General features: G+C 56.7%; 6 protein-coding genes and 1 pseudogene across 9 annotated transcripts; 4 read left to right on the top strand and 3 right to left on the bottom strand.

The window, feature by feature from the left end:
* Positions 1–181: 181 nt before the first annotated feature.
* On the bottom strand, positions 182–15374 carry LOC148108998 (uncharacterized; annotated as a pseudogene).
* Positions 15375–19564: 4190 nt separating this feature from the next.
* Positions 19565–41358, bottom strand: MAP2K2 (mitogen-activated protein kinase kinase 2). Its single transcript, XM_045804366.2, has 11 exons — positions 40969–41358; positions 37269–37479; positions 32208–32354; positions 27889–27966; positions 27175–27226; positions 26965–27089; positions 26167–26380; positions 24216–24280; positions 22796–22857; positions 21607–21652; positions 19565–19952 (listed from the first exon to the last, which is right to left on the bottom strand). The coding sequence occupies exons 1-11, from the start codon at positions 41058–41060 to the stop codon at positions 19842–19844; spliced, it is 1203 nt and encodes a 400-aa protein (XP_045660322.1). The 5' UTR covers positions 41061–41358; the 3' UTR covers positions 19565–19841.
* Positions 41359–67803: 26445 nt separating this feature from the next.
* On the top strand, positions 67804–76797 carry CREB3L3 (cAMP responsive element binding protein 3 like 3). The gene is made up of 10 exons (XM_045804301.2): positions 67804–67923; positions 68419–68547; positions 68960–69257; positions 70151–70266; positions 71813–71950; positions 72731–72837; positions 74230–74298; positions 75443–75527; positions 75691–75787; positions 75989–76797. The coding sequence occupies exons 1-10, from the start codon at positions 67897–67899 to the stop codon at positions 76384–76386; spliced, it is 1464 nt and encodes a 487-aa protein (XP_045660257.2). The 5' UTR covers positions 67804–67896; the 3' UTR covers positions 76387–76797.
* Positions 76798–77474: 677 nt separating this feature from the next.
* Positions 77475–86146, bottom strand: SIRT6 (sirtuin 6). The gene is made up of 8 exons (XM_045804364.2): positions 86044–86146; positions 84144–84271; positions 82589–82771; positions 80991–81050; positions 79365–79460; positions 79205–79285; positions 78477–78600; positions 77475–78385 (listed from the first exon to the last, which is right to left on the bottom strand). Exons 1-8 carry the CDS (start codon positions 86107–86109, stop codon positions 78044–78046), a joined length of 1080 nt encoding a protein of 359 aa, XP_045660320.1. The 5' UTR covers positions 86110–86146; the 3' UTR covers positions 77475–78043.
* A 2809-nt stretch (positions 86147–88955) lies between these two features.
* ANKRD24 (ankyrin repeat domain 24) lies at positions 88956–110176 on the top strand. Of its 3 annotated transcripts, XM_087867385.1 has the most exons (21): positions 88956–89036; positions 96476–96562; positions 96667–96797; positions 96876–96964; positions 97890–97954; positions 98453–98510; positions 99883–99953; positions 100146–100252; positions 100432–100619; positions 101090–101118; positions 101744–101824; positions 101956–102063; positions 102762–102806; positions 102900–102998; positions 104010–104082; positions 104324–104442; positions 104615–106117; positions 107600–107767; positions 109373–109498; positions 109639–109704; positions 109832–110176. In XM_087867385.1, the coding sequence occupies exons 1-21, from the start codon at positions 89001–89003 to the stop codon at positions 109907–109909; spliced, it is 3327 nt and encodes a 1108-aa protein (XP_087723511.1). In that variant the 5' UTR covers positions 88956–89000; the 3' UTR covers positions 109910–110176. The 3 variants fall into 3 exon arrangements, with proteins under 3 accessions (XP_087723511.1, XP_087723508.1, XP_087723509.1); XM_087867382.1 differs by lacking the exons at positions 88956–89036; positions 96476–96562 and adding an exon at positions 95574–95668; XM_087867383.1 differs by lacking the exons at positions 88956–89036; positions 96476–96562; positions 109373–109498; positions 109639–109704; positions 109832–110176 and adding exons at positions 95574–95668; positions 108297–109366.
* Positions 110177–110304: 128 nt separating this feature from the next.
* EBI3 (Epstein-Barr virus induced 3) lies at positions 110305–118054 on the top strand. Of its 2 annotated transcripts, none has more exons than XM_087867387.1 (5): positions 110305–111342; positions 111979–112099; positions 113189–113367; positions 114874–115031; positions 117631–118054. In XM_087867387.1, the coding sequence occupies exons 1-5, from the start codon at positions 110781–110783 to the stop codon at positions 117781–117783; spliced, it is 1173 nt and encodes a 390-aa protein (XP_087723513.1). In that variant the 5' UTR covers positions 110305–110780; the 3' UTR covers positions 117784–118054. The 2 variants fall into 2 exon arrangements, with proteins under 2 accessions (XP_087723513.1, XP_087723512.1); XM_087867386.1 differs by having other exon boundaries at positions 111976–112099.
* Positions 118055–119893: 1839 nt separating this feature from the next.
* YJU2 (YJU2 splicing factor homolog) lies at positions 119894–134227 on the top strand. The gene is made up of 8 exons (XM_045804362.2): positions 119894–120004; positions 121781–121881; positions 123720–123864; positions 126083–126217; positions 128374–128555; positions 129254–129377; positions 131983–132130; positions 132311–134227. Exons 1-8 carry the CDS (start codon positions 119981–119983, stop codon positions 132421–132423), a joined length of 972 nt encoding a protein of 323 aa, XP_045660318.2. The 5' UTR covers positions 119894–119980; the 3' UTR covers positions 132424–134227.
* The last annotated feature ends 2835 nt before the right edge of the window (positions 134228–137062 follow it).

Below are 137062 nucleotides of genomic sequence, written 5' to 3'. Positions count from 1 at the left end.
GGGCCGGCCCGCGGGCCGCGCAGCCGGAAGCCGGGGACCGCCACCGGCCCCCGGCGAGGGGAGCCCGGCTTCAGGCCCCGCCCCCGGGCCGGCTCGGCCCGCCCCCGCGCCGCGCCGCGCGATCGGTCCGCGCCCATTGGTTCGCCTGCCCGCCGCTCACCGCCCCTCCTCCGCACCGCCCCTACCCGCGGAACGCGGCGGGCCGCCGGCGCGAGGCACCCTGGGACATGTAGTCCGAGCCGCCTGCCACCTGCCGGCCGCAAGCGGCGAGGGGACTACGACGTCCAGAAGCCCCCGCGGCCCCGCCCGCCCACCGGGACACTCCACCCCTTCCCCCTCCTTTGCAAAGCCCCCCTCCCTGTTTTTTCAGCCCCCTCCCCCCCCATCCCCCATGGAGCTCAATCCTGGCCAACTCCAACGTATGCACGCAGCACCTAATAGGCCCCCGGGGGGCGAGAGCACCCCCAGTACCTAGCTGCAAACTTAGCACGCGACGCGCCCCCCTATCTCCCCACGCCGGTTTCCCCCACCCTCAATGCGGCCCTGCTTCCCCTCCCCCGCTCCCCGCGCGCCTGGGATCCCCGAAAAGCCATGCACTCGGGGAGGGGGGGGCTGGGGCACAAGCCCATGCACTTCGCCCTCAATCCCCCTTCCCGGGCGGCGCCCCCTCCTCGCGCTCGGGATCCAGGGCGCTTCCAGCCTCCGGGCAGCTGCCAACCACCCCCTCCTCTGAAACTTGCGGAACGTCCGCGGCTCCCCGGATCTCTCCTTCCCGAGAGGGCAGAGGTGGGCGCAGCGCCCCCGGCCCGTCCCCGCCCTGCACCCCGTACGGGGGGCCGCGCCGGGCACTGACTTACCTCGCGCGGCCGGGCCGGGGCCGGGCCGGGCCGGGGCGCGAGGGGCCGGGGCCCGGAGTTGGGACTGGGCTCCTCGGCCGCTTGCCTCCGGGGTCCGCGTCTCTCGCTCTCCGCCTCTCGCGCTCTCCCCTCGTCGCTCCCTCGCTCCGGCGGCGGCGGCGGCGTCACTGCCCCTACAGTAACTGTACAGTACAGCCAAAGCCCCGTATGATGCTCGCGACTCCCTTCCTGGTTTCTCCGAGGGCAAGAGGGGTCCTCCCTTGTCTTAAAGGTGCCGCAGCCGCCGGCCCCCCCCCACGCCCAGCCCGCCCCCCCCCACCCCGGCCTCGGAGGCCAGAACAGGCTCGGCAGGTCCCCTCTTGCCACGTCTCTGCCCTCCCGTGGGGCTTCGCCCGCTGCGCCGGGGAGACCGGGCTGTTATTAGGTTTTGTCAAGTTGGGGGGGGGGGTCCAGCCCGCCCCCGGCGCGCCCCCCCTCCTCTGACCTCTCCGCCCCGCTGCGCGGCGCCGTGCCAGCTTGCCAGCTTATCTGGCCCCAGAGCTCCCCGGGGCGCGGGGGGAGTGGGCCCCCCGGGGTGGAGGGGGGGTGGGGGCCTCCAGATAAACAGGCCCCCAGCCTCTGCGCAGGGGCGGGCGCGGGGGGGCGCGGGCTTTGCCCCCGACGCCCGGGGCGTGGCAGGATGGCAGCGGGGGCGGGGAGGGCTGTGCGCACTGCGAGGACCGACGCGGGCGTGGGTCGCGGCGGCCGGGGCTGCTGGGGGTGGGTGGGGGGCGAGGGAGTGGGGACCCCGGGCCAGGCGCCGGCCCTCCCAGGGCCTCAGTTTGCCCAGCCGCAGAAGGGACCCGGGGGTGGGTTTTCGAATGACGGCTTGGGTCCGCTGGGCTCCTGGGTCCCTAAATGAAACAACCAACCTGCCTGCCCGCGATTATATAAAAGAGTCGCCTCCGCCCGCTGCGCCAGGGGCGTAGCGGGGGAAGGGGTTGGCGAGGGGCGGGCTGGGCGGTTGTTTTCCCGGCTTTCCGAGTTCCCCCACCCAACTGCGGGCCGCTGGGCTGGACGGGGACCGGGCCCCGGACGTCTGGGTCCTGCGGGCCGCTCGCGCCAGGGTCTGCGTGGCTCCGGAGGGGCAGCGATGGGGAGTGGGGAGGCTTTGGCTCAACCCAACTTTTTTCCCTGTCCATTTCTCCCACTTCCTCCCCGGTCGTGGGAGAGGTCCGGCGGGGGACGGGGGAGGGGGAGGAGGGGACGAGCGGTGAGAACAGCCTGACCCGGCCCGGCCGGCTGCCCAGCTGCACACAGTAGGCTCCTGGGGAGGGCTGGCTGGTGCGATCCGCCGCGTGGGGGGCTCTGGGCCTCGGTTTCCCCTTCCTCCTTCCCTTGGACGGAGAGCGCTGGCACCTGCTTAAGAGCCGCCTTTTACTGAGCGCTTCTCGTGTGGTTGGCTCTGTCCGGGGTCCTGTTTACCTCCATTCTAACATCTAATCGCATTATACTCGTTTATTGCTATTATCATTACCACCACTACCTTACAGGCAGGAAACTGGCACTGCCATGGGTGAAGTGGGCTCAGTCTGTCCTCCTCTGACTTCAAAGCTTCCCACCGCCCCTTGTACTTTATTACTTCTACGCACAACATATTAAAGGCGCCTTTCAACTCCCAAACGGGTTGAATCGGCTTTTGTAATAATAATTTGGCTTCAAGGGGAAACCCGGGAGGCCCCCAGAGGGGAAGTGACAGCCCCAGGACTTGCAGCCTGAAACCAGCCCCCAGTAGGTGGGAAGGGACTGAGGGAGGGGCCGCGTAGGTCCCCGGTGAGGGTGGAACCCAGGGACTTTGCTCTAACGACCCTGCCTAGGACATAAGCCCTTCTTCCTTCCTTAAACCACGGGGCCACCAGCCTTGGGATTAGAAGGGCCAGGCACAAAGACAATTTGCAGGTCTCAGGGTTGTGCCTGGACTCCTGCAGATAACTAGAGCTCGGTCCTTACTCCTCAATGGTCTCACCCCCCCACCCCAAGCTCCACCCACTCGGCCAGTACAGGGGTGACTTGGTTTCCCCTCCTGTGCCACCTAGCCTCGAATATCCTGCCCCGTTTCTCTACAGTTGATAACCTGATTCAGAAGGGTAAGGGAGTACACACAGAAGATTGGCATTGAGTCTAACCCTCAACACACCCTGAAAAGAAGCAGGAGTTATATAATTTCCATCTTACATATGAGCAAACTGAGGCCCAGGGAGGCACCATGAGCAAGGATGTCAAATGCAGCATTCCCCTGGCTCTGGATCCTGCCAGAAGGGCTGGGAAGGGGTCCCTCAGGATATGCCAAGATGGCAGACCCCGACCTCCCATGCTCAGTCCTGTCCCTGACGTGGAAACAGTGAGGGAGGCAGAGCTTTGTCCTGACCCCCATTCCTCAGTCCCTACTCCTTCCCCTCACCTCCCCAAAATACCCGAGTAGATACTATTTTAAAAGCTAATAGGGTTATAAAAGACTGAGTTACTGTGTGACCTTGGGCAGATTACTTAACCTCTCTGATCCTCAGAGTCCACTGCAGAGAATAATGATAGAGACTTCCTAGGGTTCTAACGAGGGAGACACATGATGGTACATATAACATTGTTTTTAAAGATTTTATTTATTTATTTGAGAGAGAGGCAGCGATAGCAAGAGAGAGCATGAGCAGGGAGGGGCGGGAGAAGCAGGCTCCCTGCTGAACAGGAAGCCCGATGGATGTGGGACTTGATCCCAGGACCCTGAGATCACGACCTGAGCAGAAGGCAGACACTTACAGGACCAAGCCACCCAGGCGCCCTACATATACCATTCTTCAACAGCACAGTAGGACAGGAGAGAAGTCCTCCATAAGCCATAGACGTTATTATATTGATGTCATTGCTACTGTTTGGGCCATACCCCCCTGTTCCTGGCCAGGGCAGCGATGAAACCCACATTTCAAAGATGAAAAGTTCACACACACACACTCAATGCATTTTTTACTTCGCCGGCAAGACCCCCATAAGGTGCTCGGTGAAAGGGTTCTCGGAGCCTCTCAAGACCAGCTCCATCTCAGCAATAAAACAACACGAAAATCAACAAATACTTGGCCCTTGCCTCAGAACAAATTTGTTCCGGGGTGGATTTCTAAAATTCCACCTTTGAATGCAACTTTAGTCCCCCTGTGTAGGAGGGATTATCCTCCCTGACCGACAGGACGATTGGCGTAGAGACCCAGAGAAGGCTCATAACTTGCCAAAGACACACAGCCAGTGAATGGATGGACTTGAATTTGAGTTACGTTGTCTAGGCTGCGAGTTTATATATTTTGAGCGGATAATTCTTGTCCCCATAAGTAGGGGTTGCTTCTGGGGTGGAGAAGCAGGAGGGGTGGGGAGCAGAGTCAGAGACCTTCTGTTCTCTGTCTTTGATCTTTTGAATTTTGCATCACAAAATTTTTTTTTTTAAGTCATCTGCACGCCCAGTGTGGGGCTTGAACTCACGACCCCAAGATCAAGAGTCACAGGCTCTCCTGACTGAGCAGGACAGGCGTCCCGATGCATATATCATTTATAATGAAATTTAAAATAAAGTCACATTTCTTAACTTGCGTGCTTCAGAGAACACCATCAAGAAAGTGAAAGAAAAACCCATGGAAGGGGAGAGAATATTTGCAAATCACAGATATGATCAAGGTCTGCTGTTCAGAATATGTAAAGAAATCTTAAACCCAACAATAAAAACAAAATAACCGATTCTTTTAAATGGGCAAAGGATTTGAATAGACACCTCTCCAAAAAAGATACACCAAAAAGAAAAAAAAAAAACCAGATACACACACACAAAAGTTGCTCACCATCAGTAGTCATTAGGGAAATGCAAATCAAAACCCCGGTGAGACACCAGCTCACCCCTGCTAGTAGGGGCTGAATCCAACAGGCAGACAGCAGCAAGTGCAGTGGGGGTGGGGAGACACCTGGGCCCTGCTGTCCCGCTGGCGGAGGGATAGGCCGGCACTTCGTCCCAGAGCGAAACACAGTGACCGTCTAACCTGGCAAGGTGTAAACCCAAGACAAATGACATCCGGTCCACACCGAAACGTGGGGTGCAAATCCACAAAACGGCATGACCCGTAACAGCCAAAAGCTAAAAACGGTTCAAATGTCCGTCAACTGATGGATGAACGCACGCAACGCGTCCACCAGGCGCAGGGAGTGTCCGCCGCCAGCAGGAGCGAGGCGCCCACCCGCGCCGCCCCGGGCAAGGACCCCGAGCCCACGACGCTCAGGGAGGGAACCAGACACAGAAGGCCCCACAGCGTGTGAGGCCACGTGTGTGACACGTCCAGACCGGGCTCGTCCACGGACGGGGAGGGGCTCGTGGAGCAGTGGGGGGGGGGGGAACTGCTGATGGGGACACGTTCCCTTGAGGGGTGATGAAAGTGTTCCAAGATCAGATCGTGGTGATGGTTGTACCACTTCTGAGCACACTGAAAACCACTGAATCATACGCTTTGAAGAGTGAATGTTTTGGTACAGGGATGACATAAATTTTTCAAAAGAAAAGCGACACCCATATTCACAGCAGCGTTTTTCACACCTAGAATGTAGACACAACCCAAATGTCCATCAACAAACGAATGGATAAACGTGGTGCGGCTCATTCACATGCTGGAATATTACTCGCCCTGAAAAAGGAAGGACATCTGACATAGGCCACGACGTGGACGGACCCCGAGGACATCGGGCTCAGCGAGAGTAGCCAGACCCAGAGGGACACATCCCACAGGACCCCACTCCCAGGAGGTCCCCAGAGGTGTCCCGTCCACACAGACAGAGAGGAGATGGTGGGAGCCAGGGCTGGGGCAGGGGCTGGGGAGTCCGTGCTTCCTGGGGACAGAGTCTCCGTGTGGGGGGGTGGAAAGTTCTGGAGACGGACGGTGGGGACGGCTGCACGACAGCCTGAGTGTGCTTCATGCCACTGACTTATACAGGCAAAAATGGTTGAAATGGTTACTTTTCTGTCATATATTTTATCACAATAAAAAAGTAAAAAGAAAAAAAAGTCTACCTGTAGGAGGGTCTGAGGGTGGCCGTGTTCTCTCTGGCTCCAAAGTCTGGGAACGTGTGTGGTGCCGAGCGGTGGCACATTCCATTACTATATAAGTGTGGTTATGCAGGAATAAAATTAAATTTTTTTCTTTCAAAAAATTAAAATTAAAAAATGGAAAGGTGCCTCAAAACGGTGTGAGGGGAAGATGTTAGCATCATTCTAAGCACATGACTGCCCGCCTTTCTGCTCCATTCGTCACACGCGTGGCCGTGCAAGAGCCCCCGGCGGGGCGCGGAGTGGCAGCTGGGGATCTGGCGTGGGCATCCGGGGAGCACGGACAGAGACAGCGGTGGCAGAATGAGGAATGGGTCTGCTCTGAAGGTCAAGTCGAGATTTGATGCTGTGTCAGATGTCAGGAGGACGGGAAGCAAGGAACCCAAAGGGCTTGCTGGGTTCCACGGGCCGTGCGGGGGCCGCGATGCATGGGCTTGGAAGACAGCGAGCGCGAGGTGTGAGCCGTAACCCCGTTTTTCCTCTTCACAATGGAGACGCGTCCCTCGGATGTCCAGAGACAGTGGACAGGTGAATCAGGAGTGTCAGGGAGAGGGCGGGCTTGGAGCTGGGCAGGGGGATGGTCTTCCCCAGCTCGAAGGCTGCGTGGCATCCCCCAAGGAGCATGGACAGAGAGGGCGGCCCGGGCTGGGGGACCCCAAAGCTGGAGTCCAGCAAGGGGGGCAGAGAAGGAGGCCAGCGGGGAACTAGAAGGTGGTCGGATCACAGCCAGCAGTTTCCAGCAAACAGGCCTGGCCGCTCACTGCCTCATCCCCGGGGCTCGGGATAAGGTCCTGCAGAGCGGCACCCACTAAACACTTGCTTGAAGAATGAACATTGGTCTTTAAACATGCGGACAAGAGAAACGATGAGCCTCAGGAACCCTCGGGCGCTCCCTAGGGACAAGTCACACCGAAGGGGATCTTCATTCCCTTGTTAGATCAAACCGTAGAAGGGGGCAGGCACAGGGGACCCCGAGTTCCAGCAAAGTCAGGAGCTGGATGGTGCCCGGGAGTGAGGAAGAGTATGGCAAGGGTACGGTGATCAGCAAACAGACGGGTAAACATGGCCCGTTCCTGGACCCGCCTCCGCGCGTGTGTGCATGTGTGTGTGTGTGTGTGTGTGTGTGTGTGTGTGTGTGTGCGCGCACACACATTTATTTTTACCCTTGATCTCAATTATATATAAATAATAGACACACTATTATTTTTTAAAAAGGCTCATGAGGGCGCCTGGGGGGCTCCGTCGGTGAAGCGTCTGCCTTCGGCTCGGGTCATGATCCTGGGGTCCTGGGCCCAAGTCCTGCAAAGGGCTCCCTGCTCAGCAGGGAGTCTGCTTCTCCCTCTGCTCCTCCCTCCCCCCACTCCTGCCCTTTCTCTCTCTCTCTACCTCTCTCTCTCAAATAAATAAATAAGATCTTAAAAAAAAAAAAGGCTCATGGTCTCTTCCCTCCATCTTCAGAACCCGCAGTATGACAAGATCTCTCTGACCCTCCTACCCTCCTCTTGTAATGACCCTATAAAATGGATCAGCTGCTTTCCTAGGGCTGCTGTCACCGGCTCCCCAGACCGGGTGGCACAGAACAGCTGAAAGATAGCCTCTCAGTTCTGGGGCCGGAAGTTCCGAGTGGAGGTGTTGGCGGGGCCCTGCTGGCTCCCAAGACTCCAGGTCCTGGCCTCTGTCCAGGCTTCGTAGACCCACGGCCCGCTCGCCGGACCGCTCCCCAGGGCCTTCCCTCTGTGCGGGTCTGTCTCTCTGGGTCCAGGTGTCCCCTTCTTACAGAGACAGCCGTCATATTGCGTGAGGGCCTGCCCTCCTCCAGCGTGACCTCGTGTTAACTGAGTCTATCGTCTGCAGTAACCGTATTTCCAAAGAAGGTCCCATCCTAAGGCTCTGGAGTTTGAACATGACGTGTGCGCGCGTGTCCACGCATAAGCACATCTTCCTCTCTACCTGCCTGTCTCCCCATCCGCTGTCGTCTTTACCAGTGACTTGAGTGAAGAAGACCAGGCACCGTTCGGAAGCCACGTCTGGAGAACAGAGCTATGTCTGGATTCGAGGCCGACCACGGAAAACTCCCCGAATGAACACCGAGTTTCCTGGGGGGGGCTGCAAAGGTCTGTGTGCGCTCTCAAAGGCCAGCTGGCTGCATGGGGACGGAGGCCCAGTCTGGGAAGACGAGAACGTTCTGGAGACGGCTGGTGAGCGCGGCCGCACCCCAGTGTGAGAGTGTTCGAAGCCACTGACCTGTGCACCTTCTAGGGTTAAAATGGTAACTGTTACACAATGTATCATTTACTACAATTATTTTTTATAAAAGGGGGGAAAAGTCAGTTGGCTAACTGCGAGGCGGGGTCCTGGCCGGGGTCAAGAAACAGAAAAAGGGCCTTAGTGGAAAAGCGGGCGTAGTCCAAATCCACGACAGACTTTTCCCGATGGGGGTTTATGGACGTTGGTCCCCAGCTATGACAAATAAAGGTGGGTGTATGATGCTGGCTTTGGGGGAAGCTGGTGAAGGGTGCCTGGGAAGTCTCTCTAGAATCTTTGCAGCTTTCCTGGAAAATTCTAAAACTTTTCTAAAATGAAACTTGACAGCCAAAGACAGCAAACGCAAGGCTACGTCGGTGTATACATTTGTCAGACCCATCAGACTATACACTTAATATCTGTGCTTTTTACTTTATGTAGCCCGTATCTTAATTTTTAAAAAAGATTTTCTTTTTTTCTTTATCTGAGAGAGAGAGAGAGGAAGAGAAAGCACAAGCAGGGAGCGGGAGGCAGAGGGAGAAACAGACTCCCCGCGGAGCAGGGCTCCAACCCAGGAGCCTGGGACCATGATCTGAGCTGAAGGCAGACGCTTCACCGACTGAGCCCCGCAGGCACCTGTAGCCTAAACCTTCATTTAAAAATACCAGGCAAATGTCACATGATGGAAAACGTGCCTCGATTGGCCCAGAGACACTGCATTTAAAAATGTATCTAAAGGAAATATTTTGGGTTGTGCATCAGGACATAGCTGCAAGGATGTTCAGCGGAGTGTCGTTTATAAACACAACATATGGGGAGATGATGCAAATGTCCCGTGGCAGGAGTTTTGGGTAATGAAATATGCAGGGGTGATATTCAGAATATTTGACCACCTCATAAAGCCTGAGCACTGAGGGGGCAAGGACCCGAGGGAGGGATGTCAGACCAGCTCTTGGTCCCATCTGAGCCTCCGCCTGTGGTCTTGGCACTCTGTATGGGGCGCTCTAGCCCCAGGCGGGGAGATGTGCAAACTCAGGAGAAATTCCTGGAAGCCTGTGGGGAGCCCTTCCACCAGACTCATCAGGTCCAGCTCCTGAGTGCCAACAGGGCGGCTGAGGTCTAAGTCTGAGAATCCAGAGTGAAGTTCAACTCCTAAAATTATGTTGGTGTTTGCACACCCATGTTCGTAGTCACCGAAAGGTGCAAGCAACCTAAAGGTGTCCGTCCGTGGATGAAGGACACACCGTGCGGTCCATCCACGCGCTGGGACACGAGCCAGTCTTAGAAGGGAAGGGACCGTGACACCTGCCACGACGTGGAGGGACCCTGAGGACACTGGGCTCAGGGAGAGCAGCCAGACCCAGAAGGACACATCCCGCAGGACCCCACTCCCAGGGGGTCCCCGGAGGAGTCCCGTCCACACAGACAGAGAGTGGATGGTGGGAGCCAGGGCTGGGGCAGGGGGTGGGGAGTCCGTGCTTCCTGGGGACAGAGTCTCCGTGTGGGGAGACGGAACGTTCTGGAGACAGAGGGTGGGGGTGGCTGCACGACGGCGTGAGTGTGCTTCGTGCCACGGAGCTGTGCGCTTAGAGATGGTTACGATGGTGACTTCTGTGTATCTTACACAATAAAAATATCAGGAGTTCTGATCTATATTTTTTTTAAGACTGAAAAGAAGGAAAGCAAAGAATATCAGGGTCCAACTCCGCAGAGGCAAGCAGGGACATTAGAAAAAAAGAAGTCTCACCCTGCTGCCCGCAAGTACAGAGACAAGCCCCCGCCCCAGACTCTGAGTCCCGCTGGGGTCACAGCGCTGATTTTGTGGGCTGGAACGTGACAGGCCACGGGCGCCCAGGAAACCCGGGACTGTGTGCGGGCACAAGGAAGGCTGGGGGCACCAGGAGCCCCTCAGCTCTCCCCCTGCAGGTGAAGCCTCCTCCCACTTGGGCTCCTCCCAGATGCCCCAGGCTCCACCCGAACGCTCCCGGGGCAAGCGAGCATTTAGCCAGCACGCCCAGGGTGGCCAAACCAGGCGTGCAGGTACAAGGCGATTCCGTACTTGTTGGCAGATCGCTGGGGCTTGGAGCGCCCGGGAGCCTCTCCTAGGACAGCCCCCGAGCATCACAGGAGTCCTGCAGCCTCTGGATTCACAGCATCTGGGGAGAAGCCGGCGGGCCGGGGGGAGGGGGCTAGTGCACCCCACCTGGGCTGTTTAGACTTGGCCCATGAGGTGGAGGAAGGGGGGATTTTCTGGCACTGCTTCGGTCCCTTACTCCACCCTGCAGCTCAATATTCCTATCTGTGCAATGGGCCTTGCAGCCCAACACTCGCGGAGGGGAGGACGCCTCCCTCTGGCCCCTCTCCCCGCCTGCGCCCTGGCCTCCTGGATGCCTCCACACTCCCAGGCTGGACGAGGACCCCAGGGCCTCTCAGCACCTGGACAGAGGGCTCCAAAGCCGGGGGTGGGGGGTGGGGGGCCGTCAGCCTGCCTGCCTTTGGGGCCTGGCTCAGGGCTCTGTCTCTGCCACTCTCTCCCTGGCCTGGCCCCACATTTTAATAATTTGCATGAGAGACACTGATTCCTCCCCCTCCTTCTGCCCCCTTCCCAGGACATGGGGTGATGTCTGGGGACATCAGTGGTTGTGACACTAGGGGGTGCTCCTGGCATCGAGGGGTTGGGGCCGGGGATGCTGCTAAACCCCCCATGTGCTAAGGATGCCACCCCCCCCCCCCCGAATGATCAGGCCCCAAATGGTCACAGTGCCGATGGGGAGAAACTCTGGCCTGGGTCTAGTTTTAATCCTGCCTGCTGCCAAGCACACCCCTTGCTTCTCCCTTTCTGTGCTCTGCAGGGAAGGAAATCCTGCCCCATGGCTCAGGACAACCCAGGACTTGAGCCATGCCGCTGCCCACTATCCCCTGCTGCCCCGGGCAGCCGGTCTCCATTCAGGGCCTCAGCTTTCTATCTGGACGATGGGCCCGAAGCTGGATAACAAGGGAAGCCTCAGAGATGGTCCCCGGGGGTCAGCTTCGCCTGCTGATCCTGGTCCTGTGTCCCCAACCCCCGCCGGAGACAGAGGAGAGCGGAGGAGACCAGGCCGTGGGGGCGGGGTGGGGGCGTTTCTGGAAGAGTTCTTTCTTTTTTTAAAATCACCGCAGTTGAAGAAGCGACTCCTCCCTCCGTCCTGCGCCTGCCACGTGGGCCGCCCGGCAGCCGCCCCTGTCCCCCGGCCCTCCCCGGGCTGGGCCAGCAGCAGGAGCTTTGGTTTCACTTTGGTGCCACCGGTTTCACTTTCGGGCAGAAGGAAAGAGGGAGGCAGAGCGAGGGCTGGAGAGAGCACAGGGGGCTCCGTGGGCCACAGGGTCAGCGCCGCCACCGCAGATCTCAGGGGGCTGCCTCCTGCAGCTCCCACTTCTGACCTTCCTCCTGGCCTGGGGATTCTCCTCTCTCCCGGAGGCAAGGTCAAGGGGTCAAGGTCAAGTTCCCTGAGTGACTGTGGGCGGGGCAAGCCTCCTCCTCCCTCTGGGCTCCTCTCCCCAAGCCCACCCCCTTGCTAGTGGGGCTGAGTCACTCCAGTCCTACCGTGTCCCCAGTGGGAGCGGGTGGGGCAAGGTGCGAGGCAGAACAGGATGTCGGGTCAGCTGACTTTCCCCGGCAAGGGACCCTTTGGCCCAGAAACCACTAGGAAGGAGGCTCCGTGAGGCCTGAGTCTAGGCCTGGATGTGTGTGCGTTGGGGGGGGAGGACAGTGTCCCCGAGGCCACCTGCCGTGGCATCTGTCTGGCAGACCCAGGCTGGAAGCCCAGCTGCTCTGCCGGCTTTCCGGCACACCTGCCCGGCTCTGGGACTCGGTGTTTTCATCTGTGAAATGGGCGTGGCCATGTGCCTTAGCCCCGCGCCCCACCCGCGGGGCCCTGCTGCCCTTCTGCAGACAGGGGTCCAGAGCCTTGTAAGCCTGGCTGAGAACCACGCCAGGGCAGGAACTGGGCCATTCCCCTCTCTCCCCAGCACAGGCTCAGGGCTCGGACAGGACTCGCCAGACAGGACTGGGGAGTCACCCAAGGCATATGTCAATAACATGGCGCGGGCGAGACAGACACTGTGTGTGCCAATGGGACAGGGTGGCTCGTTTTTTTAATAACAGCTTTATTGAGATATAATTCACTTACGATACAGTTCACCCACTTCAAGTGTATAATTCAGTAGTTGTTAGTACACTCACAGAGCTGTGCAACCACTACCACTAATTCTGGAACATTCCATCACTCCAGAAGGAAGCCCCAGGTCTTCCTCTCCTCTTCCCCTCCTCCAGTCCCCGGCCCCCACGAGCCCCCTTCCTGTCCGTGGATGAGGCTGTTCTGGACGTGTCACACACGTGGACTCACACGCGTGGGCCCTTCTGTGTCTGGTTCCCTCCCTGAGTGTTGCGGGCTCAGGGTCTGTCCCCGGGGCAGCGCGGGTGGGCGCCTCACTCCTGTCCGTGGCCGAGGGACGTGCCCGCGCGTGGGGGACCGTGTGTCCGCTCTTCAGCGGATGGACATCTGGCCTGTTTCCACTCTGGGCTCCTGGGAATCACGCTGCCGTGAGAGGGCAGGTGTGAAGGTAACCGCAACAAGTGTTGATTAGTGTGTGTCCACCCACAGTAAGTGCTGTTCGGGGACCCTGTGTTTTGTGGGGTAACAAGCACCATAAAATGCAGAGAGAGGAGGAGCACCTGCGGAGGGGCTCTGGCGCCCAGGCTCTCCAGGTCTCTGCTGGGCTCCGGGAACCCCTTCCCCACCCCCTAGGCTGGCCCAATTGTGAACCCTGAACTCCCCAGCTGAGGAACCCAGAGGCTCCCCGACTCTCAGGGGCAGCCCTCAGGTGCTGGCTGACAGAGCGCAGGGGGCCAGGCGGGCTGGGAACACGGGTCTGGAAAGGGGTCCCTTCCCTTTAAGGGGAGGACCACTGGGCTGTGGTGGGCAGGGAAGGGAAGGGAGAGGCTGGGAGGGGATGGAGGGTGGGGGAGGAGTTTCGTCCTAGGGCGAGTGAGTACTCAGGAGGCTCCCCCGCACCTGTGCCTTGTGTCCTGCCTCCGCTTGGGCAGGGAGTCCCTGGGCAGGGGAGGAGAAGGAGGAGTCACACAGGGTCTGATTCCTGTCGGGCCGGGCCGGGAGCCACTTCCTACTCTTTACTGTGGGGTGAAGACAGGAGACAGCACACCTAGGGGTTCATTCAAGCACCCTGGGCCTCGGCCTTGCCAACACCCCTCCCAGGTCCTGGTGCTGGGACCGCACCCCTCTGCGGGCCAGCCAGAAATCCAGCCCGCATCCCGCTGTCATCTGCGGGGACGAAGCCCAGTGTCTGTTCATGGGCTCGGTGGGGAGACGTCCATTCAAATCCTCTGCCTGATTCCTAATTGGGGCTATTGGCTTTCGGTTGCTGAGCTGTAAGGACACTAGCCCCATCTCCCATTCTGTGGGTTGTCTCTTGATGGCGTCCTTTCATGCACCCGGGTTTTTAACTTTGATCAGTCCACGCACACCTGTGTTTTCTTTTGCTGCTTGTTTCTGTGTCGTGAAGAGCCCACTGCCAAGTCCAAGGCCACGAAGATGGGAGGTGGGAAAATCCAACAAGCGGCCCTTGGCTGGGGGGGGTGGGGAGGAGGAGAAGGCTGCCTGGAGGAGGGATGTTTGTCTGGAGCCTGAAGTTTGGGCAGGAGTTGGGGGTGGAGAGGGGTGATGACAGAGAGAAGCTTCCAGAACAGGGGGCAGCAGGTGCACAGACAGGGAGGGAGGCAAGAGTGAGAGTGAGGGATTTGCACCTCCCCTGCCTCCTCCCCTTCCTCCCCCTCTTCCCCTTTCTTGCCCCCACCATGACCCCTGGGTAGCCCCTGCACCTGTACCCTGGGTCCCGGGGGGCCCAACAGGCATGGGGGTAGTGATGTGGCTGTGTTTAGAAACCTGGGTCCCTGTGAAAAAAATCCAAGCCTGTCACTGGAAGAAAGGAAATGGGGGTCAGAGCAGGGGGATGGCGAGTGGCCCCCGCATGAACTTGTATGTGAGTGGAGGGGGTGATTGCAGCCACACAGGAGGGTTGCAGGGGTGAGGGAAGTGAGGACAGCCTCCGAGAAGGCAAATTCTGAGCAGATGCCCACCCATCAGTGAGCAGGAGCTAGGCAGGTGCAGAGGGAACAGAGTATGAAAAGGCCCAGAGGCGAGCAGAACAGGACAGCCGAGCCAGGTAGGCTTGGTCCTTTGGGGGGAAGGGGGGACCTGGGACAGCTTCTCGGGGGGCCAGCCTTTACCTCCACGTGAGGCAGGCCACCCAGACCAGGGTCTCTGTGGAGAGACAGATCTAAGAGCTGGACCCCAGGGCAGGCCATGTGGGGGTCTCCAGGCCAAGGCCTTGCCCTGCCCTTTAGGACCCCGCTCTGTGACGTTCTTTGCAATCCGAGGTCTGCTTCCCTGCGGCCCCCCCCATTAATGCCTGGACGTGCACTCCCGCATCGCTGGTGTGGCCCCAAGAGGACAGCCACAGCTGGGGTAGACCCCGTGCGGAGCAATCTGTGTGTCCTGCTCCTTATTAGGTCAGCTTCCTAACCCTGTCTGTCTGAGGCTATGACCTGGCTCGCGGCCGGCAGCTGTCCCCAGGACAAAGTACTGGTGTCTCAGCCAGACACCCAACTGACCCGGCTCCCAGCTCGGCCACCACCCAGTCCTGTGCCCAAGGCCAGTGGGGGTTGCAGTGGTAACAGGCTTCTGTTCTACCTGGTGGGTCGCCAACGTGCTGGCCCCTTTGTGTCCCACTGCATCGCCACCAAGGGTCAACACCAGGCACAGCGGAGGGCCCCCTGACCCCCTTCTGAACCCAGGTCCTTCCCACATCCAGGGGAGTTGTCACTGCTCTGCTGGACGCTGTGACACATTTCGAGCCCCACCCCCCACCCCCAGCCAGGCAGATCTTCTCCAGGGCCCGTGTTCTAAGGCCCCACTGCCAGGCCTTGGCCTACGCAGGTTCCCCTGCTGGGGATACCCTTGGCCCTCGGGCCCTCGGTGACCCTCGTTCGCAGGTGGCTCTCGGTGAGAACACCAGTCCACGGGGTCCTGCCTCGCTTTGCCTTTAGCCTCAAGGGTGCTGTGAGTCCTGCTCAGCTCCATGGCCAGGCCGTGGAGCCCGCAGTGGGGCATCCGTGGATCGAAAAGGCAGCGACTGAGTCAGGAGGAAGCGTGGCTTTGGTGATGGCAGGATGGCCGGTGTTTGTCCCCAGGGAGGCTGGACCCTCTGGATGGGTACCGTGTCGCCTTGGGCAAGTAGCCTAGTCTCTCCGGGGGTCAGACCCGTGCTGCCCCCATTACAGGGTGTGGCCAGGGTGATGGGAGAAGGGATTCGGCTGAGAGGGTCTGCTCGTGGGGGGGAGGGGTAGCCTGGGATGACCGCTCTGCTGCTGGGGGCGGGGACGGGATGGAGGCTCCCAGGGGGCACAGCGTTCCTTGAGGCCACAGAGCCAGGGGGCCGGTGGCGCAGTGGGCCCCACATTCCAACAGGTCCTGCTGCGCAGGGGCGGGCGTCCCAGTGTAGGAGGCATGGCTGTGGGCCGCAGTCCCTCCCTCACCTGAGGCCCCTGGTTCTCCAAGGGCTGCTCTTCGGCCTCCCTCCGTCCCCGGGGAAGCCCGGGCAGAAACCCGAGACCGAGCCTGGGCCTCGGTTCAGGCTGCGGTGGGGCCCAGGCCGCTCCCTCCGGCCCTGCTTCCTCCTGCTGAGCCGGCCCGCCGTTGCCATGGGGACGGCAGACCGGGCGGGTCCCCCAGCGGGTCCCCCACCCACCTGGCCCGGGGCTGCCCCAGCCTCACACACCTGGTCAGCTGCGCGTCCCGGGAGGGGCGGGGCCTAGAGGGCCCCCGCTGCTTTCATTTTGAGGGGGCCCCTTCCCCTTCCTCACCCCCACTCGGCCTTGGACCCCGCTTTCTGGGAAACCCTGCGGCAGTTTCCTCTGACCTCCGTTAACCCGGAGTCCGCGGCCCACAGAGGGAGGCCGACTTCCGCCTCTGACCTGAGGCTTCCTGCAGGGCACGTACCTCCACCCAGACGGTTGGCTGAGCACCCTTCTCCGGACTCCCCACCTTTCAGAAGGTTCTGGGCCCCTCTGCCCACCTCCCTCTGCAGCACCGTGTCCCAGGCAATGGACACAGGAAGTCCGCCGGTTCAGTCAGGGAGGCCGGACACGGACGCCTCTGCCTCTTGGTCCATCGAAGGGGGCTGGGGTTTTGGGCTGAATCAGGCATCATCCACAGGGGTGCTGTGGGGGCGGAGCAGCACCCCGGGCCCCACCCCCTTGATGCCAGGAGCTCCCCAGTGTGACAACCAGAGGTCCCCAGACATCACCCAGTGTCCCCTGGGGGCACCGCTGGATTAGGGGGTTCCACCGACCCACCGGAGACTGCCTTCCACGGTCACCTGACTGCTGAGGTCCTGGGATGCCGCACGCATTTAAACACACAGCAAGCGGCATCCGGAGCACGAGGCTCTTGACCTCATGACTTCGGGCGCCCCGTAGAGCTTACTTAAAAATACATAGATACACACACACAGGGTGGGAGGGGGAGAGTGGGTGACTCACGGACCCTGGGGTCACCCTGGTTTGTACCCTCTGACCCCAGGGGGTTTACTCTTGTGTCTACTGTGAGCAGGAGCTGGACTCAAATTCTTTTCCAAATAATTAATGCAGGGTCTCCCCCCACCGCTCACTGTGGCCATTCGGGATTCTTCTCGGCGGGGCCGTCCAGGGTGCTGTGGGGGGCCAAGCAGCATCCCCGGCCCCCACCCGCCAGATGCCAGGAGCTCCCCAGTGTGACCACCACGGACGCCCCAGATATGGGCCTGTGTCCCCAGGTTGAGACCCAGTGGGCTGACAGCCAGAGCGGACAGAGCAGAGCAGGCTTGGGCCCATGTTGCCCAACACAGCTCCCGGCCACATGTGCGCCGGCCCCTGAGACGTGACCACGCTGGGCTGAGGTGCGCTGTGAGGGCAAAACACACGCCAGATTCCAAAGACTCCGTGGAAGAAAACCAAAAGAACGTACAAGACCACACTGCTCATTTCTCATATTGGTTACAACGTGAGAGGGTCATAGTTTGCCTCTGTTGGGGCGAATAAAACCATCAGATTACCTTCGCCTGTGTCTTTCCTCGTCCTACGCGAGGCTGCTGGGAGGTTAGACCGGCGCTGGCACGGCACGCCTGTTAGCGACCTCGGCTGGGTCTGCAGGCCTGTGCCCCGCTGTGCTTGCTGCGGGAAGGGAATGCAGGCCGCACGGAGCGCGGGTGGGCTTGCTGGAGAGGGGGGCACCACGGGGCCGTCGGGGGAGCCGCTCAGGACCCTGTGGCACAAACAGTGCGGAAGGGAACCAGGCGAGGACGGGGCCCACCCTCCGGGGACACAGGGGACAGGGTGAGAAAAGCTGGTGCAGACAAGATGCCCACGATCTTCTTCCAAACCAAGGGCAAGAACAAAAAAGCAGAGACGACACAAGACAAACGAAGGACTCAACCAACGCACAAGACCCCAGAGCTCTGGCAGCTTTCCTGACTGACGGGACAGAGAGGTCAAAAAGAGGGGGTGGCCAGGGTCACAGGTGTTGTGTCCGCAGGGGCCCCCGAACACGCAGGCGGGGTCTTCGGTCAGGCTCCTGAACTTGGCAGTGTTGGGATCTTCACGAGGACCCAAGAAACCGCAACACGGCTGCACAAAACGCTGCCTCCCCTAAAGGCCTTCTGCGCCGGCCCCCCTGTCAGGAGACCCCAAAACCAAGAGCTCCTACGTGACTCATGAGGAGCCTGCCCCCTCGCAACAGAGCCCCCGTCAGCAGGTCTGTCTGCTGGCGACCGGCGGGAGAGCCAGGTGTGTGCTGGGGACCCCAGTGGGGAGGAGACACCCGGAGGTGCTGGCCTAGGTCCCCGAGGCTCTGGCGAGCTCCTGGCTTCCCAGGAGCCTGGTCTGGAGCAGATGGGAAGAGAAAGAGTCCGCTTCTCTGTGGTCCGGCCCTGGGGCACCGCGGAGTGGAGGCCTTGCGGCGGCACCCAGACCTTTCTGGGGTCCTGAGCCCGGAGACGTCCCGCTTTGGAATCGACCTCCCCCAGCTGCTCACCGACCCTGGAGGCCTTACCCCACTGATTCCAAACCCTCCCCGAGCCCTCAGGACCCAGTCACCGTGGTCTCTTACTCCTTGAAAATGGCAGCCTGTTACCAGAGGCTCGGCAGCCGCGGGGTGTGCGGGACAGGCCCCAAGACGCGGCCCATCATGGTGGCCAGCGCTGGGCCCCGCTGCCCAGATGCTGACCCACCTTCCCAGCCCCACAGAGCGACAGCGGCGCACTTCGGGGTATCTTCTTTATTCTCTTCTCAACCAGGTGAGAGTCTGGGGACTAGGAAGTGGCAGAAACCTGGGAAGCTGGGGGAAGGACCCAGTAACTCGTCTCCTCTTTGGCGTCCACAGGAAAGAGCACAGGAGACTGGAAGGGCGGCCTCCAGACGCAGGGCTGGCTGCCGGCCCGTCCCCGCAGAGCATCCAGGCCCTGCGACCCGCCGCGGCGCCGGGGGTGGGGGCGGGCGGCTCATAGCCCCGCCATCTGCAGAGACGGGGGGGGGGCTGAGAAGCGGCCCCGCGCTGTGGCCCTGGGTCCCGGGTGCGCCCTGAGGGACACGGGCACTGGGACCACCTCACCCTCAGTGTTTCCTTTCCCAGCAGGTGCGGCTGACCTGCCGGAGGGCCTGAGGGACGTGCCCTGGGGTCACTTCTGGTTCTCTGGGCGAGCGGAGGTGACACGAAGCGCCACCTGCCCGCGTCTGCCGGCCTGCAGGCGTGGGGGCAGCGCGGGCTTGTCTGCTGGGTCTGCGGGGCTTCTTGACCATACCGACAGCTTGGAAGCCCACCACTTCCCTTCTGCCAAGTGTCAGCTCAGCAACTGCCACCAAGAGTCCGAAGCGTCTGTCCCTGCAGCACAGGAGGGCACGAGCGGGTCCCTCCTGGGGGCAGGTCAGCGGCATGACAAGAGGGGGGAAGGGAGTGGACCCCATGGCCGCCAATGGGCGCTCCACCTCCAGGGGTGGGCATCGGGCGAGGGGACGACCTAGGAGAGCAGGGTGGTGGCACCTTCCTTTCTTTTGGTGAAAGACGTCAAGGTCTAGAGGTCCCCCTGAGACTGCGTCCTTGGAAACAGCGAAGCCAGTTCCTGTGCCTCCCCCACCCCGCTGCTCTGCCCCCAGGAGGGCAGTGGGCTCACGGCTGGGGCTGCCCTCCAGGGGAGCTCTCCCGCCCTGGGGCTGAGCCAGAGCTGACCACCCCCCCACCCCCCGCCCAAGAACAAACGGAACAAGAAGTACAATGGGCACAGTTTGCTTTTTCTTTCCCTGTTTTGTGTTAAACCTAAGAAGCAGGTCTGAGAAGACCCCACGAGCAGCGTCACCCTCCCTGGGGACCGGAGGCCACACCAGCTGGGACAGGCAGTAGCGAGGCTCAGTGTCCACCGCGGGGTATGCGGGCGGCTCCGCGGAAGGCGGAGGGAGAGGCGGGCCGGGGAGAGGCGGCGCTGGCCTGTCCTGGGCGGGAGGGGCGGGGCGCGGGTGGAACGGCGGGCAGGTCACCCGCAGGACCCCATCACACGGCGGCGCGCGTGGGCGTGCTGGGCTGGTTCAGCCGCAGCGTTTTACACAACCAGCCGGCAAAATCCACTTCTTCCACCTCGGACCGCTTGATGAAGGTGTGGCTCTGCAAGGGGAGGGGAGCGGGTCAGGAAGCACAGCCGACCGGAGCCGGCCAGGGCGGTGACGCCACGCTCCTCAGGCGCAGGTCACCAGCCAGCACCACCGCCGTGGGGCCCGCCACGCTCTGGGGGGCTGAACGGTGTCCCCGGCCCCCACCCCCTCGACGCCCAGAGCACCCCTGTCGTGAAGCCCACAAAGGTTTCCAGACACCGCCCTGTGTCCCCTGGGGACAGAGCCGCCCCTGGGTAAGAACATCGGATCTGCGACGGGAGCCACTGCGACAGAAAGTTCCTGACATGTCCTGTCTGGTGCGGCGCCCCTGACGCAGGGCTCCCGGGGTGCGCTGGCTCGTGCACCCGAGAGCGCCGCATGTGGAGCGCCGCATGTGGCCCGGCGCTTCCCGCACGGATGGCTCGGCTCGGCACAACAGGTTCCTGCCTGAAGGCTGGGGGGGGGGGGGGGCGCGCGGGTGTCCCTGCAGGGTGTGCGGGGGAGGGGCGGTCCTGGGGACTCGGGGTGCGCGGGAGGAGGTCCGGTCCCCCACGAGACGCCCAGAGGGGGCGGGAGAGGCCAGCCTCGCCTTCCCAATGGTCAGCAGGAGCTTGGGGGCGACCGGGTGCAGGGCTGGACTCCCACGGTCTGGGGCAGCAGGAGGGCCGGTTTTAAGTCGGCCCCACAGAAAGCGGTGTAAGGGGGGCAGAGAGACCTGGGGGCCGCACGGGGACCTCAAGATCAAGGAGCTTGTCTAGATCACGGATTTGTACATCTTATAATCAACACGCATCGGTGACATCACATGTGCCTCTAACACGTGACTGGAACACTCTGTACGACGGACACAACAAAGACTCTGGAAGAACGAGGGCACGCAGACCCTTCCCACGTGGTGCTCTCGGTGGCGCCCGCGACCAGGAGACGCTGGCTGTCACCGAAACTAACAGAGGAGGCAGGGCTAGAGGAGGCGCCGAAGCAGAGACCCAGGATGGGGACCAGCCAGCCGAGTGGGGCACGGGACGTGCCCCTGGGGAGCAGGACTGTCCCTTGCAAAGTGCGTGAGGTGGAGGCTCTTTGGAGGAGGCAGGGAGGCCAAGGTTCCCTTACTGGAAAGGCTGCGTTCTGACACTGAACAGAGGCTTGCGTTCTGCTGCCTGCACGCGCGAGACGGAGGACCGGCACCCGTGACTGGCACGGTCTCCTGTCGTGGAGGCGAGGGAAGGGGGGGCTGCCACAGGCATGGCAGGGGTGTGGGGTACGAGAGCTGGCGGCGGAGGGGGTTGAATGGGCCAGGCTCCCAGGCCACATGTCAGTGGCCCTGCAGCCCTGTCCCCACCCTGTCAGGGGAAGGGGAGTTTTGACGCCCACCTTGGCTCTCAAGGACATCAGACAGCATGGACTTACAGGGAGGCTGGCAAGCCCAGATCTCCCCGGCCTGTGGGGCCCCACCACTCCTAGTAACCCCCCGACCACAGGCACGGCTGGGCCACTCCATGCCTCCAGGAGCCAAGGGTGCCATGGCTGCTCTAGACCCTTCCCACTAATGGAGCCAGGAGACGACAGGGGCTCTCCAGCATGACATGGGGCCCAGGACAGCAGAGCTGGCTTGAGGGCTGGGGTCTACCCTCTCCCCGAGGTGAGCCAGTGCCCCCAGGATCACTTACCATGAGCATCTTCAGATCCGCTCGCTCTGCTGGGTTCTTTATTAGGCTGGAGAGGAAGACAGAGGATGGAAGAGACAAGGCAGGGCAGTTAGCCAGTGGCCAAGGGAACTTGCATTTTGAGCCGTGATAGGTGAGCCCTGTCCCCGTGCCTGGCCTATCTGAAGCCTGAACACAGCAAGGAACAGAATCCGCTCTGCTATCCCTTGGGAGTAGGGGCAGGACCCCTGGGGAGGAAAGGGCAAGGGTCTGAAACCAGGACAAGAGAGCAGGGGAAAGGCTGTGGGGACCCCCTGGCCGCTGCTCAGTCTGAGGCCTGGCAGCAACCACAGCCACACTGCTGATCAATCCCCCTAATTTGGGAGTCTGAATGTCAAAATGGAACTTTTTCCTTCAAGAAAGCAGAACTGCCCCTAAACACAGTTGCTCAAACCAGCCTGAGGCCAAATGGTGGCTGTTCAGAACCGAAAGAAAACTCGAGGGGCAGAAAAACATTTACACAGATCCCTGGATGCGTGCGACAGCGTGCTGCCCAGTGGTCGTGCAAAGGGCCAGGGGTGCCTTCACCACCAGGAGCAGGTTTGCTGCCGTGTGCGATGCAGCCCCCAGGCAGCGGTGAGGCTGGCAGACTCCACCCGGCCTGCTGTGCAAGACTGCCCTCAAGGTGACGGGGCGGGGGGGGGGGGGCTGGGCCCCCTTCCTGCTCCAGAGCCCGCTCCCCTCAGGCCCATGCTGACGCATCGAGAACAGCTGGCCTCTTGCTAGAACCTGACTTGGAAGACTTATTTGGAAGCTGGTGGGTTACAGGGCTTGAGGGATTAGGAAACTGGGATGCCTGCTGGTGGAAGGCAAGGCGGGAATGGCGTCACTTCCAAAGAGCCTGAAATCCTGGTGTGTTCTGGGCTTTGGGGACAGGATGGGGACAGCAGCTGGACACGACTCAGCAGCTTTGGAAAGGGAACCTATCTGGGTTCTCAGGTGAGCTCCAGGTGCCCCCCAGATGCCGCCCCCACGGGTAGTCCCGCCGTTAATCCCGACAGAGGGGCCCAGCCCAGGACCAGGAAGGAAGTGTGCATCTGGGTCGGCAGCCAGGGTGTGGGCAGCTGTCCCAGGAGGCAGGCAGGGCCTCCTGACGGCCTGGCACCACGCCCCGGCCCGCCCCGAGACCATGCTGGAGGCGGTGGCACCTTACCATTTATTTACAAACTCCTGGAAGTCCTGGGTGAAGACGCCACTGGGCAGCTTGGGAGGTGGCTGTGGGAGAGAGCAGAGAGGTGGGGGTCAAATGCTCAAGGATGGTTCCGGAATCACAGGGAGAAGGTGCTTCCCGGCCCTGAACCCGTGAGGACAGCATAGAACTTTTTGGGGGCACTCAGAAGGCACCTCTCCTGACCCCAGTCCCTTCGCTTTGCCAAAGGGGGAGCGCCCCCGACCCTCACCTTCTGGCAGCTTCCCTACTGGCCCTGCCGACTGCCCTGCCAACTTGGTCAGGCTCTTCTGGGGTTCTCTTTGGAAAGCTCTGGTTTCAGGATCACAGCTGGTTCGAGGGGAAGGAGAACAGGGCCCACCCATCTCCAGCAGGGGGTCTAGACCACTGAGAGGAGGGGAGGGGTGGGGCAACAGGTTCCAGAAGCCCAAGGAGCCTGGCCCCATACATATGTGCCCGGGTGGGGACAGCTGTGTGCAGGGTCAGGCCCTGTAGGGAAGGCAGTGGGCAGACTGCCCGGTGAAACCCACGGGCCTTCCTCCACGCAGGGATGGCAGGTGCCGGCAGCTGCCTGGGAGGACCTGCTTGCTGTGTCCAGGTGTGGCTGCCAGGTGCGGGGCAAGCTGTCACCAAAGCCAGCCCGTCCTGTTCTGTCATCACTAGCCCTACTCCGAGCTGCTCACCCCAACGTTCAACCCTAAACCAAGCCAGTGCCAGAGGCCACCCGGCCGCCCCATTTCTCTGTCCTGACTCTGAAGCGCCCCGGAAAGCACACCTGGGCCCACAGAAGGCCCAGGAAGGGTGACTCAGTGGGACAGGGAGTGGGGCTTTGGGGCAGGTCCCACTCTGCCCCTTCCCAGCTGCAGACCCGAGGAGGCTGTCCCCATCCTTCCACCTTCACGACGGAACAGCCCCACTACCTGCGCTCACCGTGGTGAGGAAGGTCGGGAGGGCCGGGCCCTCTGTGCCTCCCTCCCTGAACTTGCCCTCAGGAAGCGGATCACTCACGACTGCACGCGCACGGACCCCAAGTGGCACACAGAGCTACAGGGGGGCAGCTCCGGGGAGGCAGGGGGCTGGCTCCAGGGCCTGGGCACTTGGCTACAGCCTTGGTGGGGGGGCTGCGGCAGGAATCCGGGGTTTGTCTTTACCCCCCCCCCCAACATGAACATACGGGCGCGTCAACTCCTCTTGGGAAGTGGTGGACTTGCGCGGTATGGCAGGAAGGCCACACGCTTCTACCCCTGCTCACCAACCGCAGCAGAGACGGCCTGCCCCGCCCCCCACCCCTCCCCAGCAGAATCTGGTCTACGTGTGGAATTCCCTTCATTTGGGTCACGAATTCCGAGTCCAACGGCTTAATCCGCCCACATGAAGATGGGCCAGAGGGGCCTCAGGTGCACACCTCGTTCACGATATAGTCCAGCAGCTCGAAGATGGCCATGGCCGGCCGGCTGTCCGTCCCGTGACCTGCCAGGGCAGAGACAGAAACAGGGGTGAGGCGGGCATCAGCCGAGTACCCTTCCCCTGACACTGGCCTAAACCAGGGGAGGCACCCTGGCGGGCTCCTCGCCACTGAGCTTGCTTCTTGGGAAAGCAGCTTCTCTCTGAGCCTCCGGTGAATTAACAACACAAAACAAAGCAAAAGCCAAAACGAACAGGAGCATTTTTCTGAGAAGTCACACATTTGGCCCGGTGCTGCTTCCAGGCACACAGGCAGGGCATGGGGGGTGGCGCTGACCAACGGCAAGGACGGCAGCGTGACCTTGCACGGAGCCGCGGGCGAAGGCAGCATCAGGCCCCAAATGCTGCCCAGAACGGACGAGTGGCTGGGGGTAGCTGACCCCTGTCTTCGACCCAGCTGGCTGGGGCCGGGTTTGGCAGCTGGACTTTCGCCTTCTGTCCCGTCCTGAAACGGGCACGCGGGCCGGGGCTGGGGGAGGTGCTGGCAGGCCAAGGTGGCCTGGCGTGGCCCGCCGCTCCTCCCTGCTGGGACGGGGCCGCAGCTGAACGCCCGCGATGCCACCTGGGAGCTGGTGCTGGGAGGGCCAGGGCCCGAGGACACAGATGGGGCAGGAGGTGCTCCCCTCGGAGAAGTCAAGACACCCCGCGACGTGGGTCTGGCACCAGGAAAGGAGGAGGAGCTGGGCTTGAAAATACTGTGAAAGCCGCTGTTTGACAGCCCGTGTCCACCAGCAGTGAAGACACACAACACGGTCCACCACACATGGGGATACGTGGCTGTGTAAAGGAGCGAAGCGCCGACACGCGCTGCCCCGGAACGGACCCTGAGCCCATGACGCTCAGGGAGGGAACCAGACACAGAAGGCCCCACGGCGTGGGAGTCCACGTGTGTGACACGTCCAGAGCAGGCTCCTCCATGGACGGGAAAGGGGGCTCGTGGGGGCCGGGGACAGGGGGAGGGGATGGGGCTTCTTTTTGGGGTGATAGACTGTTCTGGAACTAGACGGTGGTTATGCTGGCACAACCTTGTGAAGATACAAAATTCCACTGAATTGTACGCCTTCAACCAGTGAGTCCCGTGGAGCGTGACGTCTATCTCAGTAAAGCTGGTATCAGCCCAGCGTAGCCCAACCGCACTCCACGCAAGCTCCTTCAGACTCACTTAACTCCCTTCCTGTCACTTGACTTAAAAAATAGAAATCAGAGTCCTAAGCGCTGCTTCCTAATTACACTGCGTCCGCCGTAACCCTTCCCCCTCGCCACCTCCAGAATGGTCAAAGGGTCAGCCTGAACCCCTCTGGCACTGGGAAGCCCCCCACCTCCCAGGGGACCGCTGCCAGCCCGAGAGTGCTCCGAGAGCCCAGCTGTTCCCCAGAGCCCCCCAGCCTCTTGTCCCCTCCCACACCGTGTGTCAGGACTGAGTCTGACAGGCCACCCAAGGACGTTCTGAGTCGTTACTTTCAGTTTCTGAAAGGCCTGGCCCAAACACAGCAGAACACTCGCTGCCGAGTCTAGGCGGTGGGCATACAGGTGGCTCGCTGGGCAATCCTGGTGGGCCTTTCTCTCCATTTAAACATTTCTGTGATGAAATGCCGGAAAACCCACCCAACCAGCGGCTTGGCTGAGAAGTTCACTTCCAGAACAACCCCCGGCCCTCCCCCAGCTGGCCACAACACACGCAGCTGCCCTGGACGGCAGCGGCCTTGGGAGCTGTCCCCAGAAGCCTCAGGGCCATCTGTGGCCTGCTGAGCGCAGTTAGCATGACCCGGGGGGACAGGTGGTGCTGAGAGGGGCCAGAGGGGAGGCAGCTGCCACTCCCCCCACTGGGCACGGCACTCCCTGCGTGCAGATCGCGGCCTGTCCGAGGCCAAAGTTCCAGAGTCAGCCCGTACCGCTAATGGGGCGTCCAGGGGGTCTCGGCCGTGGTGAGATGCTGTGAGGCTCTCCTTCTACCCCGTCCACCACGGGCCGGCCAAATATGGCCTCTAGCTCCTTGGCGTCCGGCGGGGGGATGGGGTACCTTCCGATGGACAGCTCCACCAGGGACAGGCCCATGCTCCAGATGTCCGACTGCACAGAGTAGTGAGTGCCCTGCAACCGCTCTGGCTGTCGGCGAGAAAGAGCAGAGAGACGCCCAGATGGATGCTGGGGCCTAGGAGCACTCGTGGGGTTCCCCCTGCAGCCCCATCCGGGCCCGGGCCGCCCTCCAGACACCCAGCAACGGAAAGAAAGCAACTCCATCTCCACCCTGCGCCTGCCGTGGGTCTGCGAAGCTCCCAGCCAGCGCTGACAACAGCACTCAACATCCAAACCATGGGCCGTTTTGGAAAAGGATGACCGGCCCCGGGAAAGGCAGTGGGGTGCCTCCTTTTCCACGACAATCCCAAGACTAGCTTCTGAGAGTCTGCTCCTGAGATCACCCAGACGTTCCCTAAGATACGTGGGGGGTGGTTCCTTGACTGCTCTCCTGGACTAGTCTCTTCCTGCTAGCGGGAAGCCAGCAGGCACGCATTTCCAGAGAACACCCTGAGCGAGCCGACAGCTGAAGCGAGAATCTGGACGGAAAGGAACTGAGCAGAAACACAACGTGTACTCCGGAGAGCCGCAGGCTTCGGAAAAGCTTCTGGGAAACAGGGAAGAGCTGGCGGGGCAGGGGAGGGAACAGGCGCCCTCGCGCCCCGAGGACTTACAGACATGTAGGACCGGGTCCCCACGAAGGAGTTGGCCATGGAGTCAATGAGCTGTCCGCTCACCCCAAAATCGCACAGCTTAATCTCCCCTCGGGAGTTGACGAGGATGTTGGAAGGTTTCACGTCTGAGGGCAGAGCCAGCGGCAGGTGAGGGGGGCCTGGCCCTCCCGCCAGCCCCACCTGGCCCCCGGGCGCCCCCATCCGGCTCACCTCGGTGCATGATCTGGTGCTTTTCCCGGAGATACGCCAAACCCCGGAGAACCTGTGGGGAGCCCGGGGGACGGGTCAGCAGGGCAGCGCCGTGGGCAGACCCAAGGGGCCGCTAGTCTGGGACGAGTTCGGGGAGCCCACAATGAGGGGTGGGGGCAAGTGAGAAGAGCGGCAGGGACGGCCATACCGTCCCGGGCCAGCAGGCAGATGCCCGGCTCAACCACCCTCACCCACCGCCCACTGCCCACCTGCCACCAGGTGCTCAGCAGGGACTGGGCCAGGTCTGCAGCCCAGCGGTAAGGCTGGGAGTGGACAGCCCGGCTGCCCTGCCCTGAAGGTCACCCAGGCCCAATGGGCATTCTCTGGTGAGTGCTTCTGTGCTGGGTTTACACTGAGGCCCTGCTGTTTCAGCAAGGGATGACGGCACTGTGGATCCCGCGCGGCTGAGACCCAGCCACTCGGGCCCCATGCACCCCTGACATCTGTATGGGGCAGGGAAGCATCACTCCCGTTTTATGCGCCACGAGATGCCACTTGCCAGGCCCGCAGCTGGCAGAGATGGGCGTGGGCTGCACTAGCTGGCTTCCAGGGGCTGCTCCAACTCTGGCCACGTGGAAGGGGGCGGGGTAAGAATGAACCCAGGCAGAGCACAGGGCCAGAAGCGCGTGCACGCACCCCAGTGCTGCGTGGCCTAAGGGGGCCAGAGCCACTTACCGCAATGCTGACCTTCCCCAGGATCTCCTCGGGAATTCTCTTGGCTTCTTTCAACACCTGGTCCAGAGAGCCGCCGTCCTAGGGTCAGCACAGAAGAGAAAAAGCAAGCGGAGCTGAGCAGTCGGCCGGGCGGGGCTTGCAGGGCAGGGGAGGGTTCCCGAAGGGACACCGGAGCAGCAGGTATAAAAGCGAAACATTTCCTGGTTCCCGGCGAGCTGGAGCTCAATTTCCTTCCCAGGAAACAGAGGCAAGACCACAGCCAAATGCAACCCGCTGGCCCTGAGCAGGGCCTCCCTCCGGCCCTGCCACCTCTGGGGCCTCAGGAAAGCCCATCCAGTAAGGAAGCAATGAGGGTGCCAGCACGCTCCCTCAGCAGCCCGGCCCGGCCTTCCGGGAACCCAGGCCCGTGACTCAGCCGCCCCTTCCCCGGGGTTGCCACGGCAGCAGCGGGCGGAGCGGAGCCGCTGGGCTTGCAACCAGAGCAACCGCGAAGGCGTCGGAGCTCGACCGCGGGCTTCTGGGGCCTGGGTTCTATTCCTCCCGGCCTGCGGCAGCCCTGCCACACCAGGGGACGGGGAGCCCAGAGGTGAGGCGCCAGGGCAGGAGAAAGCAGGCTGAGCCGCTGCTGCCCACTGCTCCCCTGTCCCCGGCCCCTGGGTCTTGTCCTGTGCTCACTGCCATGCACAGGTATGTCCTGCACAGGATGGGACACAGGTCCTCCCAGTCAGCTCCCCACCCCAGGCCTGGCCTCAAACCCACAGGTTACCGGACAGCAAACCTGGAGACCAAACCCAGGCCGGGGTCCCCGCCGGGTCCCCCGGGACGCTAGGTGGACACACTGAACCTCGGAGCAGGCGCTTTCTTTCCCATGCTGCTCCAGGCCACCTACAGCCCCACGGTTTTGGCCACCAGAGCAGAGGGGGTGGGGGTGGGGGGTGAGCCTGCAGTCCCAGGGATGCCAGGGCCTCCTGTCTCAGCACTTCTGCCCCAGCCTTGCTCAGTTAGAAAGGCCGTGGGTGGGGAGTTCTAGAAAACCCAATGCACTGGAAGCTTGTACGACATGACTCTGGGCTAGCTCCAGACCGAGGGTGCGGGACGTGCACAGATGGTGGCTGTGCCCCAGGAGAAACCGGCGGCGGCACTGGCTGGGAGCAGCGCTTGTGGCTTAGCCCGGTCCGCCTGCAGGACCATGGGGAATGCCTTCTATTCTCGCTTCTCCCCGGTATCACCTCACCTTAAAAGAATACAAAAAATTCTTTTTAAACTATAACCCTGCTTCCCAACACAGCTCCTTTCATTCTGAACTCTTACGGAGCCATGACAGGTTCATAAATGAGGACGTCCGGGGGGAGCATCCACAGAGAGTCCGCGGCAGGCCAGGCCCTGCTCGGGGACCTCGCCAGCCAGCTCAAACGCCTCGGTGAGCACACAGCTCTGTTCTCTCTCTGGCTGGCTCTGCCCCACCCCACCGCTCGTGCCGACAACAGATGTCCCCAGACATGGCCCAGTGTCCTCTGGGGCAGGATCACCTCTTGATGAGACCCCCTGGTCCACACTAAGAAGAGCGTAAGTTGCTCAAGTCGCATTGACAGGAAGTGGTGGAGATAGCAAACTGGGTCCCTCTGACCCCAAATCTCACACCCCGTGCGGTGTCACACGCTTTCATTCTGTGTGTGCTCCAGTAGTCGGGAAATTATACTTTCCTTAAGTAAGTGGTACATAGATACCGTTTTATAAAAAGCTCAACGTAGGGGCGCCTGGGTGGCTAATCAGTGAAGTGTCTGACTTGGTTTTGGCTTGGGTCACGATCTCAGGGTCGTGAGGTCAAGCCCCCCATCAGGCTCTGCTTACAATTCCCTCTGCCCCTTCCCCTGCTCACGCGCTCTTTCAAAACAAGAAAAACTGTAGATAAGTAACACTCTTATCTCCCAAAACTTCCACTTGCCTTCCCTGAAGTGGGACTTCCAGATGCTTCTGTGTATTTCATATGCATCCAGAGGCACTGGGAAATACACGGTTTAAACACCTATCTAAGTGGGCTCACATCTTGCCTATTTTCTCCTCGGGGATCTTCTCCCTCGGCACACACACACCATCTCGTTTCTCGACCGCCAAGTGGCCCGGTATCACTCTCTACCTCTCCCTCACCAGCGGATGTGTGATTTTTCACTATTACAGAAAAAGGAAGCACGTGCTTCAGATGTGACCAGATCCCAAGAAATACCGACAGGTGCCTCTGAACAGTCCGCAAGCTGCCCCCCAAGATACCCACTGTCTGCAGGGTCCATGCCTGGAGTTGCCCCGGTGACAGCCCCAGGCCCCAGGGAAACCCCGGCCGCGTCTCTCAGCCCCGGACGCCAGCATGTGCTGGCCCGCTGAGTTCACCCTTCTGTGCTGAGTCTGGGCTGCTCGTCACCAACTTGGGGTCTTTGCTCGCAAGCCCGGGCTGGAATAGACCAGTCGGAAACAAGAGCCGAGTCATACCCAAACCTGCGTAAAGATGAAGTCTCACCCCCTGCGCCCTGCTCCAGACGCCTCTGGAAGACTGGCTCCCCCCACCGCTACCCTGGCCCCAGGAGGCAGGAACTGGCACCTCTCAGCTCTACAGGCGGACGGGGGAGAACATGGTTCCAAGTCACTCCGTTAGGAGGTGAGCGGTGGGGTGCACACCTGACTCCAGGCTGTCCCCCAATATGGCACGCGAATGGAAGTCGCAGAAATGTCCCGTATGCCCGGAAATGCCCTGGGCGTGTGGTGTGGCTCCGGAGCGGATTGTGTGACATGTAGACACCATGGAGGGCGGTGGGGCAGGGGCCACCTCCCCCCTCTAGTATTTTACATCATTTTGTTCTCCTCACCCCTTCCTTGCCCGCAGCGCCCCCTCCTGCAAGCTCAGGGCTAACTTGAGGCACCGGAGCCCGGCGCACGAGGAGCGCTTTGAGCGTGGGTCCTTCCCCAGTGCGCTATTTGCTCGCTCCGCTGCCCTCCTACACCCGGCGCAGAAGCGCACCAAAAAACCCAACTGGGAATCTGCAGAGGATGAGTACAATAAACCACTGGGATCGCCGGCACCTCCCCCTGCATCACTGTGCCTCGCTCCTCGTGCTGCTGGGAGGCAGACGCCTCACGCAGGAACCCTCTGCTTCATGGCCCCCGAGAACAGAAGCAGGAGGAGGGCCAGGCTGTGGCGCTCCCCCTCCTCTACGAGGCCAAGAGGCACCTCTGAACTCCCACTGCCTTCAGGGAGAACAGGGAAGGGAGGCGGAAGGCTCGCCTTGGATCGCAAAGTGACTCCCTGTCCTTTCTCACCCTAGGTGCTCGTCGGCAGGGACTGCCGGGCTGGTGGCGAAGCGCAGCGGGGCCGGGGTTGGGGGCCAGGGAGGGGCAGAACGGGAGGGCGGGAGCACCTTCTCTGAGCTCGGTCACCGCACGCAGCGACGATGCATTCCTCACGGGCGCTTGCTCAAACTCACTTCCTGCCTCCGTTACAAAACCGTCAGAGGGGACAGCGCCAGCCTGTGAGGCGTAACCGAAGCCGCCGGGCCTAAGGCCACCGCATCCTGGTTTTGCAAGGGCCCCAAAAGGCCTGAGCCTGGACAGCGGGGCGGCAGGCAGCCCCATACCTGACGAATCAGGCTCGGCAAGGGGTGGGCAGCATTTCCTCCCAGGGCCTCAGCTCTGACCACTTCTGCTTTCGTTACCCCCGATCCCACCCATTTCTGAGGTTCGAGACCAGAGTTTCTTAACAAGGGGGCTCATCGGAACCAACCATGGTGGTCTGAAACCAGATCGGCTCCCATATTCCATCCTGGAGCTCTCCACAGACCCGAGCTGGGCTGCCAAGCCGGGTCTCGCCTTCCACAGAGCGCCCAGATCACGGCTCTCTCCGCAGAGGGCGCTTGGAGCCAGCCAGCCAGGCTTTAACCACACGGGACCTCGGGCGCAGCAATTCCACCTTCGGGACCTTAGCCCCCCTCTCACCCGAGGACATTCCTGTGCTGTCGCTCCAGACAGGTCGGAAACAACCTGTGTCCGCCACCAAGACAGTATTTGATAAATGACCTTACAGGCACACACCGCGGCCCGAGCATGGACAGTGGGGAAAACGACGCCGGCTCCCTGCGTGCCAGCGGGGAGCGGCTTTCCCCAAGTGTGCAGGGAGAGGCCAGGCCAGAAGGGGGGGAGTCTCGTGCTTAGAGAACCAAGGGATCCATGCGCACATGCCTGCACGGCACGGAGCATCTCCAGAAGGAGCCCTTGGAAACAAGTGCGCTTTGCGTCTGAGGACGCGGCTGGGGCGGCGGGTGGCGCGCGCTCACCATGTGCTCCATGCAGATGCTGATCTCGCCGTCGCTGTAGAAGGCCCCGTAGAAGCCCACGATGTACGGCGAGTTACACTCGTGCAGCACCTGCAGCTCGCGGATGATCTGGTTCCGGATGGCCGGCTTGATTTCCAGGTGGATCAGCTGCGGGGGAAAGGGAAGGGGGCTCACAACCAGGCCTCTGAGGGGCCCAGAAGGAGGGGGCTTTGGTCCCCCGCCCTTGATATGCTCACAGCAGCACTCAAAACCGTGCAATCCACTCTGACGCATTTATCTAGAGAACAAAACAGTCTACACACAAGCTGGCACACCTGTGTTCATGCAGCAGGACTCCCAACTGCCGAAGCGTGGAAGCCACCCCAGCGTCCGCCCACAGGTGAACAGATAAGCACGCATCCACACCCACCCACACCCCCCCACAGGCACGCTACTCGGCCAGGAACAGGAGCGAGGTGCCCACACGCGCTGCCCCGGGGACAGACCCCACGACGCTCAGGGAGGGAACCAGACATAGAAGGCCCCGCGGCGTGGAAGTCCACGTGTGTGACATGTCTGGAACAGGCTCATCCATGGACAGGAAGGGAGCTCATGGGGGCCGGGGGCTGGGAGGGGGATGGGGAGTGACGGCTGATGGGGACAGGGATGCTTTCTGGGGAGATGGAAGGTTCTAAAATAGACAGTGGTGATAGCTGCAGAGCTGCGTGAGTGCACCAAACACCGAATGATGTATGTTTAAAAGGGTAAGCGGGGGCGGGAGGTGGGGCCAAAAAAAAAAAAAAATATATATATATATATATATATATATATACACATATATACACAAAGCAGTAAATGGTACAGCAAGTACCCCAAATCCCAATAACGCTGTTTTAAAACAAACCTCAATGGAGCAAACATTTTCACTTGATAACCGGGGAGCTCCATTAACAGGAATTCTCTTCCACCCAACTGTACAAAGTACCGCCTTTCCTAGGACCCAGACCTGGGACGCCACTGACCTCAGCCCCTCTCAGCCGGGAGTCTGCTTCTGGAGCCCTTCCCCCTCCAGGCTGTTGACGACACAGAGGGAGCCTCAGGCCGCCACCCAAGGTGGCTCTTAGCTCCCCTTCCACCTGAGTTCAAGTCAGCAGAGGGGTAGGGGGGGTCACAATGTACAAACAGGAAAAAACCAGAGGAGTGTCTGGAGAGATGCAGGACACAGCTGACCAAGCGCCAAGAGCAATGCCCAGCAGGAAAGAGGTGAGGCCGGGGCTCCACATCCTGGCCACTTAGAATCTCAGCTGCTCCGACCATTGCGATAGGACAAGAAAAAGGTGATTTCCACCCGCCTGTCAGATCAAGGGTGTCCGAACCAGTCGCCACAGATCCTGCATTTCATTGGAACCCTGTGATGGGGAGAGGGAGGGGCAAAGACTTGCTCAGAGGGGACACGCGCCTGGAAGGACAAGTGGGAGTTGGCCAGATGGACGTGGTGGGGCTGAGTGTTCCAGGCGGGGGCACCAAGGCACGAAGAGGCGTGCGCCAAGTTTGGGGAGGCACACAGTATGTGTGGGGAGCAACACCCGCTCCCCAAAGACCCTGGCCACCTTGAGAACTGTGGAAGGTCCTAGTGGAATGGTGCCCAGGGCTTCTCGCCACTCCCAGCAAAGCTTCACGCCTCCACCTGCAAAGGCAAGCTCCGGCCATGGGTTCCAGGCCCTGCACTCCCCCAGTCCTCCCCCCCGCCCCGCAGTAGAATCCGGGGATGCTCTATCCTCTGGTGGGACCACACCCGTGAGCTGACACTCAACAGGCACCATGTGACATGCTGGGTCTGAAAATGAAGCACTGCTGTCTGCATGGAAGGCTGCTCTCAGAAGCCCGGGAAGGACTCGTGGAGGCGCTCGGACGGGCCGTGCAGGCTGATGGAGGCCCGCACCAGCCAACAGAAATACAGTCAGGCTCGTGTTTAATTTTAAATCTTCTAGCTGCCACGTTACAAAAGTACAAAGAAACAGGTGAAGACACTTTTTTCACGTATTTTAACTCAATGCAGTATAGAAAACATTACTTTCAACACGTAATCCGTGTAAATTAATGAGATTGTCCCATACTGAATCCTTGAAATCTGGCATCGTGTTTCTTTGCACAAACGGCACACCTCAGCTGGACTGACCGCATCTCAAGGGCTCCGTGCACACGGCTGACCAGGGAGGCTGCTGTGGACGCTGCACTTTTGACCAAGAGCTTCGAAGGAGCCACAGATGAGTGACCGGGCTGGGGAGGGAGAGCTCTACAGGCTTTGTGCAAGAGGAAGGGGTAGGCAAAGGTGGGCAGCACTGAACAGAAACCCAGAGGTCACTGGAGCAGGGAGTTGGGGCCTTTCATGTGAAGTAAGGCCATAGGAAGGCAGAAGCTTTGGGGAAAAATGCAGTCGAGAGGACGCAGGGGCTCATGGGCCCCTTCTATCGGGCCTGTAGAGCGAGCCTTCCAGATCAAGTAACGCTGAGAGCACAGGAGGAAAACGCAGGCACGGGAAGCAAGGGGCGTGTTTCTGAGCAGGCGTGGTCACACATCCCCGGGGACGGCTGCAGCGGGGACAGGAGAACCCCCCCCCACCTGCAGTGAGGAGCAGTCAGGTTCTGAGAGGCTCAGTCCTGTTTCCAGGGGCACACGGCTCCCAGATCACCCAAACCCACGCTCTCTCCATGCCACCACCCTGGGGTCACCCACACTCCAGGAGCTGGTTACAGAGGGATCGCACGGTGTTCAAACCCAACACCAAGCCCGTCTAGGAGTTTAAGGCGATTTCTACTGCAGAATGGTGGGAGTGGTGGTGGGGGCTCTGGGGAGTACAACTAGGAAGAGAGGGAAATAAATTCTGGAGGTGAAACGATGACAGCTTCTATCAAGTCAGGGCCAAGTGCAAAGGGCAGACCCGAGAGGGTTTGATCCCAATTCAGTTGCCGCCCCACCTCGGCTGTTTTCTCGTGTGTCAAATGGAGCTTTTGCTCCACTGAAACCAGAACACAACACCGGCTCTGACACGGACTAGTCACATGAAGGATGGCAGCTAGGACCACGAAGTGGCAGGTCACAGGCCTCCATCAGAGGCAAGCACACACTCGGGGCCCGCACAAACGTGAGGCCCAAGCACGCTCCTCTCCCGCGAGTCCTGGGCAGTAGGGAGGCACGTGCCCAACACACACGCTGAACCCCTCGTACAGCTCCCCTGGCCCGAGCCACGCAGAGGTTTCGCTCCTCGGCTCTCAGGATGCAGAGGAGTCAGAAGGCCACGTGTGAGTCAAGAACACACTTACCATCCCATGTGACTGTAAAAATCGAGACCAGTTCACTCGGGGCTTACGTAACTGGTCTCCCTGCTCTCCCGGCAGGTCACACTGGCTAAGAAAATCCTCTGCCGATCGCAGGGGCCGCAGGGATGCTGGCAACAAAGGGTGCTGGCTCTCGGAGAAGCCCCACCCCAGCCCCCAGCTCCCAGCCCTGTGGCAGGCTGTACTTGGAGATCTGATGAGCTTACGTATTCGGAAAACACGGAATCCATACCCAGCACCTGGGAATTCAGAATCTACCGGGGCCAGGGAGGATCGAAGCTGATTTCTCCAAAACTACTTTGCCATGTCAACTTCCCATCAGTGCCCGCAACTGAACAAAGATAAACCAGCCTCGCGGGTGAACTGCCATTCCAGATGGGTTGAAAGGAGCCCTTGACTCCCGGGGACCGGTCGCAAGCTCCTGGGCCATCACGGAGTCACAGCCCGGAGCCGCACGACAGCCGGGTGGCCGGCCTTCTTGTTCAACGCGCTCACCAAGTGCTCGTGGGCACAGTTCCATTCCGGGTGCATACTGTGCCGGACGCGCAGCCGCTCAGGGCTCACACCACGGGGGAGCTTACCGTCTACGGAGAACAAAACTGGACGTCCTGCTCCCCCAAATCTCGGACCCACTTTCTTGTAGCTCTTTATTTTGAAAGACTTACGGAGGCTCGGGAAAGCTGTAACACCAGCAGCGTCCCGTGCAGCCTCCAGCCCGCTGCCCTCGGCAGTGTTTCCTCCAACCGAAGGACGGTGTCAAACCTGGAAGCCCGCATCAGGCAGAACTTATCTGGGTCCCTGGGTTGACACCCCCATATCTGGCTCCGAAGGCTTTCACAAAGCTATAGAGCAGCTCCCAGAGTCACACTTACAAGGCATGTCGGTGCCCCCTGGGCAACGGCTCAGCTGGCCTGGGGGCACTCTGAGTCCCCGATGCCGACCTGGGCCAGCACTCTGTTCATAGCTCCCCCCCCCCGCCCCACCCTCCCCAGAATCTTGCATCTGCTTTTCTATTCCCTGTTCACAGGGTGATGGCAGACCCGAGATTTCTGCGGTCTCCAGTTCAGGAGAGGCTGCCTGTGAGGGACAGAGCCAGGTCTGGGAGGGTGGGCAGTGCTCTGGGAACAGGAGAAATGGCTGCAGCGCGAGGTCCCAGGCGAGAGCCAGAGCAGCACCCCCAGGGAAGTCAGGGCAGCACACACCACCCGGGCATGGGGCGGCCGGGTTTCTGAGCACACGACGTAAGAACTACAGGGGCAGGGGCTTCCAGAAAGAGGCAGCTTTCTATGCCTGAGAGAACATGCCTGTAGGAGCTAAATAATGTGTCGCACGAAGTCCCCTGGTTCTGTGTCTGGAAGCCACTATCCCCAAAGGGTCAGATCCTCCCCTTCACCCCTCCATCTCGCAGGGAGGATTCTCGACCACTTAGCTGGGAGCCCGGGTGAGGGAGCCAGCCCGGAACAGTCCGGATGTTTCTGAGAACTGGAGTTTACGTCCTGGAGGGCAGAAGCCAGGGACGGAAGGCAAGAGTTGCTCAGGGCAGATGGGCACTGCCGTGTCCTAACCAGAGGCCAGTTCTCCCTGAGGACAGGGCGAGTGCCAAGCGCTCCAAGCCCAGGGGCCAATCAGAAAGCAGAGGCCTGCACCTTTCAAACCTATCTCCCGTTTCCAGGGGGACCTGCCCCACCGCACGCTGCAGCAGGGCACAGGGATGGAGCGCCTGCCCTCACCGACTGCCTCTCACCTTTCTCGCCATGATGAGGCCGGAAGGTCTGTGCTGGACCTTGGTGACCACCCCGCCGTTCCCGGCTCCCAGCTCCGAGATCCGTTCGAAGTCATCGTCCTTGAGCTCCCCAACCTTGGCCTTCTGGGTGAGGAAGGCTTCCAGTCGCTTCTTCTGCTGCTCGTCGAGTTCTAGCTCTGCTAGCTTCTTTTGGAGGTCCACCAAGTTTGCTCTGCAAAGACCCCAAGGGCAAGGGCTAGTGAAGAATGTGCAGGCTACGTAAAGATGATCGGGCCTGGCCAAGCTTACGGCGAGGTCGCTGTGTGGCGGGTGTGTGGCTGCAAGGACGCGGGGATGGATCAGACGCCACCCCCTCCCTCAGGACCAGCTCTGGTTCAGTGGTGCTCGTCTCAGAACACGGGGCCCCCATTCCTGACACGAGGACTCCAGACTACGTTGGAAGGAGACGCAGGAATGGGGGAGGCCGAGCCACGGATCAGGCAAGTGAAGGCTCAGGCCAGGACAGAGGAGCAAACTTGTCCTGAGTGGTCGCAGGGCCAAGAACAAGAACCAGCAGGCAGAAGACAGAAGTTGCAGGATGCGCGCCTTTAATGCATAGGAATGACCGTGGGCGCTTGAGGAGAAATGAAGAGGGGCGGAAAGCAAACAGCGCAGACATTCCCAGGCCATGCTGTTCAGCCAGCGTGCTCGTGTATAACTCGAAACGTTAAGCATTTCTATGCACAAACATCCCTGGAGCCGGTCGGTAAAAAACCAGCCCGGGTGGCGCAGTCAGTTAACTGTCTGATTCTTGATTTCGGCTCAAGTTATGACCCCGGGGTCATGAGAGTGAGCCCCGAGTCAGGCTCCATGCTCAGTGCAGTGTCTGCTTGGGGTTCTCTCCCTCCCTCTCCCTGCCTCTCATTCCTCCCTCCTCACCCCTGCTCTCTTGTGCGCTCTCTCAAATAAATAACTAAATCTAAAAACAAAAAACACCCAATCATGTACACTGCATTTTATTGAGCGATTTGAGGAAATTTCCCAAGGAATTTTGACAGTAAGCTATTTTCACTAATGCTTTGACTTTGAACCAAATCCTGGAGTCAAAAGCAGCTCCCTGGAACAGGCGGGCAGACATCAGCTCAGTGCACACAAGGACTAACCCAGTGCTGTCCAGAAGAAATAGTATAAAAGTTACATGTGCAAAAATTTTCTAGCCACGTTAAAAAACGTTATCAGGCGAAATTAATGTGTTCAACTTAACCCACCAAAGTCTAAATTTCAATATGAAATCAGAATAAACAAATTATTGAATACTTATTTTCTTTTTTCTTCACATAAAGTCTTTGGAATCTGGAATGCATATTATACTTTCAGCTCCCCTGAATTTGAACCAGCCACATTTCAAGTGCTGGCGGTGGCCAGGGGCTGACTGGACCAGACAGGGTAGGTAGCTAAGAAAAGTCTCCAAAGGACCTCGGGTGATCCCCAGCCACCAATTTCTGAAGGCGTTTAAGCCCAGGTTGACCCTAACCTGGGGGAGACCTGGTGGGGGGATTCCAACAGGGAATGAAGGGGGAGACTGGAGCTCTCTCAGGAACCTTCCAATCCTCAGATTCGAACGTAACTAGGCTAGAGCTTAGAGGCTTGAGCGAAGGGGCACTGGCTGGGAAGGAGACGAGGGAAGTCATCTGAGCTGGTAGAGCAAAGCTGCTGCTAGCAGGCAGGGGGCTAGGTGCCACTTCCTGAGCACACAGCAGGGCTTTACAAACACCACTTTTTTTCACTCTCGACATCTTCCTGGGAGGTGGGTATCTTGTAGTCCCAGCCCACGCAGGAGGGAAGAGGCTCAGAGAGGTTAAGTAACTCGTCTCTGGGTCACAATGCAAGGAAGTGGCAGTGCCTGGAATCAAACCTGAGTCCTTCCTCATTGCAAAGCCCTGTTCATCATGGCATGATGCTGAGCCAGGGCTGTGGGCCTACTAGGTGCTCCCTGATGTCTGGTTAAACAAAGACCTGATGAGGAAGGGATGGAGGACGGAGGAGGGAAGGCAAAGGAATGAATGTGTATGAAAAGCTTCCTTCCTAAAGGGCTGAAGAGGTGGCTTTTGAGGCCCGACTCTGCAAAGCTGTCTTGCATTGCCCTACGATCTCAAAGATGCATTCTGGAGTCAGCTGATTAATCCACTTTACATTTTAATAGCAACCCAGCTGTGGTTATTAAAAAAAAAAAACCCTGGAATTCCAATGGCTGGCTTTCTCTGCGGGGGGAGTTCTGGAAGGGATGGAAAGCAGAAACCACGTAAAGAGAGAGGAGAGAGAATGAAGAAGGTGCTCTCCTGTGAGAAGAATAAGCAGCAGACTTTTGAAAATAAGGAACAGGTCCCCATGCTGAGCTGCCTGCTCAGAGACAGAGAAAGATGTCAACTTGCACCACAGGCATCAGACTCTCTCGCCCAGGGCACAGGGGCCAAGTCCCCTGAGAGGTGCCACACACGCTGCTCCCCTGTCACACCTGGTTCTCAGGGGGTCACACCACAAGCACAGCAAACAGACCCCAGCCAGGGCCTCTGAAAACGTCCTGCTCCTCTTTAGCGTGGGGAACAGGAGTGGGGAGGTCACAGGGACTTCCTCCCTGGCCAAGGGGTCACCATCGCTTGATCTCGCAAATGTGTGTCCCTCCCACAATATGATTCCGCCTGTCTCGAGACCCCACTGTCCCAGATGCTCCTGTCTGTCCCTTCCCCCCAAGTCCTCCTGTCTGCTTCGGTGCCTGCAGCTCCAGCCCCTAGAGGCTCCTTCTCCTCCTCCCCACCAGGATCCTGCAGCTGACCTCACTACTCAGGGGCCTCACCTAGCCCTGTCCCCTTAGAGACCCCTCAACTAGTCTTCTCTCCTCAGGGGGTCCTCGCTCATCTTACCCTTCAGGGAGCCCTCAACCACCCTTCCTCTGGAGGGACCCTTGCCCCCATTCCTCTCCTCCCAGGAATCCCTTCACCCCATTCTTTGGTATGCAAGGACCTCCACCCTCCACCTCAAACTCAGGGACCCCCCCCCCTCCAATTTCACTACTCAGGGGTCCCATACTCCATCTTTTCCCTCGGGGACCTCCCCCTGCCTTGATTTACCACTCAGACTCCTCCCCCCATCCTCTCTGGGCAGGAACCGTCCCTCAACTCCACCTCACTCCTCCAGACCGCCCACCCCATTGTCTTCACTCAGAGACCCTCTCCCCAGACCACACTACATGCACCCCCTCTCCTGACCTCAGTCCTCAGGGTCCCACACCCCATCCTCTCCACTCAGGGCCTCCCTGCCCCAGCCTCACCACCCAGGGCCCCGCACCGCATCCACTCCACAGGGTCCCCCTCCCCTCAACCTCACTACTGAGAGCCCCACACCCCATCCTCTCCACTCAGGGACCACCAGGCCATCTTCACTCAGGGCCTTTCCGCCCCATCTTCTTCACTGAGGGACCCCCTGCCCCGACGTCGCTACTCAGGGCCCCGCACCCCATCCTCTCCATTCAGGGACCTCCCTCCCCCATCTCGTTACTCAGAGCCCCGCAACCCATCCTCTCCACTTAGGGACCGCCTCCCCCGTCCTCACCACTCAGGGAACTCCCACCCCATCTTCTCCTCTCAGATCCCCCCCTCCTACCGACCTCACTACTCAGGGACCCCCTCCCCTTCCTCACCCCGGCCAAGCCCGGCCCACTCACTCGGAGGCGCCCTCGCTGGTGGGGGACGGGCCCTCGGCGATGGCGGGGTTGATAGTGAGCGCCGGCAGCACCGGCTTCCTCCGGGCCAGCATCGGGGCTCCGCGGGCCGGCGGCGGCGGCACCTCTAACCGGGGCCCATAGGGGGCGGGCCGGGAGCGGGCGGCGCCGATGCGAGCCCGGGGCTGCGGCCGCGGCCTAGCCGGGCGCCGGGGCGACGAGTGAGGGCGTCGCTGCGGACCCGGGCCGAGGGGCGCCGAGGGGCGCCGGGGCTGAGGCCGAGGAGCCGCCGCCTCCGCAGAGGAGGCCGGTCCGAGGCTGACGCTGCAGCGGGAGCCCGGGAGGCCGAAGGCAGGGAGGGGGAGCGACGAGATTGCGGGCCGATCTCTCGCGAGAGCCTGCGCAGGGAGCCGCGAGGCGCCGCCCCTCACTGCGGCGCGTGCGCACCAGCAGGAGGCCGCCTTCCTGTGGGGAAAGGGGCGGAGACCTACCGAGGCGGTTCCCGGAGTGTGCGCACTCTCTCGCTTCCCCATTGCTCGTTTGCTCATGCGCCTGAGTCTCTGGGCGGAGGCGCAGGGGAGGTGGAGCCAGAGGGAGGCCTCTTAGGGGCTGATGGGAGTGGGCAGGTGCGCAGAGCTGAGGCCGGGCACCTGCGAGCCTTGTGGGTGCCCGACTGCGGCTACATGAGCCATTAAAATCCCCAAAAGTTGTGGGAGACTACTCAGAGTCAATTTAAGTCTTCTTGTCACTTACGGACACACAGCCCCCCGAAAGAAAGTTCATTTCAAAACATTTTTTTAAAGTCGTGGCAAATATATATAACATAAAATTTACCACTTAATATTCTAAGTGCATAGCTCAGTGGCATGACACACACTCACACTGTCGCGCAGCCACCCCCACCCTCCGTCTCTGGAAGGGTCCCCAGAAGCACGGACTCCCCACCCCCTGCCCCAGCCCTGGCTCCTACCATCTCCCCTCTGTCTCTGTGGACGGGACTCCTCTGGGGAACCTCAAATAATTGGAATCATACTGTTAAAAAAGAAACAACAGGCCGAAAATGGATTCACTCGTGTTAAGCCCCACATCAGCAAAACAAGACTTAATACTTAAACTGCAGTTTTAGCCTCTCCCAAGAATGTGACTTTAACTAGTCAATCTGGAATTACTAGTGAGGCAATCTGCCTGATAGACTCTCAGCCTTCCCCCAAAGGAAGGAGACTCTTGCCTGAAACAATCCACTCTTTGCTAGAAACTTCCTTTTTCTGCCTGCTTCTCCCTATAAAAACCTTTCCTTTTGTACAGCTTCTCAGAGTTCCTTTCTACCTGCTAAGAGGGGATGCTACTCATCTTATTAATCATTAATAAACCCAATTCGCTCTTACATTTACCCAACTGAATTTTGTTTTGTTTTAACAATAGAGTATTTGTTTTTGTTTGTGTTTTCTGTCTGCCTGATTTCACCAAGCATAGCTTCATCCACGTTTTAGCAGGTGTCAGACTTTCCTTCCTTCTTACAGCTGAATAATATTTCATTGTGTGGCTGGACCGCGTTTTGTTTAGTCGGTCATTCATTGTTGGATATTTGAGTTTTTCTACCTTCTGGTTGTTAGATATAGCTTCTATGAACTCAGTGCACACATAAATGTTCAAGTCCCGCCTTTAAATCTTTTGGGGATCTACCTAGGAGTGGAATTGCTGGGTCGTATGGTAATTCTATGTTTAATTTTTTGAGGAATCATCATACTGGTTTCCACAGCAGCTACGCCATTTTATAAGAAAGGACACTTTAACGCCAATTAAAAAAAAAAAAAAGGAGGAATTCCTAGAATAAAGAACAGTCATTATTTAAATGCGCAAAAAGTTGACTTCACAAAAATCTCACCAACCACATTGCGTTTCTTTTTGCCGCATCCCTGAGCTCCCGTGTGCATATCACGGTGGGGCGTACCTTCGGGAATCACGCTCTCTGCCAGGGGTCAGCCCCGGTCCCTTGGTTGCCCTGGGTCAGGCCTGTCGCTTTCTTGTGCAGCTGCCCGTCAGTCATTCTTTCCGCCCTTCGGGTTATAGGATAGATACTGTGCTGGGCACCAGAAATACAATGTTTAAAAAATAGATACATGATATATGTATGCATAATTACAAAATGTAACAATGATCGAAAGTGCAGTAGAACTGTGGTTCTCCCGGCCGGAACTGCTCTGCATGCTTGCTTCTCCATTTCTACAACCTGAGCTTTTCAGGCGTTCCTCTGGCTGCTCCCACCCACTCACTCAGAGTTAGGGAGAATGCTTATCTGCCTTCAAATAATGCCATGACCTTCCCCGGCTCTGGGTTTTTCTACCTTCCTTCTGTTCTGCAAAATGATCTCTCCGTCATTATGTTTTATTTTAGGCTCTGTATACAGATAGTCTTTTCATGGAGCTGTAACTCCCGTATAATAAACGCACGGTTCTTGAATGTTCCATACCTTGAGCTTTTACTATGATTGTATGTACCCGTGTATGCATACCCGTGTAGCAAACAAGACGTAGAGCTTTTCCATCACTCCAGAAAATTTCCTCCGTGCCCTCTTCAGTTAATCCCCCTGGTTCGTACCAGCAGTGGTATGCTAGTAAATGTTTAACAGTGGGTTTTGAAATGAGGAATGGACTGGCAGACAGATGAAAAAGAGAGAGGGAGGGAGGGGGAGAGAGAGAAAGAGACAGGCTGATTTGTAATGTGTAGTATTCGCCCTTCCCCGTGGTGTAAATATTTCCACCGTGGCTGATTTTCTGCTCTCATGCAGTTGGAAAGAATGGTAGCCATTGGCACTGATAAGACAGGACAGGCCACCGCAAACCGCTACCCTACAGACACCCTGGAGTCTGATTCCTATCCCCGTACACTAGTTCTCCGTGTTCCAGAGCTTTGTAGAAATGGACAGCATGTCCTCTTTCGCGTCTGATTCTTTGGTCCTGCTCGATGTTTGTGGTCACCGTGTGGCTGGTTGCGTCTAACTGCGATTGGTTCTGGTTCCGCGCTATAGGGTACTTCCCGGTGTATCCTCTGGGGATGGCCCTTCCCGCTTCTTGAGGATGAAGAGATCAAATCTTTCCTAATGCTCAGAATTGTTGGTTTCCCCTCGTTCAGGCTTGAGGGCTCAGCTCACAGGCCCCCTTCTCCATAAACGGGTTCTGCCAGTTGCTGCTAGCCCCCTACTTCCAGAATTTCTGATACACCCTGCCTCTTTCTGGCTTTTAGCTCTTGTCTTCCAACCCTCTGTACTGCTCTAACATCATGCCCTCCCCACAAGTGATGAATGTTCTGAGGGCAAGGAAGTTCTATCTGTGTCTTTCTCTCCCAGTCCAGCTCCTTGGGCACAGTTAAAGCTTCCTACATATAGGCTGCTTGAATGAACGTAATGGGTGTTTCTGTCCGGGGGGAACAAGTTTCCTGCTAGTCACGTGGCTCTCAGCGCTTGGTACAGAGCACGAGCTTTTATTGTTGAGATAACAGTATACATTCGCGCCCTCTACCCTCTTTCCTATCACTGTTGGCAGGCACATTTTGCTCTGCAACCTCTCCCTGTTACATATCTCTGTACTTATCATTGATTCTAATCACAGCTCTCTTGGTACATCTGTTCCCCGGTCCCAGAAACCTGGGTGTCGCCTAATTCTGCCCCCAGCCCAGGAAATAAATTTCTAATAGCTTTGTGGATATTTGATCCAAGGTGACATTTGTCTTGCATTTGGGCACAACCTCATATTAATATCACCTGTGTACACTCTTCCTATCTCGAAATGCACCCTGAACTTCATCTTTCTCACCTGTACAATGGATTAACAAAAACAACGGTTGACATGACCCTTTTGGAAAGCAGTTTAGTACTATCTAGAATACATACAACTCAGCAATTCTACTCTCAGGTATTCAGCCTAGGAAACTCCTGGCTTGTACAACCAGGAGACATATACACAAATGTTCTCAATGGTAGGAATCTGGCAACTACACAAATACAAATCGATGGAAAAAAACTATGTTCTAGAATAGTCTAGAATAGTCCCACTAAGAGATACTAAGCATCAGAAAACTCACAAGTGACAGCAACATAAAACAAACAAAAAAATGTCTTAGGAATATGGGGTGCCCGGCTGCCTCACTTGATACAGCAGACAACTCTTGATCTCAGGGTCATGAGTTCGAGCCTCGCATTAGGCATAGAGCTTACTTTAAAAAAATTAAAGTCTTAGGGGCGCCTGGGTGGCACAGCGGTTAAACGTCTGCCTTCGGCTCAGGGCATGATCCCTGCGTTATGGGATCGAGCCCCACATCAGGCTCCTCCGCTATGAGCCTGCTTCTTCCTCTCCCACTCCCCCTGCTTGTGTTCCCTCTCTCACTGGCTGTCTCTATCTCTGTCGAATAAATAAATAAAATCTAAAAAAAAAAATTAAAGTCTTAGAAATGTAGAATTATAGAATATGTCTTTCTGACACCATATTTATAAAATGAAATTGGCTCAGCACCGTTAGCCATTGGGGAAATGCAAGTTAAAACCCTGACGAGATCCTGCTGTTACTGCATGCCATCGGAATGGCCAAAGTAAAGAGGTTGAAATACCAAGTGCTGGCGAGAATGCAGAGCAACTGAGACTCTCACATGTTGCTGGCGGGAATGCAAAAACAGTACAGCTTCTCTGGAAAAATGGTTTAGTGGTTTCTTAGAAAGGTAAACACTTACTCTAGGACCCAGCAATCGCACTCCTGGGTTGTTTACCCAAGAGAAATGCTCTCTTAGTTTCACCCCACATCTGAACATGAATGTTCATAAAAGGTTGATTGGCAATAGACCCCAAACTGAAAACAACCCAAGTGTTCTTTGATGGGTGAACTGATAAACAAATTTTGGATTGAATGAGTAAAGAAAAAAAAAATATATATGGATTAACTCCACACAATGGAATACCACTCAGTAATAAAAAGGAACAAATTGGATACACACATGAACTTGAGGGAATCTCAAAGGCATTACGCTGACGAAAGGAAGGTAATCGCAAAAATGACGCAGGATTCCGTTTATGTGAGGTCCCTAGAGGAGTCGCATACATGGAGACGGGAAGTAAATGGTGGGAGCCCGGGGTGGGGGAGGGGCATAAAGAACCATTGCTTAGTGGATACTGGGTTTCCTTTTGGGGTGATGACAATTTTTTTTAAAGATTTTATTTTATTTATTTGACACAGAGAGAGACAGCCAGCGAGAGAGGGAACACCAGGGGTGGTGGGAGAGGAAGAAGCAGGCTCCCAGCGGAAAAGCCTGACGTGAGGCTCGATCCCAGAACTCCAGGATCACGCCCTGAGCCGAAGGCAGACGCTTAACGACTGAGCCACCCAGGTGCCCCTGATGACAATGTTTTGAAACCAGATAGAGCTGATGGTCACAAAACACTGTGACGGTATTAAATGCACCTGAATTGTTCACTTTGACAGGCTCATCTTACGTGAATCTCATCCTTTCCAAGGATGTGACATTTTGCCATTCCACATGCTTTTTATTTTATTTTCCTCTATTTTTTTTAAAGATTTTATTTATTTATTTGACAGAGATATAGACAGCCAGCGAGAGAGGGAACACAAGCAGGGAAAGTGGGAGAGGAAGAAGCAGGCTCATAGCAGAGGAGCCTGATGCGGGGCTCGATCCCAGAACGCCGGGATCACGCCCTGAGCCGAAGGCAGATGCTTAACCACTGTGCCACCCAGGCGCCCCTATTTTCCTCTATTTTTGTGACTGTACCTGGTTGGTGGAAATAGTATATGATGGTGAGCTACTTACTATGTACCTTTTCTTTTCTTTTTTAAAAGAGTTTTATTTATTTATTTATTTATTTATTTATTTATTTATTTATTTATTTGAGAGAGAGAGGCTGAGAGAGTACGAGCGGGGCGAGGGGCAGAAGCAGGCTCTCCGCTGAGCAGGGAGCCCGACGAGGGACTGGATCCTGGGACTCCAAGGTCATGACCTGAGTCGAAGGCAGATGCTTAACTGACTGAGCCACCCTGGTGCCCCTTACTGTGTACCTTTCCAAGTCCACTTCATTGACATCACATTGGCAGCCCGAAGTGGGCCATGGTGGGAGTGCTTACGTCATGGGAATCAGCAAATATTACAAATGAGGGCAGAACGTATAATGCTGTTGATTCTCTAGATCAGGGGTCATAAAACTTTTATGGTAAAGGATCAGATAGTACATATTTTCTGTTTTGTGGACCCTTCCAGTCTCTAGTGCATCTGCTCAACCCTGCAGTAGTAGTGAGAAAGCAGCCAATAATCCAATGGGCATGGGCGTGTGCCAATAAAACTTTATTTATATAAACAGGTGGAGGGCCACAGCATGCCAACCCCTGGTTTAGGCTTTAAAAAGTGATAGAGAAGGATGCCTGGGTGGCTCAGTCAGTAGAACGTATAACTCTTGATCTTGGGGTTGTAAGTTGGAGCCCCACCTTGGGTGTAAAGGTCATATAAAAATAAAATCTTTAAAAAAAACATGTCATGTCTCCAGTTGTCAGGTTGTGAATAGCGCAAAAAAAGTGGGGCAATGTGTTTTCCAGTATTTCAAAACTATTATTGGATTCATCAAAGAAGACATTCATGTTATCAATGAACAAGTGAAATTCCAACATATGTCCTCACTTTCACGTTACTTATTAACAGAGATGAAAATATTGCCAACGTTCATGTCAGAACTACACTCATTCCCTTATTTGCAACCGTAGGTTGGCTCTGGGTACCAAACTTTGGCAAGAATCAACAAAACCATATTTTGAGATTCAAGTGACTATTACAATACACTTTATAATACAGCATTGTGTATTTTATTATTATTCGTAAATGGTGCGCTGCCTATCGTTTACGTAACACTTACAATACGTACATATGTTATAGGCATGCGGTATATACGCTGCATTCCATATGTAGAGATAAATATGGTCTCCTCTCCAGAGAGCCGGTTGTTAAGCACTGACCAGCACACCATTACCTTCATACACTTGAGGGTTGAGTTATTCCTTCATCAACACCACATGCATTCATTCAACTATCATCAATTTAGTGTCTATTTCCTGCCAGGCAGAGACATATCCTAGGGGATATGGATAGCCAGCAAATATTTCATTCGATGACAATATCTTGTGACCCTTCCCTGTGCCGACATTGGTCCAAGTACTCAGCCTAGTCAGAGGGAGGGAGGGGTGGGAAGAGAATGTACCAGCTGGGGACCAGAATGTGCAGAAGCTCAGAGTTTCACTTCTGTTGGGGTGGGGTGCCATTCTTAGAGGGCTTTTTGTTTCCTCATCTGCTTTTATTTTTTTATTACTTTTTCATCGATATATGGTTGACTGGTAACATCTCGTTAATTTCAGGTGAACAGCTCGGTGATTCAATTTATGCACATATCACGCAGTGACCACAGTGTCCAGGTAACAACCATCACTCACACAGTTACAAACCTTTTTCTTGTGCGACCTTTTAAGATGTGCTCTTCCAGAGACTTTCAAATACGTAATGCAGTGTGGTTACCTACGGCCGTCAGGCTGCACACTACAGTCCCGGGACCGACTTCTTTTTTTTTTTTTTTTAAAGATTTTATTTATTTATTTGACAGAGACAGCCAGCAAGAGAGGGAACACAAGCAGGGGGAGTGAGAGAGGAAGAAGCAGGCTCCTAGCAGAAGAGCCTGATGTGGGGCTCGATCCCAGAACGCTGGGATCACTCCCTGAGCCAAAGGCAGACGCTTAACAACTGCGCCACCCAGGCGCCCCTGACTTCTTTTTTTTTTTTTAAGATTTTATTTTATTTATTTGACAGAGAGAGAGACAGCCAGCGAGAGAGGGAACACAGGCAGGGGGAGCGGGAGAGGAAGAAGCAGGCTCCCAGCAGAGGAGCCTGATGTGGGGCTTGATCCCAGAACGCCGGGATCACGCCCTGAGCCGAAGGCAGACGCTTAACGACTGCGCCACCCAGGCGCCCCGGGACTGACTTCTTTTACACCCGGAAGAAGTTTGTACCTTTGGCCCTCCTCCGCCTATCTCACCCACCCCCAACCCTCCACCGTCTTGATGAGCTCGTACCAGGTCCCGATCAGTGGGTGGCCCAGATAATACCCTTTTTACAGCCGCGCGAAAAGGATCTCTGCAGATGGACAAGAGCCAGGAGGGAATGTGGGAAAACAGAAGGAACGTGACTGTGAGATTTACGTTTTGCTTACCCTTTATTTATTTATTTATTTATTTATTTATCCAGCCCATGGCACTATTATCAGCAATAACTTACACCGATGGGTGTTGTCTCTTTTACTTTATTATTTTATCGAGACAGTGTGTATGTAATGTCAAGTGCACCCTTCCCAAGTGTACAATTCAATGGTTTTTAGCATATTCCCCCTCTCGTGCAGTCGTCACCACGCCCTATCCTGGAACATTTCCATCATTCCAGAAAGAGACTCCATCCCCATCAGTCCCCATTCCTCGACACCCCAGCCCCCCAACCACGAATCTGCTTTCTGTCCCCATGGATGAGGGTTGCCTCTTGCTACCAACTTCTGACTGTGTTCATAAAATACCTCCTGAAGGGATCAAGTCAAAATGGGGTTTTGATAGGATGTCGTAATCACTCTGATCAAAGTCCCAAACTCAAGGTTTCTAAAAAGAGCAATGACTTTTTTTTTTTTTACAGGGGCAATTAAAAAATCTTCAGGGCTTGGCAAGATCAGATGTGTGTGTTCAGATTTCTCTCTCAAGGTTGGTACCCTAGATGACCTTCAATTTATGAAGGTACTCATTCGTGGGTCCTATTTCTGTGTTTCTGGCAAAAAAACCCACAGACACACACAATATTTGAGGTATTGTTTGGGTAATTTGGGCAGTGAGGAATCCCTCAGAAATGTGGGGTCTTGAAAAACTCACTTCAACCCGCTGGGCCTCAGTTTCCCATTTGGGAACAGGATTTCCTCCTTTGACACTAAAGCAGGGCTCTGCAAACTTTTCTGGTAAGGACTGGTTAGTAAATACTTTCTGCTTCGAGGGCCAGATGGTTTCTGCCACAGCTACTCAACTCTGCGTCCGTAGTAGCTAGAAAGCCGATATATGGACAAGTGGGCGGGGCCTCGTGCCAATAAAACTGTATTTATGGACACTGAAATTTGAATTTCATATCATTTTTGGTGTCATAAAATACTCTTAAAATAAATTTTTTGTTCAGGGGCGCCTGGGTGGCTCAGTCACTAAGCATCTGCCTTCAGCTCAGGGCGTGATCCCAGCGTTCTGGGATCGAGCCCCTCATCAGGCTCCTCCGCTGGGAGCCTGCTTCTTCCTCTCCCACTCCCCCTGCTTGTGTTCCCTCTCTCGCTGGCTGTCTCTCTCTGTGTCAAATAAATAAATAAAAATCTTTTTAAAAAATGGTTTTTTTTGTTCAGCCATGAAAGAAATGTAAAAATCACTGTTCACTTGCAGGCCATGCAAAAACAGGTGACAAGCTGGGTTTGGCCCATGGAAGGGGTAGAAGGTAGGACTAGGACAAGGACGGCAGGGAAGGTCTCATTTGAGAAGGTGACATTTGGTCAAAGGCATAAAAGGTGGGAGTGTGTCCCATGGATATCTGGGGGAAGGATGTTGAGGCAGAGGAAACAACCCGTGCAAAGGCCCTGGGACAGGACAGGGCCTGGTATGTTGAAAGAGCAGGGAGGAGGCCTGCGTAGCGGGGGCAGAGAGAGGGGGAAAATGGCATGCACATTAATGTAAGGCGTACAGACAAAAAGCACGGATTCAGTTTGTAGGCATGTACTGGAAAGGGCTTCGGAAAGTCACACCGTGCAAATTTGGTGGCGTCCTTGACACTAGCTGAGTGTGATTGAATTCAAGTGTGTAAAGCATGGTAGGGTGGTGGGAGCGTGGTCCCAGGAGGGGGAGCGCTGGAGACCTTGCCAGGGGGCAGAGGGCAGAATCAGGGCAAGGAAGGGATGCAAAGATAACTTCCCCACTTTCCCTGGGTGGGGGTGCGCTAGGAAAGGAGGTTGCGAAGCAGTTGCTAATAGCGTCCACTAGAGGGCGCTAGGGACTGGGAAGAAGACCTCTGTCCCCCAGCCTCAGGCCTGCCCTGGGTGGGAGGCGGGGGGAGGGTTCACCGAGGATGCTGGGTGGCTGGAAGAGCATTAGGGGGCGGGGGGTCTATGTCTTTGAATCTGGAGGGCCTTTTCTGTGCTTCCGGAGGTGGGGGTTTGGAGGAGAGGGGTGGACAACTTAGCGCAGGAGTCTGCAAACTTTTTCTTAAAGGGCCACATAGCCAAACGTTAAAAACTCGCTGTCTCTACGCCAACTACTCAGTTGTACCCCTCCGACTCCCAAACCGCCACACAGGATACCTCGACCAACGCGTGGCTCTGTGCCAATGACATGCTGTTTTGGGAAGCTGAAATTTGAATTTCATATAACTTTCGTGTGACACGAAGTAATTTTTTCCTTATTTTTTAACCATTTAAAAATGCAAAAACTGGGGACGCCTGGCTGGCTGGGTCGGTAGAGCACACGACTCTTGATCTCCGCGTGGTGAGTTTGAGCCCCACGTGGGGCGTAGAGATGACTTAAAATAAATAAATACACAGTAAAAAAAAAAAAAAAAAAAGTCAAAACCTGTTCTGAGCTCTCGGGCTGTACAAAGGCAGCCTGGGGGGGCGGGGTGCGTAGTTTGTCAGGGGGTAACTATGATAATAAATACTTGCTTGATGCTTACTAGGTACCGGGTAGTAAGTGCTTAAAGGTGGTGACCGGTGAGTGTCACACATGGAAAGCCCGTACTGGATCTCGTGTTAACACCCCTAAATCTATATCACAAAAAGCCTCAGGGATAATTACAAAAGGCCACCAATAGTAGTAATGGCCAGAAAAGAAATCTGGAGTGAAAATTTTTCTTTTATTGAGCATTGCATGGATAATCGTGCCAGTAACGTACATAAAATAAACACCACGGTCCAATAAGGTGAAAAGAGGAATGGATGGACACTTTTTCATTCCATTAATGATTTTCTTTTAAAAAAAAAGTTATCCTTACATACTGGCCTGTCACCGTGGTAACAGCATGACCATTTGATAACTGGAAACTATCAGATGAAAATATCAATTTAAGGGGCGCCTGGGTGGCTCAGTCGTTAAGCGTCTGCCTTCGGCTCAGGGCGTGGTCCCGGAGTACTGGGATGGAGCCCCACATCAGGCTCCTCTGCTGGGAGCCTGCTTCTTCCTCTCCCACTCCCCCTGCCTGTGTTCCCTCTCTCACTGGCTGTCTCTCTCTCTCTGTCAAATAAATGAATAAAATCTTAAAAAAAAATCAATTTAAAGGAAGAAGATATTTTAGTTGTAAAGATACGGCTCAAGTTCAGTAAAGATATTCTGTGTTTGAATTAAAATCTGAGCTGAAGGAAGAAAAATAGTATAAATAGCTATTAAAAATTTTAGACACAATTAGAACCCCCAGGTGTCCAGATACACTAAAGGAAGTGAAGTGTCTCAAATCCTATTTCTTTGTATTTAAAACCACTGGGCTAGCGTTGTTTCTTTTGAATGTACTGTTTAAAGATTTTATTTATTTATTTATTGGGGGGGGGGCAAGGAGACTCTGCACTGAGCGCAGAGCTGGAGGACGCAGGGCTCGATCTCACAACCTGAGATCATGGCCTGAGCCCAAACCAAGAGTTGGAGGCTTAACCCACTGAGCCACCCAGGCGCCCCGAGTCTGCTGTTTATTTTTTTTTTTTTTATAGAGACAGCCAGCGAGAGAGGGAACACAAGCAGGGGGAGTGGGAGAGGAAGAAGCAGGCTCATAGCAGAAGAGCCTGATGTGGGGCTCGATCCCATAACGCCAGAATCATGCCCTGAGCCGAAGGCAGACGCTTAACTGCTGTGCCACCCAGGCGCCCCTTCCCGAGTCTGCTGTTTAAACAGAAGAATGTGTTAACACCACAAAGGTGCCCAGAGAGGGCTGGAGAGACTTGGAATCGTTCAGGAACTAACTCTCAGGACGGACGCGTGTAGCTGAGTCTGTGTGCTGACAAACGCACAGCACGGAGTTCTCCAAAACCTCTCCCAAATGGAATGCAGTGCTTCCCAAAGGACAAACCATAAAAACGTGCTAATTCGGAGCCTCTAACTGTTACATACTGCTAGTACCGGCAGCATTACACCAAGAGTTGACAAACCACGGCTGGCGAAATCCAGCTCAGTGTCTATTTTTGTAGGAACGCAGGATAGTTTTTCAACTGGTTGGGGAACAAAAAATCAAAAGGAAACTAGTATTTCATGACACATGCAAAGTATATAGGATTCCCATGTCGGCATCAGGCATAAATTTTGTTGGCACGCAGCCACGCCCATTCAGTGACAAACTGTCCGTGGCTGTCCCCCCCCCCCCCCCGCCCCGGAGCCTCAAGCTCACGGTGCTGAAAATATTTACTGTCTGGCCTTTGATAGGAAAAGTTTGCGGACCCCCTGTTTAGACCAATACAAGATTTCTTCGGGGGAAGATGCTTGTGTCATTGACATTGTTCAGTACTGCCTATGCACAGAAACAGTAAAAACACAGATCATAAATAGGGTTTATTATCATTTTTTGAATTGTCTTTAGCCAACATGCCCCTGTGGCTAGCGCCTGCAGCGGGCTGCTTCCCCCATCCCATCCTTGCTATGGCGCTGCTATGTGCGGGAGCTGGCTGGATCTGTACTGTTATCTTCACTTTGAAAAGGAGAATGTGGGGCATCTGGGTGGCTCAGTCGGTGAAGCGGCTGCCTTCGGCTCAGGTCATGATCCCAGGGTCCTGGGATAGAGCCCCACATTGGGCTCCCTGCTCAGTGAGGAGCCTGCTTCTCCCTCTCCCTCTGCCTGCCACTCCCCCTACGTGTGCTCGCTCTTGGTCCGGCAAATAAATAAATAAATAAAATCTTAAAAAAAAAAAAAAGGAGAATGCCGAGGCACAGAGAGGCCAAGTAACTTGTCCCAGATCACACAGCCTGCAAGAGGAGGGGCTGGAATTCTGGAATTGAATCCAGAGGGCTGTGACCGTGACGTCACCTCTGCTCAATGACATGGCATGACCACCCTGCCTGACATCGCCAGGAGCACCGCCACTCAAGAGCATCACTGCCTGGAATCTCAGCATCGCCATGTACAAACTGCCCGTGCACATTTGGACAAGAGACATCCCCTCCCCCCACCTCCCGGCACCTCCCTTTCCTCACTCATCTGTAGAATGGGTCTTACCAAATCCCCCACTCACTGAGATTTCTGGAGGATGGAGTTGATGTGTGTACTAAGCCTTGGGCCTGGCATAGTGAGTGATCAATAAGTCTGAGCTGGAGGGGCACCTGGGGGGCTCAGTTGGTTAAGCGGCTGCCTTCGGCTCAGGTCATGATCCCGGGATCCTGGGATCGAGTCCTCCATCAGGCTCCCTGCTCGGCGGGGAGCCTGCTTCTCCCTCTCCTTCTGCCATTTCCCCCTGCTTGTGCTCTCTCTCTCTCAAATAAATAAATAAATAAATCTTTAAAATAAATAGGTAGATAGATAGACAGATAGATATTGGCTGTAGTTTTGAATAGATTGCGTGCTTAGACCCAGAAGCTGGGCCTAGAGGGATGGCAGGGTTTTCCTTGGACAAAGAAGGTCCAAGAGACTGGGGTGTGGCAGGGTTTCAACGCACAAACTGAGTTTGTGCATTCTTGTGGGCACACTGCGCACACAAAATAAACCTAATGAAAGATAAGAGACTGCTACCCTTTCAATCCCCACCTTTAAGAAATTTTTTTTTGAATTTTTAAGTCATCTCTATGCCCATCGTGGGGCTGGAACTCACAACCGGGAGATCAAGAGTTGCACGCTTCACGGACTGAGTCAGCCAGGCACCCCTCAACCCTCTTTCCAATTTCGGATTATATCGGGAAGTACTCAAATTGGGTGCTTCTGTGTCTCTAATATCTGTTAATCTCTCTCTTTTTTAAGATTTTATCTATTTATTTATTTGACAGAGAGAGTGCACAAGCAGGGGGAGCCCAAGAGGGAGAAGCAGGCTCCCCGCTGAGCAGGGAGCCCAATGTAGGACTCGATCCCAGGACCCTGGGATCATGACCTGAGCTGAAGGCAGCTGCTTCACTGACTGAGCCCCCCAGGCACCCCTGTTAATCTCTTTTTAAGAGTTACCTAATCCAGAACCTTCCACAGGCAACAGTAGTTGCCTAAAATTTAATAACATTGTTTATTTTCCTTTGCATATATTTTGGGCATCAGATACTGTGGTTGTTTTTTAAATTTACTCTAGTGTCATAATGTTTCCTCTTAAGATAAATGTATCAGGGGGCGCCTGGGTGGCACAGTGGTTAAGCGTCTGCCTTCGGCTCAGGTCGTGATCCCGGCGTTATGGGATCGAGCCCCACATCAGGCTCCTCCGCTATGAGCCTGCTTCTTCCTCTCCCACTCCCCCTTGTGTTCCCTCTCTCGCTGGCTGTCTCTATCTCTGTCGAATAAATAAATAAAATCTTTAAAAAAAAAAAAGATGAATGTATCAGAGGAAAAAAGTTTAGTACAGTCTTTGACATTATTGTGAACTTTGGGTTTTTTTCTTCATTAAATTTATTTTTTAGAAAAAAAAAATAGAAAGACAGTTAGTGACCTGATGGTAAATTGAGACTGATATCAGATGCCCCAAACAGAAGGTAGCTGTAAAAGTAAATGTTATTAAATCCCGTCAATGGTGGGTATGCATAAGCTGGGCGATCTTTCCAGCATACTCCAAGCTGGAGATTCTTGGGATCTGAGATCCGAGGATCTGACGTTCTGCCTGCTGTGGGCAGGGAGTTCTGTGGGGAAATTCATAGCATGTCCCAGTGAGAAGAGCCAAGGGGCGGTATTTTCTGACCCCCTTCTCAGCACGGCCAACCTCACTCCTGTGTAGGAGGGGATTGGCCTCTAACTGGTGGGCTTCGCTGTGTGCCTGAAGTGAGCCCTTAGCGCCAATCGACTGCCACTCCTGATCTGATTTTCCCTGGGATTAAACATTAACCCCCATGTTTGGCCTTGCGGGGGCTTTATACAACCCTTCGGTCAATCGTCCCATTTTACGGAGTCTCAGAGGCGAGAAGCGATGTGGAATCACCGCCAGGTTTATTGCTGAGCTGGGGGTGGGACTGAGGTCACTCAGCACCCAGTCCAGAAAGCTGCTGTGCACAAAATGGGAGAGTAAGTTATGACCTGATGAGAGACCATGAGGCAGACATCCCAAGTTGGCCAGGAGCAGGCACATTTCTCTTGGGATCCACGGTGCGTGCTGAATTGTGGGGTTCATTCCACAAATGTGTTTGGAGGCACTTTTGTGCTCAGGGGCCATCAGTGGCCAAAACAGACAAGAGCCTGTTCCCTGGGGTGAGCAGGTAACATAGACAGATAGACAGAGCCCCTCCCCACCTCCAGGTGCTCCGCTAGAGTGACCGAGGGGGGCTGCCTCTGGCTGAGGTGCTCAGGATGGCTTCTTAGGGAGGGGACCGTTGGGCCGAGACCACCAGCCTTGAGAAGTGTGGTGGGTTGAATTATGAGTCCGCCATTTGTAAGTTGGAACCCAAGCCCCTAGGACCTCAGAGCATCACTGTATTTGGAGATAGGGTCTTTACAGAAGTGATCAAGTTAAAATGAGGTCATTGGAATGGGCCCTGATCCATATGACAGGTGTCCTTATAAAAAGGGGAAATATGGACAGGGACACAGGGAGAAGATGGGGTCTACACAGCAAGGGGAGGTCTCAGAAGGAAGCAGCCCTGCTGACACCTGGATCTTGGACTTCCAGCCTCCAGAACTGGGAGACAATAAATTCTGTTGTTTAAGTCACCCTGCCTATGGGATCCTTTTCAGCAGCCTGACTAACCAATTCAGAAGGTGAAGGATGAAGGGTCAGGACAAATTCAGGATCTGGAGACGTGGAAATGCCTCTGCACCCCTACATTGTGGGCTCCTTTCCAGAATGTTCTGGGGCGGAGCTGGAGGACACACCCCCGCAGCCCCCGCGGCCACGGGAAGGAAGCTGGGATGACCACATCCTCAGCCAATGGAGGACCTCTTCCCTGCGTCGCTGTGACCCTTGGACCAGCCAGCCATAAAGCAATCACCAAGATTTGATGGCGGCTAGACGTGGAGGGAGGGGTGGGGACGGGACAGAGGGGTGTGGGGCGGGAGAGGAGTGGGGGGCCGGCTCTACTGGCCGCCCTGAGCTCAAGGCTGTCATGGGGCATGGCCCCAGGGACTGCGGACCCAACTTAAGCTGGAGGACAACCTTCCTGTGGCCGGCTAAGAGTGAGCCCCAGACACCAGGCTTGGAGAACAGTGTCCCTGACACGCGAGGCCTCCCAGTTCCATCCATACACATGTCCCCACCCAGACCCCCACAGAAACTTCTAGAGCCATCAATGACTGACTGCCACAGGCCTGACCATCAGCCTTCTCACCTTGGAACAGACCCTCAGCATCCCTGCTCTCACCTGCCCCTTGCTCACTGCACTTCAGCCCCATGCCCTCCCTGCCGTCCCCCCTGTTTCTCTCTGCATGGTCTCTTCATCTTACTTTTTCTTGCGCTCAGGTACAAATGATTTTATTTAGCCACTGTCTCCCCCCACTGGAACATCAGCTCCACCAGGGTGCGGAGCGGGGGATGATTTGTCTGCTATGCTCCCCGCCGTGTCCCCGACACCTGGCACAGAGCAGGTGTCAGTAAACAGTGACCACGGGGATAAATGAATACATGGATGAATTCTCAGCGATAATATCCTTCATCCTTTAGGGAAGATGGAGGGAGCTCCTTCCCTGCCAAGTGCTCCTCTCTTGGAGTACTTGGAGACCCTGGTTCAAATCACCGGTCTTCACCCCCCCACCCCCCTCACCCCCGCCAGAGCCCGGAACTTCCTGGACACACCGAAGCACATGGTGTAGGAGGAGGGAGGATGGGCAGCCCCAAGGGTGAGGTGCTAATCACTGGGCATTGACCAAGGGGTGGATCAGAGTTCCCCTGCCCCCCCAGCCCCACGCCTGCCCCTGCCACACCCATATCACGCGGGTTTTACTCACTGCCCGGCCTGGCAGTACACCAAGGGAGGGTCCCGGAGGTAGAGGAGGAAGCGGGGGTGGGGGGAGGCAGGCGGGGAGTTGGCCAGCTGGGAGCTGCTGTTCCCAGACCTTCTGCTTCTTCTTCCTAAAACTGACCTTAAAGGGAAGTGTAGAGAGACCCCTCCAGTAAGAAGTCAAAGTAATGGGGAGGTGACAGGGTGGCCAGGGGTAAGCCCCCACCCGGAGCAGGGGAACCGGGCGTTGTCTCAACCGTGGCTGACTCACGGAGTGGCACGGTGAGTCATAACCCCTTATTAGCCTCTCCGTCCTCGTGTGCAAAGTAGGGACTGCTGTCAAGACCAGACCTGTGCTGAGGCCAAAGGGCTAAGGCGGCCGGAAAGCGCCAGACAGGCGTCTGCCGAGGGTCTCCGGTTTGGAGCACCAGGGATCTCTTGCAGGTGGACGTACTGGTCATGATGGAAACCAGTGCGAAGGCCGTAGATGTGGGGACCCGGGTCTGCTGAGATTCCTTCTCAGCACCTCGCGTGCTTTAATTTATCAACCCCTGCCAACAATTTGGTGAGGCAGGGCCTTTGCCCCCTTTTGCAGATAAGGAAACTGAGGCAGGGAGAGGCAGGGTCATGGGCCCGTCGTCACACGGCGGCACACGGCAGAGCAGGACGCGCCCGCAAGCTCGGCTCTAAGCCTTCGCCGTCTGACCGAAACAGCACACAGTACGGTGAAGTTTCAACTTAATAATATAGTGGGTTAATCCAAACAATTGGATTCATAAATCTGAACAGTGATCACTTCAACGCTCATCAATACCAAGACTTTTTTTTTTTTTTTAGATTTTATTTATTTAATTGTCAGAGAGAGAGAGTGAGAGCACAGCAGGGGGAGCCGCTGAGGGAGAAGCAGGCTCCCCACTGAGAGAGCCCGACGCAGGACTCGATCCCAGCACCCTGGGATCACGCCCTGAGCGAAGGCACACACTTCACCGTCGGAGCCGCCCAGGCGTCCCAATACCAAAAGGTATTAATATTTCACTTTTCAAAATACTAACTCTCACGTATCCCTAGTGTCTTTCACACTCAAAACACATCTCAATATGGACCCTAAATTCTCATCAGAAATCCTTGATCTGTATTTACAGAGTTCATAAATTTACAGTTTCAAAGGTAGATTCAGGTACCCAAGCTGTTCCGTATGTACCAAAGGTCGTCCATTAACCGAACTGAGTATTGGTCTTTAAGTGCAAATTAATGAAAACGAAGTCACATTTCAAATCCAGGTGGCCAGTCACACCATAGACCTCAAGTGCTTTGATAACCTGTGATGTGGACCCGGCCTCGGGCAGAGCACGTCTAACTCACCGAAGCCGTGAATTACGGAGCACTTCTTCCGTAAAGGGCCAGGGAGCAAATACTTTCAGCTTTGCAGGCCACGGGGTATTTCCTGCAGCTACTCACCTCCGCCAATGTCGTGGGAAAGCTGTGGTAAGCAACAAGTAAACCAAAGGGCGTGGCTATGTGCCAATAAAGCTTTATTTACAAAACAAGTGGAGGGCCAGAATTGTCCCACAGACTGTAGTTTGTCAACCGTGCACTAAACTCTGTGGTTCTCTTCGGACATCTTCGGTTGTCCCTTCCACAAGCATTCGTGGGGAAGCTCCTGTGTGCCAGGCACCGGGGATACTACGTAGGTCCTGTCATAACTTCGCAGATAATCCTAGCTGGAGACTTTCTAGCTCTCCACCCCACACCCCTTCCTCTCTCTGACTAGTTAAGCACCTGGACCAATGTTGATGCAGGGAAGGATCAAAGGCATTTTTTGCTAATGAAACAATTAACGAAGATTTGTATCCCCTAGGATTCTCTGCCCGGTGCAGACACTCAATAAATGTCTGCTGAATGAATGCGTGCCCTGATAAATAAATAAAATATATGGTGTGTCAGGTGATGCTAAGTTTCTATGAAGAAACGTAAAGCAGGATGGGGGAATGGGGACTAAGGGGGGAATTGCAATTTTCAAGGAGGTGGTCAGGGAGGGCTTCATGGAGGAAGCAGATATGAACAGAAACCTGAAGGCGAAAAGAACCAGCCACAGGGAAATCTAGGAAAGGGAATTCCGGAAGGAGAAGACAGCAAGAGGCCTTGAGGCAGGACTGTCCCTGGTGTAGGTGAGGCCAGCGTGGAGTGAGGGAGAGGGAGAGCTGTGGAAGACAATGCTAGGGTGGTGAGGGGGAGGGCACAGCTCCTGGAAGGACTTTCGTGTCATAATAAGGAAAGTAGACGGTGGTGGCGAGTGAGGGTAGGAGCCAAGCCAGGAAGAGGGCGAGTCAGAGGAGAGTGCTGAGGGGGCTGGACCAGGATGCAGGAAATGAACGTGGTTTGAAGGCAGAGCTCTCAAGACTCTAGGGTGATTGTAATAAACACGAGCAAATACCACTGAAAGATAAAAATAAGTACGAGAGAGTGGAATGTAATGAAAGGAGGTAAGTGGCAGATATTCAGGAAATAGAGCAAAAGGGCACAGAAGTCAGAACAGTGATAATGACTAGGAAGGAGCTTCTGAAGTTCGGGGACGTTCTGTGTCTTATTCTGGAAGGTGCTTATGCAGATCGGTATACACATGTAACAATTCACCGAGTCGTACAATTACTATCTGAGAGGTCTTGTATTATATATAAGCTTATATATATATATATATACACACACACACACACACACATATACACACACATTATATACATATACACATATAATATGTAACATATATTTAATATTATGTTTATATTATATTATAATTATTATTTAGATTTTATTTATTTATTTTACAGGAGGCCGAGGGAGAAGCAGGTTTCCCGCAGAGCAGGGAGCCCGATGCGGGACTTGATCCCAGGATCCTGGGATCATGACCTGAGCTAAAGGCAAACGCTTAACTGACTGAGCCACCCAGGTGTCCCTATATGATATTTTAAACAATGATATTATATTTTAAACAATTAGTCTCTGGCTGCAAACTAAGGCTAATAGTGTGCCACGAGATCAAATAATTTCAGTAATTTCACTGATTCAATAAAAGAACTTGACAGTCAAAAAAAATAGGGAGAAAGAAGCCAAAGATGTGTGGGTAGGCAAGAACCTTTTTGGCAGGTTCAGAACTGGCCATTCTTGAGTACCCTTCATGGCCTGAGTAGTGTCAGGGAAGATGAAGACCTGCCTTCAAGGGGCTCCTTCGTTGTGAAAAGGCAAGGCAGACAGATGAGACCCACCAGCAGAGACCCAAGGAGAGTCTGTTCACGCTGATCGCCATAATCCATGTTCAAGTGTGCAGTATGAGCGGGAGAGAACTCTGTGGACAGAATTAATTAGGGTAAGTGAATAGTTAGCTTCCCGCCCCTGCCCCCTGCCATGGAAAAATCAGAAAATCAACTGAAATTTTTATGCCGGAAAGGGAATCCAGTGACTCATATTGCTGCCACGCATCTGAAGCTGAGGATTGGATTTCAGGTATGGCTGGATCCAGGACATCAGACCATGTTGTCAGGGAATGATTGCACTCTGTCTGCTCTGCTGTGTTCTGGGCGGGCTTCATTCTCCTGTCGTGGGGTAATGATGGCCAGCACTCCCAAACCTACGTTCCTTGTAGCCTGGCATCCCCAGCATGCCCAGCATACCCTTTCTACAGATGCAGAAAGAGGAGGTGCACAGTGAAGTGACTTCCCCAGCATCTCATACAACACTTGTGAGGAGTGAAGGAAGAGTTTACACACTGGTCCATCTGGCTCTGAACCCTGAGCTCTCCACCACTGAATTATACTGCCTCCTGTGGACCTGTCCTCAGGCTGTAGAGGACGTGGGTAGCATTTTCTCAATTTCAAGAGTTCTCTCATCTGAGTTTTTCCCAGTCTTTTCTGACTTCTAACTGCCACGTGTGTGAGCTAGAATGTGGTACAGTATGTAATCGCCGGTCAGTAAAGATTCAGAAAGCAGTTCCTCCGTGCCCTAAATTAGATGCCGGGGTTTTCCAGACACAAAATTTGTATGTGAGATTGAATATCATAATTTCATGGTGTTTCACAAAGCAGCCAGTGGCTTTTGGACGTCTGACCACTTGAACACATCTGAAACACACACAGAGAAGGATTTGACCCAAGCAAAAAGTTGAGAGCTAAAACAGATCTGAGGTGCAATTCCTTCGGGCTCCTTGAGAATGTAAATGTTCCCAAGAAAAATAATATATTCACCTAACATCTGTCATCACATTTTAACTAGATCTAGTTATATCTAAGTAACATCTGAGAGGAGTGGTTTTTGCCCTGGGAGAAAAGCTAAGAACTAATCTTTGAGTTACAATGGCTTCAAGTTCCACAAGAAAATGTAAATGCTCCAGTGAAAAGGAATACATATGCTTGATATCAGTTATTCACCTTCAACCAGAACTAGTCATACCTAACTAATATCTTCAGCGGGGGTGAATTTTACCCCGGGCAAAAACCTAAGAGTAAAGCTGGACTTGAGCTAAAGGGGCTCCTCCAAACCCCATTACAAAATGTAGTTGTTCCCAAGGAAAGGAATAAATGAGGGGCGCCTGGGTGGCTCAGTCAGTTGAGCAGCTGCCTTCAGCTTGGGTCATGATCCTGGGGTCCTGGGATTGAGCCAATATCCGGCTCCTTGCTTGATGGGAAGCCTGCTTCTCCCTCTCCCTCTGCTTGTTGCTCTCCCTGCTTGTGCTCTCTCATGCACACTCTCTTTCTCTGTGAAATGAATAAATAAAATCTTTTAAAAAAAGGAAAGAAAAAGAAAAAAAAATACATGAGCCTGATATCAGTCATTCACACTTTAGTTAGAATTAGCTCAAAGAGCTTTGAGTGCATTTTCCCTCTGTACTGTTAGAAACCACCTGAGGTAACTTTAGGGATGGACAGGAAAAGGGATCAGTGAGCAAGACATGGTTCCAGGGGAACTACCTCCTGGCAGGGCTCAGCTGGTAATCATTGATGCTTTAGTGTTCACACCAGAATAAAGCAATAATGGTGAAAGAGAGGCATCTTCTTATTTAAGGAATGTTACAAGGGAGGCATCTAGTCCTGGTGGGAATGCCGAATTTGGGGACACAGGTGAAGCAATTTACTGTTGCAGGAAAGGCAGCTCTTAAATGCTAATCGAATACAAGATGAGCTTACATTAGGAAACTTGAAAAACTGTGAAAAACACACGATCCTTGCTTCATTTGTAAAGTTTTTTTCTTTTTTGTTTCAATGAAATTGTACTTCTTTGGAAGAAGTGCAACAGACACATGGCTTCAAATTCCAGGAGAGTAGATGACGATGCAGTAGAAAGCGTCTTCCTCAGGGCGTCTGGGTGGCTCCGTGTGTTAAGCGTCTGGCTTTGGCTCATGTCATGAACCCAGGGTCCTGGGATCAAGCCCCGCATCGGGCTCCCTGCTCAGCAGGAAACCTGCTTCTCCCTCTCCCCCTGCTTGTGTTTCTCTCTCTCTCTGTCAAATAAATAAATAAAACCTAAAAAAAAAAAAAAAGCGTCCTCCTCCTAGAGCCCCCAGCCCTGAAAGCTACCGCCATCCCCAATGTGTCTCACTTCAGAGGTAATCTATAAACGTACATTCATTTTCCCTTTTCTCACTCACACGTGGTATCCTGTGTGCTGCACTGTCCTTTTTCACTTCCCTGGTGCACTGAGGAAGATATTGTCTTCAAGGGGGTGAAAACTAGTTCTAACAGGGTGAAAAAGGTCTTCTTTTTATGCAGAAAGCACAGATACACGTAGAGCACATGAGCAGATATATAACCTAAGTACGGTATTAAAATTTCAGTGGGGGGAAGAACACAAAAAACAGAACAGTGAGAAAACCTGATGGAACAACATACACTCAGTATTGCCCCATGTCAGGGGTGCCTGGGTGGCTCAGGTGGTTAAGAGTCTGACTCTTAATTTCAGCTCAGGTCTCGATCTCAGGGTAATGAGTTTGAGCCCCCTGTGGAACTCCATGCTGGTGTGGAGCCTACTTTTTAAAAAATGAACATTGGGGCGCCTGGGTGGCACAGCGGTTAAGCGTCTGCCTTTGGCTCAGGGCGTGATCCCGGCGTTATGGGATCGAGCCCCACATCAGGCTCCTCCGCTATGAGCCTGCTTCTTCCTCTCCCATTCCCCCTGCTTGTGTTCCCTCTCTCGCTGGCTATCTCTATCTCTGTCGAATAAATAAATAAAATCTTTAAAAAAAATAAAAATAAAAAAATAAAAATAAAAAATGAACATTGCCCCGTATCAGTACATACAAATAATCTTCATTCCTTTTCAAAGCCACGTAACATTCCATTATGGGAATACACCAGACTCTATTAACCAATCCCCGGTGGATGGCTATTTTGTTGTTTCTAATGTTTTACTAAGTGTTTTCTGTATGTAATTATTCATTTTATATTCCGTACACTTTTTATTGAGGTAGAATTCGTTTACAGTAATAATGCACAGGTCTTAGTTCTGTTCAATTTGACGAGTTTTGACAATCCTACACACTCATGTAACCACTGCTAAAGATAAGATCTAGGGGCACCTGGGCATCTCAGTCAGTTAAACATCTGCCTTCAGCTCAGGTCATGATCCTGAGGGCCCAGGATCGGGCCCCGCATCGGGCTCCCTGCTCAGCGGGAGAGTCTGCTTCTCCCTCTGCCCCTGCTCCTGTGCTCTCTCTCTCGTTCGCTCACTCTCTCTCTCAAATAAGCAAATAAAGCATCTTTAAAAAATAAAAAATAAGTAAAAATAAAAACAAGATCTAAAATATTTTCCCCACCCTAAAATGTCCCCTCATGCCCTGTCCACTCAGCTCCCCACTATACCTGAGGCAGCCACTCTCTATCTCCAAGGATTTCTTTGCCTAGTCTCTGGATTTCATATAAATGGAATTATACAGTGTGGTACCATCATATGGTAAATGCATGTCCAACTTTATAAGAAAACTACCCAGTTTCCCAAACGGGGTAGAACGTTTTGATTCCCACCAACAACGGAAGAGTTCCGGTGGCTCCTTATTTCCCACCAGTATCCGATGTCCATTTGTTTTATTTGTTTTATTTTAGTCGTTCTTGGGTGTATCGTTAACATTTTCACGTGTTGGTAACGGCTCAGAACCAACCAGGTAAAAATTAAAAACAAAGTCCACGCCGACACGATTGTGCTTGGGAAATGCTACAAACTCCGTCTGCTTTAAGAACACAGCAGAGCTCGTGAAGCCTCTGGTCAGTCCCGCAGAGCTACTGTCTGAATGCGGGGTTCCTTCGTCTTGTTCGGCTAGATCACCTTTCGTGCTGTGTTTCACACTTGCACGTGTCCGTGGAAGCCCCTGTGGGAATGCTACTTTGCATTCCAGCTTAATGTTGCCTTGAAGTACGCGTTCCTGTCCCGTAAATGAGATAATACGATGCCAAGGGCATCAAAAAGTCCTCCGGTCCCTCACTGCTTATCTTTATCGGACTTGTTCAGATATCTCTTCATTGGGGCATATAAATGCCTTCTAAAGTCCATAATTATATATAAAAACATTTAAGTACAAATATCTTGGGGAGGGGAACTAGGGGGTCTAAATGTACAGGAAGGGGTGAGTGAGCGATGCCAGACCCTTTCCTCTGGCAGGTTTGGGTACGAGGAGGAGGAAGAGCTGTATCTGAAGGACGCCAGGCCTCCTGGGGGTCAGCAAGGAGGGGGCAGCGGAGGCAGGGAGAAGCAGAAGTCAAAGCTCACCTACTGCCGACACCTGCTGTGCCTGCCTGGGAAAGAGCCTCCACGGCAAAGGCTGAATAAATATTATGGCTGGGATCACGAAAGGCAAGCCAAGCCAAACAAAGCCCTTAAAAATCCAGCACAGGGTGGTTACAGAGGAAGCAAGGAGGATGGGGAGGCTGAGCGTGAGAGGGGACAGTGACCCCTGCCTCGGCTGGATCGCTCTCTGGGGCGGGGGCGCCCCCGGCCCCACCCCCTCCATGCCGGGAGCTCTCCCAGTCCAACAGCCACAGACATCTCCCAGACTTGGTCCAGGGTGCCCCGGGGCGCAGCTGCTGTCATGTGTGTCCCCGTCAGAGACAAGTACCGCACCAGACGTGGCACACTGTGGCCCCTCATTAAATGTCTGTTACGTGACTGCGTGGTGACGGGTCCCCTGAGAAAAACACAGCAGGATGGGAACTTCTTGAGGGTGAGGAGGTGTTCTCCTGACGGCTGTGAGGCTGGCACCCAGCATCGTGCCCCACACACAGAAGGCTGGATTCAGCTCTCCTGCACTCAGTACGCTCCCAACCGCTTCCTGCTGTATTTAGTGCAAACCAAACTCCTTGCCTGCTCTGCCCCCCCCCCAAGACCCTGAACGAGTTTGGCCACGCCCCTTCCCCTGCCTGCCCTTCTCCCTCTCTCCAGCCCCCTCTCTCTGCTCCAGGCACAGGGGCCTCCTCACTGTTCCTTCAACATGCCAGACTGGGTCCTGATCCCAGGACCTTTGCATGTGCTGTTTCTTCAGCCTGCAACACGCTTCCCCTAGATCTTCCCATGGCTGGCTCTTTTTCATCAATCGTAAGGGGCACCTGGCTGGCTCAGCGGGTAGAGCATATGGCTCTTGATCTTGGGGTTATGAGTTCAAGCCCCACATTAGGCGTAGAGCTTACTTAAAAAAAAAAAAAAGCTCACCTTCTTCAAGGAGGCTTTTCCAGCCTTTGGTTGCCTTTCACTGTGATCACACGCAGTTTCTTGGTAGCATTTACTCATTTATCAGTGTCTTGATTTATTTATGTGATTATGGTCTAGCTTGCTCTGCGCTTTATCCCTAGCCCCTAAAACGGTGGTGGGCTCGATGAGCAAGGGTTGGTTGAGCACCGCTGCTGTGTCCAGCCACTGCCTAGAGACAGGGGACCCCCCGCAGAAAACAAAGGAAACTCCATTCTAGCCCATTAGGCCCTGGAGGTAGGGAGGAGAGAAATGAGGGAAGAGGAAAACAGGTAAAGGAACAAGACAATGTCAAACAGTGAGGGGTTCCCGTAAACAGTGATGTCACAAAAAGCTGTGGGGCTGCCCCCCCCCAGGAGGGGGCGGTCACACATAGCCTCTCAGCCATCTGGGCTGAATATACAAAGAATGACAGAATCAGAGGTGGGAGGGAGGGCAGCTCCTGGCAGGCAGAACAGCAAGTGCAAAGGCCCTGGGGTGAGACCAAGTTTGGCTCAATCAGTATTCGGTGAATAAACGAACAATAGAAGATTCTAGAAGGAACTGATTGCTGCTTAGGTTTGCTTGTGGAGGGCTTGGAGGGTAGGTAGGGGGTTGCCGGCTCCTGAGGGAAGGGAGTTTCTGGCAGAGGGGGTGGCTTCAGCAAAGGCCTGGGCTGTTCATCAAGGGTTTGTTTCATCCTGAGAATGGACGGGACCCAGCCAGGGGCCCTGGGCTCTCCTGGAGACCCACATCCTGGGACTCAGAGGAGAAACAGTCCCTGAAAGTAGGGGAGAGGTCATGGCAGAGCTGAGGCACCCCAGACTTTGGCCTTTGCCCATTGCCGGCTAGAAAAGCACAAAACATCAAGATAACGGTCTTCCCTCCCTTCCCCCAGCCTGCCCTGGTGTCACTGGCCCTTAACCCTGTCCATCTTGCCTGTCCCCCAATCAGCACCCAGAGACGGGCTGTGAGCTCCTGATACTATTTCAGCATCTTTTGGGGGTGGTTACAGAGCCTCAGAGAGGAGCAGAGCGGAGCCGGGGCGTCCTAGTGGTGGGGTGAGGCTCCAGCCCGGGGCAGGTTCGGAAGGCGTCTGGAGGCAGAGCTGGCTGGCCTCATGAATGGGGATTTGGCAGCTGGAAAGGTGAGCCCTGCCCAGGTCCGTGGGGGAAGGAGGTCAAGGCCCAGGAAACCCTCCCCAGGCTCCCAGCGTTGGAAGGAGTCTCACAGCCCCCCTGTTGTACAGATGGGAAGACTGAGGCCCAGAGAGAGCACAGAATGGCCAAACTCGTGCCTCCATCCTGGGGCTGCTCTTGTCTTTGCTCCAGGAGGGGGCACTTGGGCAGGATGGGAGGGTAAGAGGGGGCTGGTTTCATCAGCCACATAGCGGTTGACCAGGCTGCTCACCCCCACGCATGCGCCCGTCTGGCACTTTTAAAGAAATTAGCTCGCAGGCCCTGGGAGGGCCTGTGTCAGCTCCACAGCCCATCTGGAGACGGAAACCCCAGGGGCAGGGTGGGCTGGCCGGGGGGCTGGGGGGGGTGAGTGTGAGCCACATGGACCTCGGGGTGGCGTGCAGATGGGAGGTGGGAGGAGAGGGGGCAGTGTGATCCTCATGCCTGTCCCCTCCTTGCCCCAGATGGCTTCCTCCACTGGTCCCATGGACCCCATTGGCAGCCTGGAGCTCCTGGATCTCCTGTTTGATCAGCAGGACGGCATCCTGAGACATGTGGAGCTGGGTGAGGCCTGGGACCACGTCGAGGACCAGGTGAGGACGCGCTGGGCCACAGAGCCAGAGCTCCACTCGGTGCAGCGTGTGGGGCTCACAGAGCTCAATTTCAGCAAAGCACATCATTGTGTCGCATGTCTCAGCTACCCTAAGGGGTAGGTGACATTAGCTTCTTCTTAGAGGTGAGGAAACTGAGGCCCAGAGAGGGGCAGTAACTTGCCCAGGGTCACACAGCAGTTTGGGGTTGGGTTCAAGCCTCGTGGGGTGTACCCCATGTCGTATGATAGTGTTCAGGCTCCGACGACCCGGGAGGAAGGAGCATGAGCCCTTCCGTCTTGCAGAAAGGACAAGCGAGGCCCAGAGAGGATCCATGGCTTGCTCGGAGTCACTCAGCAATCCAGAATAAAGCGTAGTGCTTCTAATTCCCTCCCATTCCTCTCTGTCCTAGCAGGTCCTGCCAGGCCCAGACTCTGACGATTTCCTGAACTCCATCCTGGCTTCTGGAGACTCGGTGCCCAGCTCCCCGATCTGGTCCCCTGCAGCCAGTGACAGTGGCATCTCTGAAGACCTGCCCTCCGATACCCAGGACACCCCTCCACGCAGCGGGACATCCGCCACCCCCACCGGCTGCCAGACCATGGAGACAGGCAAAGGGCTCTGCCCCCCCTATCATCCTGGACCCGCCTGCCTCGCCAGTCCCCCTGGACCGGTGGCCCAAGTGCTGGAGGCCTCTGTGGCCATAGACCTGGGTAGGCCCTGAATCTTCGCTCATTGCCCTCACCTCGTTCCAGGCGCCGTGCGCACATACCCACCCTTTGAAATAGATGCTGTCATGGGCCCATTCCCTGGATGGTGAAATGGAGTCCCCGTGAGGTTTAGGAATGAGTCAGAGCCACTGAGCTGGGCTGTAACCCTGGCAGGCTGGCTCCCGCCCCAGATGCCACGCTGTCAACCTCATCTTTGAACTTCCCGTGCCTGGATCATAGAGATGCTCGATGAAAGTGTGTGAGGTCATGGGACCCTGGGCCTCGGGACGCTCTTCCTGGATCTGGGGGAAACTAGCCTTATGCAGAAGACACCCCCCCCCCAGCAGGGCATCCTTTGTCCCCTTGAGCCTTGCAACAAGGTGGTAGCTCTTAATAGATTCATTGGAGAATTGACAAAACTGAGACTCAGAGAGGTTTAGTCACTGAACCAAGGTCACACAGCTCTGCCCCGTCAGGATAGAAACCGAGAGCTGTCACCCCGAAGTCTGTTCTGGAGAGCAGCCTGCCTGTACGTGCCAGGTGGGAGGGAACCTGGGGTGCGTTAGACCTGCTCCCTGCCCCCAGGGGGAGATAAGGCCGATCCGGCAGCAGACCTAGTCTCCTAGGCAATAAGTGCTGCTCCCTCCTCGGTTGGCAGTGGGTCCCTCAGCAGTGTCCTGAGGATTCTGGTTCCCAATTTCCCTCAGCGAGAAGCCTGAGGCAGCAGCTGGGGCCATCGCCTTCAACCCAGGCCTGGGGGCCCCAAGCTGTGCCCCAAATCCCTAGCACATTGTGGTCAATCCTGGGAGTCTTTCTGTAGGCGGCAGGTAAAAGCTGGGAGCTCAGGGGCCCCCACCTGACGTTTCTCTGTGTTTGTCCCCGTCTGCCCTGGTCAGAAATGTGGAGCCCGAGCCTCTGTTCTGAGGAGCAGGTTGAGATGGCGGACCCACCCCCATCCTGCAACCTCACTGTGAAAGATCTCCTCCTCTCCGGCAGCGGCGCCGCGGACCTGGTGAGCCGCCCGACCCCCCCCCCCCCCACCGACCGAACATCGGGGCTCAGAGGGCTTCATGGGGCCCCAGTGCCTCCATTTCAGAGATCGGGAGACTGAGTCACACACAGGGGAGGGCACTTTCCAGTAGTAATAATAATTAAAAAAAAAAAAAAAAGCTAAAACCAAGCATCCACTACAGGCCAGACATTCTTCTAAATGCTTTCGATGTATCATCTTTTAATTCACGGTAATGCTAAAGATTGGGGCTCTTGTTACATTAATTTTACCCTTGAGGAAATGGGCACAGAGAGGGTCAGCAATTTGCCTTAAGTCCCACAACGGCCGCTGGCTCGATCCCTGGGCTGGTCTATAGGTGCATTGCACACCAACCCAGGGCCATCTGTCTTTCCAAGGGATTTGAGTACCCATAAACCAGAGCTGATGACGCAATTAGTGCCCCCATTTCACAGATGAGGAAGCAGTTGGGCTGATCAGTGGCCTGGAATTCTGGGTAGTGGGGACTGATTCACAGGACTGACAGGCTGCCCCAATCTGCACATTTATTCCGGGGTCCACCGTTCCACACAGTGACATTTCTAAGACTTCGGCACTCGGATGACATTTCTAATGTTTATCTTTCAGAATTTAAATTTAATTAAACACTTTTTTAAAATAGGCGAATGCATGCACACAGCCCGAGTTCCAAAGGCACAAACAGGCGGGGGGGGGGGGGTCTTCTCCCTCATTGCCGATGCCAGACACCTCCCTTCCCACACAGGTTCCAAGGACTCCTGCCAAAGGGATTCCTTCTTTTTTTTTTTTTAAGTTTAATATAATAAGTAGCATCCCACCCTTAACACTGTTTTTGTCCCTTTATTTTTTTTTTAAGATTTTATTTATTTATTTGACAGAGACAGACAGCCAGTGAGAGAGGGAACACAAGCAGGGGGAGTGGGAGAGGAAGAAGCAGGCTCCCAGCGGAGGAGCCTGATGTGGGGCTCGATCCCGGAACTCCGGGATCACGCCCTGAGCCGAAGGCAGACGCTTAACGCCTGCGCCACCCAGGCGCCCCGTCCCTTTATTTTTTAACGAGAGTTTATCGTGGTGACTGCTTTATATGATGATACGGGGGGGAGCCCCGTCTTTTTCACAGCTGTGTAGTACTCCCCGTTGGGCACACCCCGCTCATGCCTTATTTGATCTGTCCCCTATTTGTTGGGTATCCCCACTATGTCCAGCCCTTTGCTCTTACGGCCAGCACCGCAGTGCATTTTCAGAGCCCAGAACAGGGCCGGGCACCTAGTAGGTGCTCAATACACGGCTATCAAGTGACTATTCGTTAAACAGATGAAAAGCCTGTGCCTCTGATCTTTTGTCCACGCGTGCGAGTATCTGTAGGATCAGTTCCCGGCTCAGAGGGCTGGTGCTGGCTCTCATGAGCCCCAGTGCCCATGCGGACCCTACAGCAGACGAATCAATATTTTCTCAAATCTGGTGCTAGCTTCATTTCCTAGAGGCTGTGGGTTTCCCTGCCCCCAGCGCCATGTCCCTATGTTTCCCACAGCAGCAGCATCACCTGGCGGCCCCCCACCTGCTGTGCCCCGGGGCTGAGCTCGGCCAGGAGCTGGTGCTGACAGAGGACGAGAAGAAGCTTCTGGCCAAAGAAGGCCTCACCCTGCCCACCCAGCTGCCCCTCACCAAGGTGAGCCGGGGCTCCGGGCCCCGCCCTCTTTCCTGCAGCTACCTGTCCAGGAGTCTCACCTGTGGGCCTCCAGCGCTAGAATGTCAGGCCGTGTCTGTCGCTGAAGCCGGGAAATTCATGCTAAAGGCCAACTCGGTAGGCAGGGCTTGACATCCGGGAGCCAAGGGTGGGCTTCAAGGCAGCGGAGGCTCGGGCGCGGGGAGCCTTCCTTGTGCCTTTCACGCTCCATCATAGCTGCTTGCAGGCCAGAGCTCACAGCAGGGGTGTCCTGCCGGCCGGGTACTCCTGCAGACAGGCTTCGACTGGGCTGGGCTGCAGTTGATGAATGTTCAAATCGATTGCTAACGTTTCTCTGGCCGGGAGTTTTCAAGAATCCCGTGACTATGGCCACCATACTCCCACATCTCCACATGCAACTAGCTCGCCGCAGCCCCTCCCCTAAAAAAAAAAAACCCTATTTCACTCAACTCAAACTGGGTTTGCCATTCCCACTGGAAAGACTCCTTAGTCTCAGTACCAGCCCGGGAAAGGCGCTGTTCCCAGGCGTTGCCGGAAGGTGGCGCCATCGCACTAGTGTGCAAAGTCTGGTAGCCAGTTCCTCACTGGGATTGGGGTCCGGGGAAAACTTCAGGACCCAGGACCCTCCCTGCAGACTCTGCAAGAATTTAGAGGGAGTCACCTGGAGTCTTTCCCCAGGTCCCTGGGTCTGGGAGGGCTACCACGGGAAGAGAGCAGGGGTCAGACAACCGAGTGGACCCTTCTCCCCATGTCACTGTGCAGTATGAGGAGCGAGTCCTGAAAAAAATCCGCCGGAAAATCCGGAACAAACAGTCTGCCCAAGAAAGCCGGAAAAAGAAGAAGGAATATATTGATGGCCTGGAAACTCGGTAAGCCTGGGGGCCTGGGATGCCACACTTGGGGTGGGGGAGGGGGACAGAGGCCAGGGAGAGGGGTGCAAAGTGATGAAGGTCCCAGTTTGGGGGGCCTGACAAAATGAGAGGTTTTTTTTCGCTCTTGGGGTGAGGTCATTTTTCACGTGACTTGCAAGGACGGAAAGATGCCTAGAGATGGCAGAGGGCTCGGTCTCGGGGTCCCTTTAGCCCCTAGAATATGAAGGAGAGAGGAGAATGTATGACCCATCTTGTTCTGGCTCTCTGCCTGAAGATGGGGTGCTTCCTCCCCTGGTCCGAGTGTCCCTGGTGCTCAGACATCACGGCTTCCTTAAATGTGTGTGTTGGGAAGGACAGAGGGAACATCATTCCCCTCGGAACTTCCTCAGCTGAAAAACTGTGACCCCAGTTTCATCCAATCACCTCTCTCTTAACTCGCATCAGGGGACAGGCTCCTCTTTCTTCTTTAACAGAAATGTAACAGGTGGGCACGCTCACTTCCTCACCCGGGACTGACTTGACGGAGTGTTACAGGTCTGTCTGGATATTCTGTGTCTTCCCAAGTCAGTTTTGGGATGGGCTACATTTCTGGGAAGTTGTCCATTACAAATGTCTCGCCATAAAATGGTTCGCAGTTGTCTCTTATTATTTTGCTAAGCTCTGCATTATCGGCGGTCATACCCATTTTAAGAAACTTATGCTGTTCATTTGAGCCTTTTCTTTCTCCTTCATCTTCTTGATTCATCTTGCCAGAAAATTATTTATTTACTTATTCTTGCCAGAGAATGGCTTTCTGGCTTTTCTGCTCACCCGCCTATATTTTTGTATTCTAGTTCTTGCATTTCTTTTTTTTTTTATTTTATTTTATTTATTTATCACACAGAGAGAGTGCATGTAAGCACAAGCAGGGAGGGTGGGGCAGAGGGAGAGGGAGAAGCAGGACCCTGGGATCATGACCTGAGCTGAAGGCAGACGCTTAACCGACTGAGCCACCCAGGCGCCCCTCGAATAGGCATTACTGCAAAGAGTAGAGTGGCTCGAGCTCAAGCGGAGGGTGAGGATTGTGGCTTGGTTCTCCTTGGACTCCCGGTCATCCTACTCCTTGGTCTTCTGGAAGCATCCCTGCCCAAGTTTGGCATTCCATTCCCAGTCCTGGGGGCACAGACCAGAATGAAGCCCCCACACCAATTCAGACATGGGATCTAGGAGCCAGGCAGATGGTTCAAATTCTGGCCCTGTCCACAGACCGGCCAGGTGACTTTGGATGAGTGACATCCCGTATCTGGCCTTGGGTTCCCCGCCTGTAAAGTGAGGCCTCACAGGGGAGGGTCAGCTGGGCCGGTTGGTGACAGGCATATTCTGAAGGTCACTGTGACATTGTCCCTGCAGGATGTCAGCCTGCACTGCCCAGAACCAGGAGCTTCAGAGGAAGGTGTTGCATCTCGAGAAGCAGAACCTGTGAGTCTTGGTCCAGCTGTGGCAAAGGACAGGGGAGAGCTGGTCCCCAGAGTCCCTTGCAGGAGAGGTGGACAATGTGGGGGACAGCCTCTGTGATGGCAAAGCAGAGCAGGGGGTAAGGGCTCCACCTAGAAAGGGGGCAGGCTGCATAGAGGAGGGCACTTGGACTTGGGGAGAGGGGTTTCCGGTGGAGGAAGTGGCTAGAAACACGGCATGCCACACTGGAACTGTGTGTGTCTGGCTAACAGGTGCAGTCATCTACTCAGCATTTCTTTAGCCCCTTGTCTGTGCCAGGCATTGTTCTGGGCACTGGAACCAAAACAGTAAACAGTCTCCTGACTTAGAGAACTCGTGGTCTAATAGGAGACATACTCAAGCCAAATGAAAATACATGCAAGATTATTTTCACATAGTGACTGTCACTGAGGGGAAGAGTGAAGCCGAGTGAAGGCATTGGAGAGCGAGTGGGGGCTGTTCTGGGCAGGGAGGTCACATAAGGTGACTTTTGAGATGAGACCTGATGGATGAGAAAGAACCAGCTACAAGAAGACCTGGGGGAATAGTGTCCTTGGTACAGAGGAAACCAGCATGTGCAAAGATCCTGGGATGGGACCAGGTCTGGTGTGTTGGAGAAAAAGCACATGGGCACGTGTGGCTGGAGCAGAGTGGGCGAGGGGGGGAGAGGGAGGAGGGGAGGGCAGGGGGTGACGGGGCAGGTCAGGCAGAGCCTTGGGGGCTACGAGGTGGACTTGGGCTTTTACCCGAGGGGGGTGGGAGCCTGGGGAGGGTGGAGAGAAAAGTGCCATCTTACATTTGAAAAGTGCTATCTGGTTAGTGCTTGGAGCATGAACCCTAGGGGGGCAGGAGGGACCTTGGGGGGGCCAGAGTAGAGGCTGGGGCTGGCATTTTAGTGAGAGATGATGGCAGCCTGGATCAGGGAGGTGGGGTGGCAGAGAAGTGAGTCGGTGCAAGGGGGTGGGGTGTTCAGGGAGATTTACTGAGTAAAGAGGGAGAGTTTGAGACTCTAAAGACCAATGGGGCTGTGAGGGATCGGACATCAGCCAGGCTGGGAGACCCCAGAAATGGATGGGAATCACATCACAGCCCCATGGGGCTGAGCCAAGATCCTTCCATTCCCACTAAGGTCCCTCTTGGAGCAGCTGAAGAAACTCCAGGCCATTGTGGTCCAGTCCACCAGCAAGTCGGCCCAGACGGGCACCTGCGTAGCGGTAAGTCCTAGTCCCCAGGATAAAGGGGGTCCTTGGCCTTGGCAAAGGCGGTCTGTGCGGGGAGCTGAGCCCCAATTAAAGCACGATCCCATCTTCTGGGCCTCGGTTTCTTTGCTCACGGGGTGGGGGGGAGGGATGGGGTGACCTCCCCCATCTCTGCCAGGTCCTGCTGCTCTCCTTTGCCCTCATCGTCCTGCCCTCCATTAGCCCTTTCGTCGCCAAAAAAGCCGAGAACACCGGAGACTACGCACCTGTTCGAGGTAAGTGGGCTAGGGACTCTCTGTCCTCAAAAGTCCTCTGGGCTGCACCATGGGCACAATCCCCTTGTTTCCCCAAGGCCTTATACTGGGCCTCTGGGGGATGGGGGGACCCCTTGCCGCTTCTTCCTGAGGCTGGGGCTAGGGAACAGAGGGACACCAGTCCCCCACCCCATCCCTCATGATCCTCCAACCCTTGCTCAGTTTTCTCCAGAACTTTGCACAACGACGCTGCCTCCCGCGTGGCCCCCGACGCCACACCAGGCTCCGAAGCCCCAGGACCACGGTCCAAGGATGGCATATCCCAGGAAAGGTCTCCAGGCAGCCCCACAGCGGACTGGGAATCTCAGGGCATGTCGGCTCTGGACAACTTGACGAAGGGGCTGGACAACTCGACCCTGACCCCAGACAACTCCACTCTGGTCCCGGACAACTCGACACTCTCCCAGAACAATTCGACACTCATCCAGGACAACTCGACGCTCGTCTCGGACAACTCGATGGAGAAGCAGAACGGGGCCACCCTGCTGGGCTGGACTGCACCTGAGCCAGCGCTCAGCTCTGGGCGGGTGGGCTTGGAGGCAGCAGGGGAGGAGCTGTGAGCGCTACCCTCATATGCCTGCAGACCCCTGTGCTTAGGGGCCCTTCTGTGGACAGCGATGGGCATAGGGTGAGAAGTGAGACCTGGCGGAAGAGTCAGGATGGAGACACACAAACTCACGGACCCAGATACACACAGAACACACAGGGCAACCACAGGGCCACGAAACCCAAGAAATACACAGACTCAGGCAAAGGAACAGGCACATACAGAATGATCCACAGACCCAGACAGACAGACAGACACACACACACACACACACACCATGCCTCAACAGCTCCCCTGCCCTGGGACTCCTCCCTGACCCTTGCACACAGGGAAGAGAAACTGGCTGAGGCTGTGAGGACGCTGGCCCACAGCCACCCCTCTTTTCTAAGATTGCAGAGATCCTTAATAAAGTATTTTGACAGAACACGGCTGACACAGAGCAGCGTAGGGTGGGGGCTGAAGCAGTCTCGGGCTCCTCAACTCTAGGAAAGAGGGGCTGGGGCCAGCCTGGATGGGGGAAGGAGGTGCCCCCAGGCTGGAAGGGAGGCCTGCCAGGCCCGAGTGCCTTCAGCACCTTGGAGAGCGTCCACGAGCAGCGCGCAGGGCACGCCTGGACCACGAGGTGTCTGGGGGTCCCAGGGGTGTCCATGGAAGGTCTGGGGACCTGCCTTCCTGGGGGGCTGCACAGCCTACCCTGCTCGTTTTCTGGATGGGGAGACTGAGGCATGGGAAGCGAAGGGACCTGGCTGGAACCCGGCTGTGTTTGCGCTCTCCTAATGTGTGGTGACTCCCCACCCGCTCTGAGCAGGTGCCAGGGGCTGCGAACCAGTCCAAAGGCCACGGCCTCTAGCCTCAGGGGGCTCACAGCCTAGTCGTGGAGGGCAAGTATTTAGAAACCACGCACACAGGCACCTCACCACACACTGAGGGCTCCAGGAACGCTGTGGGACTGCCCCTCCTCCTTCACCCCAGGCCTGGGTTGCAGGGAGGCCCACGCAGGCTCCACAGGAGCAAGGGGACCTTGTGGTCCTGCCCAACCAACCCCTCCTCCTCGGGACTAGGACCTGGCACAAGGTTATGAACGTCAAACACAGACTCAGATGCAAGAATGTCTGCTTTTATTGCATTGAAGACTTCTCTGGAAGTCTGGAGGCAGCCAGGTGGACACACCTCTTCCTCCCTCTAGCCCCAAAGGCAGTGCAAACCCAGATGGTCTGTGCCACCACAAGGTCTGGCCCCTGAACGGTGGCTCTGCCCCCCCATACCTTCTGGAGGGACTGTGAAGGCGATTTTGGGGAGGCAGGGGATGGGGAGTGTGAGGGCCCAGGGCAGAGAGAGTTAACTCCTGTTGCTGGGAACTAGGGAGGGCCTGGCCACACCTCCCCAGAACATCCTGAGTCAGGGGCCAGCGGAGGAGCCGGTGCCTGGGGTGTCAGATCCAAGGTCAGCGTCCAGGGTGAAAATGTTCCTCCCCAGGCCCGCACCAGAGGCCCCCAGAGCTAGAGAGAGAGGCAGTGGAGGGTGAGCCTGCCCTTGGGCCTGGAGCCCAGCAATCAGCACCCTGAGGTCGCTCCCCCCCCATGGGCAGGTACGAGTAACAAAGTGAGACCAGTAAGAAAAGATGAATCCATGGTTTCTACAAAAAGCCCCACCCGCCCCAGGGCCCCTGGTCAGCTGGGGGCCACCTCGGCCTTCACCCTTTTGGGGGGCCTGTGCGGTGCAGGACTGTCCAGCCGCTCCCTCTTGGGGCTGGCGGGCCCGGAGCCGTTGTGCTGGGTGCAGGGCTCCGAGAAGGGCTCCGGCTTGGGGCTGGCGGGTGCTGGGCCATTGAGCTGGGTGGGGGCCTCCTCCTTGGGCTCCAGCTTGGGCGCGGGCGGGCGGGGCAGGGGGGGCAGCGCCCTCTCCAGCACGTGGGGGCCATCCCAGGCGGGAATCTCCAGGCCCAGGTGCTTCATGAGCCTGGTCATGACCTCGTCCACATAGCCATGGATTCGCAGGTCGGCGTGGCGGTCCTGCGGGGCAAAGACAGGTCAGACCGAGGCGGAGGTCAGGAGGGGAGGGAGGCTGGGGCAGGGAGTATGTCAGGGTGGGCTCAGAACCTACATGCTTCGTGGGCTGAAGGTTGACAATGACCAGTCGGCCTCCTCGGCGCTTGGTGGCAAGCGGCAGGTTCCCGCTCGGCCGGATTTGCAGGGAGGTGCCCAGTGTGATGGACAGGTCTGCGTTTCTGCGTCGGGAAGGCAGAGTCAGACAGAGCGCCTTCTCGCCCTGCACAAGGGTCTCTGCAGCCGTCCTCCTGCCCCACGAGGTCGGGGAGGCCTCCAACCCCCCCAGCTCAAGACCCATTGCCTCATGACCCACCCTGTGCTCATGACCCACCCTGTGCTCCTGCAGCACGCCCAGCCCGGGAGGTCAGCTCACCGACCACCTCTGCTCTCCAGGGCCGCCCAGCTTCGAGCTGCCCCGAGTGCTGCCCCTGCTGCTTTCCTTCTGCCATCTCTCCCCCACCCCCGCCCCCACTGGCAAAAGCAGGGCTGTTGATGTGGGCAGGACCTTCGAGGCTTTGGGACTCGGGTTCTAACCCGGCTCAGTCACTTGCTGGCTGGTAGCACTGGACAGGAGTCCACGTGCTGAAGCCTCAGTTTCCCTGCCTGTCACACACGCACGCTGCAGGGTGTGTGAGTAGCTGCTGTTATTAAGAGGACAATGAGGCCCACAGCAGGGGCAGGCACCTCTTTCAGGAAGCCCTCCTGACGGCCCCGGGGCCAGAGCTGGTTGTGCTTCTGCCTGTGTCCCCACCTGCCCAATCCAGGCTCATCTGAGCATCAGACCTGCTGGCCTCATCAGCGAGAGTGAGGTCCCGGTCAGGCAGGGCGTCTTCCCAGTCCAGGATGGTATCTCTCAGCTCCCCCCTGCAGTGGAGGGGTGGGGGGATCAGCACGGGGCCGCGCACCCTCCCCTGGAGCCCGGGTGCGGCGAGACGTCACTCACCTGCAGGCCCGCAGCCCCCTTGCCTTGGCCACAGTGCAGAGCCGGCCCGTGGCCTTGAGGCCCATGCTGCCCACGACGGTGTCCCGGACATACTGCCTGTGTTGGGGGAGGAAGGGGGGGGGCCGTGGGGCCGGGTCAGCCCACCCCCTGCTCCCCTGCAGCCTGAGCTGGGTGGCTCTTGCTCTTCTGGGGGAGCTGTTCTCCCAGGGAAGTGGGGGCCACACAGCCAGAATCTAAGCATCAGGGAACATCCCACAAACCCAGAGCAGGGGCTACGGGGGCTTCCACTAGACAGCCAGCCGGCTGCACCCCAACACCAGGGGCATGGAAACAGAGAAGGCTGGAAAGTGTTCCAGACAAAGGGGACTAGAGAGACCCGATGACGACATGCAGAGCGCGAGCCCAGGCTGGCTCTCGGACCAGGACACAAACGGGACGCACAGAAGCACCGGAAGCCGGGTGAGGGCCGGGGTGGTCTACATGGTCTTCCGCGTCCCGGCCTGTACCACGGACGCGCTGCGGCCGAGGACAAGAGCTCCTGGGAGACACACGTCCCTTGGGCCTGGGGGGTGGACACTGACACCTCAACAGCACGGCAACGACTAGCAAGATAGGAACGACTGTGAAAACCACACTGGGATCGGCGAACTACGGCCCCGTGGATCCAATCTGGCCCTCAGCCTCCTGTCTTTGTGAATAAAGTTTTATTGGCACACGGCCACGCCCATGCCTTCCTGTGTCGTCCACGGCGGCTCTCACGCCGCCACAGCAGAGCCCGTCGTCCTGACCAGACTGTCTGGGCCACAAAGCTGAAAATGTTCTACCATCTGGCCCTTTCCAGAAAAAGCTTGCTGAGCCCTGGTCTAGGTGAAGTTTGGGTTCATCATATGATTCTTATCAGTTTTCTGCAGATTTGAAATTTTTCAAAATAAGTTTGGGGACAATTTTTTTTGACGTGGGGCCCCACCTGGGCGGCTGCCCAGACAGCAGGAGGAGACCCATGTGGACAGCCCCAGCCCCGGGAAGGGCTCTGGCTCAGCCTTCCCAGAGTGGGCAGACACACCTGTGTCACACTCCGTTGTGTGTCCCCCCAAAAGGTATGTTGGGGTCCCAACCCCCAATACTTTAGAGTGTGACCACATTTGGAAATAGGATCATTGCAGACGTAATGAGTTAAGATGAGATCACCCTGGAGGAGGCTGGCCCTCATCTCATAGGACTGGTGTCCTTACAAGCCAGGCAGAGGGAGGTGTGAGGAAGCCCCAAGGACTGTGAGAAGCTTCCAGAAGACATGAAGAGGCAGGAAGGAACCTCCCCTGCAGGGTTCGGTGGGAGTCCAGCCCTGCCCACAACTGATGTCGGACTTCTAGCTTCCAGACTGAGATGACACATTTCCGTTTTAAGCCGTTCAGCTCGTGGTCGTCTGTTACAGGGGTGCAGGAGAGGAACACGCCTCCCCAGGAGGAACACGTGCCCCCGGCCCCACCCAGCCTGGGTCTCTGGCCACGTCAGAGGAGACTCACAAGGCCCTAACGCAAAGCCCTACCTGGGAGGTGACAGAAAACAGGGCTGGCCCCTGGGCTGCCCACACTTTGCGCCCTGCCCCCACCCTCCCGTGGCACTCACGTCTTACACTTGACACACTCCTCTACGAACATGTTTCCGTGGAGCTCCGCCAGCTTGTCCCTGTGGGAAGAGAAGGGAGACGCTTCGCCACGGTACAGGGTTCTGGTTCCTGAGGCCACGCTGAGCACTGAGCTCACCTCCTCCAGGAAGCCTTCCCTAAGCCCTCAACCAGACGATCAACGGACTCCCTCCTTCTGGTGCCTCTGGCTGCTGACAGCACCACCCACGTGTTGTACAACCTTACCCAGACGGCCCAACCTCTCTGGGCCTGAGCGACCATTAACCCTTCCAGTTAACCCCAGCTTTGTACACGGACAGCCCATTCCGCTCACAAAATCCATCCACAATCATGTTGGAACCTCCGAATGTCACCAGGTCGGAAGGACAGGAATCCCGGCGCCCAGTTTGCAAAGGAAGAACGTGAAGCGATGGGTGGCCCGGAGGCGCGAGCTTTGGAGGCAAGGACGTGGGGTCAACTCCCTGCTCTGTTGGTTCCCAGCTGTGTGACGTTGAGCAGGTCCCTTAACCCCTCTGTGCCTCAGGCCCCATCTGAGAAATGGGACAAAAGTGCCTAACTTTTGAGATATTTGGGGGAGTAATGATCAGGCCTGGAAGGCTCTTCCCCTGGCTCCCTCTGTCACCTCCCTCAGTTCCCACTCCAATGTCACAGCCTCCCTGGCCTGGTACAGGCCGCCTCTCCCGCCCTACCTTCCCCTTTCGTTCCCTGGCAGTGATCACTGCCTGACTTAGAATGCAATTTGCTAATTTATCTTCTGTTTCCTTGCCACTACAGCCTAAGTCGCAGGAGGGCGAGCTTCTGCCCGGTGCACCCAGCATCCTGCGTCTAGAACAGGGTGTGGCACGCAGGGGGCACCGGGTTAATAGCTGTCGGGTGTGGTCCATTTTGCTCCCGTCTGCACGCAGTGGGTGCTGGGGGGGATCAGTGCTTCCTCCTCCAAAATGGGACTCAGGCCCATTTCAAAAGAGGAGGGGACAGTGGCCTCATGCCGCTTTATAAGCAGAGAAAAGTCCTTTTCCCTCAACCCTCGCCTGCGAAGCGTTGGCTACTCCTGTCGACATCTGACCCGGCTCTCATCCGTCAACCCAAGGGTAAGACCCGGTCAGTCTCTCGGCCCTAGTACAGTGCTCACACTCACGCTAAAAGTCAGAAAGAGGAGTATTAAAACCCAACTACAAAGTCTAAACCGTAAGCGCCCTTCTTCCGGGGCCAATTTCCTCCCGGCCTCCCCCTGCCCCGAGGAAGATTTTGGAGTGGCCTGCGGTGCTGGTGGCTGAGGGCCACACTCCAGGCCGACGGAGGTCCAGAGCAGAGCGGTCAGGGCTGGAAGCACCCCTAGGACCAGGAAAGGGGACCCCGGTTCTCGAGGTGTGCCCAGGAGGCAGTGACAGTGGATGACAGCTCCAGCCCGCAGAGCCCTACGGGGCGCCAAGTGCTTCTCCCTGCAGCCTCACTAAATCGCCGCATGGGCCTCATGGCGGAGGGGCTGGCACAGAAGTTCATCCTACAGATGAGGACACCGAAGCCCAGGGAGAGCGCTGGCCTGCCTGCGCTGAGCGGGGCCGGAAGCTGGCGTTACCTGGGGAAACCGGAGCGCACGTGCAACCCGTCCACGTTCTGGCTGACCAGGAAGCGGAGGAGGCCCACGCGCTCCAGCTGCACCAGCGCCATGTGGGTCTGCGTGGGCCGCGCGCTCTCGAAGGTGGTGTCGAATTTGGGGGCCAGGCCCCGCTCTTCCATCGTCCAGACGCCATGGGGGCCCCTGAAGGCAGCAGGTGGGGAGAGACACGGAGAGTTTAGCATTCAAGGAGACAGGGGTACAGAAAAGGAGACAGAGCGTTAGACACAGAGAGAGACAGAGAATCAGGGAGACGAGAGAGAGAGAGAAAGAGAGCGAGCGAGACAAAGAGAGGGGAGAGACAAAGGGGTGGGTAAGGGGAGAGGAGGAAGAATGTAGTGCATGAGGGCAAAAAATTATTCATTCTAATCAACATTTCCTGCTGCTGCACTGAGCCTAGCCCTGTGCTGGGTGATGCGGGGGTCCTAGTGGACCCGGGCCCTGCCCTCGAGCAGTCCTCCACCTTGTGGAGGGAGGACATGAGTGGCCACAGACCCTCCACAGCAGCCTGTGGAGCTGAAGGAGCCCAGTGGAGGTGGTGGGGTCTATGCATGGGGAATGCAGGAAGGCTTCCTGGAGGAGGTTGAGCTGTCTCTTCAACTGCGCGAGGAAAGGGCAGAGCAGTTCAGGCAGAAGGGGTAAGCAGAGGTCTAGGGGACTGACAATAGCCTGTGAGGCTGGGGAAATGAAGTGGTCTGGGGGCTCCAGTAGGAGCAGCGGGAGCTGAGGTGGGAGAGACATCCTAAGGCGAGGTCAGGAAGGGCTTTGATTTCCAGCCCAAAGTACCTGGAACTCTCCTGTGTGGCAGTGGGGAGCCATGGCAGATTATGGAGGAGGGGTGGGAGGCAGTCACGCCTTAGAAGTCTAACATTCCTCCCAGAACCAGGAATCTGCTCTCCTGATGCAAGTCTGGGCTAAGGGCCCATGAGGCCTAGGGAGGGAGCGTAAATGCGACAGGCCTGTCTTAGGGGGCAGGGTTGCAAACTCAATGCCTACAGGGACCACTGGGGGGGGGGTGTGTGCCAGTTTGAGACCCCGATGCTTCAGCAAGGAGACTCCTGTCTAACACAGGATGCCCCAAGCAGGGAGAAGTTTAGACACTGTTGGGTCACACACCCTTGTGAATAGGTGAGAGGCTTAGGTCTGGATGGTAAAGCCACTTGCTTGACACCAAGTCTGATAGAAAAATATTTGCAAGTGAGTGTGGAGCTAATTGCCCCTGATATCAATCTTCCCAGGGTGTAAGGTAATACAACCGCAATATTTAGGCATGCATGGTGAGCCCAGGCAAAAGACTACATTTCCCAGGATCCCTTGCAGCTGGGTATGGTCAGGTGACTATGCTCTAGCCAATGGGGTGTGAGTGGAATGTGGAGTCTGACTTGAAGGGACCGGTCTGCAAGGGCGGGCTCTTTCCAGGGCCCAACACCCTCAAGGGGAAGGCGGCAGGATGGGTTCTGATGCCCAAGCCTCTGTGAGCTGACAGGGAAGCTGCTGGCCCTCCATGCCCACAGACCTGAAGTCAGGGATGCCCGAGGCAGTGCTGATGCCAGCACCCGTGTGGAACACCACGTTGGAGGACTGCCAGACCAGCTGCGCCAGCTCCCACACCTTCCTCTCCAACTCCTCAGGGGGGTCGAAGATCTGTCAGGGGACAGAGCAGAAGGGAGAGGTCGAAATGTGTTCCAAGTGGCAAAGCCATTAGCCACAGATTGGGACGCTCCTGCCTTGCCCAGGGGGGAGCACCAATGGGAAAAGGCAGCTTATCCTCATGTCCCTCCTCTGCCCACAGCCTTCTGGGGCTCCCAGATCCCTCGGGGTAAAAGCCTAAGCCCTCCCAGTGGCCCCAAGGCCCTCATGACCTACCCTAGCCTCCTCCCTCTCTCACCCTCGCCCACTCTGCTGCAGTCACACATGCCTCTTCACTATTCCTCCAGCACACCAGACCTGGTCCTGCCTCAGGACCTTTGCACAGGCTGTACCCTCTGCCTAGAATGCTCCCACATGGCTCCTCCCTCACCTCCTTTAGGGCTTGGCTCAAAAGTCATCTCCTTTGCACACCCATGTTCACGGCAGCATCATTTACAATCTCTAAAATGTGGAATCAACCCAAGGGTCCATCAATGGATGAAGGATAAACACAATGTGGTCCATCCCCACGCTGGAACACGATCCAACCTTAGAAAGGAAGGGACTCTGACACCTGCCACGATGTGGAGGGACCCTGAGGGCACTGTGCTCAGCGAGAGGAGACAGGCCCAGAAGGACACATCCTGCAGGACCCCACTCCCAGGAGGTCCCCAGAGGAGTCCCGTCCGCACAGACAGAGAGGAGCTGGTGGGAGCCAGGGCTGGGGCAGGGGTCCGTGCTTCCCGGGGACAGAGTTTCCATGTGGGGAGATAGAAAGTTCTGGAGACGGAGGGTGAGGGTGGTAGCACAACAGCGTGAATGTATTCTATGCCACTGAAGTGTATACTTGAAATGGTTAATGTGGTACATTTTACGTTGCGTATTTTGCCACGATAAAAAAAACAAAAGTGATCTCAGTGATGTCTCCTGAGCCCTGGTTTCAATGCAGCCCCAGCTCTCCTCACCACTTCCCAATTCACTCTTCTCCCTGAAGCTTACCATCATCGGACTTCTTAAATTTACTTGCTCCTTGTCTGTCTCCCTGCTAGAATGAGGGGGTTTTGTATGTCTTGTTCCGCACTGTGGTCCCAGAGCTGAGAAAATGCCTGGTGCACAGTAGGTGCTCAATAAATGTTTGCGGAATCAAGCGACTAACAGGCTGGAAGAGAAGAGACGGACTAGGGGAGGGATTCTGAGGGCTCATATTAAATGCCTCCCTCAGAACACACAGACCAGCCTTTAGGGGATGGGGGCAATTTTACAGAAGGGCGAGGGGACCCAGAGGGAAGTGACTCACCCCAAGTCCTGCAGTGGCAGAAGGGGTGTTTCCAACACATATCTAAGCCCATCCAACTTAAAACCCTTCTCCATCACCCTCAGGATAAAGTGTCAGCTCCCCAGCCGGGCACGTGCGGCCCCTGCGGTTCCGCTCTGGAAACCTCTCTGGCCTAATTTGTGCTCCGAGTGTGTTTATTTCCACCTCCTCGCCTTCGCCCCTGCGGAGCCTTGCGTCCCCGCAATTGCGTTCCCTCGCTTCCCCCATCAAAACTTCAGGACTTCCCGCGACGCGGGTGCCTCTCTCGGTCCAGCCCCGCCAACCCGGGGCTGGGGGCGTCCGGGTCCCAGGGAGCACAGGGGGCGTCACTTCCCGCCCCCTCCTCCCTGGGAAGTCCCTCCCATTGTCTAGCCTCAGTGCCTCCCGATATTCCCACAATGCCCCGCTGCTGTCCGGCCCCGCCCAGCACGCGGCGATGGGGGCGGCCTTCGGGACGCCGGGCCGAGCTCACCTCGGGGAGGCCACACTTGCCCTTGTCCGCGTACGGCGACAGTCCCGCCGCGTAATTCACCGACATCCTCACCGCCCCAACGGGAACAATAAAGTTTCTCTTGTTGAGGCCGCTTCCGCCGGAAACGGGGCGGGACGGGAGGGGGAGGAGGAGTCGCGTTCCACCCAGCCCGCCCGGCCTCTGCCTCTAAGGCGCATGCGCCGTGTCTGACGCCTCAGGCGCCATCTCAACTGCTGGCAAAGAGAAGCCCCCTTCCTTCGAGATGTTGGTGGGTGGCGAGAAACAGGGGCAGCCGCCTACGGGACAGTTCTCCAATCACCTCTAAAATGAGGGGCACAAGCAACCGGCGCCCCCTTTCTTCTTCTTGCAAATGAGTAAATTGAGGTCCCCGCATCCCTAACGAGGACAGAGGACTCGTGCTTCCAGTCGGGGCTCTTTCCACTGCACATTTCAGAAGTTTATAAAGTCACCAATGCAGGGCACTCGTGCAAGTGTGCGGGGAGGGGGGCAATGTGGGGCCTCACCAGGTAGGGTCTTGGACGCAGCTCCGAATTACCCAAACGTCATCCAGGCGGGTGGTAAGCTGCACTCGGCAGGACAGGTGCACTGCTAAGAGAGTGCTCAAGGGCACTGGGGCTGGTGGCCTTGAGGATGCATTTAACAGAGGTGTTGAGCACCAGGCGTGCCCGGGAGACGCTGGAGAACAAAGGCGGCACCTTGTGGCGAGAGGTGGACACAGACTGGTGACTGGGAGATGGTGACTTAGTGTGATTAAGGTGCCATGAGGGCATGGGGCCATAGGGAGCTCGGACGACGAGGCACCTGACCCAGCCTGGGTGCATCCGGGAAGGCTTCCTGGAGGAGGGGGTGTTGCAGCAAAGATCCGAAGAGTGAGTAGCAATGAGATGGGGAGAGTGAGCCGGTTGGGAGCGACATGGGGTACAGAGGGGTGTTCCTGGTGGAGAAGCAGCAAGTGTAAAGGCCGGGAAGAGAAGCAGAGGGTGGTGGAGGAGTGCTGGTGTCTTCCCGCCAGACCTCGTTGGCCAGCAGGCAGCCCCGCAGCCAGCCTGTCTCCTCCCTCTGCCCATCCCTGGCCCCCTGGGCAGCTGCCCTCTCAGAGCTGATCGGGTGTCTGAGCTGAGCGCTTGGAGCTGCCCAGCTGGGAGCAGGTAACTGGAGTCGGCAGTGGGCGAGGAGGCCTGGTGCTAGAGTCACTGGAGCTGCAGGAGGTAGGAGAGGAGGAAGTGAGGGAAGCCTGGGAAGGAGGCGCCCCTTAGGGCCTCAGCCCCTTGCCTCTGAGTCCTGGTGCGCGGGAGCAAGGAGAGGCCCGTGTATGGTATATGTCCCCGCTATGCTGAGGAGCTCCCCAAGCGCCCCCCCCCACACACGCATTCACACTCATGCATGCACTTCCCGCTTCCCAGCCTTTGCGTTGTCCAGGGTACATACCCTCTTTAACTGCTGCTGCCCCTCTCAGCAACCTGCCTGGCCATCAGGCCCTCCTTTATATATCATAACCTCTTCCAGGAAGCTACTCCCGTCCCCCAAGCCCATGGATCCCCTCCTGCCCAGGCAACCTGTGGACTCCTCTTGGGTGTCTTCTTACACCCTGTCTGGGTGTGATTGAGACAGAGGTGGTAGAAAAAGGGTAGGGTGAGTGCTGAGTGAATGGGTACGTTGATGGGTGGAGGGGTGGGTGGATGAATGGGTAGTCAGTAGATAGATGGGTGGGGAGATGGAAGGGTGAATTAGACGAATGCACGGTAGGGTGGGTGTTGGGTGTACAGGTGGGTGTTGGGTGTACAGGGTGGGCGGATGGATGGTGGGTAGACGGTGAATGAAGTATGATTGAAGGGTCATGAAGGACCATGAGAAGGTGCGTTGGTGGCCGGTAGCCAGGGGATGGCTGCGTACGTGCTTGGGTAGGAGGACGGATGCCCAGGTGGATGGATGGGTGAGCAGACAGGTGGAAGGATAGTTTCGAGAATTCACAGGCAGGTTGGACAGGTGATGGACATGACTTCGTAGAAATCCGACTCGAAATAGGAAGGAATCCCTGGCCGCACACCCCGGGATGTGTCTGCCTGTCCTCCATGCCTGTGCATGCAAAGAACATGTCACAGGCCCAGGTGGACGGACAGGTGCACGTATGTGTACACAGCCGTCCCCCAGACCTCTGCTCACCTGGGGTGGCTTGCCTCCATGCAAGCCTGCTGTAAGGGGACTTGGCTGCAGATAATCCCTGATTATCCAAGAAACGTGCCTTTGTGCTAAGGTGTCTCAGCTCTGGGCCTGGCCCCCAGGAGCCCCTCACTGTTCAGGAAGACAGTACTTGCCCAGACACTTGCAGCCTGCAAAGCCAGGGCTGGGGCAGAGGAAGGGACCCAGCTAGGGCCAGGGAATCCCAGCTTGACAAGTTAAGAGTTCAGCCTGTGGACAACAGGCAAAGCTCATCAGAACACGGGATTTTGGAACTGGGCTGTGAAGAGTAAAAAGGAGTTCACCAGGGAGGAAAGAGAAGAAAGGGCATTCTGTGTAGAAGTAACTGCACAGATGGAAGCTTGGAGACCAGTAAAAGCTGGATCTGCTCGGACAACAAAGAATACTGGTGAGGTGCATGTATTGAGCACCTACTGTTTACCAGGCTCTATGCTGGGGACTTCACTGAAAACCTACCACAAGTTGGTCAAAAGGGGGTTATCTCCCTCCTTTTGAGGATGAGGAAAGTGAAACTCAGAGAGGGCGAGTGACCTGCCAAAGGACACACAGCGGTGAGGAGATGGGGTGTCTTGTGTCTGGGTCCTGCTCTAGAGTCTGAGGTGGCTCCCGGGCAGAGGAAGCGGTCCTTTTGAGGAGTGGGAGGTGGGTGACCCTCCTGCCCACCAGGTACCTCACCCCAGCCCACTCTCGTGCTTCCCCAGGTGGCCTGGGTTGAGGAGAACCGACAGCTGCTGGCCATGAAGACGCTCCGGGCGCGATTTAAGAAGACAGAGGTGAGTCTGAGGCCACTGAGATGCCCAGTGTCCCCCGATTTCAGGCTCATGCGCCCCAGGGCCTGGCTGAGGAGCCATTGGGCCTTTGGAGCATGGTCCTCTGCCCCTCCTGTGATCCTTCTGGCAGCTTCCATATGACCAGGCCCCTCCCTGTTCAGGACTCTCCCGAGGTTCCTCACCACCCACCCCTAGCTTCTGCTCCCTCTCCTCCCTTTCCTGTCTACTGCTCCCTGCTGCCCTCCTGTCCCCACTGCTTCCTGCTCGGTTTCCAGCCACCAGACCTTTGCCCCGCCTGTTCCCTCTACCGGGAAAGCCCTCTCCTGGGTGCATTGCTGCCTGTCAAACCTTCTACAGCCCCCAGCCTATTTGATGCCAGAAACTCTTCTTCCAGAAGAATCTCGTTCTCCCAAGCTCCAGTGACCACTTGCTTTTCTGAGGACTCAATTTCTCGGGGACCCTTATCTCTTGCTTTGAGTATTCATTCAGCAAATGTCTGTATCAGGCCCTGTTGTGGGCACTGAGGAAACGCCTGACGTTGTGGCACTGACAGCCGAGTGGGGGATGGATACCAAACAAGAGGAATAAGGGCAAAGGCTTTTTTTTTTTGGGGGGGGTACCATGGCGTCCAAGAAAGCAAGGAAAGGGAGCATGCAGGGCAAGGGAGATGGTTGCAATTTTAAAGCAAGTTGTCAAGGAAGGCCTCACCGAGGAGCTGATATCAGAGCAAAGACCAGAAGGGAAAGAGGGAGGGAATTGTGTGGATATTTCAAGAACTGCATTCCAGGCAGAGGGAACAGCCAGTGCAAAGGCCCTGAGGTGGGCTGGAGCTGGCTTCCCAAGCAGCCATACCTTAGACTGTGGACTCCCAGAGGGAGATGTTCCTTCTTCAGTCATACTCACTCCTTCTTGGCTCCCCAAGTCCCTGCCAGTGTGGGGGCCGGTCCAGGGCACAGATTGAGAGAATCTAGGGTTAGAGGAAGGACAGAGACCAGTGTGAGCAAATGTGCAGAGGCTGGGCCAGGCCTGGTTGAGTCAGGGCATCTGGGGACAACGAGCAGGATCCTTGGGCTGGAACAGAGCGTGTGAGCGGGCCCAGCCTGAGGAGTCCTGGAAAGCCAAAATGAGGGAGCAGAGGAACACGCCTGCTTGTAAAGTCGGGCAGCTCTGGGTTTGAGTGCGTCTTCCTCCCAGCTAGCTGGGTGACTCTGGGTCTGTCCCCAGCCTCCGGTGGCCCCCTCAGTTTTCCCAACTCATCTTATTGATGCCAGCAATTTATTAAGCTTAACATTCCTTTTCCATTGATTTATTTTAATTTAATTTTTAAAAATTTAAATATAATATCATTGAATTCATTTTCACTTATTTCACCTGTATTTGGTTTTATGTATTTGTTTTCGTTTCATCTGCGTGTTTTCGGACACCATAAGGAGCTTACCATGTGCTTTGCAGATGTTAGCGTATTGATTCCTCATAACAATCGTCCGGGGTAGGAGCTTTCATTATCCCACTTTATAGATGAGGAGAGGAGGCCCAGAGAGGTTAAGGAACTTGACCAAGGTCACACAGCTAGGAAGTGAGTCAGCAGACTTCCCCCAGGTTGTTGGGGGCGGGGTATCTCCTGACAAAAAAGAGAAAGGTAGGGACAGACAGAGACAGGAATAAATGGCTCACGAACCACCCACAAAATGTGGCACGGAGTCAGATTCATTCATTGCAGAACGATCCTAAAATTCTTCATCCTGTTTGGAACCCGTTCCTAAGGTGGACTGTTCACATTTACCCCTCAAGAGTTCCTGTGATGTTGTACCCAGTGGTAACCCAAACCATGTAATTGTTTAATTTCAAAAGTAGAATTATATTGAAATCGAATCCTTTGAAAAGTTTGTGCAACTAAAAAACCCAAAGACACCTAATTTGGGACATGGGTGTATTGGGCGTGTAGCACAGGTGTAGGGGTGAGTGGGGGGGGCGGACAGGTGTTAAAGCCTCAGACTGGGGTGTCTGGGAGGCGGGGAGGAGGCTGGGCTGGAGCGGAGGCAGCAGCAGCAGCACCGCCGAGAGGCCTGGGGGTGGCCGGGGAGAAGCTTGTCCTCCGCATCCCCCATCAGGCATCTCAGGCAGCTCACTGTCCCTCCCTCCCCTGGCTGGCTCCAGTTTCTGGGCGGACAGCAGGAGTCAGGTTCGGCTTTTGTTCAGCTTCCCAGAGGGACGAAAGCAAACACCGTGACTTCGTGACTTCGTGACTGCAGACACACAGACACACACCCCCGCTGCCCGCCCCCAGCTGGCTCTTGGGAACTTTCGCTCCCTCTTCTCAGCACGCAGCCCAGCCACCACACCTCGGTCCCATCCTCCCTGCCGCCTGGCCTACCCTCCCCGCTCCTTTCTGCTTCTTTACCACCAGCCTTTCCTTCAAGGCCCCAACACATCGTCATACTTGCTCTGAGCCTTCTCAGAGCCTTTCTGGGCCTCAGTGTTCCCATCCGTAAGATGGGATTTAACTGGAGCCGTGAGCCTCGTCCTTGGGTTCCCACCGGCCTCCTGCCCTTATTTCAGGTTTTAGAAAAATCCCACAAGCAAGGAGATCAGAGTTTTTAGAGGTTCATAGATTCCCAGTGCCTCTCTGCTTCTTGGAAAGCCTGTCTGTCTCTCATTTTTATTCTCCAGAGTTACTATTTCTTTAATTCATTCAACAGACATTTACTGGGTCCCTACCACGTGCCAGACCCTGTGGTAGGTGCTGGAGATCAGGGCTGGCTTCACGGACCCGCGCTCCTAAGGGCCCCGAGTTTGGTTTAATGCTGTCCTCTCTGACATCGTAGGGGAATAGGCCAAGAGGAAACAGAATGTATTCAGAAGGGGTGTGGCATCAGGTGGGGAGAAGAGCAACAACAAAAAAACCCTCTTCGGCTGCCAGTGTGGACAACAGGAGAGGAACAGGCCGTGTGGACAGTGGGGGAGGGCGGGTGCCCCAGATGGAGAACACTGCAAGAGCAGAGGCCAGGACCAGAAAGGAGGCCACTGCGACAGGACGGGTCTGACCAGGGCAAGTGTAGGGAAGGTGAGCTCAGGGAGTTGACGGGTGCTGTTTAGACCAGGGGTGGGCCAGTTCTCCCTGTAAAGGGCTGGGCAGTAATATTTTTGTCTTCAGGGCCCTCAGGCCTCAATTCGGCCGCCGCAGCTTGAGAGCAGCCATAGACTGCTGCAAACAGATGGGCGAGGCTCCGTCCAATAAACCGTTATTTATAGGCACCGAAATGTGAGTTTCATGTCACTTTCATGGGTCACAAAATATTCGCTTCTTTTGATTTTTCCTCCCAACCACCTATAGATATAAAAACCTTTCTTATCTCTGGAGCTCCACAAAACCAGGCTGGGATTCAGCCCCCAGGGACCAGTTGCTGTAGACCCTTGGGCACCCCCACAGCAGTCTGGATTTTACGCTGAGTGAGGTTGTTGGAGGCTTTTGAGCAGGAGAGAGCCAAAAGCTGACGCAGCCTTCGGGAAGCTGGGGACAAGGGCAGGGGCTAGGAGACCAGAGCGGAGGTGTCCCCACGTGGAGCCCACAGTGATGGGGCTGGACCGCAGGTAGGAATGGGTACGTGGATCGGGTTGACAGCAGTGGGGTTGGCTGGTGGACTGAATGTGGCACGAGAGAGAGGAGTCAGGTGATGTCAAGACTTGGACCGAGCCCCTGGGGGTGGTTTGAGGGGTGTTTGTCTGAGCTTGTATGGTATCCAGGAGGACAGAGGAGGAAATCCGAGGCCCGAGCTGGGAGATCCATTTCAGTTTCCTCCCAAGGCTGAGAGGGGCACTCGGCCTTCGGGTGTGAGAGACAGGAGCCCTCAACACCCACCCCTCCCCAATTGCTTATTACCAAACTTTCCATTTATCTGCCCCACCTCTCCCTCCTCCTGCCCATAGGTGTCCTAAGAAGAATGGCAGACAGATCTTGCCCCCCAGGGACACTGAGCCATATCTAGGGATGTCTGAGGGCGCTCCTGGCATCGAGTGGGTGGGGGCCAGGGATGCTGCTCAGCCCCCTGGTGCCCAGGACAGCCCCCCGACAGAGAATGATCTGGCCCTGAATGTCTGCAGTGCCTCGGTGGAGGAACCCAACTCTATGGTTCCTGTTGCTTTATCCACCCCATTTAGCAGTTGGGGAATTGAGAGCCAGAGAAGGAGCATGACTGGCCCAAAGTCATGCAGTGTGCATAACATGACCAAGCTGGATTGATGTTCCCCCTTCCTGTCTGCCATCACGGCTGCTGACCCCAGGTTCCATCTCTACACTCATCCCTTCTCTCCCCTCTCATCCCTGTGTCCCGCCCCACCCACCCCGTGGCCCTTTCGTGAATTTGCACCCATCAACACAGTGGGCCATCCCACCTTTTGGAACCTCTCATGACTTCCCTGATCTCCCCCATTCCTGGTTCCCCCTCCTTCCGTGGACACACCTCTTCCTCTGTCCTACCTTTAAGTATGACCCCCAACCACCTGGTCCTGGACCAGGGTACAGGCAACTGGGCTGGTGGAGGTAAGTGATAATTTCATGATTTCTCCTGAACCTGATCTTGTCTCTGCCACCCCCCAACTCCTGCCCATCTTCCAAGTTTCAGCTCAGATGCCCTCTCTTGCAGGAAGCCCTCCCAGACTCCCCGGTGGCAGGAGTCCTCTCTGAGCTCCCAGCTGGCCTGGGCTTCCCTTATTACAGCCCTGATCACACTGGTTCATCAGTCCCTGGGTGTACATATATGTCTCCCCAGGGACCCCAGGGATAGCAGGGACATGTGTCTTGTCACCACTGGGAGCCAGTGCCCCGGGCAGCACCAGGCACCCAATAGGACAATGGACTCAATGACTGAAATTCACATGGCTTGGAAGGCCTGGCCTTGTGAGTCATTCATTCACTTAGCAAACATTTACCAACACCCCCACCCCACCGTGGGGTGCCTGGCCTGTGTCAGGGAGGCCTTGGCCTGGCCCGCTGTCAAGGGACCCCAAGTCTGAGAGAACACCCAGGGGACACAGATCCTACCAGCCCCTGGGAGAAGCTGGGTCTTCTCCGTGTTTTGGTCATTTTACTGACCACCTACGATGGTCTGTGTCCTCAGGATTCAGCATTAGATATGCACACGGGCACAAGCACATCCGTGTTTGACGAATGAATCCGTGTTTACTGCACTATGTGCCTGGCACTGATGAGTGCTTTGCTTGAACGATCTCATCAGTCCTCCCCTTAACCCTCGCGTGCAGTAGCTACTGTTTGTTTTGAAATCCATTTTCCAGGTGAGGAAAGTGAAGTCCGGAGCAGGTAAGCAAGTATCTTGGCCGGGTCGCATAGGTGTTAAGTGTGGAGGGCCTGGGGGTAGGGCCCAGGATTCAGATTCAAGTTTGTCAGACTACTGGGTCCCCCTGGTGCGTGAGTGCGTGAACAATGGCCAGGGAGAGGGCCCGGAGTCACCTGCGACCCGCGGCCACCTCGGACGAGGCGGAGACGCTGCAGGCGGGTCCCTGGAGATCCAGCGGGCAGCCTACGGGGGCCAGGGAGCCAGCCTCCTTGGCCGCATCCTTCTCTGGGCAGGAAGGTCAGGGAGTGCCCAGGCCTCACCCGGTCCGAGCCTAGCCCCTCCTCGACACGACCCCGGCCGTAGGGGCGGGGCCTCCGGGAGGGGGCGGGGTGCGCTGGCCCGGCGGCTGAGCTCTGCCGGACCCCGAGCCCTCCCTCGGGTCCGCCCAAGTCCCTCCCTCCGGACCCCCAGCCCCTCCTTCCGGCCCCTCCCTCCCGCGCTCTCCATCCCTTCCCTCTGGTCCCCTCTAGCCCCTCCCTCTGGATCCCCCAGCCCTTCCTTCCGGGTCCCCCCTGCCCTCCCTCCCGGCTCCCACAGCCCCACCCTCCGTGTCCCCCTGCCCCTCTCTGGGTCCCCCCCTGCCCCTTCCTCCGGACCCCCTCCAGCCCCCTGCCCCTCCCTCCGGGCTTCCCCAGCCCCACCTTCCGGGTCCCCCTGCCCCTCTCTCTGGGTCCCCCCTGCCCCTCCCTCCGGGCCCTTCCTCCGGACCCAGCCCCCAGCCCCTCCCTCCGAGCCCCCTCCAGCCCCCGGCTCCTCCCTCCAGGCCCCCTTCCAGCCTCCTGCTCCTCCCTCTTGGGTTCCCCCAGCCCCACCCCCTGGGTCCCCTTGCCCCTCTCTCCAGGTCCCCCCACCCCTCCCTCCGGGCCCCCTCCAACCCCTCGCCCCGGGCCCTCCCTCAGCTCCCAGCCCCTCCCTCCGGGCCCCCTCCAGTGCCCCTCCGGGCTCCTCCAGCCCCTCCCCCCAACCCCCAGCCCCTCCCTCCGGACCCCCAGCCCCTCTTCCCGGCCCCCTCCAGACCCTCCCTCCAGGCCCCCTCTAGCCCCCAGCCCCTCCCTCCGGGCCCCCCCCCCCGGCCCCAGCCCCTCCCTCCGGGTCCCTTTCAGCCCCTCCCTCCGGACTCCCCAGCCCCTCCCTCTAACCCCCCCAAGTCCTTCCCTCGGGTCCCCCCCGCCCCTCCCCACCCCTCCTCTGGCCCGGTCGCCTCCCGGAGCACGGAGCCCGGCACCCGGCGCCCTGGCCGCCATGAAGCAGCTGTGCGTGTGCACCGCCACCTCCTCCGCGGTAGGGCCAGGGGAGGGGGCGCGGGAGCGGGCGGGACTCGGGCCCTTACTCTCCCCTCCCCACCCCGCCGCTCCCCGCCCCTGGCCGCGCCCGGCCTGGACCCCCACCCCGAGACCCGGGACGGACCGGGAGTGAGGGGGTTGCGGGGGAAGGGGGCAGAGGTTGGGGGATGGGCGGGACATTTGGGGAAACTCGGGGACATTCTGGGAGGCAGTTTTGAGAACAGATTGGGGACACTGGAAAATATAGAGGGCATATGGAGGGACAGTTTTGGGGAACAGTTTTGGGTGGGTTTGTTTGAGGGGACAATTTGGACTATATTTCGAGGGATCATTTTGGGGAAAATCTATTGACATTCGGAGAACAATTTCAGAGAACATTCAAGGGATTTTTTTGGAAGGACATTTTTAGGACAGATGTTGCGGTCATTTGGGGGGACGATGTTGGAGAAACTTCAGGAATTTGGGGAAGACAGTTCGGAATGCATTTCATGCTAAGTAGGGATTTTTGGGGAACAGGTCTTGGAACATTTAGGGGACAATTGTGGCACTTCGGGGTCAGTTTAAAAAGGATGGATGACAGAGGACAGTTCTGAAGGACATTTAAAGGGACCTTTTTAGGGGCTCCTATGGGAAGATTTTGGAGGTGCGGGTGATGTTGGGAAGGACAGGCTGGGGGCTGATCTGGGGGAAATTTAATAGCATGATGCTGGTAGTGGGTGTAGGGTGGAGCTGGGGGCAGTGCTGGGGGATGCAGGCTGGGGGGATGCTATCTCAGACCCCCGCCCAGGACTACCTCCCCCTGCAGCTGCGACTCAGCCCCACTGACCTTGGCTCCTGCCCGCCCTGCGGCCCCTGCCCCATCCCGAAGCCGGCAGCCAGAGGCAGGCGCCAGGCAAGTGCCCAGGAGCAGGTGGTGAAGCCTGGAGCCCTGGCCAGGGGACGCGGGGAGGGGGCAGTGATCGCCTGGCCCCACGACCCTCTGGGTGTGCCCCGCAGAGCCAGGAGTGGGGCAAAAGTGACGAGCGGCTGCTACAGGCCGTGGAGAGCAAGGACGCGGCGCGGGTGGCCGCCCTCATCACCCGCAAGGGGCTGGTGCCCACGAAGCTGGACCCCGAGGGCAAGTCTGCGTGAGTGCCCACGCCCTGGGGGGTGTGAGGGACGAGGGGCAGCCATCCTGCAGTTGATGCCCCATCTCTGACCTCCAGATTCCACCTGGCTGCCATGAGGGGTGCGGCCAGCTGCCTGGAGGTGATGCTGGCTCACGGCGCCAACGTCATGAGCTCGGATGGGGCAGGTACTGCCTGCCGGGCCCCGGGGGGGCGGGGGGACGAGGAGCTCAGATCAGGTGCCCAGTCTGAAGGTCCAGTCGGGCCCTGCTCCATGGCTTCCGTGACCTGCTGAAAAGGGGGGAGTTCCTTTCAGTGCTCCCAGGGAGGCACAGGGACGCGTCAGGCTGCCTTGCCTGCGGAAAAAGACTCTAGGTGGCACCAATCAGGGTCAGTCGACAGCTTGTGGTCCGGGAGTGGCCAGGACTCAGGTAGTGGTTAAGTCAGAAGAACAGAGGAGTACCTGAGCTTGAGAAGTATCTGCGGACAGGAGACTAGCAAGTAGAGGTTAGGGGGGAGTATCTCAGGTATGTGGAGTAGCTGGAGCTCTGGGAGTAGCTGGGACAAAAGGAGAATCTGGGTGTATGACTTCACTAGGGCCCTGAGGGAATGTCCGGGATAGAATGCATGGCCAAAGGGACTAGTTGGAGCTCAGGAGGTAAGTTGGCGTGGGGCACAGCCGTGTCTGAAGCTTTGGGGTACCATAACGGGCAGGGCAGCCGCAATGTGTGAGGCAGCTGGGGATTTGTAGAGCATCAAAGAGGGGAGACAGCGCACGGAATAGCAAGGGTTTATGGACTGGCAGGAACATACAGGACAGCTGGATTCCGAGGGGCAGTGTCATTGAGTACATAGCATGGCTGTGAACGTGGGGAGTCGCCAGGGCAGGAGGGCTTGAGGAGCGCATGGGAGTGGAGTGTAGGCTGGGAGGCAGGCTAGCTGGAGCATGGAGAGTCTCTGGCCACAGGGAGTAGCATGGTTTGGAGAAGTACCCGGGGTCTGGGGACTTACTGGACACGGGGAAGCTCATCAGAAATAGTTGACACAGGTTTGGGGAGCGGCTGGAAGCACCTTGAATATGTGGAGCCCAAGCAGACTCTCCCTGCCTTGCAGGTTACAGTGCCCTCCACCTGGCCGCCAAGTACGGGCACCCACAGTGCTTGAAGCAACTACTGCAGGTCATTTACTTTCTTGTATTGGATACTCCCTCAACCCTAGATGCTTCCTTCCTCTGGCCCCTACCCCCCTCCCTGAGTTCTAGAAATTCCCCAAGCCCCCAGATACTCTCTGAATCTTAGATATGTCTTAGCCTCTTTCACTCCTGAGCCCCAGTTACTCCCTGGACAACCAGATACTCCCCGAGTGTCCAGATACTTCCCACACCCAAGATATACTCCCAGTACCAGATATCTCCTGAGCCCCAGCTTCTCCCCCAAACCCTAGGTTGTTCTTAGCCACAGACACTCTCAGAGCTCCCACGAGCCCCCAAACCCCCAGCTTCTCCCGAGCTCCCAGCGATTTCCTTTCTCACCAATTTTCATAAAAGCCAAGTCACTTGGGGGCCGTGAGGAGATGGGGGAGGGAAGAAGTGTAAGGCTAGGAGCCTGAACTCCAGCACAGCCCAAGAAGGGGCAGTTACTAGAGAACCTCCAGTGACCCGCCCCCCTCCCCCCCAGGCGTCCTGCATGGTGGATGTCGTGGACAGCAGTGGGTGGACGGCCCTGCATCATGCAGGTGGGTGAAGCCCAGTGTCGCTCTGTGCTCACCATGCCCCAGAGGGTGCTAGGCTGGGGATTCTTGTATCGGGGACCTACCATGGACGTTCTGCCTCCTTCCTCCTTCCTCACGGAGTACCTGCTGTGTGCAGCCGCTGGGGCTCAGCATTAATACTCAGCAACCCTCTGAGCCACAGACAGTCACCCCATTGGACAGGCAAAGTGATTGAGGCTCGCCCACAAGAAAGTAGGGAAGACCCAGGCTGTCTGACCCCAAAGCACAGCCTGATGTCTGCCAGGCTTGGGTGACAACCACGGTGGCCGTGTTGGGGGCGGGGGGGGGGGGCGGTGACCAGAGTGCAATTTCCTTTGACCAAATCCTAGGGGATCTCTGGAAGGCCAAAGGTCCAAGCATCCTTCAAATTCATTAAGTCCAACTCCCTCGTGAGGGAGGGGAAGGGACCCACCTGCCGGAACCAGATCCCAGCTCGACATCTGTCCACCATGCCCGTGAGATTAGGGCATGACTTTCACTAATGACTCAAGAAACGGCTGACCTTTTGGGAACACGAAATGCATTTGTGTTTGCTTTGGGGGTTAAAACTTCCCTGCAGTTGGAGTATGCTGCCACCTAGTGGAGTATGCTGCCACCTTTGGTCACACTGGAAGCTCACTAGGTTTTTTCATTGAATAAATATTTATCAAGTTCCTGCTGTGTGTGTCAGGCTCCGTTCTAAGCACGGGGATTACAGCAGAAAACAAAATGCCATAGCCCCTCAGGCACACAGCAGGTCATCATACGGAGCTTGTTGACTTTTCCAGTGCCTCCCTAGCATGAAACCCTCCCTTCTTTCCTTGCGGCTCTGGACATAACACACTGTCTCCCACTTCCCTGACCTCACCAAGCTCTCCCCCACTTCACGGCTCTTGCCTACTAAGAAACCTCTGCCCTCGCCCTTTCACCTTGAAAACTCAGATCCAACCCCAAGAAGCCTGCCCAGTCTCAGCTGACCGTGTGATCATTAACATTAACGCTGTCTGTGTGAGGCTTGGTGCATGGTAGGTACACAATGCTAGTTAAGTCAAAGAGTGGAAATACATAAAAATTAGTCAAAAGTTCCACCTTAAGAAGGAGCCATGATGGAATGTGGAAAGAGCTTGGGACAGCGGGTTAGCAGACCCTGTCCACAGCTCTGTCTCTGACCCTGCTGGCTGACCGTGGACCTGGCTGGACCTGTTTCCTCATCTGTAAAATAGGAGTCATACCTTTGCCTTTGCCCTCCTAGGGAAGGTGAGAGCTTCTCATGAAAGAGGGAATAAGAAGCACACCAGGCAGAAGGCCCCCAGAAAATGTCTAAACTTTGCCCTACCTACCCTCCCTCTTTTTCCAGCGGCTGGCGGCTGCATCTCCTGCTCAGAAATGCTGTGCTCCTTCAAGGCACATCTGAATCCCCGAGATCGGGTGAGCCTCTGGGATCTTTTTGGGAAAGATGCTGTATTTGAGGTACACCGTCACCAAGTGGCAGCTTCCCAGGCACCCTTTAAAAAGTGTGAAAAGGTCTGGAGTGAAGTTCAGGGGCACTCCTATAGGCTTGCCTACCTCCCAAGGTCAGCCTCTCACCTTTTGTCTCATCCTTTCCCTAATTTCCACCAGTCAGGTACAACGCCCCTTATCATAGCAGCTCAGATGTGTCACACAGATTTGTGCCGCCTCCTCCTGCAGCAGGGGGCAGCTGCAAATGACCAGGACCTGCAGGGCAGGTACGTATCTCCCCTTCCAGTTAGTCTACTGTATTCTGTGTGACCTTGGACAAGTCTCCTAACTTCTGTGGCTGGGGGTCTGGTGGATCTCTCCCCCCACCCCACCCCAGCCTGGGGTTGAGGAGGGCTTGGGGGTTTGAGAATGTCCTCGCTTCCTCAGTAGCCCCCTCTCGTGGTAGGACAGCCCTGATGCTGGCCTGTGAGGGGGCCAGCCCCGAAACAGTGGAGGTGCTGCTGCAAGGCGGGGCCGAGCCGGGCATCACTGACGCACTGGGCCAGGACGCAGCTCACTATGGTGCCCTAGCAGGAGACAAACTCGTTCTGCACCTCCTGCAGGAGGCAGCCCAGCGCCCCTCACCACCCAGTGGTATGGAAGCCCCCCCCCCGCCCTGTCTCCTTCTAAGCAGTTTCTTGTCACCCCTTTCCCTACTCTAGGTCATTTCAAGGTACCCCATTAGCTGCCTTACAGGAGGTTTCATGTTTCCCCTGTTGCTACTCAGAACAGTTTCAAGGAGCCCCAGAGCTTTTAGAATACTCTAGGGGTCCACTCTGCTTTCTGGGTCATCCTTATCCTTGGATCCTTGCCTTTCCTAAGAATTGGCACCCCTACATGGGCCATCCTGGAGGTGCCACTGTCCCCTCTTTTGAGAGTTCCAAGGGCCCTCCTATTAGCATCTGCAAAAGTAGTTGAGTCCTACTTTCAAAGTTCTGATTCTCGGGGAATTGGGAGCCCACCCCAGCCATCAGTCCCCTCACTAGTGCCCTTCCTAGGGCTGGGAATGGAGTCCCTAAAACATAGTGCCTGACCCTGCTTCCCTCTTTTCCCCGCCCTCCTAGAGGATGACTCAGGCGAGGCATCATCTCAGGTATGGATCTCTAAGCAGTGAATGAGTCCCCTCCCCCTGCACACACTACCTTCCCACCCTTGCCCCAAACTTTATGGGAAGGGAAGGAGGAGATGGACTTCTCTCCCAGGGTTATGACCTAGGAAGACCTGTTTGGGATGAATGCCACCTTCAGGGTATGCTGCCACCAAGTGACAGCTGCACCCACAGCATAACTCTCAGAACTGGGTGAGAACACTGCGGGGATGGGGCCAACTCATGGGGCTGGGGTGGGGTGGTAGAGGGAACTGAGTTTGGTGAGGGCTGGTGTAGGTCAGGGAAGCAGGCAGGTCTGGCCTCTTTCTCCCTCCCAGCTCTACAGCATCTCAGCTTCACAGGGAAAGGGAACTTGTAGACAGTCCGGTCTAGTACCGTGTACGAAGGCACAAAGAGGGGCAGAGAGTAAAGCATAAGATCTAGAACTCTCAGGAGGTATGGGCCCTTTTATGCAGGGACAAGCAGGGACCAGGGAGAGGCAGGGACATGCTCAGGGTCACACAGGAAGTGAAGGCTGAGTTGGGGCTGATGACAGATAGTGGGGCTGGGCTGGCATATTTGGGTAGGAGGCTGGCATGTGCCCCATGTGCCCCCTCCCCCCTTCCCCCAGAACTCTGTGTCCAGCCATGAAAAGCGAGGGACTACCAAGAAGCGGAAAGCACCTCAGCCCCCTGCCAGCATCCCCGTGCCGGTGAGAGATGCCCCGGCCATGGGAGGAGGAAGAGGGGCAGGCAGGAGGGGGGAGGCTCAGGCTCAGGTATGGGAGGAGACAGCCCCTGGACCTCACGTGAGGGTGGTGGGTCCCCCGGGCGGGGGGAACAGGACGATCAAGATGCCTATGAGGAGATCGTGCGGCTGCGACAGGAGAGGGGCCGCCTGCTGCAGAAGATCCGGGGCCTGGAGCAGCACCAGGAACGGAGGAAGCAGGAGGTGAGGGGCCGCAGAGACACAGGCCTGGGACTAAGCCTGGGGTGGGGTGCAGTTTTGCAAGGAAGACTCCCCTTATCTCTCCTAGCTCCTGCCTCCCTGTCTCCACCCTCGTTCACTCTGTTCCAGCCAAATGGGCCTCCTTGCTGTTCCCCCAGTGTTCCAAGCCTGGTCCTGTCCCAGGACCTTTGCATGTGCTGTGCCATCTGCTTGGAGCAGTCTTCCCCAGATGCTCCTGTGGCTCCCTCCCTCTTTTCCTTTACGTCTTTGCTCAGAAACCGCTTGCCAAAGACACCTCCCCTGCCTACCCTATTTAAAATTGTGACAACTCTCCCTCACTTCCCAGTTCCCTTTATTTTTATTTGAAGCACTTAGTGCTGTTGGACATGCCCTGTATTTTATTCACGTTCACCCATTTGACTGTAAGCCCACGAGGACAGGCGTGGTTGACCATAACTGGCTCACAGGAGACACTTGATGTTTACTGGAAGAATGAGTATTTGAGTGGGCAAGTGAATGAGTGGCCCAAAACAGGATCTGACACTCAGTAAAACCTTAGTAATGAGTCAGGGGGCAGAGCAGGGTGCTGGGCACGCAGTAGGTGCACCGCCGATGACGTCCGTGGGGGGGGGCTACTACGGAGTTGGGGGGGGACGACCCCCAACCCAGATTCAAGCCCTGTCTCCCCTTCTTCCCATCAGCTGCCAGAGGCAGAGGCCAGCTCCCTCCACAGCCTGGAGAGACAGGTAGGTGGCAGGTGCGGAGAAAGCCAGCCCCTCAGCAGCCTGTGTTTCCTCCCAGAGTCTGGCTGAGCCCCCCACTGCCGCCCCCACTTCCAGGTGCAAGAGCTGCGGCAGCTGCTGGTGGAGAAGCAGGAGGAGAAGGAGAGCCTGGGACGGGAGGTGGAGAGTCTGCAGAGCCGACTGTCCCTGCTGGAGGTGGGCTGGGGGCGGGGTCTGGGAAGGGGCGGGGCGGGGTCTGGGAAGGGGCGGGGCGGGGTCTGGGAAGGGGCGGGGCGGGGCCTCCATCCCGCTGCCCTTACCGGACAACCGCACCAGTGCACTTACGGGCTCTCACCCGTGAACACAACAGTCAGACCTACAATCACGCCATCACAGACAGCACACCCACCCACGTACGTGCACAAAGTGGACACTTCTCCAAACACGGAACCTGGACACTCAGAGATGAACAGCCGCGCTCACACACATGGTCTTGCACGTAAAACCGGCGGCCGCAGCGGGCATCCGTGAATGTGTACTCCCACACGCACACCAGAAATACTGGCGCCTACACAGCAGATGCTTCTCCATCCCACGCAGACGACACACCGACAAACCCATGTACATGCACAAGCATTTCCCCCAGTACGTGATTACACAAACATCCACTTGCACCTGTGCTCACACACACGCACCCACCCATGTACACAAACACGGTCGAAACAGTCACACACACCACAGACTAAATCACAAGTGCAAAATCACACACAGTCACAGGCGCTCACACAGGAGGGGCGGGGGCCACACACCACACCCCGTGCTCACCACAGACCCACAACCCCGGAGCTGGCGGTACTCACATGCAGACACCCTCAGCCCCATGTGACCCTCTGCAGGATCCCGGACACACCCTTGTGAGGACACAGCCCCGCATCCCTTTCTCTGTGTCCCACACACACAGGCCACGCATACACCCCCGGGCATCGGGCTATGGTCACACATTTGAGCAGTGGCTGGGCTGTTCCCTGGCCTTCCCAGGGAGCCCAGCATAGCCCATGGCACACAGACGGCACACAGTAAACACTGTGGCCCAGACACGGCCCGTCTGAGGCTCCCGGGGAGCAACAGAGACCCATGAACTCCCCTGTCCCCTCTAGATTCTTGGGGGCGGGTCCTGGGGCTGGGACAGGCATAGGACCCAAGCCGGCCCCTTCCCCCCCCCCCCAGAATGAGCGGGAGAACACCAGCTACGATGTGGCCACTCTGCAGGATGAGGAGGGCGAACTGTCTGACTTTCCAGGCGAGCCCCCACCCCCGTCCTCCCTCTGTGCACCCCTGTCCACCTTGTTCCTGGGCCCACCCCCGGGAAACGGAGCCTTGACCCACAGGCAAGGAGAGAGTTTGAAGCTGGGAGGGAGGTCGGCCCCCACCCATTATTCATTCTACCTGCCTGCCTTGGGGGCTCTGACCCCCTGCTCCAGACCCCCGGTTCCCATCCCCTATGGCCTAGGACCCCCAGGCTGACTCTGTGCGCCCACCAGGGGCCGAGGCTCTGCTCTCCAAACGGCTAAGCCCCTCAGCCCAGGAGCTCTTGGCCTCACTGCAGGAGCAGCTGGCTGCACTCACCAGACAAAACCAGGAGCTGATGGAGAAGGTCCAGGTGAGGAAACCGAGGCCCAGGAGGGTGGGATGGGACAGATCTGAGGACCCGAGGGGTTGTTACCTTGGGGGTCAGGGTGGGCACACAGCTGAGTCTGTGAGCAGGGAAGGTGGCAGAGCCACCCTGAGCCCCTATGGCCACAAGTTCCTGCCAGCTCCCCACTACCTCCCAGATCCTAGAGAGCTTCGAGAAGGATGAGATGGAGATGAACGGGTCAGCCGAGGTCATCCCCCTGGCCCTCTATGACTCTCTTCGGGCTGAGTTCGACCAGCTCCGCAGGCAGCATGCCGAGGCTCTGCGGGCACTGGAGCGACAGGAAACACGGGGGGCCCCTGGAGAAGAGGAGGCAGCTGCTGGGGAGGGCAGGGGCACGGGAGTCAAGACCACCAGGAACGGGCCAATGGAAATGGAGCTTGACAGCACCACGGCTCCAGGATCCAAAGTGAACGGAGCTGAGACCACAGACGAGGAGGCTACAGGAGTGGAAACTGTGGAAGCAGCATCCGTGGGAGCTGAGGCCACAGAGACAAAATCCACAGGGGCTGAGGCCACAGAAACAAAACCCATGGACACCGAAGCCACTGAAACAAAATCCACAGGGGCCAAGGCCACAGAAACTGAGGCTCTGGAAGAGGGAGGAAATCCAGAAATAAAGGCCACAGGAGCAGAGGCCACAAAGCCGAAAGCAGAGGAACCGGAAATGAAGGCCAACGGAGAGGGTGCCGTGGAGGCCGAGCCTGCAGGCACAGAGCCCACGCATGTGGAGGCCACAGCCCCGAGGGCCCCCCCGGGCCCAGTCCTACACCCTGGTGCTGCCGAGGCCTCCGAACAGCTGCAAGCAGAGCTGGAGAGCAGGATTCGTGGCTTGGAGGAGGCGCTCCGGCAGCGGGAGCGGGAGGCGGCCGCCGAGTTGGAGGCGGCCCACGGCAAGTGCCAGGCCGCGGAGGCGGAGGCTGGCCGGCTTCGGGAGCGGATGCGCGAGGCCGAGGGTGGCGGAGCTGCTGGGGGCGGCAGCGGTGATGCGGTCCAGCTACGGGCCGCCCTGGAGCAGGCCCGGGAGGACCTCCGAGTCCGGGACGCCCGTCTCCGGGAGCTGGAGGCGGCCTCAGCCTGGCTGGACGAGACCCGGGCTGGCCGGCTGCTGGCCGAGGAGGAGGCCCGGGGCCTGCGGGCAGAGCTGGCCCGGCGGGAGGAGGTGCGGCTGGAGCAGAGCCGGGAGCTGGAGGTGCTGCGGGAGCAGCTGGCCACTGCCACGGCCGCCGGGGAGCAGCAGCGGGCAGCGGCTGCAGAGCTGGGCCAAGCACGGGATGCAGCGGAGGCCCGAGCGGCTGAGCTGGCTGCGGCCTGCGAGGAGGCTCGGCGGGGCCTGGCGGAGCTGCGTGAGGCTTCCGAGGCCCTGCGTCAGTCGGCGGTGCCGGCCACCGAGCACCACCGGCTGCAGGAGGAGGCCCTTGAGTTGCGGGGCCGGGCGGCCAACCTGGAGCAGGAGGTGGTGGCCACGGGCAAGGAGGCCGCCCGGCTGCGGGCCGAGCTGGAGCGGGAGCGTGTGGGGAGCGTGGCCCGCTTGGAGCACGAGCGCATCGTGGGCGCCTTGCAGGCTGACGTGGCCCGGCTGGAGGGGCAGCTGGAGGAGCTGGGACGACGGCACGAGAAGACCAGCGCCGAGGTCTTCCAGGTGAGCGTGGCCAGGCCCGCGCCCAGCACAGCCAGGGGCCACTTGGCGGTCTGAGCCGCAGCCATGGGGTGTGTCCAGCCCATTGGTTCCAGTCCTGTAGACACCTAACCCTGTTAGCGTTTCTGGGTGGATGGCTGACCCTGAAGCCGTTCTGATCTCTCAGATGTCTCGACTTGTGTTATCTTTCTTAAAAACCTTTGGCCATTTTGACCCCATCATTTTTCTTTCCTTTTTTTTTTTTTTTTAAGATTTTATTTATTTATTAGAGAGAGGAAGAGAAAGCACAAGCAGGAAAGGGACAGAGGGAGAAGCAGGCTCCCCACTGAGCAGGGAGCCCGACATGGGGGTTGATCTCAGGACCCCAGGATTATGACCTGAGCCAAAGGCAGACACTTAACTGACTGAGCCACCCAGGCACCCCGACCCCATCATTTTTCTAACGGTTGGCACTTTTTGAGGTTTGTCTGTGAGTCCTCTGTGCACCCCAGGGTCACACTTTCCCTCAGACTGTTATTGCTTTGGTTCCATGGCCGTTCTCGTGCTTCAGCTCTAATTGTGTGTATGGTGTGAGGTAGGGATCAGCGTGCACTTGTGGCTTTGTAGGCAGTGAATTCAGCTTTTTGCCCTGATGTTTTTTACTGTGACAACCGTTTTCTCTGCTGGCCTGAAATCTCCCTGTGGTTCTTCCAGCTGGCTGTTTAGAGCTTGTCATTTTGCCTTTGGATTATTTTTGATGCTTCAGCCCAAACGTAGGAGGATGTTATGCCCAGAGATGTTTAATCTAATATTTTGAACCCAGTAGATTTTGATGCTGAGTTGTTGGGTTTTTTATATATTCATTTTCTTTTTTGATTGTTAAGGCATAGCCAGTCTGTACTGAGTGGAACATCTACTTATCCTCCACGTTTCCCAGGAGCTATTATTTCTATTATTTCTACAAAGGCCCATATCCCCCCACCCCCGAGCCCTCACCCCAGGGTCAATGTTTGCAAAGCTGACAGTGCTCTGATTTTGATATTTTTGTGAAAATGGAGTCATTGACTTCTGGACACTGATTTGCTTTTCATGCAAATTCTTCTGGTTTTCTTTCCTTTTGTAAGAAACTGATAAAGCTTCACAACACGAACAGAGAAAGGAACATCACACTTCCTGGGTGCCAGGCGCCGTTCCAAGCACATGCCCTGTATTTGTCCATTTCCTCCTCACAATTACTCTGTGAAGTGGGGGCTGTTATGACCCTGATTTTACATATGAGGAAACAGACACAGAGAGGTTACGTCAGTTGTCTGAGGCCACACAGCTAGCATGTCAGAAGTGTCAGACTGGATCAGAAAGTTCATGGTGTCCGGGAAGAACCCAGAACTCCCTGAGTCGAACTCCTCAATATCAAAATGGGTGTGAATGTCCTCGGGGCAGAATAGAAGGGTCGGGAGACTCTGGGGTCCTCATGTCCTCAGGGTCGCACGTGGGCTCGGGCTGCAGGTGCAGAGGGAGGCGTTGTTCATGAAGAGTGAGCGGCACGCGGCCGAGGCCCAGCTGGCCACAGCAGAGCAGCAGCTGCGGGGGCTCCGCACCGAGGCCGAGCGGGCACGCCAGGCCCAGAGCCGCGCCCAGGAGGCCCTGGATATGGCCAAGGAGAAAGACAAGAAGGTACGTCCCCTTTCCCTGCGCTCACTTGGGTGGTTCCCGCCGAACAGAGGTTGGGGGAAATCCAAGAATGTCCCCAGTGAACGAATCTTGGGAGATCTGCCCATTTTCTAGATGGGAGACTGAGGCACAGAGAAGGAAGGGGACAACTCAGACATGTGCGCTACTGTTCTAACTATGAATCATAAACATAGTAACGTTTATTGAGCACTTACTGCATGCGAGGCCCCAAGCTATGTGTTTGACAGGGACTAACACATTTAACGCTCCATCAAGTTCCTGTAAGATTGGTGCTTTTATTGTCCCCATTTGAAGAAACAACGCACAGAGAGGGGATGCCACTTGCTGAGGTCGCACAGCCACACAGCAGTTCATCCAGTTTTTGGACCCCAGTTCCCCAGTTCTGGTCTTCGGTAACGATGATGGTTGACAGCAGCCCATGGCTATTGACTCGGGTGGTTTTCACACACTATCACTTTTAATTTCCCTCTAAGCCCGAAAGCCAGAAGGCATTCTTATTCCTGTTTTCTAGATGAGCAAGCCGAGACTCTGAGAGGCAAAGAGTGACACGTCAGAGTGACACGTCAGGTTGCTCACTCATTGGACAGTGCACGTGACTCCCAGAGCCCCAGGTGCATTACCATGGAGTCACCCAGCCCTAGCTCACTGTGTGACCTTGAACAAGTCAGTTGACCTCTCTGAGCCCATTACTGCCTCTGCAAAATGAAAATTACATTGTGGTCGAGATTACAGTTTATTTGTTGCAGGATTTCTCCTGCTCGGCACTAGTCACACTTGGGTCAGGTCATTCTCTGTGGCGGGGGTGTCCTGAGCAGCATGCCCGAGCCCCACCCACTCGATGCCAGGAGCACCCCCAGTCGTGACAACCACAGATGTCCCCAGACATGGCTTGGGGTTGCCTGGGGGCAGGATGGCCCCTGGTTGAAAACCTCTGATCTGTAGTATAATAATAAAGCTCAGCATTTATTGAGCACCTGCTGTTTACCAGGCATAGTTTAGATTTAACCTCTATTCAGAATCGCAGTAACCTGCCAAGGTGAGAACTGTGACTCTCCTTCCTTTACAGATAAGGAAACTGAGGCTCAGAGGGGTTAAGTCGTCTTCCCAAGATCTCCTGCAAGAAAGGGGTAGGGAGGGATCCAAACCCAGGGCTGCCTGATCCAGCCCCACCAGGCCAGGTAGCTTTGGGCCGCCTGTTTTGTCAGCCTCCCCTTTCCAGAATCCACAAGAGGGGCTGTGACAGGATCGGCAAACTTCTGGAAAGAGCCAGAGTCCATGTTTTCGGCTCTGACGTGTCGTGAATGGGCCTGGCAACGGACCAATGAAATTTTATGTACGAGCTCAGAAACGTGATTTTGATTTGATTTTCCTGTGTCATGAAATACCATTTTTCTTTTGACATTTCTCCCCCAACCATTTACAAGTATGAAAACCATTCTTAGCTCACGGGCCAGACTCCCGCGGGCCGGAGTTTGCTGGCCTCTAGGATGTGACCTTCCCTCACCAGCCTCTTCCCAAGGTGCTGGAGAGGTCCAGCGCCCCGGCCCCAGGCTCAGGGTGACTGGAGGTCCCCCCCGCTCCCCCCAGATCACAGAGCTCTCCAAGGAAGTCTTCAGTCTTAAGGAGGCCCTGAAGGACCAGCCAGTGGCCCCAGGCTCCCCCGAGGTGGAGGCCCTCCGAGGCCAGGTCAAGGTCTTGCAGGAGCAGCTGAAGGTGAGGACACGGGGCAGGGGAGGAAAGCAGTTCAGTGTTTTAGCAGCTGTCACACCAGGCAGGGGCTCTGGGTGTAAAGGGGGCTCTGGGGCATGTTGGGGGGACCTGCTTTTCTAAGTGCCCCTCCCTGACGCCCACAGCAGGCTGCCAGGGACCACAGTGCGGTGGTGGCCTTGTATAGGAGACACCTCCTGTACGCCATTCAGGTGAGTCCCGCCTGGCCGCCACCTGTACCAGGGGAGAGGCTCGCGGCCTTCGGGGGCGGGGCGGGAGCGACCAGGGACACGGGGCCAGGAGTGCCAGGCTCGCTGTCCCTCTGCTGTGCCGTCCCAGGGTCAGATGGATGAAGACGTGCAGCGGATTCTGAGCCAGATCCTCCAGATGCAGAGACTGCAAACTCAGGGCCGCTGAGCGCCACGGGGCCGGCCCTCCGCCCGCCAGGCTCGCGCTGACCTTCCGAGCTCGGACACCAGCCTGGGCCTTCTCCACTGTACCCAGCTACGCCCACTGCCCCACTGGTCCCTGCATGCACTGGCCGATGTCCTCCCCAGCCGTGACTGTGGCCCCGCCCCCACCGGAGAATCTGTGAGCCCCTCCGCCCCCCCATGTCCCGTCCTGTCGGTCCTGTAGCCAGACAGCACCCCAGACCCAGGGAATAAAAGTTCTCGGAGCAGAGGACGGATGTGTGTGGCCTGATTGCTGCCCCCGGCCCCCCCGCGGCAGGGAGGAGAGGGGTGGCCCAGAGCAGGACTCACAGGAGAGACACTCGCCTCCTGCACCGAGGACTCAGGCCCCAGAATGAATACTTTGTTCACGCGCTGTTGTAAAAAGTCAGAAGTGCACGATGAATGTCGGGTGAAGACAGCATCCAAGTCTGCGCGCCCTGAGTCACTTTCCTCACCCTAAATCCAGCCCTGCCGGGAGCCTCCCACCCCCAGCCTCCCTGCCCTTGGGCAAGTCCCCTGAAATCCCCTGGGGCTTCTTGGCTCTTTCCAGCTCAGGCGGGGGAGGTGGGAAAGTGGCCTGTCCCCGGGGTTTCCTTGAGTGTCCAGGGCTGGCATGCGTCTGTAGGGGCTCAGCCTGTCCCTTGGTGTCCCTATGGCTCCGAGAAGGTCCCGCAGGTGGGTCTGCCTCCCCAGGGCCGTGCGTGTCTGTGGCTCTGTGACCTGGAGTGTGGAGCCCTGGCCAGGGTGGGTCCCCACTGCTGCCGTTGGTCGGTGAGTGAAGGGGCATTTTCTCTGTCATCCCTGGCTCTCTCTTCACCCTGTGTCTCTCCGTCTCCATGTCTCTCTTCTGTTTCTGCCTCTGGCTCATGGGCTCCCATCTCGGTCTCTGTGCCCCTCGCTGTGTGTCTCTGTGTCTCTCCCCGCACTGGCCTTTCTCATCCTTCTCCCTGTCCTCTTCCCCCTCCCGGGGTTTCCCCGTCCTTGTCTTCTCTGCAGCCGGAAGGAAGGACTTGCAGTCGGGCTGTTGTGGGAAAGGCCACGGGGGCTCCACTTCTCTCTTTCGAGGCTTCCTCCTCTCCCGCCCCCCATCCCCCGTCCCAGGGGCCTCCAGAACCCCACGCCCAGCTGCGACAGGTGAAGGGAACAGGGCTCCTCCGCTGCCCCTGCTCAGCTCTCTGCTGGCTCCACACACCGGCCAGGGAGTCAGACCCGGGGAAAGGGAAGTGGGGGCTTTGACCGGGGGCTGCACTTCCCCCTCAAGTGGGACCCGAGTCCCCTGCCTCCCCGAGGTGCTCGCTGCCCCAGCTCCTGACAGCAGAGCCTGGGGACTCATGGCCTCAAGACTTCTCCTGGCGCTCACGCTCTGGACGGGCTGCTCACCCTGCGGCGGGAGAGAAGGTATGGGGGACCCGCCGGGACCTGGGGGCCAGCGCAGAGGGATGCTACCTGGGGACTGGAGTTGGACTGTCTACCATGGAATATTCTGGGCTGGGGTGGGAGCTCACACACCTACTGGATAACCCACAGGTGGGAGGGGGTTACCATCCCATTGCACAGATGGGGAAACTGAGACACAGAGGACCAGTCCCACCGCTAAGTGACACCAGGAAGTGGCAGCCACAGCAGGGACAGAGGGAGAGGGAAGGAGAGAGGGAGGGAGAGACTGAGACATTTGATTACATGCATTCATTCCATGTGGTTCTAAACAAAGCTGCTAGGAAGAGGAGCTACAGTGAGACAGCTCCCTCCCACCGGGGCTCCCCCCACCCAGGTCCCCCGTGTGGCTCCTTAAGCCTCAGTTTCCCTATCTGGAAAATGGGCTAATACTCCCTGCCTTTGCAAGTTGTAGTGGAGGTGAGAGATGATGATGCTGCCTTTCATTTATATATGTATTCGCTGCACAAACCTTTATTAGGCGCCTACTGCGTGCCCGGCACTGACGGCTTGCAGGGAGCCGGGCACACGTAGGGCTCGGACAATCCTGGGACAGGTTGGAAGCTCACACGGCCCCCTCTCCCTCCGGGGCCCCAGCAGTCCCCACCCAGCCCAAGGTGCGGTGCCGGGCCTCTAGGTACCCAGTTGCCGTGGATTGCTTCTGGACCCAGCCGCCCGCTCCGCACTCCGCCAGACCCACGTCCTTCATTGCCACGTACAGGTCAGAGTGCCCGGGAGGGCGTCCTGGGGTGTCAGCTGGGGCCGGGACAGCTGGAGGCCTAGCGAGCACCAGAAACTCTCGGGATTCCAGAGCAGCATGGGCCAGTAGAGATATACTTCCTAAAATACAGCCTGCGAGTCACATGCAGAGTTCAAACCCTTCTAGAAGCCACATTTAAAAAGGAAAGAGAAATGACGTGACTTTCAATGTTTTGCTTCAGTATCATCTCAGTATTCCAAATACTTTTTTAATAGGATCAAGTGTAACTTAACAGGCTTATGTGTAATTTATGTATTTAAATTCATAGTAGAAATCAATATTATTTAGTTGTATTAAAGCAGGATCATGTCAACATGTAATCAATATGTTAAAAGTTAATGAGATATTTTACATTCTCTTTACGCTAAGCCCGAAATACCACCTGCGTTTGACACGTAGGACACTTTTCAACTCATGTGCTAAATGTTCCTTGGGAATTCTTGGCCTCTGATTCGACTTTATAAAATCTGTGGGTGGGAAAGTGGAGTCACCCACCTGGGTCGTCCTGAACAACTTTGTCAAGTTTTCTGACCACCAGGAACTTGACATTGAGTGTTGATAAAAAATAAGTTGAAAAGCCACCCTCGAATGCACCAGCCACATTTCAAACCGCGGACAGCCACTCCCGGCCAGTGACTCCTGCATCTGACAGTGCAGTCGGAGCACGTGGAATGTTCCGGAAGGCTGTATGCGCAGCGCTGAGCTTGTCTCTAGAGCCTGCGATCTCGGGGTCTCAGAACTCAGGACGATCAGAATCTTGTTATTTCAGGATCTGTGAGTCCATAAACCTCGGAATGTTGGAATTCTAAGGCTGGAATGTTGACATTCCAGAAACGTGTAGAATATGGACCCTAGCGTCTCCCTCTGGGGTGTTCCCCCGACTCTGGGTCTGCACAGGCTCTGTGATGTTGGGGTGAATGGCTCCCTCAGGGTCACACAGCCAACAGCAGGATCCCAGCCTGGGTCCCCGAGTGCCATCCACGTGGGGTCCAGGGCACAGGTGGGCCCGTGGGAAGCGCTGAGGCCCTCACGCTGCCCCTGCGTGTCCAGGCTCGGCGTGGCTGCCCACGGGGAGAGCCGGCCCTGCCTCCAGCTGACCCCTGAGGCCACCAGCTGCACCATCCCAGACGTCCAGATGTTCTCCATGGTGCCTTATATACTCAACGTCACAGCGGTCCAGCCCTGGGGCAGCAGCAGCAGCTTCGTGCCCTTTGTTCCGGAGCATATCAGTGAGTGCGGGGCACACTGGGGGAGTGGGGGGTGTGGAGGGCCACCAGCTTGCCCCTGCCCCTCCCCGCTCTCACCACCCACCTCCTGTCATCCGTCCTGTCCATCCGTCATGGGTCCTGTCGGCACCACCTTTGCATTTCTTCAAGAAGCCGCCCACTTCTCCCCACACTGAGCCCCCACCCGGCCCAGCTTCCATCCTCACTTCAGTCCCCTCCATCCTGATCCCCAGTCCTGCCCTCACCCCCACTATCTGCCCTCCCCACAGTGGCCACCAGAGGGCGCCCACAAGCACCCAAGTCAGGTCCCACCCTCCTCTGTTGTGCCCCAGAGCTCCCACCTGTCTGGGGTAAAAGCCCAAGTCCTCCCAGAGGCCCCCAAAGCCTGCACGACCTGCCCATCCCCTCCTTGCCCTCCCCTACTCCCTCTGTCCTCCTCACTCACTCTGCTCCAGCCACACACGCCTCCTCTGTTCCTCCAACACACAAGGCAGGTCCTGCCCCAGGACCTTTGCACGGGCTGTGCCTTCTGCCTGGAATCCTCTTCCCCCAGACCTCCACACAGTTCACTCCCTCGGCTCCTTCACATCTACTCAGATGTCATCTCAGTGAGCCCTCCCCTGAGCACATTATTAAAGACTGCAAACCCTCATGTGTTGCCAGTGGTTATTAAGAAAGTCTAGTAGTCCCTCAAAGAGTTAAACATACATTATCATGTAAGCCAGCAATTCCAGTTCTAGGTGTACACCCAAGAGGGATGAGATCATATGTACTCAGAAGCACGTATGCCAATGTTCTCAGCAACATTATCAATAATAGACAAAAAGCAGAAACAACACCAGGGTCTATCAGCAGGTGAACGGATACACAAAACAGGCTCCATCCACATTATGAAACATCACTCAGTCATGAACGGGGGCGAGGTGCCCACACGCGCTGCCCCTGGTCGGACCCTGAGCCCATGATGCTCAGGGAGGGAACGAGACACAGAAGGCCCCACGCGTGTGAGACCACATGTGTGGCATGTCCAGAACAGGCTCCTGCATGGACGGGAAGTGCATTAGAGGTTGTGAGGGGCTGGGGCTGGGGAGTGACTGCTGATGGGGTGGGGTTTCTTTTTGGGGTGATGGAATGTTCTAGAGTTAAATAGAGGTGAGGGTTGCACAAGTCTGAAGGTCCTACAGCCACTGAACCGTACGCTTTAACAAGGTGAGTTTTGTAGTGTGTAAGCTATGTCTCAAAACCCATTGCAACCCACTCTTCTCCCTGCACTCTCGAACTTTCTTCCCTACTCTTGATGACCATAGGTTTTGCCTCTTGTTTCTTGCCTTTTGCCCTGATGGGCTGAGCTCCAAGAGGACAGGGTTGGGTCTGTGTTGGTCACTGCTGTGTCCCCAGTGTCCAGGACGCTGCTGGACGCTCAGTAGACACTCAATAAATACATGTGGGTTGATTGGATGAAGGTGTGAGCCTGCCAGCCCCTGACCCTGCCTCCTGCTTGTCCATCAGTCAAACCGGACCCTCCGGAAGGCGTCCACCTGCGCCTCCTCCCTGGGCAGCAGCTGTGGGTGCAGTGGGAACCCCCCAGGTCCTGGCCCTTCCCAGAGATCTTCTCCCTCAAGTACTGGGTCCGGTACAAGCATCACGGATCCTCCCGCTTCCGCCAGGTGAGGAGGGGAAGGAGGGTGGGGGTGGGGTCCCAGGGAGAGGGGACAGCACATGCAGATGTGCTCCGGGGCCTCAAACGCAGCCCGGAGATGGGACTCCTGGCTATCCACCCAAAAGGACAGCAGATGGGAGCTCGAACAAATCCTTGGACACCTGTGTTCACAGCAGCGCCATTCACAGCAGCCGAAAGGCAGAAACCGCCCAAATGTCTGTTGACAGATGAATAGAAAAGCACATGTATCCACCCACCACGGGCACCTCACTCAGCAGAAGCAGGGGCGAGGCTCTGGCTCGCTCTGCCCCAGGGACAGACCCTGAGCCCACGACGCTCAGGGAGGCCACATCATGTGTTCGTAATTCCATGTATGGGAAACATCCAGAACAGGCACATCCCCAGACAGGCAGGGGGTTCTGGCTGCCAAGGGCTGGGGAGGGAGTGGAGAGAGACGGCAGATGGGGCAGGGCTTCTTTTTGGGCTGATGGAATGTTCTGGAACCAGAAGGAGGCGATGGTTGCACAACATTGGGACTACACTCCATGCCACGGATTGTCTTCTTTAATTGGTTAATTTTATGTCATGTGAATTTCACCTTGATTGAAAACAGATACGTTGCTTAAAATTTTTACAAAGGAAAAGACAAATAAGGCAAGGGTACTGCTGAGCACCTGGGGGCAGCTGTGTGGCAGCCTGGGAGACCAGACCCAGGAGCGGCTTGCGGGTGGACGCTTCTGCATCCCTGTCCCAGGGGACTTTCTGGGACGATGGGAATGTCCTACATGAGCACCAACTAAAATTGTACCACGAACCACTGAGCAACTGCAATGTGGCGAGTAGCCAAGGAACTGGCTTTCACATTTTATTTAGCATGCGTTCATTTTCTCTTGAATATTTTTGCAGTTTATTTTTATATATACAATTTTTTGTTTATTTTATTTTATTTTATTTTTTTAAGATTTTATTTTTAAGTAATCTCTACGTGCAACTTGGGACTCAAAGTCACAACCCCGAGATAAGAGTCCCATGCTCCCAGCACCTGCATGGCACTGTCGGTTAAGAATTCGACTCTTGGTTTCGGCTCAGGTCATGATCTCAGGGTCATGAGATCGAGCCCCACATCAGGCTCCGTGCTCAGCAGAGAGACTACTTAAGTCTCTCTCCCTCTGCCTCTGCTCCTCCCCCCTGCTCTCCTGCACGCTCTCTCTCTAAAATAAATATTAAAAAATACAAAAGGAGTTGCACACTACCAGCCAAGCCAGCCCAGAGCCCCCATTTTTTTTTTGCAGTTTTTTTAGTGGTGAGAATGGGGGTGATTTTTTTTTTTTAAGATTTGTTTATTTATTTGAGAGAGAGAGAGCGTTGCAGAAGGCGGGAGGGAGAGGGAGAGAGAATCTCCAGCCGACTCCCAGCTGAGCGCAGAGTCCCTGGCTTTGAAGAGCTCGGTCTCAGTGTCATGAGATCGTGACCCGAGCTGAAACCAAGAGTCGGACCCTTAAATGACTGAGCCACTCAGGCTCCCCCATTTTTGCAATTCTTAGATTGAGACAGAATTCACATGCCATGAAACTCATAAAAACTGCACAAGGCAGGGGCTTTGAGCATATTCGCCAAGTTACACAATCATTCATTAATCTAAATGTAAACCGTAAACCACCACATCCGGCCATGGGGATGACCCGGGCAGAACCGGAAGGAGACAGTCAGATCTGGGGCCAGGAAGTTGGTTGGGGGGGCAAGGGGGCTGGGACATGGGTCTGTCGTTCTGTTCTGAGGATGGGGGGGACCCAGAAGGAGGACGGAGTGGCATCTAGGAGGGAGAGTGGGAATGGTGGGAGGGACAATGGGAAAGGCAGAGCCGAAGGGGGTGTCCCCCTCGCGTCCCCAGGGTTTAGTCTATAGGGGTGCCTGAGTGCAGACGCGGAGAGGTCAGCGCCACTGCCAGGACTGATGACATTTCCCCAGAGAAGGGGACATGCCATGCCACACAGGGCCACACGGGCCACCATCAGGACGGTCGGAGGGAGGCAGAAGCCGGAGTTAGGAGAGCAGCGAGGCCCAGCCTCTACGGGGGGTTAGGTGGGAAGGGAAGTCAGGGCGGGGTGAACTGTCGTTCGCTGGGGTTTGGGGAGCTCGAAGACTTCTGGCTGCCTCTGGGCTGCACTGGGAGGCTTTAGGGCAGGGGGACTGCTGGCCTGTGTGGGAGCCAGAGGAAGTGGGCTGTGAGTCTGAGGGCTGGCGTGTCCCTGGGAGGGGCAGCCTCTCCCTGGTCAGCAAGATGTGGCAGGTAGAGGAACAGAGGCTGCCAAAAACTTAAAAACCAGGTTAATACAGCAGGGCCCAGAGGGAGGCCAATCCCAGAGGCTCTGGCTGGGGCCGGCGGGGGGGGGGGGGGGGAGGTCTGTGTGCTCCACAAAGATGTCCTGAAATGGGTGGCTCGGGCGGCCAAGGATCGGGAAGGACCAACGACGCAGAGGGGGCGGCAGAGGCACGCGTGTTAGGGTGGAGCCGGGGAGCCGAAGCTCCATCATACGGTTCTGTGCCCCCACGGCCCCTCCAGCCTCCTCGTTCCCACTGACCTGGCCCCTCTTTTCTGCTCTCAGGTGGGGCCTATTGAAGCCACATCCTTCACCCTCAGGGCTGTGAGGCCCCAAACCAGGTACTGCGTCCAGGTGGCTGCTCAGGACCTCACTGACTACGGGGAAAGGAGTGACTGGAGTCTCCCTGCTGCTGCTTGCAAGCTAATGGGCAAATAGTGGGGCTTCCCAGGCCCCCCCCCGAAGAGGGGCTGGGTCCTCAACTTCCGCTCCCCACTGCCCCCACTCAAGGACGGATCGGACCCAACTGGCCTGGGTTCGCTGCTGCTGAGGTGCTGGGCAACTTTGTACAAGTGACTTTGCCTTTCTGAGCCTCAGTTTGTCAATCTGTGAAATGGGGATGTCCTTCTTCCTTAGGCTGCAGTACAGGCCTCTATGAACTATGAACCTGTGATGTTTTTTATTGTTGAACTAAAAAAAAAAAAGATTGTTGCTGGGATCAGGACTTCTCCTTTCATTTTTAAGAAAGATTTTATTTATTTATTTGGGAGAGTGAGCACAAGCGGGGTGGGGGAGCGGGCAGAGGGAGAAGCAGGATCCCCACTGAACAGAGAGCACGACGTGGGACTCCATCCCAGGACCCTGGGATCATGACCTGAGCCAAAGGCAGACGTCCAACTGACTGAGCCACTCAGGCGCCCCTCCTCCTCCTTTCAATAGACCCAGATGAGACCCAGAGGGGAGAGGATGAAGCAGGACACATATAGCGAATCCCCACTCCCACCGGTGGGGTCAGGGCTGGACCAGAGGAGGAGCCTGGGGCTGGAGGCAGGGCTGAGCCTGGGGCTGGAGGCAGGGCTCTGCCTGGGATAGGGTGGGGGTGAAATCCATTCTGTTCAGCAGGTCAGCTCACCTACCTCCTGAAAAGCTGTCAGGGGGGCGAGCCCCACTATGGGGCATGAGTTTGGGAAGATTTCTCTTGGGGGGGGGGGGTGGGCAAAGCCACCAGAACTGAAGGGGGGAGAAAATCCATGGGCTTCTCTGTGAACTTCACTCGGGTCTAAACTCAAAGGTCACCATCTCCAAGAAGCCTTTCCTGACTACCTCATGTATGGCCCCCCAAAAGATAGCTGCCTCCTAATCCCCAGAATGTGGGGATTTGGTCCCTTACGTGGCAAAAGGGACTTTGCTGGGTGATTAAGTTAAGAATCATGAGGATCCTTAATTTAAAGATTAAGGATCCTGTATTAAGTTAACGGACGTCAAGGCGGGTTATCCTGCGTGGTCCGTGGTCCGGGTGGCAAGGGTCAGAGGGAGGGAGAAGGTGATGCGGCAACAGAAGCAGAGGCCAGACTGATACCAGGCCATGCGGTGCGGCGTGCGGGCGGACTCCGGAAGCTGGAAAAGTGGAGGAAGCCGATTCTGCCCTGGAGCCCCCTCCCATCCACTTTATACTTCTCTCCCCTCCACCCTGAGGAAAGAGAATGAGAGAGAGAGAGAACACACGAGCAGAAGGACAGAGAGAGAGGGAAAATTCCAAGCGGGCTCCACGCTGACTGACGCAGGGCTTGATCTCATGACCCTGAGATCATGATCTGAGCTGAGATCAAGAGTCCGACGTCTAACCAACTGAGACACCCAGGTGCCCCCACTTTAGACTCCTGACCTCCCCCAAACCATAGGATAATAAACGTGTGTGGTTTTAGGACAGCGAGCTTGCCATAACCTTGCAGCAGCCACACGAAACTCACACACCACTTCAGGTGCCCCTTCTTTCCCCTGTCCCGACACTGCCCTGCGGCACCACGTGTGTGCGGGAGCTGGTGCACGCATGTGTGCACGGCAGGTAGGTCTGAGCGGGAGCTGGTCTTTGAGTCTCTGGGACTCCAGGTAAACGTGGAGGAGGGTGTCCAGGCTGCTCCTCTGTAGACATGCGTAGCCCGCGGGAGCTGTCTCCAGTCCCCAGGTGCGCGCTAGGGACACAGGAACACCTGTAGCTTTCCGCAGCGCAGCACACGGCGTAAGCGCTCACCGCCGACCTCTGTGTACGCTGCTCCATAAAGGAGTAAACTGCAGGGAATGTCGTGAGCAGCGGCCACGGCGCGTCACGATGGAATTTCTGTGAGCCGCTGCTCGCCTCTAGGGGGCGCAGAACCTCCCCCTAACTCCAAGTCAGCCGATCCCCGGAACCTTTGTCGCCAACCAGCGAGGGTGCAACTCGGAACGGAAGGTGGCCGGATTCAGCTCTTGACAGGCGGGGACTAGGGCCAATGAGAAGGGGAACCTGAGTATGCTCCAACCAATAATAGAGTGGAGGAAGTGACGTTGGCGGAAATACAAGGGACGGTCAGGGAAGTTCGGCAAACACCGAACCTAAGCGTCTTTCTCGAGCTTGTGAGAGCAGGAGGAGGCAAAGATGTCGGAGCGAAAAGTTTTAAACGTAAGTATTTGGTGACTAGCGCTTTCTACCCGGAGCGGGCCCCCTCGGAGCTCCGGCCTCGGTGGATTTCCTGTGCTCTCCTATTGGTACCTTTATCTCTTCTCCAACGGTCTTCCGCGGGGCGGGGCTTTCAGACACCTCCCAATCACCTTCCGTGAGGGGTGGGCCTTCGCGACTTTTGGGGGCGGAGCTTAGGGTGTTTGCTCCATCCCTTGCCTGATTGGATGTGCCGAAGGGAGTTAGCCAGTCACGTCCCTTGGGGGGCGGGTCCGCCTTGGTCGTATTGCCGTTCGCCCCTCCTCCTCCAGGCGCGTGGCTCCGTGAGGCCCCGCCCCCCGGGGGGTCCCGGGGTCGCGCTCCCGGGAGGGCTTCGTCTTTGCTCAGTGCTTCCACTCTGTTGGCAGGGGACCCTCCCAGCCGCCTCGGCTTCTCCCGACTCTATTGGAAAACCGGGACTTTGCTGGGGGGGGGGGCTCTCGAAAGGCTTGAAGCGGCCCCTGAGTTCCGAGTCCTTGTCCGCACTGCCCCGGAGGGGTGTGTGCTCTGTGTTGGGGAGTGAGCTCCCCGGCCTGGGAGTGTGTAAGCCCAGGATGTCAGGCCTAGAGCCCAGGTTTACACGCGCGGGCCGATGCCGCTCCCTGCGGCTCCGCGCTCCGATCTTTGCAACACTTAGGTTAGGGATCCATCCCCGGCGTCTTCACGGTCCAGGGCAGGTGCTAGACCCCGTGTCCACGAAAGTCCTTCAGTCCTGACGATCCAGCTGGGAGCCAGCTGTCCCCATCAGTCCCTAGTGGATCCTGCGCCAGCGCCCGCTGATCAGACTGTGGAGACGAGCGGGTTCTCTCCATTCAGATGAGGACAGCAAGGCCCGGGGAGATGGGGGATAGCGGGGAGTGGAGGACTCGAACTCAGGCCCCTGGCTCTGTAACCCGTGCCCCTGATCACTGGACCACGCTGCTGCCCCCAGAGCCGGGTCCCACTGGGACTCAGTTTCCTCATCTGTGACATGGGCACATCACACTCTGCCTTGAAGAGGCTCTGCAAGGATTCTGTGAGGCAAGAGCTATAAAGTGCTCTGTGTAGCAGCACCCGGCACCTAGTAGGTGCTCAGAACCCAAGCTGCTTTATTTTCTGATTATCCAGTGAAGCTGTTTTCCATGATCCAAACCGGCCTTCCACATAGCTCCCAGCTCAGGCCCCCGTGCGGGAGTAGCTGATACAGCAGGCTCGAGGCTGCCGCCCTTGGAAAGGCTGGTTTGCCGGGTTGGACCTTGGCTGGCGTCCGGGAACTGCAGTTTCAGGATGGTTCCCGTGCTTACGCTCTTTGTACGAATAGCGTGGGTTATGCTGAGCACCGGCCCTCCTCTAGGGGTCTAGAATATTGGAAGCTGCGAGGCAGAGGGGCTAGTGTGACCATCCCTCAGTGAAAGCCCTGGGCTCCCTGTGCGCTTCTCTGGGAGACACCATCTCACATGTGCGGTCATATCTCCTCACTGGGGTAATTAGCACGTCCTGTGTGATTCCATGGGGAGAAGACTCTGGAAGTGTGCCTGGTCTCCCCAGACCCCTTCCCGCACACTTTTTCCCTTTGCTGATGTGTCCCTGTGTCCTTTTGCCGTAGTAAGTGGTAGCCATAAATACGAGTGTATGCTGAATCTTCGGAGCCCTCCCACCAAGCCATCAGACCCCAGGGTGGTCCTGGGGACCTGGGTACAGCTCCCCAGAGCTCCTCCTGCTGCCCCTGGCCGGCTCCCCTGACACTTTCGCTTCCCACAGAAATACTACCCGCCGGACTTTGACCCGTCAAAGATCCCCAAGCTCAAGCTGCCCAAAGATCGGCAGTATGTGGTACGGTTGATGGCTCCCTTCAACATGAGGTGAGTGCCCCCACCCCGTGTGACTCCCCACGTGGCCCCTCCCATGGCACCCCACGTCAGTCATGGCAGACGGACCTGATGCCTGACATCCCCAGAGAGTGGCTCATCCCTGGCACTCAGACCAGGGCTGGTGCCGACTCAGACATCCACCCAGTGAGCGCGGGTCCATGCCAGCCCTCACTTTCCTCACAGGTCAGGATTAACCCCCCTGACTCAGAGCTCCCAGCCAGCGTCTGCCCCGAGATCTTTTTTTTTTTTTTTAAAGATTATATTTATTTATTTGACAGAGATAGAGACAGCCAGCGAGAGAAGGAACACAAGCAGGGGGAGTGGGAGAGGAAGAAGCAGGCTCATAGTGGAGGAGCCTGATGTGGGGCTCGATCCCATAACGTCGGGATCACACCCTGAGCCGAAGGCAGACGCTTAACCGCTGTGCCACCCAGGCGCCTGCCCCGAGATCTTGATCTTTGGTAATAAATGTGAGTGCAGAGATGGGACCCTGTCTACTAATTCACGGCCTCCAGCAACCACACTGCTTCATACCCCAGGACCTTTGCACAGGCTGTTCCTTCTGCCTGGAACATTCTTCCTTCCGCTCTCACCTGGCCAGCTCTTCTTCACCCCTCAGGTCTTGGCTTAACTCTCACCCTCTCAGGGACACCTGGCTGGTTTTTGGTAGCCAGTCGTTGGTAGACCCTCTTGATCTCAGGGTCATGAGTTCAAGTCCCACTTTAGGTGTAGGGATTAATTTTTTTTTTAAATTAGCTTTAAAAATATAAATTTCAAAAAACTTTTTTCAATAAAATCTTTAAAAAAGCCCTCATCCCCTCAGAGAGGCCCTCGTGACCCCCTGTCTGACCCCTTCCATGATTCCCTCTCCCTCACCATCCCCAGATCTTGCCCCTTGTACTGCTTTGCAATTACCATGTTTTGCTGGTTCTGAGCCTCACGCTTTTTCACGTTATAGCTTATTGAAGTCAGATACACCCAATCATCAGACACCTTGTTCTTTGAAACTCGGTGTGTGTTTGCATATGGTTGGCCCATTTCTCTCTCCTTCATTCACTCATTTTTAAAATTCAGCAATCCTTTTGGGCACCTGCGGTGTGCCAGGGCCTAGGCGAGGCAGGGGGGATGCTGTGGGAACGAGACCGGCAGAGCCGCGGTCCAGCAGAGCCCACGGTCTCACGGGGAGTAGCGGTACAACCACGTGCTCAGGCGCGCTCTCGCCAGGTGTATGTGGGACGTGTGAATCGGGCACGAGGGAGAGTGGGCAGGTGGCGAGAAGGGAGGCCGCCCGGTCGGGGTGGTCAGGGACGTGACAGAAGCCATGTCAGCCGAGCCGGGGACTGAGAGGTGAAGGGTGCCATGGCCTTTGTGAACTGTAAGGGGAGAGAGGCCTGGGGGTGGGACCGGGCTGGGGGGATTTGCAGGAACAGTCAGAAGGCGGGCGGGCCAGGCCTGGGGAGCACAGGATGGGAGGGAGGCCAGGGTGGCGGGAGCTCTGCTTTGCTCTATGTGTCTTCCGTCCTGCTGGAACCTTCCCTCGTGGAGGCCAGGATGCCCCACGAGCGCCAGCCAGGCGGCTGGAAGTGTGTGACAGGCGAGTGTCTGCAGGTCTGGGTCGTCTGCGTGCTTCCCCAGAAGGGGACCCCGGGGCCAAGCCCAGGCAGATAGTAAGGAGAGCACACCAGATGGGAATCTGAGGCAGGCTGCCTCCGGAGGGAGGGAGCTCCCCGTCCCAGGACGTATGCCCGCAGCCATCTGCCAGAATGCCAGAGCGTCCCACCGTAGGAACCAGGGTGCCGGGATGGCCTGAGTCCCTCTGTCGTGGCCAGGTGTAAGACGTGCGGGGAGTACATCTACAAGGGCAAGAAGTTCAACGCGCGCAAGGAGACGGTGCAGAACGAGGCCTACCTGGGCCTGCCCATCTTCCGTTTCTACATCAAGTGCACGCGGTGCCTGGCAGAGATCACCTTCAAGGTAGGCGCCCGCCCAGCCGGCCCCCCCTCCCTCCACGGGGCTCCTGTCTCACTCTGTCCCAGGAGACAGACTTGTTCCCGGGAGCGTTATGTACAGAGACCCGGATGTACAATGTCACGGGATTCGGGGAGCAGACCGCGCGGTGACGGGGCGCGCAGCCGGTCACGATCACAACTGTGTTGAGAATTTGGGGAACAGTCGAGGACCTTACGGTCCGTTGGAGTTTCTTTTTACCAAATGCTTTTCCCTTCGGGTATAAAAAAAGTACGTTGAAAGAATTACGTATTTTGGTTACTTTTATTTTAAGATGTATTTATTCGTTTGAGAGAGAGCGAGTGCGTACACGCACCAGCCTGGTGCGGGGCAGAGGGAAAGAGACTCTCAAGCAGACTCCCCGCTGACCGTGAGCCCAGCGTGGGGCTTGGTCTCGCCACGTGGAGATCATGACCCGGACCTCACCCAGAATCAAGAGTCGGACGCTTAACCGACGGCCCCACCCGGGCGCCCCTATTTGGAGTACTTTTAAACAACAGCTTTAGTGAGATGTGATTCACGCGCCACGCAGTCCACCTTTTACGGCGTCTGGTCCGGTGGTGTTTAGTGTATTCACGGTGGGCTAACCTGACCCTGGACCCGATTCCAGGAAATTTCCATCACCCCCAGAATGAGCCCCGTAACCATTAGCAGTGGGTCCCCATCGTGCCCACCTGAACCCCTGCCCTGGGAGCCACCCATCTGCTCTCCGTCCGCGGGCGTGTGCGTTGTGGACGTTTCCCGTGTGGTGCCGTCACCCTGTCCTTGTGCTTGTGTCCTGGTGCGCCTCCGTGTTCCTCCGTGCCGCGGAGTGCGGCGTGACCCATTCCACTTCACACCGATCACGCTCTGGCATGGGAACACACCACGTGTGCACAGCCGTCTGTCCCGGTGGACACATGGGTCATTTCCAGAGAATGATCTTTTTACCTGAATTGAAATGATGTATATGTATTTAGATATTCACAAATACATATGAATTTGTTAAAGACTAGAGGATCTCTGGCAAAATGGTATAAATTGGTCTTTCCGGTGAAGAACTTGGGGCGATTAAGTAGCTAGGGTCACGCACACAGTTCATGGGTCCCCGTGTGCGTGTGTGGTGGAAACAGAGCTCAGACAGAACTGCGGGGCCAGCGCTGGAAATCGGTCTGCTGCTCTCGCTGCCCAGACAGCCCCGTGCCTGGAAACACGCTCAGAAGGCTCTGGCGCGGTTTCCAGGAGATGTGCCCCGCACGCTCGCACGTAGGGATCCCCGTCTTCCTCGCGCTTTCCCTTTTAGCGATGTGCTCCGTACTGGGGAGTACTTGCAGGCACGCGAGAAGCTGCAGGCCCACCTGCCCCTCGCCCGCTTCCCCTCCTGTCCGCAGAGACGCCCGCAGTGCCTCTGTCTCTGTCCCACTGAGAAACTGACGCTGAACGTGACCGTTAACCACGTTCCACACACGGTGTGGGTTTCCGTGTTTTTCCTGACGCCGTCTTTCTGCTCCAGGGTCTCTACCAGGATGCCAGCTTACGTTTCCCCTCTCCATTCTAGAAATACGTGTAGGAGCGTGCTCTGTATGTGCTTAATATGTGATTTATACGTATGAGAAATTGCGAACAGGTGCGCACACGCACGCACACACACGCACACAGGGCAGACAGCGGACAGGAAGACAGGACACATGCAAAGGCCTAGAGACTTGTATTTGCAGTTGTGCGGAAGGTGGGGGGCGGAGGGAGGCAGCGGGCAGGTGCAGAGGGGTCTGAAATTCCATGCTGTGGAGTTCGGCGTTTTGGGAAAGGGGGCAGGAGCACTAGAAAATAGTGTACCAACCAGGCATTAAAACAAGAAAAGGGGGGCGTCTGGGGGGGGGGCAGTCAGTTGAGTGTCTGACTCTTGGTTTCAGCTCAGGTCCTGATCTCGGGGCCGTGAGGTCGAGCCCCGGTCGGGCTCCATGTCGGGCTCCGCACTCAGCGGGGAATCTGCTTGAGATTCTCTCTCTCCTCCTCTCCTCCAGCTCGTGCTCGCTCTCTCAAAAAAATACGTGAATCTTAAAAAAAGGAAAAAAAAAAAAAAAAAAAGATAAGGACAGGCCCGAGCAGGAGCGAGGCCCGAGAACAGGTGGCCCAGGCTGCCGGCTAGCAGAAGCTCTCGATGTGCGGGGACACGGGACTGATGTCCGCCCATTCTCCCCTCCAGACAGACCCCGAAAACACAGACTACAGCATGGAGCATGGGGCCACGCGGAACTTCCAGGCGGAAAAGCTCCTGGAGGAGGAGGAGAAGAGGGTGCAGAAGGAACGGGAGGATGAGGAGCTGAACAACCCCATGAAGGTGAGCCGGGGGCCCGCGAGCACCTCTTCCTGCCTCGGGCCCCTGGGCAGGGCGATGGCGTGGGCGGCAGAGCGTCAAGGTGGCCTAGGAGCCCTGCCTCCCGGTCACACACGCCGCGTAGCCCTGGGAGCGCGCACGCAGGCGTCTCACTCCTGCGGTCAGGTCGTTCGTTGGGTCACGGTCGACCTCAGGAAACGGAGGTGATCCAACAGGCCGGACCGCTCACCCGAGCCCTGCGTCTGGGTCTAGAGGACATTCGCCATGTGAAGGAACAGGCCTGGAGTGGGGACCCACGTGGCAGGGAGCAGTGGGGGGCCCACGTCAACAGCCAGCTAGAAAGTGGGACCTCAGTCCCACAGCCACAAGGAATAGAATTCTGCCAGCCGTCCGAGTGAGGCTGGGCCTCGGATGAGACCACCGGTCCCTGACGTGAGCCCGTGGAAGCCCCGTCAGGGAACCGGCCTCACCGCGCGACTTCCGACCCATGCCAGCCAGGGGACACGGAGATCCCTGTGGTTTTAAGCCATTGAGCTGGTAGCAGAGTGTCATGAAGCCAGAGGAAACAAACAGGAGGCAGAAAGTTGGACTTGAGAATGCAGGGTGCTTCCTGGCTTCCCGGCTACCCCCCAGTTTGCAAAGACGCCCGCGACCATGGCTGTGAAGACTAGAAGTATGGAAGGAAACGTTCTCTTGAATGTTTCCTGGCTGTGTGACCTTGGGCAAGGCCCTTGGCCTCTCTGTGCCTCTGCATCCTGGTGTGTCAGATGGGATTGATGACCTGCCCCAGAGGTTGTGGTGGGAATTGTGAGTTCGTACATGGGAAACTCTTGGGACAGGGCCCGGCACGTAGTTACGCAGCAACGCCTGAGTCCTGATGCTCTGATGGGCCCTCTTCGAACAAATCGTCATCTTCCGCTAGCCAGTTTTGTTGTCTTTCTCGGAAATGTGATGACGTCTGTATTCTTTCCGGTCTCCCCCACCGCACAAAGCCCATCCATCCCTGGGCCCTCCACACCTCTGCCGGCTGTTTTCTGAGCCAGCACATCGGACCTGACTCGGGGTTCTCTGTGGCGTGGGGAGCAGCAGGGAGGGACGCAGGCTCCGCGGAGGCAGCCGTGTCCCCAGAGCCGCCTGTGCGGTGGTGTCCGTTGTGGTCCACCCATGTGGCCACGGGCTTACGGCCTAATGAGTTACCCCAGAACTGCACCTTACCAAACACCCATGTGATCCTCCGGTTTCTGGGGGTCAGGAGGCCCAGGGAGCTGAGCTGGGTGGTTCGGGCCCGGGGGCTCTCAGGAGGCCACAGTCAAGCTGCAGGCTCAGCTGGCCACGTCCCTGCCACGGGGGCCCCTGCACCCCGCATGACATGGTGCCGGCCTCCCCAGGGCCAGCAGTTCAGAGGAGCGGGGAGGAAGCCTTTCAGGACCCACTCTCCGAGTGACACCGTTGTCCCATCACACTCCGCTCGCTCGGAGTGGGTCAGAGTCCAGCCTGCGCTCACAGGAAGGGGAATGAGGCTCTGCTTTTTCAGGGAGGAGCATCAAAGAATTGGGGGACGTGTATTCAAACCCTCGGGACTGCCACTTTCCCCTGTACGCGGTCTCACGGCCCGGGAGCGGCCGACTCGGGCTTCCCACCCACGCCTCGGAGACCTGGGCTGGCCCGGTTCCTCTGCATTGTCGCAGAGATGAAATGAGCTTACGCTTGGCAACGTGTCAGCCCGGGGCTGGCACTGAACAATTGCTCAGATGGTCGCTTTAATCTTTGTTACTATTATTTTTTTTTTTGCGTAAGCTCTGCACCCAACATTGGAGCCGAACTTACGACCCGAAGATCAAGGGTCGCATGCTCCACTAACCGAGCCAGCCAGGCCCCTCATCTTTGTTTGTACTTCTGTTTCATGACAGAGCTGGGCCGGACGTCCAGCCACGGGGCCTCAGGAGACCACTCCCTGTCCCCGAGCCTTGGTGCTCTGAGCTGGGAAATGGGCACAACAGGGGGACCGGGCAGGAGGCCCCTGAGCAGGCACGTGGGTGCAGGTGGGCGTGGGGGCTCCTCCCCGTGTGGGTGCTGCGCCCCCCCACCCCCGCCCCGGCCCCAGCAGCTGCACGGAGGGGCCGCATCCCCGCACACTCAGCCTGGGTCCTGCCTGCCAGGTGCTGGAGAACCGGACCAAGGACTCGAAGCTGGAGATGGAGGTTCTGGAGAACCTGCAGGAGCTCAAGGACCTGAACCAGCGGCAGGCCCACGTGGACTTCGAGGCCATGCTGCGGCAGCACCGGCTGTCGGAGGAGGAGCGCCAGAAGCAGGAGCAGGAGGAGGACGAGCGGGAGACGGCGTGAGTCAGCCGGGTGGGGCCGGGCGGGAGTCCCAGGCGCTCGACCCACCTCACAGCCTTTTCTCAGGCCTCCTCCTGGAACACCCCCCTTCCAGATCTTCTGTGGCTCCCTCAAGTGTCCCCTTCTGCAGGAGGCTTCCCCCCCCACATCTCCCTTTCTCTCCCATGGCGTCTGTGCCGGGGTCACCGGCATCACCCCAGGTTTGATGATTTGCCCAGGCCTGCTGTGTTCACACTCTCTCCCTGGCACTGACACCCTGGAACCTTCCCTCTGCTTCACCCATCTCTCCTGATTCATCGCCTCCCTCCCTCCTCCAGAATCTGAATGCGGGCTTGGTTTGGCTTCTGCGTTCCCAGGGCCTGGAACGGGGTCAGGCACGTAGTAGGTGCCCAGGCGGCACAGCGGTGAGACGACTCTGCGTTTATTGAGCACCTTCTGAGCGCCAGGCGCTGGTTGGCGGTGGTCCTCATCATTATGGCCATCAAGGGGACTGTGGGGCGGGGAGCTCCGGGCTCCAGGTACCCGGCTGGGGTTCCAGCTGAGGGGGCCGGTGCCATTGGCCAGCACTTAACCACACCGCCGTCTGTGCACAGGGAGGATTGAAAGGAGTTTGGGTGCCGCTCCCTGCCCCGCTCACTGCTGTCAGGAAGGGCGACGAGCGGGACAGGGGATCGCAGGCATGTGTGCTGTCCCACAGGGCGTTGGTGGAGGAAGCGCGCAAACGCCGGCTGCTGGAGGACTCGGATTCCGAGGAGGACGTGCCTGCTCCCGCCCCGCCACGGCTGGCCCTCCGGCCCAAGCCCACCGCCATCCTGGATGAGGTGAGTGTGCCTGCACCTGCCGAGTGCTCTCGGGACAGCAGAGAGCGACTCAGGATGGCCAGAGACCCACTGTGCGTCAGCAGGCCCGGCCCCTGCAGGGCTGCAGTCTACCCGCCCCTGCTCAGCTGCTGAGACGAGCAACCCCAAGCTTGGAGACTTAGGAACACAGACTTGTACTTCTCGGTCCGTAACGGCCCTGCAGTGACCACCAGGACTTGCAGGCAGCACTGCTCCCAGCTCGGGGACCCAGGCTTTTTCCAGCTTCTCCATCTGCTCTCTCCTGGAGCATGGTCCCAGCTCTGGGGTCACGGTTTCCAGCCAGGGTGGGGGTGGGAGGGGCACCCGAAGCTCAGAGTCAGACTAGTGAGCCACAGGGGGCCTGGGGGCAAAGGGAGGGAGGGGGATTTTGGGGGTGGACTGCCACCATCCACGGCGGTCAAGGCCATGCTGCTGTGTTAATCCAAGATGGGGCTAAAGCGGGAAAGGATTTATTTTAACTCAGACATACTCGTGGTCTGTGCTGGCTAGATGCAGGCTCGCCTCTGGGTGAGTCCCAGAGTCACAAGGGTTTCAACTGCACGGAGGTTACTTTTCTATTGAAAAGTTGTGCACAGGCCCCCCCCTCCACCGTCGGCATCGGGCCCAGGCAGCTTCCTCCTCCTCCCGGTCCTGCTGTCCTGGGGGGGCTGCCCTCACCGCGCCGCGTGTCAGCGCCACCTTCACATCCTAGCCAGGGGCGAGGGCCGGGCAGGGGACAAGGACGTCCAGGGCCACTGTACCATGGGTCCCACACATCCCGCTGCACAATCCCATGGGTGAGAGCTGAGCCACCTGAGCACATCCTGCCACAAAGGATGATGGGTAATGTAGTCTTTCTGGGGTGCAGCCATGTTCCCATGAGGCTCCTGTGACTGTCAGCAGAGAGACTGGCCCTGGGGGTCGCGCACACTCATTCGTTACTCTCTGACACAAAACCAGGATGGTTTCTTTGAGGATCTGTCCCCTGATGACGGGTCTCACGCTGTCTTTCTTGCATAAACAGCCCCCAGAATTGTCTAAAACTTCCTCTTTTTTCTTTCACGTAGAATGAGATTGGAGCCACTGTGAAAGCAATCTGGGTTTCTTTGGCCCCCCCATCTGTTCCAGGTGTCTTCTTTGCACCCAGTTTGATGAGACTTTTTGTTTCATTTTGCACAAAATAGCTCCATCGAGACCTCCCAAATCCTCACCGTGACATTTGCAGGAGCCCACCCCCTTCCGCGCTCGTGGCGCCTGTGTCCGTGGTTTCATTTAGTGGCTGTGTGCGCAGCTGGCGGACACGGGCTTGGGGAGGGGCTCGCAAGGGCTAGCGCTGGGGGCCACGTGAGTCGGTTCAGAAAGCTGCGGCTGGGATGGCTGGCCTCTCTCCGCACCCCACTGGACCACGTCTGTCCTGGTCAGCGCACAGATGGCTGCGTGCCTGCCGGGTCCCCCTCCCGCGCGCCCCCTGCTCCAGCCGAAACATGCCCTTGCATGTGCCAAGCCCAGTCCCTCCAGGCCCTGGCCTCATACTCCGCCGCCTGGAGCACCGTCCCTCACGTCTCTGCTCATTAACTCCTCCTCGTTCTGCTGTCAGCCCACAGTCCCCTCTCAGAGGAGACCTGTCGTGACCGCCTTATCGACTGGCCGCTGTTGCCACACACTGTCACACCACGCTGATGTCTTTCTTTGTGTTACACCACTTGTCAGGACGGACGTCGTCCTGTTGATCTATTTGCTTGTCCATCCTCCCTCCTCCCTCGGATGGTGGGCCCTGAGAAGGCAGCCCCCTGCCGCTCCAGCTCCTAGCTCAGACAGGAGCTCCCGAATCCAGGGGATTCTGGTTCCTCTGTTTCAACACAAAACTGATAAAAGGGGTCCCTTCCCGTACAGTTGAAGAGCTGGAGGTGGGGCTGAGCCCCTCTCTGCCTTCCCTGCACTAGTCTCCAAGTGGGGGCCTCCATTTTCCCTCATTCCATCAAACTTCGGTAGAGCATCTTCCTGCCAAGAGTTGTTTATGGCACTGTGGACCCAGTCGTGAACAGGACAGGAGCCCCCAGCGTAGATGAGCGGGCCACTTAAGAAGGCAGTGGAGGGCACTGGGGGCATGGACATGCGGCACTCACTTGAGCACTTGAGCTCGAACTCTAAAGAAAGGTTTCCCAGAAGAGCTGATACTTGGGTTGGGTATTGAAGGATGAATAGGAGTTCACCAAATGCCTTAGAGGAAAGGGGGCATTGCAGGTGGAGGGAATGGCGTGGGTAAAGGCACGGAGGGGAGAAGGTGTGGTGTGATTTAGGAAGTGTAAGTGCAGGGGCGCCTGAGTGGCTCAGTCGTTAGGCGTCTGCCTTCGGCTCAGGGCGTGATCCCGGCGTTCTGGGATCGAGCCCCACATCAGGCTTCTCCACTGGGAGCCTGCTTCTTCCTCTCCCGCTCCCCCTGCTGTGTTCCCTCTCTCGCTGGCTGTCTCTCTCTGTCAAATAAATAAAATCTTAAAAAAAAAAAAAAAGGAAGTATAAGTGCAGAGAGGCTGAGGAAGGTGAGATTTGGGCCAGTTCACTCACTTGTGTCCCCCCTTGCCCCCAGGCCCCAAAAGCCAAGAGGAAGGCGGAGAGCTGGGAACGGAGTGTCGGCACGCTTGGCAGCAGGCCCCAGCTGTCGGGCCTGGTCGTGGTGAAGAAAACAGACCTGGGTGGCAGCACCCGACAGGGCCTGGCGTCACCCACCACCCAGGGTAGGTGCCCTGGGGTCCTGGGACTGGAGCACAGCACCTCGGGCGGCCACCAGGTGGCAGCAGCACCCCAGTGCGGCCTTGGGGGGGACCATCAGAGTGGCTGGGGGTGAGTGGGCGGTGTGCCCCCAACCAGGGCTGTGGGGTTGAGGCTGGGTAGGCTAGCTCTTGCCTCTCACCCAGGGCCTGTGCAGAGCAGGAAGGAGGCCGTCCCTGCACCGTGGACGCCCGGCACCTCCTCCCTGAGCCAGCTGGGGGCCTATTCAGACAGCGAGGACAGCAGCGGCAGCAACTGAGACCCCACCCAGGCCCTTCCCCAAGTCAAGGTCCCGCGTCCAGCTTCAGCTGACGGTCGGGGCAGGAGTCCCCAGCATCAACCAGAGCCATGCATGACTGGGCAAACCAGGGAGGCCAGCAAGGGCGTCGGCCGAGGGACTTGGTTTCTCCCCTGTCCCCCCATGTGTTGGCCCTTGGGGTCCTCAGCTCACACTGCCGCCCTCCTTGCCCTCCTTTTGGGGCCGCGGCATCCCTGGAACAGCTCTCGGCTCCCTGTGTGGTACTCCCTTTGACAGCAGAGTTTGGGGCCCGCTGGTGAGAGCACCCACCCCCCGTTAGCTCCGCCCCTTCAGGCCACAAAACCTGCGAACCAATAAAAGGCACCTGCTGTCTGGCCGCCGGGACACCTGTCCCGCCAGCTTCTGAGGAGGGGCCTCAGAAACACACAACGTGGCCAGTCCGGCCTCGGTGTTAGAAGCTGTGAGATGGCAAAGGCTCATTGATTAGTGGAGGTTTGGGGAGAATTTGTTATGTAGCAATAGATCGCCAATATGGCCCCTGGTCATGTGACCAGGAACTCGATTCCAAAGCTCTCGTTCTTTCAAGGTTGCCAGACTTCAACTCTGCTATAATTCTCTCCCACTTGTGGGTTTTCTAGCTGAAGGTCCTGTGCTCCCGCCAGACTCCTTCAGCACCCGACCTCCAGCTCTGCTCTCCTGCCCCTGCCAGGGTCGCCGGCCTCAGGGCCTCAGCCCTCCTCTCTCTCTCTCTCTCTCTCTCTCTCACACACACACATTTGTTTGGCATTTGGTAATGAGGCTTTGTGCTTCTTGCTGGCGGCGTTTGGGAGATGAGAAGCCCCCACTTTGGGGACCCACTTCCTACAATGATTTATGTGCTGCAGTATGACTGGAAGACGCGAACTATCCAGCCAGGCCCCTGGGTCCTCGCAGCTCCCCGGCTGTGAAGACAGGCCCCGGGAGCCCTGGTTCTGAACCGCTGTCGGTGGTGGGCTGCCGCCGGCAAATTGGCCGTGGCGGGGGTATTCGCACTATGGAAGTCGGTGCTCGGGCAAATCGGTGTCCCGTGCCAGAGCCCCCACCGTGGGCACTTCCCAGCACGCCGCTGCCCGCTTTCCCCAGAGTCAAAGTCAGCCTTGCGCGCGGTGCCGGGGACGATCTGCGGCTAGAGGAAGGCATCCACTGAAGCGCTGGTGGAAGAGATGAGGTGGCGTGGGGCCCCCGGGTCACTCTGATTTGTTCTCGCAGACCGGTACCTGAGCGCCTGTCCCTTTAGCCCCCCCCCCTTTGTCACTACTAAAGATTATGAACTCCATTATAAAACACAGATTAGCAAACTATGGTTGGTGGGCCAAAGCTGTCCCACAGCCTATTTTTGTGAATAAAGTTTTATTGGCATAGCAACATGTCCAGTTGTGTGCATATAATGTATGGCTGCCTCGCCGTGCGGTGGCAGAGCCAACAGGTGTACCATCCGGTCTCTGATAGAGAAAGGTTGCTAGCCCCCGCTGGGTCGCCCAGCTCTGCACTTCCTCCTCTGCTCCCCACGGCCTCCAGGGGAAAGTGCCACCCCCCCGCACCCCAACTTCCCAGCTCGCCGTGTGCCCGCGGCTCTGCTACTGGGGTCACCCTGAGGATGGGCGCCAGCTGCGCGTGCCTCAGTGTGGAGCAGGGGCTGAAGTATGCGGGATCCGTTCAGGGAGGAACAGCTAACGGTCGTGAGTCCTTGCCGCTTGCCTGACGGGCATTGAGCGCGTGCGGAGTCACTCGTTTGAGTTTCCCAAAGCAAGTTGCTCGCTCAAAAAAAAATAAAAAATTTTTAAATGTATATATAGAATTTATATACAAAATATATATTAAAATATGTATATAATTTATATATTTAGTATATATCATAAAATTTATATCGCTTATATAATTAATACAATTTATGTATGAAACATTTATTTTATTATTGATTTATTATATATATATATATATATATATTTTTTTTTTTTTTTTTTTTTGAGCACGTACTTTGTGCCCAGACCTGTTTTAGGCGCTGGGGCTGCAACACTGAAGGAAAACATATGACGGTAATAACCTAAAGAAAAAAAACAACAGGCCCCCCTCGTTGTGGTGACGTCATGTTTGGAAGATGGGGGATAAGATCGTGAACGTATCTAAATACAATGATGAGCTATGAAGTGAAGCAAACATACACTGGAGGCAGTGATTGCTCTGAATGAAAACAGGGTGAGGTGGCTGTAAGGGGCGGCGTCACGTGTGTGTCTTGCCCACCGCCCCCAGGATTAGTTACCCCTGTGGAACGAGATCTCTCAGAAGTTCACAGCGGCAGACACGGGAGTCTGGGTGCAGCTTTGCCGGCTTCTCTGCCTCAGGGTTTCGCAGCTGTCCTTGAGACTTGGGCCAGGGCTGTGGTCTCATCTGAAAGCCCATCTGGGGCCGGATCTGCATCCACGCTCGCTTGTGGCTGTTGGCAGCTCCTCACGGGCTCTTAGCCAGAGGCCACCCTCAGTTGCTTGCCTACACGGCCCTCTGACAGGTGGCTTCATAAAGCCAGCAGGACAGGAGTCTGCGAGAAGTGGCATCCTGTCACCTTTGTCATGTCCCCCTGGTTGGAAGCAAGCCACAGGTCAGGACACATTCAAGGCCACCAACAGGTCAGGGTCATTGACAGTCAGCCGAGGGGCTGCCTGCCAGACCCCCCCCCCCGCCACATCAACAGTGAGCTTTGCAAGGGTGGCTGTGTTGATGAGTGTAGCCCCAGCACCTGAGACCTTCCAGGCACTTAGTGGGAACTAAGTGGAACTCACTGGAACTGTCTTAGTCTTATCCCCCAGCAGGCTTTTATGCTTCATTCTCCCACCCTGTGACCTGGGAGCCCTTCTGCTCTTGGCCCAGTTCCCGGTGGGGGTTCCTGGAGGTGAGCGAACGAGCAGAGGGGTAGCGACACGTCAGGGTCTCGTGTGCATGCACATGAAAGCAGATCCACCAGGGCCTCTACCTGCCTGCTCTCCCCTCACCCCCTGGACCCCCTCCGGCTCTCTGGAGCCTGCCCTTCCCCCATCACTGCTGACGGTCCCCCCCTTCCCTGTGCTGCACTCCATGTCTGTCATCCCAGGGAACTGTTAGGCCTCATTCGGAATCTCCTGCATCAGTCCCCCTGGGGGCCACCGCACAGCAGAGGGACTTGGTGGGGGTGGCCTGCCCTCCTGCTAGAGCCCCCTCAGCCTGAGCCTGGCCTTCACAGAGACAGGGGCCGCTGCCCCCTTCCCAAGCTCTAACTGCGTGCCAGGCTTTGCACCAAGCTCCCTCTACACCAAAGCTCACTGCTCACTCCCTCGGGCACATGCCCTGGTACTGCCTGATTTTACAGAGGCAGGAAGCTCCTGGGCCAGGGATTCGGAGTGAGTGAGGGACAGGACCTGGGCTTGCCACCGCAAGGCTCCGAAGCCACACCTTTAATGACCACACTCCACCGCAACTCCTCCAGACAGAGCCTCCAGGGCCGTGCCTCTCCCGTCGGATTGGGCATTCATGACAACAGAGCTATGTCTCCTCCATTAGACTAGGGGCACCTAGAAGCAGGGCCATGTCTCGCATCAGACCAGAAAGCCCTGAAATCAGAGCCATGCCTCCTAATGCAGACTGAATGCTTCAGAGGGTAGAAGCATGTCTCCCCTATCAGACTAGGAGCCTATTAAGGCATATACCTCTCTCCTCCATCAGACTGAGGCTTCTGAGGTCAAGACCATGCCTGTCCCATCAGACTGTGAGTTTTAAAAGGCAAGGGTGTGTCTAGGAGCTTCTCAGGGCAGAGACTGTCTCTCCTATCAGAGTAGGAGCTCCTAGCGCAGGGCTACATCTCTGCCATCAGATTAGGAGTATTTAGGCCATGAGCTGTCCTGGTGCTCCCATCCCCCCTTCAGACTCCATGAGACAAGGGTGAGGGGGCAGAGAAGGTAGGCACCGCCCCCACGCAGGGACCCCACCTGGCTCCTTCTTAAGGTCCCACCCACGTAAAGCATATATTGTGTACGTACTGTGTGCCCTGCAATAGAATATGATTGGGCCACACGAGGAATGAGGCACTCACATGCACGTGGGTGGACCTCGGAAGCCTGATGCTCAGGGAGAGAACCAGCCACAAAAAGCCACATCGTGTGTGATTCCATTTATGTGAAAGGTCCAGAACAGGCCTATCCACAGAGACAGAAAGCGGATTAGAGGTGCCAGGGGCGAGAGAAGTGGACAGAATAGAGAGTGCTGATGGGGCGGGGTTTCTTGTTGGGGTGATGAAAATGTTCTGAAATGAGTGGCGATGGTTGCATGAATTGTAAGAAAGAAGAAAGAGAAAGAAAGAAAGAAGAAAGAAAGAAAGAAAGAAAGAAAGAAAGAAAGAAAGAAAGAAGAAAGAAAGAAAGAAAAAGAAAAGAAAGAAGAAAGAAAAGAAAGGAAGAAAGGAAAGAAGGAAAGAAAGAAAAGAAAGAAAGAAAGAAAGAAAGAAAGAAAGAAAGAAAGAAAGAAAGAAGAGAGAGAGAGAGAGAGAGAAGAAAGAAAGAAAGAAAGAAAGAAAGAAAGAAAGAAAGAAAGAAAGAAAGGAAGGCTCCAAACAACACCCAAAAGCTCAGCAGAG

Source organism: Ursus americanus, chromosome 14 (genome assembly GCF_024610735.1).
Source record: "Ursus americanus isolate L20-20 chromosome 14, mUrsAme1.1.p, whole genome shotgun sequence".
NCBI lineage: Eukaryota > Metazoa > Chordata > Mammalia > Carnivora > Ursidae > Ursus > Ursus americanus.
The sequence above is the reverse complement of the archived record's forward strand: the minus strand, read 5'-3'. Positions and strand labels throughout refer to the sequence as shown.

What these genes read in the sequence shown, in the direction of transcription:
- MAP2K2 (XM_045804366.2), bottom strand. Translation starts at nt 41,060, where the DNA reads ATGCTGGCCCGGAGGAAGCCGGTGCTGCCGGCGCTCACTATCAACCCC. An exon ending in GGACCCGGTCCTACATGTCT is followed by an intron (nt 26,381 to 26,964) that starts GTAAGTCCTCGG and finishes TCTCGCCGACAG; the next exon opens with CCAGAGCGGTTGCAGGGCAC. An exon ending in TGGACTATATCGTGAACGAG is followed by an intron (nt 22,858 to 24,215) that starts GTGTGCACCTGA and finishes TCTCTCCCACAG; the next exon opens with CCACCTCCCAAGCTGCCCAG.
- CREB3L3 (XM_045804301.2), top strand. Translation starts at nt 67,897, where the DNA reads ATGAATGGGGATTTGGCAGCTGGAAAG. An exon ending in GGGATTTGGCAGCTGGAAAG is followed by an intron (nt 67,924 to 68,418) that starts GTGAGCCCTGCC and finishes TCCTTGCCCCAG; the next exon opens with ATGGCTTCCTCCACTGGTCC. An exon ending in AGACTACGCACCTGTTCGAG is followed by an intron (nt 75,788 to 75,988) that starts GTAAGTGGGCTA and finishes ACCCTTGCTCAG; the next exon opens with TTTTCTCCAGAACTTTGCAC.
- SIRT6 (XM_045804364.2), bottom strand. Translation starts at nt 86,109, where the DNA reads ATGTCGGTGAATTACGCGGCGGGACTGTCGCCGTACGCGGACAAGGGC. An exon ending in GAGTGTGTCAAGTGTAAGAC is followed by an intron (nt 79,461 to 80,990) that starts GTGAGTGCCACG and finishes CCCCCAACACAG; the next exon opens with GCAGTATGTCCGGGACACCG. An exon ending in AGGGGGCTGCGGGCCTGCAG is followed by an intron (nt 79,286 to 79,364) that starts GTGAGTGACGTC and finishes CCTCCACTGCAG; the next exon opens with GGGGGAGCTGAGAGATACCA.
- ANKRD24 (XM_087867385.1), top strand. Translation starts at nt 89,001, where the DNA reads ATGAAGACGCTCCGGGCGCGATTTAAGAAGACAGAG. An exon ending in CTGCCAGCATCCCCGTGCCG is followed by an intron (nt 101,825 to 101,955) that starts GTGAGAGATGCC and finishes CGGGGGGAACAG; the next exon opens with GACGATCAAGATGCCTATGA. An exon ending in GCCGACTGTCCCTGCTGGAG is followed by an intron (nt 102,999 to 104,009) that starts GTGGGCTGGGGG and finishes CCCCCCCCCCAG; the next exon opens with AATGAGCGGGAGAACACCAG.
- EBI3 (XM_087867386.1), top strand. Translation starts at nt 110,781, where the DNA reads ATGTCTCTCTTCTGTTTCTGCCTCTGGCTCATGGGCTCCCATCTCGGT. An exon ending in ACCCTGCGGCGGGAGAGAAG is followed by an intron (nt 111,343 to 111,975) that starts GTATGGGGGACC and finishes CCGGGGCCCCAG; the next exon opens with CAGTCCCCACCCAGCCCAAG. An exon ending in TCCTTCATTGCCACGTACAG is followed by an intron (nt 112,100 to 113,188) that starts GTCAGAGTGCCC and finishes CTGCGTGTCCAG; the next exon opens with GCTCGGCGTGGCTGCCCACG.
- YJU2 (XM_045804362.2), top strand. Translation starts at nt 119,981, where the DNA reads ATGTCGGAGCGAAAAGTTTTAAAC. An exon ending in ATGGCTCCCTTCAACATGAG is followed by an intron (nt 121,882 to 123,719) that starts GTGAGTGCCCCC and finishes TGTCGTGGCCAG; the next exon opens with GTGTAAGACGTGCGGGGAGT. An exon ending in CCACCGCCATCCTGGATGAG is followed by an intron (nt 129,378 to 131,982) that starts GTGAGTGTGCCT and finishes CCTTGCCCCCAG; the next exon opens with GCCCCAAAAGCCAAGAGGAA.